The sequence below is a fragment of the Helicoverpa armigera genome, chromosome 29, assembly GCF_030705265.1.
Source record: "Helicoverpa armigera isolate CAAS_96S chromosome 29, ASM3070526v1, whole genome shotgun sequence".
Classification (NCBI taxonomy): Eukaryota; Metazoa; Arthropoda; class Insecta; order Lepidoptera; family Noctuidae; genus Helicoverpa; species Helicoverpa armigera.
In genome coordinates this window covers 4,665,057-4,809,235 of record NC_087148.1, presented here as the reverse complement: position 1 = coordinate 4,809,235, position 144,179 = coordinate 4,665,057, and the positions used below count along the sequence as shown (strand labels likewise).

At 36.8% G+C, this 144,179-nt stretch overlaps 6 protein-coding genes across 10 annotated transcripts in view; 1 reads left to right on the top strand and 5 right to left on the bottom strand.

Moving 5' to 3' along the window:
- Positions 1–23,079, top strand: part of Glys (Glycogen synthase) — a 32,560-nt gene extending 9,481 nt beyond the window's left edge. The window contains exons 2-18 of one of the 3 annotated variants that reach the window (XM_064042652.1): positions 4,972–5,116; positions 6,876–6,953; positions 7,433–7,539; positions 8,085–8,276; positions 12,158–12,252; positions 12,792–12,894; positions 13,375–13,483; positions 14,066–14,219; positions 14,734–14,854; positions 16,999–17,165; positions 17,871–17,985; positions 18,330–18,407; positions 18,720–18,894; positions 19,277–19,406; positions 20,211–20,292; positions 20,680–20,812; positions 22,921–23,079. In XM_064042652.1, coding sequence (XP_063898722.1) covers positions 4,978–5,116; positions 6,876–6,953; positions 7,433–7,539; positions 8,085–8,276; positions 12,158–12,252; positions 12,792–12,894; positions 13,375–13,483; positions 14,066–14,219; positions 14,734–14,854; positions 16,999–17,165; positions 17,871–17,985; positions 18,330–18,407; positions 18,720–18,894; positions 19,277–19,406; positions 20,211–20,292; positions 20,680–20,812; positions 22,921–23,018 — 2,076 coding nt within the window. In that variant the 5' untranslated portion in view covers positions 4,972–4,977 and the 3' untranslated portion in view covers positions 23,019–23,079. Of the gene's footprint in view, positions 1–4,971; positions 5,117–6,875; positions 6,954–7,432; positions 7,540–8,084; positions 8,277–9,185; positions 9,380–11,445; positions 11,641–12,157; positions 12,253–12,791; positions 12,895–13,374; positions 13,484–14,065; positions 14,220–14,733; positions 14,855–16,998; positions 17,166–17,870; positions 17,986–18,329; positions 18,408–18,719; positions 18,895–19,276; positions 19,407–20,210; positions 20,293–20,679; positions 20,813–22,920 lie in introns of those variants that run through there. The other 2 variants (XM_064042650.1, XM_064042651.1) reach the window with 2 other exon arrangements.
- A 4,639-nt stretch (positions 23,080–27,718) lies between these two features.
- LOC126056842 (claspin-like) lies at positions 27,719–38,460 on the bottom strand. Its single transcript, XM_064042533.1, has 17 exons — positions 38,397–38,460; positions 38,178–38,243; positions 38,064–38,122; positions 37,492–37,653; positions 36,894–36,950; positions 36,470–36,520; positions 36,240–36,311; positions 35,756–35,842; positions 35,126–35,215; positions 34,610–34,681; positions 33,920–34,033; positions 33,385–33,510; positions 33,031–33,093; positions 31,318–32,742; positions 30,866–30,925; positions 30,697–30,756; positions 27,719–30,604 (listed from the first exon to the last, which is right to left on the bottom strand). The coding sequence occupies exons 1-17, from the start codon at positions 38,458–38,460 to the stop codon at positions 27,719–27,721; spliced, it is 5,514 nt and encodes a 1,837-aa protein (XP_063898603.1).
- A 1,173-nt stretch (positions 38,461–39,633) lies between these two features.
- On the bottom strand, positions 39,634–46,832 carry LOC126056819 (uncharacterized). The gene is made up of 7 exons (XM_064042532.1): positions 46,807–46,832; positions 46,225–46,382; positions 45,704–45,829; positions 44,609–44,950; positions 44,088–44,267; positions 43,082–43,160; positions 39,634–42,867 (listed from the first exon to the last, which is right to left on the bottom strand). Exons 1-7 carry the CDS (start codon positions 46,830–46,832, stop codon positions 39,681–39,683), a joined length of 4,098 nt encoding a protein of 1,365 aa, XP_063898602.1. The 3' UTR covers positions 39,634–39,680.
- Positions 46,833–51,005: 4,173 nt separating this feature from the next.
- LOC110383128 (uncharacterized) lies at positions 51,006–60,885 on the bottom strand. Its single transcript, XM_064042531.1, has 8 exons — positions 60,446–60,885; positions 56,239–57,999; positions 55,701–55,898; positions 55,150–55,254; positions 53,701–53,736; positions 53,199–53,261; positions 52,346–52,463; positions 51,006–51,336 (listed from the first exon to the last, which is right to left on the bottom strand). The coding sequence occupies exons 1-8, from the start codon at positions 60,753–60,755 to the stop codon at positions 51,303–51,305; spliced, it is 2,625 nt and encodes an 874-aa protein (XP_063898601.1). The 5' UTR covers positions 60,756–60,885; the 3' UTR covers positions 51,006–51,302.
- A 1,782-nt stretch (positions 60,886–62,667) lies between these two features.
- On the bottom strand, positions 62,668–83,256 carry LOC110381181 (carcinine transporter). 3 transcript variants are annotated; one of them, XM_064042563.1, is made up of 13 exons: positions 74,319–74,414; positions 73,001–73,166; positions 72,083–72,308; positions 71,204–71,387; positions 70,612–70,741; positions 69,921–70,049; positions 67,824–68,016; positions 67,366–67,471; positions 66,707–66,954; positions 66,128–66,207; positions 64,197–64,372; positions 63,178–63,350; positions 62,668–62,761 (listed from the first exon to the last, which is right to left on the bottom strand). In XM_064042563.1, exons 2-13 carry the CDS (start codon positions 73,083–73,085, stop codon positions 62,719–62,721), a joined length of 1,773 nt encoding a protein of 590 aa, XP_063898633.1. In that variant the 5' UTR covers positions 73,086–73,166; positions 74,319–74,414; the 3' UTR covers positions 62,668–62,718. The 3 variants fall into 3 exon arrangements, with proteins under 3 accessions (XP_063898633.1, XP_063898632.1, XP_063898631.1); XM_064042562.1 differs by lacking the exons at positions 62,668–62,761; positions 63,178–63,350; positions 64,197–64,372; positions 74,319–74,414 and adding exons at positions 65,237–65,416; positions 83,103–83,256; XM_064042561.1 differs by lacking the exons at positions 62,668–62,761; positions 63,178–63,350; positions 64,197–64,372 and adding an exon at positions 65,237–65,416.
- Positions 83,257–89,823: 6,567 nt separating this feature from the next.
- Positions 89,824–135,048, bottom strand: LOC110381180 (organic cation transporter protein). Its single transcript, XM_049851300.2, has 12 exons — positions 134,911–135,048; positions 113,218–113,630; positions 101,902–102,094; positions 101,215–101,344; positions 100,519–100,647; positions 99,860–100,052; positions 93,726–93,831; positions 93,071–93,321; positions 92,570–92,649; positions 91,758–91,933; positions 90,771–90,943; positions 89,824–90,384 (listed from the first exon to the last, which is right to left on the bottom strand). Exons 2-12 carry the CDS (start codon positions 113,580–113,582, stop codon positions 90,186–90,188), a joined length of 1,995 nt encoding a protein of 664 aa, XP_049707257.2. The 5' UTR covers positions 113,583–113,630; positions 134,911–135,048; the 3' UTR covers positions 89,824–90,185.
- Between the last annotated feature and the right edge of the window lie 9,131 nt (positions 135,049–144,179).

The window sequence follows — 144,179 nt, the reverse complement described above, 5'->3', positions numbered from 1 at the left end:
AACCTTGGTAATGCCTAATGATGACCATTATAGCTTATTAGCGCTCTGAATTTAGTTGCGGATTGCTTTTACGTTTTACGAGAAGTGTAGCGATGCTTTCAGTAGATAGGCCTTGGCCATATTTCTTGCAAAGGGCCCATCCCTTATTGATCATATCTGCTTAAAATGCGTTTAAGGCGAGGAAGTGGTCAACAATAATTCCATAACCGGCACGCGCATCTAAGGCGCCAAAAGGGGTCGGAGCGTCTGAGCGGGGCGAGGATAACAATACGCGCGCTAGCTTATAACTAAAAGTCGTAAGCGACAAAATGGTTTTGTAATTTTATTATTTAGAAATGATAATTTGATAAAAAATCCTACTACAATTTTAAAGAGTATGTATATACTCAACTACTAAAAAAGTTAAGAGACTTTAATCGGTCCCGTTTGCCCATAATATGTGAATCTCTTTTTAAAAAGAGGTATGTTTGATATATTTTTCTCTGTTATAAAAGTTACCTAATCATGTTTCTACAACTAACAAAATAAGGTTTATATCATGAACTTTCAGGTAACCAAGTTGTATTTTGATCCGTTTTGTATTTACTGAGAAAAATTGACATCCTTGGCGCCAAAAATTCCAATTCGTCCTCTTAATTTGGAAATATATTAACTTTGCTTTTCTTCTTCGAGAAAAACACACGTACGTAGGTAATGTTGTGACAAAATGATGTCATATGCACGTGCTTGTAAGATTCGCTCCGATTGCCTCTAACAATTCACTGGTTAATTGCTTCGTTTATGCACTAAACATACTTTCTTGTCGCGAAAATACTTAAGCATGGTCGTGTTAAAGATTTTTATTTATACTAGCTTTTCTTCTCCGCGGTTTCACCCGCAACTTCTTCACGCACCGAGTAAATGTAGGCTGTCACTCGGGAAGAGTGTGGCTTTCGACAGGGAAAGAATTTTTTAAATCGGTTCAGTATTTTCGGAGCATTTGGGTACAAATAAATAACAAATGTTTCTTCTTTATTGTATTAGTATAGATAATATCACCGACATATCCATTTATTATGGGATTTTCAAATCAAATCTAACCATGATAGCACTCCGAAACCCTTACCGTTGCGGGTGCTCCTATGAACAAAAATAAAATTGGTACAAGTATATCTTAGACACCAATGGCTGATTAAATCTGAAGGAAAACATCTCGAGGACACTTAAACTATAAAGTCTGGAAACAGCAGCCTGCATCTCTCGCACGTGGTGATTAACGCTCAATCCTTCTCCGTGTGAGAGGAGGCCGCAGCCCAGCAGTGGGACGATAAAAAGGCCATTGTGTCACCTAAACTTTTAAATATTTAGTTTTGCTTTCTGTAATTTTAATTGGTGTACATAAAGAATATATCTAGGTATCTATGATGATGATGTATTGGTACTTCTGGTAAATTAATTACAAATGTTCACGGGGGCGCGTCTCCCTACGTCATTGGTCATTCGTGCCAGAATTAATGTTTGCTTTACAAACTACTTAATGTCTTCCGGACACAAATAAACAAGTTTTGAGCTATGTTCTAACTGGTTAACTAATTTATTTTGAAGGTTAAGATTTGAATTCCAGTCTAATTAGATTCGGCTGATTAGCTGAATATATTTCGCGCCAAATATCTTTGCAAGACTTGAAGCCGCTGGATGCAGGTCGCTTCCAACAGGTATCTGTGGAGATCTAAGGGGGAGGCCTATGTTCAGCAGTGGACGTCGTTAATATAAAGATTCGCTAATAAATGCGAGAGTCTGTGTACATAATCAGACGACTATGTATTTATTTTGTATTCATATAACGTGTGTTATGTTAATTTAGTTGCTGTACTTTATTACTAGGAATTTCTTATCCCATACAGGATAAGGAAGAGTGTATGTCACACACAAATATTTCTTTGCTGTTTAAAGAATTTTCAAAATCGGTTCAGCAGATACAGAGAAAACTAAAACGTCATAAACACGCATATACTAGGTACACGCAAACAAACAATTAGCTGGGCAGGCAAGTGGCTCCACCCGGCGCGGCGCGGTGATATTGAGAAAAACATACATGTTAGTGTGCGTAAAGCAAAACGTGTTTTACTTCGCCTATTCATCAGTCGCCGCGCCAGTGGCTCCACCCGGCGCGGCGGCGCGGCGTGGAGATATTGAGTATGTGACTCAATAGTTTTGCTTCACAATAACACGGTGTCCCCACTCAAACATTTGCAATATCTTATGCCTCTAATGATGCATGGAATATGACGCATAAATTTGGCATCAATAACTATCGTTTCTATAGCGCGTTGGTCGAGCGGACAGAAAATAAGATTCCACGCCGCTGGGGCCGTAGGATCGAATCTCGCTTACGGCTCAGTGATTTTTGTATGTTTAAAAAAAATATTTTACATTAGTTTGTTGAATTCATTGCTTTAAGTAATAGTAAGACTGCGTTGTATTTTGGATGGAATATATTTACTGTCTACCCTCTAAAAATAACAAACCATATCAAAGCTAATTATTAGTTTAAGTTCACCGTCATAAATTCATAATGCTGTTGACTATCGGGCCTTCGATACGTTTTTAGACGTTATACCAACTATTGTAATAATCTGTGATTATACATACTTTGCGTTTATTGAGAGAGGAGTGCTTTTGTTTGTCAAATCAACATGAATTATTTGACTACACTTTTAAGAGCAGAAATCATTGTTTTGCATGAGCAAAACGTTTCAATTAGTGAAATTGCGAGACGTTTAAAGTTATCGGTGAGTAATTTTATTTTATTATTATACTAATATGTAATTTAATAATATTAAATGTCATATTAACATAATATATTTATATATACTTTGATTATTGTTATGTGATTATAATATGAAGTTTAATACTATTAACTTACATATTATATATATGTAATATATATATATATATATATATATATATATATGTGTATAAGTAACATAATATTTTATATATGTAATATTATGTTACTTTGATTTAGATTTGTATGTAATGTAATCGATTGCTGTTATTTATATCAATATTTAATTATTGTTCACAGAGAAGTACTGTGCAATTGTGGGTTCATCGATATGCCGATACGGGAAACATTGATCCTCGCCGACCGGGACCGAAGGCTGGATTTGCATACACAGAAGCCAATGCGCGGCACCGTGATATAGTTTCTGCGCATATAGCTGAGCTTTTCCTCAGCACTCGTTCCACGGCGACTAAACATGATGTGACACTACAAACTATAACGAACCACTTGCATGCAGCTGGCGTGAAATGTCGTAGGCCAGCTAAGAAAATTTTACTATCCGACATTCACAAACAAAACTGGGTACGCTTCGCAAAAGAATGTTTGGATTTTGATTGGTGCAATAATATAGTCATATTTAGTATTTAGCGATGAAAAATGTTTTAAGTCGGACAAGGATGGTCGCAAAATACTTTGGCGAAAGGATGGTGACCGCTATAACTCAAAAAATGTTCTTCAATGCAGGTCTAGTGGCGCACCAATTGCTATTAATAAAAATATCAGGGGGTAATGAAATTTGTTTTATGTGAGTGATGTTATTGTTAGTAAGATTACAATTTAAGATACTTGCATCTTAATAATTATCTAACTTACTAACATGTTTATTCATATCACTAATAAATTAATAATTACCCACTGAGTATGAAAAATAACGCTAATTCTTGTCCGACTTAGAATAGTTTTGTCATACATAAAACTTTTTAATTTGTGATTATAATATAAATAAACCTAGTCAATAAATATTGTTGCTTTCTTATTACAAATTGTTTAATTTATACTTCCTTATTAAAATCTAGATTAATATTCTTATTTTATTTACAATAATAAAAAAAATACATAATGAAAATAAAAAATGATTTTAGTTATGAAAAAAGTCTATGCTGATGTGAGGCTCGAACTTAAAACTTCCGAATCGTTAGACGAACGCTTCTACGCCTCGGCTACGAGCCTTCATAGTCTCATTATTAAATTTTAACTTCATATTCTCATCAGCATTATAGTGAAAAGAAATTGCAAGTGTGTGCGTGCACAACGGGTTATTGAGGTGTGTATCCAATAACCCGTTGTGTACGCACATTAATAAACAGGCGAAGTAATACACGCGTGAACTTTACGCACACTAACATGTATGTTTCTCTTAATACCACCGCGCCGCGCCGGGTGGAGCCACTTGCCTGCCCAGCTAATAATTTGTTTGCGTGTACCTATTTATAATATTAACTACAAATTATGACTTTTGTCGAGGACAGAATCTGCCGTGACTGTTTTTTTTAATGTATTTTTAAGTAAATAATGATGCCAAGATTCTTTGGGATAGGTCAGAAAGAACATAGCTTTTCAATATGATGACGTCTAAAATATTTTTGAATATTATTGCCAAAATCTGAATTGAATGAACAAAAATGAAATATTTTGTCGTGACTAGTGGTTATACTATCCTACTATTTTTATCGAAAGCAGGGCGTAATTCCCACAGAACGCTACTAAAATGTAGTAAATGTACTGAAGAATTTCTTCGACAGAACACGTTTATGTTAGATATCCCAATTATAATCTGTAGGTCGCGGCTGTCATTGAACATCCTTGGCAGTCGTTACGGGTAGTCTGAAGCCAGTTAGTCTGACACCAGTCTAACCAAGGGGTATTGGGTTGCCCGGGTAACTGGGTTGAGGGGTTCAGATAGGACAGTCGCTCCTTGTAAAGCACTGGTATTCAACTACATCCGGTTAGACTGGAAGCCGACCCCAACATAATTGGGAAAAATGCTCGGAGGATGGAGGATGGCTGTAGGCTACTTTTTATCTATGTACTTGAAGCAGGTCCCTCAAGAAGCGGGTGAATTCGCTAACAAGAGCTAGTTTTACATTAAGTCCAGGATCATCATAATGTGCAATCAAAACTAAACCTTATCTCTCTCCCCACAGGCCACAATGTCGCGCGACAGATCTTCGAAGCGGTTCTACCGCGCTGAGTCTACTCATGACCTGCTATCCTACATGGACAAGGGTCAGGCTGCCAGCGATGAGAACAGGTGGACCTTCGAGACTGCTTGGGAGGTTGCTAACAAAGGTATGTCTATTTGCCTAGCCTTTTCCTTAACTAGCTCGGCTTCCAAGCGAGATTGTTCGGAAGAAGAACCTTATAGTGAAAGAGGATGACCAAAGAACTGCCGGGGCTGCGAGATTGTTCGCGCGAGTTACCGCGGCCCTGGTACATAAAGGGCTTAAGAAGGAACATGGTGGGTGGTAGTAAGTAAGAGTCTGACACTCCCTCACCGCTGCTAACCCACAGCGGGAGGAGTCATTTGATGATTTGCTATCAAAAGCGATGAGAAGAGATGGACCTTCGAAACTGCTTGGGAGGTCGCTAACAAAGGTAAATACATACCTATGCCACTATTGTGTACTTTCATTAAGGGTGCATCTACACGGTGCAAGTAGCTTGCGCATGTTGAGGCACTTGCGCAGGTTACATGCATTTTAAAATAAAGCAAAGCAATATACCCACCCGCGTGCTCTTGTCACTTGTGAGTTGCGCGTGTTAACTTGCTCCAGTTACATGAACCGTATAGATGCACCCTTAAGTTGTCTCACAAAAAAACCCTGAGTCTGGAAGTTGGTGATTGATACACCGTGCATCGGAGAACACTTTAATGTCGGTCCTGCGCCTGATCTCTCTCCGGTGATGTCGGATTACCCATCGTTGCCACCAACTTTTTACGCAACACATGACATAGCCTTTGTTAGTGAAAGAATTGTAAAAATCAAACCGTTATAAAAGTCAAGTCGGTTAGGTCTCTCTATGATCTCTTGCTCTCAGAATTTGTACCAAAATTATGACATAAAGGGTTTCTAAATCTACGTGAAAAAATATTCGTATAAAAATCTTATAAAACAATATAATTTCAGCACAATTCCGGCGCCAAGCTTGTAACATAACACTCAATTGTCTATGTATTGTCTATGCTCAGTCGCTGTTAAGTCCTTGTAAGAACAAGAATGACTCGTTGTCTTACAAACGCTGAGACATTACAAGTGGGCCAGGGACTTCTAGAAATGGGATCTTTTGTGTAGACTAGTTTGAGTCTGCGATTTTATGCGCAAATTAAATTGAAATATTAAGGCCGTATATGCTTATATGTTACTATATACTATAATAATGGCGTCCACGGCCGATTTCGGCCACGGCGGCTGCTCTCATTTAAAGAGATCAGCCAGTTGCGCAGGACATATTATAGTGCACGAGCATTTGCGCAGACACAGGTGCACTCACTATTCCTTCACTCTCATAACCCGATGGGACGGCAATCCGACACGACCGGAAAGAGATCAAAAAGAGACTATATACTAGTCAGTATACAACTGATTGAAGGTAAAGGAAAACATCTCGAGGAAATCTGGACTGTAAAGTCTGAAATCGCCAACCCGCATTAAGCAAGCGTGGTGATTAATGCTCACTCCTTCTTCGTGTGAGAGGAGGCCGCAGCCCAGCAGTGGGACGATACAAATGCACTGGGACGGATTATGATAATGCAACGCATAAAAAAAAACACTGATATTTAAATTATTTTACTAGATTATACTTAGATATGATGCAGGTCGCTTCCAACAGGTATCTGTGGAGATCAAAGGGGGAGGCCTGTGTTCAGCAGTGGACATCCTATGGCTGAGATGATGATACTTAGATACTTTTAGAAACTGATGTTATATCATGATTTCAATCTTCATCTTCGTCTTGCCCTGTTCCCAATTTTATTTGCTTCCATTCCTCTCTGTCAGTTTTCATGATTTCAAACAAAGATTTTTATCGTTTTGTTTTTGTTTTCCAGTGGGAGGCATCTACACTGTAATCAGGTCGAAGGCGTATGTCTCCACCGAGGAGATGGGAGAGAATTACTGTTTGCTGGGTAAGTTTCAATATTTTTCCCAACTTATAAATGATTATCTGACTTCCTTGACTTGATGTTACTTAAGTGTGTATTTCTAACTAAAAAGACTCCTTAATATACACATATTCGCAACACTCCAAATTAAATCCCTAATAATATTATAAATGCGAAAGTAGCTCTGTATGTCTGCCTGTCTGTTACGCTTTCACGTCTAAACCATTGAACCGATTTTAATGAAATTTGGTACAGAGATAAAGTTGACCTTGAGAAAGAACATAGGATAGTTTTTATCCCGGACTTTTGAAGCGTTCCATTCGAAACGCGATATAACCGAACTCGACGGAAGCTAGTCATTTATATGTGATTCACAAGTTTTCTTAAAGATCTTACATTAAATTGATCATGCCGTGATCTGCCACATAGGGCATATAAATAAGAAAAATATTGATACATGTTAGAATTGCAGTCTTTGTATTAACAGTCTTTGTTTTTACTAGGACCTTACAAGGAGCAATGTGCGAGAACAGAAGTGGAAGAGGCGGAGTTTCCTCCTAACTCACCGCTCACTACAGCCGTCAATGCTATGAGGAGCCAAGGTTATAAGGTATGCTGTACATAATATTTAATAGTATTAGATTATGAGGTCTTAGTCGCTTTAAAAATAGTAAATTGTCCTGACTAAATAACTATAGCATAATGGCCGAATACTGAAACGACACTTAAGTTTAAAGACAGCTCAAACATCATTGTATCTCTGTCACATTTATTTACTGCTGGATATAAAGACTTGAAAAGAATATTTACAAAAAACATTTCAATTTTAAGAACTTTCAGAGTCCCAAAGACATCATATTTTGAAGTACATTTTTTACGTGAATGACAAGATTAAGTCTCTTAACTGATGTTAGTAAAATTGCAAAAACAGCAAAACACTCCATTCAATTTAATCGCGAAAACAATAGGGTCCCGTTTTACCCTTTGGGTACGGAACTCCAAAAACGAATGGGACTTATGAATTAACTGACTGGACAAAATATTTTTGAAAATTGTTAATTTCTTATTTTCTAGTACCAAACGTGTACATGTTTGATTGCCTTATTCAGGGACTTCAAAAAATATTATCTCTTAATCTCTTTTTTACCCCCCCAGCTCCACACCGGCACCTGGTTAGTAGACGGCAACCCACAAATCATCCTGTTCGACATCGGGTCCGGCGCGTGGCAGCTGGACGGCTACAAGCAAGAGTTGTGGTCCACGTGCGGCATAGGCATACCGCACCTCGACATCGAAGCCAACGATGCCGTCATACTCGGCTTCATGGTCGCGCAGTTTATTGGGGAAGTGAGTAATATTATTATTATTAGCAACCCACGAATCATTCTTACCAATGACTGTGTTTCGGATGGCACGATAAACTGTAGGTCCCGGCTGTCATTGAAACATCCTTGGCAGTCAGAAGCCGCTAAGTTTGACGCCAGCCTAACCAAGAGATCGCCCGGGTAACTGGGTTGAGGAGGTCAGATAGGCAGTCGCTCCTTGTAAAACCGACCCCAGCATAGTTGGGAAAGGCTTGGAAGGTGATGAACCCTCGAATGGAGCCAGTAAGTCTGACGCCAGTCTAGCCAAGGGGTATTGGGTTGCCCGGGTAACTGGGTTGAGGAGGTCAGATAGGCACTTTAGCATAGTTGGTAAAGGCTCGGGAGCTGATGAACCCTCAAATCATCCTGTTCGACATCGGGTCCGGCGCGTGGCAGCTGGACGGCTACAAGCAAGAGTTGTGGTCCACGTGCGGCATAGGCATACCGCACCTCGACATCGAAGCCAACGATGCCGTCATACTCGGCTTCATGGTCGCGCAGTTTATTGGGGAAGTAAGTTAAAACTATTATTATTACCCTCTAATCATTCTTACCAATGACTGTGTTTCGGATGGCACGTTAAACTGTAGGTCCTGGCTGTCATTGAACATCCATTCCATCATCTGCGCAGAAGTAATTTCTTGGGTCCCTTTTGTGGTATGAAGTGAGGCGAGGGGGCGGGCTAAATCATTGATTGGCCCACAGTGCATCGCGTCATAGCCGTCACTCGGGATTGGTTCTTTGCTAATAAATCACTTCTGCGCAGATGTAGGTCAGAGCGCAAGATTCGTGCCTATAACTATAGTCAGAAGCCGGTAAGTTTGAAGCCAGTCTAATCAAAGGGTATTGGGCTGCTCGGGTAACTGGGTTGAGGAGATCAGATAGGCACTCTAGCATAGTTGGCTAAAGGCTTGGGAGATGATGAACCCTCAAATCATCCTGTTCGACATCGGTTCCGGCGCGTGGCAGCTGGACGGCTACAAGCAAGAGTTGTGGTCCACGTGCGGCATAGGCATACCGCACCTCGACATCGAAGCCAACGATGCCGTCATACTCGGCTTCATGGTCGCGCAGTTTATTGGGGAAGTGAGTAAAAATTATTATTATTAGCAACTCTAGAATCATTCTCACCAATGACTGTTTCGGATGGCACGGTAAACTGTAGGTCTCGGCTGTCATTGAACATCCTTGTTAGTCAGAAGCCGGTAAGTTTGACGCCAGTCTTACCAAGAGATCGCCCGGGTAACTGGGTTAAGGAAGTCAGATAGGCAGTCGCTCCTTGTAAAACAGACCCCAACATAGTTTATAATAAGGCTCGGGAGATGATGAACCCTCGATTCCAGCCAGTATGTCTGACACCAGTCTAACCAAGGGGTATTATGTCGCCTGGGTAACTGGGTCGAGGAAGTCAGATAGGCAGTCGCGCCTTGTGGCACAGTGGTACTCAGCTGCATCCGGTTAGACTGGAAGCTGGCTCGGGAGATAATGAACCCTCGTATCATCCTGTTCGACATCGGTTCCGGCGCGTGGCAGCTGGACGGCTACAAGCAAGAGTTGTGGTCCACGTGCGGCATAGGCATACCGCACCTCGACATCGAAGCCAACGATGCCGTCATACTCGGCTTCATGGTCGCGCAGTTTATTGGCGAAGTAAGTTAAAATTATTATTATTAGCAACCCTCGAATCATCCTCACCAGGACTGTGTTTCGGATGGCATGTTAAATTAGGTCCCAGCTGTCATTGAACATCCTTGGCAGTTAGAAGCCGGTAAGTTTGACGCCAGTCTAACCAAGGGGTATTGGGTCGTTCAGGTATAGTTATAGGCACGAATCTTGAGCTCTGACCATCACCTGCGCAGAAGTAATTTATTGGGTCCCTTTTGTGGTATGAAGTGAGGCGCGGGGGCGGGCTAAAGCGGTGATTGGCCCGCAGCGCATCGCGTCATAGCCGTCACTCGGGATTGGTTCTTTGCTAATAAATCACTTCGGCGCAGATGCAGGTCAGAGCTCAAGATTCGTGCCTATAACTATAGTCAGAAGCCGGTAAGTTTGACGCCAGTCTCACCAAGGCATATCGGATCGCCCGGGTAACTGAGTTGAGGAGGTCAGATAGGCACTCTAGCATAGCTGGAATAAGGCTCGGAGGATGATGAACCCTCAAATGATCCTGTTCGACATCGGGTCCGGCGCGTGGCAGCTGGACGGCTACAAGCAAGAGTTGTGGTCCACGTGCGGCATAGGCATACCGCACCTCGACATCGAAGCCAACGATGCCGTTATACTCGGCTTCATGGTCGCGCAGTTTATTGGCGAAGTCAGTAGACATTATTATTATTAGCAACCCTCGAATCATCCTCACCAATGACTGTGTTTCGGATGGCACGTTAAACTGTAGGTCTCGGCTGTCATTGAACATCCTTGGCAGTCTTTACGGGTCGTCAGAAGCCAGTAAGTCAGAAGCCTATAAGTCAGAAGCCAGTAAGTCAGAAGCCAGTAAGTCAGAAGCCAGTAAGTCAGAAGCCAGTAAGTCAGAAGCCAATAAGTCAGAAGCCAGTAAGTTTGACGCCAGTAAGTTTGACGCCAGCCTAACCAAGGGGTATCAGGTCGCCCGGGTTACTGGGTTGAGGAGGTCAGATAGGCACCCTAGCATAGTTGGGAAATGGCTAGGCAGATGATGAACCCTCAAATCATCCTGTTCGACATCGGATCCGGCGCGTGGCAGCTGGACGGCTACAAGCAAGAGTTGTGGTCCACGTGCGGCATAGGCATACCGCACCTCGACATCGAAGCCAACGATGCCGTCATACTCGGCTTCATGGTCGCGCAGTTTATTGGAGAAGTTAGTAAAAATTATTATTATTAGCAACCCACGAATCATCCTCACCAATCACTGTTTCGGATGGCATGCCAAACTGTAGGTCCTGGCTGTCGTTGAACATCCTTGGAAGTCGTCACGGGTAGTTAGAAGCTAGTAAGTCAGGAGCCAGTAAGCCAGAAGCCAGTAAGTCAGAAGCCAGTAAGTCAGAAGCCAGTAAGTCAGAAGCCAGTAAGTCAAAAGCCAGTAAGTCAGAAGCCAGTAAGTCTGACGCCAGCCTAACCAAGGGGTATTGGGTTGCTTGGGTTACTGGGTTGAGGAGGTCAGATAGGCACCCTAGCATAGTTGGGATAAGGCTCGGGAGATGATGAACCCTCAAATGATCCTGTTCGACATCGGTTCCGGCGCGTGGCAGCTGGACGGCTACAAGCAAGAGTTGTGGTCCACGTGCGGCATAGGCATACCGCACCTCGACATCGAAGCCAACGATGCCGTCATACTCGGCTTCATGGTCGCGCAGTTTATTGGAGAAGTGAGTACCTATGTTATAATAATACCATCTTTCTGCCAGCAGTTTCACCTGATTACTGAAGGTAAATAGTACGTAGACCTGTGTTAAAGGTAGCCTATATCTATTTACACATATAAGCTATATTAGTGCCAGCAAATCTGTTCAGTTGTTTGCGCGTAAAGAAGTCATGAACATGGACACACTCAAAAATATTCGTGTCGTTTTATAATGTGTATTCGTGTGGAAAAAAAATAGATTCAGACTATAAATGAAAGTGACATTATTTTAAGACGTAAGTTTAATTATTTTAAGATGCTATATTGCTTTTAGAAAATGAAATTTACTTTAGAATCCCATTACCGTTTAATAGATCGGCAATCCCCGTATGTATCAAACGCCAACAAAACCTGCGATATTTTGAAAAATATTATCAATATTTTTGTTTTATTGTAATTTTGTATGTGTATGCCTATTCATCACCTACAGGAATAAAAGTATTTTTATTATTTATTTCTAACTACATATTATTTATTTATAGTTCCGCAAAGCAGCGGAGAGCTACAGCGACACGCCGCCGCGTGTAGTGGCGCACTTCCACGAGTGGCAGGCCGGCATCGGACTTATTATGCTCAGGTAAACTAGCTGTAGTTAGTATATAAAATTTATAATATATAGACTAGCTGTTTCCTGTGGTTGTGCCTGCGTCCTAAGGGAAATTCTTTCTATACCCGCATAAAATATAGCCTCAGTTACTCGCTTTACTCTAGTGTTACCGCGAGAAACAGCTTAAGTGCACTAAGCAATTTTGCGTGAGCAGGAAGAATCATCCATTCTTATAATATAATTCATTGAAACTGGATCTGATATGTGATACTGCCAATTTTCATCAAAATCCATTCACAAGTTTTTGCGTGAAGAGTAATAAATAAAAAAAAGCCATTTATTTCAGGTTTCCTGATATAAAAAGTACAAAGCACAAAATACATAAACATAATCACAAAATAAAAGTAAAAAGTAATTGAATAATAAATACAATTTCAAATGAAATTAAATGAGAACACTCATGCAGTTCATGCCACACCACAAACTTTTTTTACATTTGTTTTGCATTATACTCGATATAAAAATTTACTTTTTATAAAATAGCATAAAAAGGATCTTATATATTCCAGGACCCGTCACGTAGATGTAGCCACAGTGTTCACGACTCACGCCACTCTGCTCGGTAGATACCTGTGTGCTGGAAACACTGATTTCTACAACAATTTGGATAAGGTATTGCTTTAACAATTCATATTTTTTTTACTTAATTGACTAAGGCCCGGTTGTTCGTAGGTTACGGTAAAGTTAAAGTTAAAATTTTACCGTTGTCATTTTGGACCACGGTTAATTTGACATTTTTACTATGAAATTTTAACGTTCAACAACGCTTTTGAATTTAATCCCTGTTAATTTTACGTTAACTAGAATTTAACCCTAAACGAGCTTCGAACAACCGGGCCTTACGTTGTATATTGAAAGACAATTCTGCATTTGCTCTCATTTGCTGTATGTTGTTGTTGTTGGAAGTCCATCACAGATGTATTAAATTAAAAACTCTTACGTTACATTAAAAGATCTCGATAAAGGTTTAATGTATAGTAAAGATCCATTTTTTTTTATTTAGTTTTTGGTATTTGTTGTTATACGGCAACAAAAAATGAAAATTTCAAACATAATATTATATACATATTTATATTTAATATTTTCTTACAGTTCTCAGTAGACGAGGAGGCCGGTAAAAGACAGATCTACCACAGATACTGTATGGAGCGAGCGGCGGCACATATGACGCACATATTTACAACCGTTTCCGATATCACTGGTGAGTTTCATCGGTATTTGTTCAGCCATCTGCCTAGCTTTTCCCAAACATGTTGGGGTCGGCTTCCAATCTAACTGGATGAAGCTGAGTACCAGTGTGCCACAAGGAGCGACTGACCTCTGATATCTGACCTCCTTAAACCAGTTACCCGGACAACCCCAATATCCATTGGTAAGACTGTCAAACTTTCTGGCTTCTGATATACAAATATAAAGATGTAATGATATCATATTAAGATGTTAAATGACAGCCAGCACATACAGTTTAACGTGGCCTCCGAAACAGAGACATTGGTGTCCAAGATAGACTTAGAAAGTACATACAAGCTTTAAAAAATTGCATTGGTAGTTGCCTGACCTGGAAGAAGGCGCCTGACCTACATAGGCATATCTGCTCATCTTTCCATCCTTATTTACATTAACTTTGACATTTGAAATGTCCTCATTTATCAGCCTTATTTGAATAAACGTTTTTGTTTTTTTGTTTCCATAGTATTTAACTAAATTGTATCTATACAAGTTACGAGACAGAACACCTGTTAATCGTGTTATGATATCTAATTCTCGAATTTTCTCCAATTAGGTTACGAGGCAGAACATCTCCTGAAACGCAAGGCGGACATCATAACGCCCAACGGTCTGAACGTGAAGAAGTTTTCAGCATTACACGAGTTTCAGAACCTCCACGCGCTAGCCAAGGACAAGATTAACGAGTTCGCTAGAGGACACTTTTATGGGTAAGAATACTAACTTACACTTCTGGTTAGAAAAAAAATCTGAAATCCATATAAAATGTAATGTAATTATTTAAATGCTCTCTTTTGCTGTGGTCTAACAGGGCCCATAATTTTATCTAGCTTAAAAAAATACAAGCAATTTAAGCCTCTTCAACATCCACTGTAACATTACAAATATTTATATGAATATGAACATGAAAATTGCATATCTGAATTGAACCCCCATATAGCAAACGTCATTTTTTTTGCACCTTTTAAAGATTTAAGTTTTTTGGCCGTTTTCATAGATAATGGCACGAAACCCCGAGTCCTACTCACTCTTAGCCGTTCCTATAACAAATTGAGACTAGTGTCAAATTAATATAGTGCTTCTTTTTTATTTTCTGATTAAAGAAAGTTCATTTATTCAAATTAAGCATAAACATATTTCTATACCTAACTTTCTTAGTATGTATAGTTTTGTTGTAAATATATATGCTTAGTTTTATTAAATTCCATATTTGTTTGTCTACAGTCACTTCAACTTCGATCTAGACAAGACGCTATACTTCTTCATCGCGGGCCGCTACGAGTTCGGTAACAAGGGCGCCGATATATTCATCGAGGCGCTAGCTAGACTTAACCATTATTTGAAGGTAAATATTATTATAGAATAGGTAGTTTTAATCTACTTTTAAGTATAGATAAGTACACTTCTAATATGGTAGTTTTCAACTAGGCAAATACAACACTTTTATTAAAATGTGTTGACAATTAATTAAAAGTATTGAATTTAATACGATTTTGATCAGTTACTTTGCAATTTGTATGAAAATGCAAACTATTACTTCACAGTTTTTTTTTTACATAAAGCTACATAGGTATTTATTTTGTTAATCCACTCAATAAAAAAATAAAGAAAAATACTATCAAAACTACACTCAGCGGCACGGAATTTGGCCCAAACAAATACAAGTAGATATCAGCCTAGATAGCTGTTGTAAATTCTAATTTCATATGACATATTGTCAGTCCTTTCGTAATTGTTAATTAAAATACAGAAAAATGTGTGTCTGTTTAATTTTTGTAACACTAGAAACAGATTCCGTTGTTAGAACACAAAGCAGAAAGTTAAGTTTAAATTCAGATAGAAATTGCCGAAGTACTAAGCGCGTTCCAAAAAAAATTTATGGTTGTGATCGTTCTTTGTTTCTCTTTTTTTCACAATTTGATCTGAAAATTACCCTTACTGCAGCTCAAGTTGCTCAAGTAGTGTTGCTAAGACGTCAAGGGCGGAAGCAGCGAAAGCTGGTTGAAACTTTAAGTGCACCGCGTACAAGTTAAAGATATGCATAGAAAATGTTTGACCAGACTGACCTTTACACAAGAAGACCAGAAAGTGGGGCTGTAAGGTGTTCGTCGGCGCACGACGACCGATTTATCGTACGTGCAATAATGAAAAATCGGTTTCTCACTGCGTTAGAGATACGCCAGCCTTTGCAAACAGCAAGATAAGTCAACGTCCGTAAGCGCACAATAAGAAGAAGGATGGAGGATCGAGATCTGCGTGCTCGAAGACCAACTCGAGGCCCGGAACTTCTCCCGCACTATCGCATAGCCAGACTTAGTTTTGCAAGAGAACATGCAAATTAGACGCATGACCAATGGAGTAAAATTTTATGGACCGATGAATGCAGAGTCGTCTTAAGAGGTCCAGACGGCCGTGATTGTGGATGGAGAAAGCGCGGAGAATGGTTTCTTCCCACCACTACCAAGCAAACAGTCGTTTTTCATGGTGGGTCCATCTTGGTTTGGCGAGGCATAAGTTCAGAAGCCCGTACTGAATTATTGGTTGTCGAAAGTCGTCTGATAACAGAGCGGTATATTGAAGAGATCCTTCAAAATCATGTTTTACCCTGTCAGGGATTCATAGGAAGTGAAGAATTTTGTATAATGCAGGACAATGCTCGACCTCACGCAGCTCTTTGCGTAACCGAGTACTTGTTCGAGGTCGTTATTCAAAAATTGGACTGGCCTGCAAGAAACCCAGCCATGAATCCTGTAGAACATGTCTGGAACATGCTTAAAAGACAGGTCCAAGCAAGTCGTAACCCACCACGGACTCTTAGTGAACTGAAAACCGCGCTGGTAGCTGCCTGAGAGGAGATCTCTCAAGTGGAGATAAAAAACGTCATCCAGAGCATGCCAGATCGTATGCAGGCAGTCATCAGATCAAGAGGAAGAAACACCCATTATTAAAATTCGATAACTTTCTGTTTTGTTAAAAATGTTGAATTTAAAAAGTTTATGGTGATTATTGCGGTAAAGGACTCTGTTTTCTAACTCAATGAAACTTAATGAAAATCCTCACAATTCTGTTGTTTGTTAGTCATATTCTTTTGGAAAATGAGTAAATTAAACAATTTTAAAATAACAATTCAAATTTTTCATTTAAATAATGGTTATAAGGCTCAAATGTGCTTGGGCCAGATTCCAGCGGCACGGAATCTGGCCCAAGCACATTTGAGCCTTGTGTGTTGAGCCGAGTGTATTAATGAAAGTCAAAAAGATTAATGTGTATAAATCCCTAAAGTTTAAAACGTTGATTAATGGAAATACCATTATTTTAACTTGCTCTACCAGATTATAAATACCACATTGAAAATAGTTGGGTAAATCCGAAAAAGAGGAGTTTTTCTTATTGCCAACTTTTTTTTCTGTGGTTGGTTCTACGAAGCATGTTAATATTATTATTTTACCATATTTTTTACAATATTTTCTTATTCTTTTTCTTCCACAGTCATCAGGCTCAGACATGACTGTGGTAGCGTTCATGATATTCCCCGCTAAGACCAACAACTTCAACGTGGAGAGTCTGCGCGGTCACGCAGTCACTAAGGCACTCAGAGACACCATCAATGACATACAGCAGAAGATTGGGAAGAGGATGTATGATATATGTCTCAGGTGAGTGTAAGTCAGCTGGTTTAGAGTGTAAGTGGTCGAGTTTAGAGTGTAAGTCACCGAGTTCAGGGTGTTAGTGGCCGAATATAAGGTGTAAGTCGCCAAATGCATGGTGTAAGTGGCCGAATGCAGGTTGTAAGTAACCGAGTTTAGAGTGTAAGTCGCCGGAATTACACTTCTTAGTGGCCAAAATTAGACGCCGCTCCTGATAAAAAATAAACCTGGGGCTAATACAATTAGGTGGGTAGACTTCCAGATATGAGAAAAAAAAGGTTTTTAGTAGGCTCTTTAGGTGGTTAGAACATTGTTTAGTTCAACGTTAAGAGTCTGCGCGGTCACGCAGTCACTAAGGCACTCAGAGACACCATCAATGATATACAGCAGAAGATTGGCAAGAGGATGTATGATATCTGTCTAAGGTAAGTGATATAGGGAGTAAGTGGCCGAGTTTCCTGTAAGTGGCTGGGTTTAGGGGATACATGAATGGGCTTAGGGTGTAAGTGGCCGATAATAGGCGCAACACCTGATAAATAAGAAAAACTAGTATAGACGCTTTATCTCACGACAGCGGGTGAGCCATACCTGTGTGTGTTAATATACATACACATTGTGTTTGAATGACCATAAAATGAATTTCGTCCGAATTCAATTCCACATGTTTTTCAAGACGTTTTATTGTATTTTAAGTTGATAATATTTTGTTAACAGTGGTCATCTCCCCGACGCCTCTGATCTTCTACATAAAGAAGACACAGTGCGTCTGAAGAGATGCATCTACAGTCTACAGAGAGATGGCCTGCCTCCCATCACTACGCATAATGTTGTAAGTATTATTATAGATTTATATGTACACACATAAATAACTGGATGAAAAAGAGAAAAAAATATAAGGAAGCATCGAAAAATGACGATCCTACGAAATATTCATAGGTCAAAAATCTGATGCAGTAGAACTCTTGTGATTCCTAAGAGGTGAAATTACATATCTACTTATTCATAGATTTTTAAATAGTCATATAGCTTTAAGCGATAAATTTGTTAAAAAAACGTAGCAGATTTAATGGATTAAGACTCATACAATTGAGGTTGAATTTAATTATTTTCGAAGGTTGTGCTTATCAAAGTTGTCAATTCATATTTATAATATAACATTTTCCTCATTTCTAGGTGGATGACTGGAGCGATCCTGTACTGAATTCAATCAGAAGATGTGAACTTTTTAACACGGTTAATGACAAAGTTAAGGTAAGACAAAGCATACAGCATAATTATATTTTAAATTAACATTACTTTTTTAACATATAAGGATTTATTCAGAACAAGTCTTAAGTAACTTTTGCACACAGTGAATAGTTTTCGCAAAAAAAATATATTAAGAACAACAAAAGTCCTGGCGATGATAATAAAAACATTTGACATATACGAACTACAGTTCAGATTTTAAAGCAAAGTACGCCATTTTTTGCCTAAATTATAAGAAAAATCTTACAAAAAAGTCCATTTAAAACACCCTTACTAAGTTCTCGAATTTACCTAAAAACCATTCTTATATTCCAGGTAATATTCCACCCAGAATTCCTGACCTCCACGAACCCTCTCTTCGGCCTGGACTACGAGGAGTTCGTGCGAGGATGTCACTTAGGCGTGTTCCCCTCGTACTACGAGCCGTGGGGGTACACCCCCGCCGAGTGTACGGTGATGGGCATACCTAGTATCACTACTAATTTGTCAGGTGAGATTTGGCGACATTTCCGAGTTTGATGTCTTTCCGAGTTTGGGGATTTTTCCGAGTTTGATGACTTTTCCGAGTTCGTGACTTTTTCGAATTTGGCGACTTTTACGAGTTTGATGATTTTCAGACTTAGGTTATTATTCCGAGTTTGATGACTTTTCTGAGTAAAGTGACTGGTGACTTATCGCAGTTTGACTTTTCCCAGTTTGATGACTTTTGCTAGTTTTGTGACTATTCCGAGTTTGCTGTCTTTTACGACTTTCGTGACTCCGACTTTGTTGTCTTCCGACTTGTGACTTTTCTGAGTTTAGTGTCTAGGACGAGTATGGGTTATTCCTTGGCAGGCTTATTCAATATTCTTATTTACTATACCTCCCACCAGGTTTCGGTTGCTTCATGCAGGAGCACATAGCGGACCCGATGTCGTACGGCATCTACGTGGTGGACCGCCGGTACATATCGCTCGAGGGCTCCGTGCAGCAGCTGGCTCAGTATATGTTTGATTTTACCAAGTGAGTAATAATATATCGAATTTGTATATAGTGGTACTGTCTAGTATAAAAAGTTTGTTTGTTATGTATAAACTCAAAAACTACTCGACCGATAAAAAGAACTCTTCCCGAGTAACATAGGCTATATTTAATGACTTTTTAATGAAACAAGTAGTTTTACTTAGTAAAAATAGCAAAAACTTTAATAATTATCATGTACAATACACCGGCTAGTAATGTCCACGGAGCAGAGAGAAACCATAGATAAAAAATACAAAACTATAACTATGCTGAATGGAACAAGGGAAATTGAGTACAAGGCGCAAAATCAAAATATTACAACAATATTTTATCCCGGTTCGGACAGTAAACCCGAGACGCGAGTGGAACCGGCTAGTGAAGAATATCTTTTGTTGTCTTGTGAATGGATGTTAGATGGCATTATCAAAATGCTAAAATGTGCTCAAAAAAGAGCCTGCGGTTTCACCGGTATCCTGAGAAAATGTAGCCTAATACCCTTCCACGATAAATATGATATCTAACACTGAAAGTTTATTTTTTGCTGGGGAGTTTGTTGCACCACGTCTTCTTCCCAACTAAAACACATAGGAAGTGGTGAAGGGTGGGCGTTTTGGGGGCTGTCTTATGTAAATTCCTGACGTTCAAAAAGTGCTGTTTTGCAGCCAAGTTTGAATAAATGATTTTTGATTTTGAAACTGTTTTTCATGCGCTCTTATGCAATTAAACTCTTCAACTTTTTATTATTTGTATGTATCAGTTTGTAATAAATAAATAATGTAACTTGTTATAACTATATTTTTCTAGACTCACACGACGACAGCGTATTATTCAAAGGAACAGGACAGAGAGATTGTCAGATCTATTGGACTGGAGAAATCTAGGCATTGTAAGTATTATTACCATTTTTACCCATCATCTTCCGAGCCTTTTCCCAACTATGTTGGGGTCGGCTTCCAGTCTAACCGGATGCAGCTGAGTACCAGTGTTTTGCAAGGAGCGACTGCCGATCTGACCTCCTCAGGTTACCCGGGCAACCCATTACCCCTTGGTAAGACTGGTGTCAGACTTACTGGCTTCTTACTATCCATAACGACTGCCAAGGATGTTCAATGACAGCCGAGACCTACAGTTTAACGAGTTCTCCGAAACAAGATTAGAGATTGTTATTTCACATAATTTATATGGAGCATCTGTCCAAATTCAATATCTAATCGCAAATCACCGGATACCTTATAGAAATCTAAAATTTTATATATAAATTCTATATTCACAGTATTACCGCCAAGCCCGAGCCGAAGCGTTGAAGATAGTATACCCCGACTACGTAGACCACATGGACCAGGAACTAGGCAAGCGGTTCAACTACCCGCGGCCCATATCTGAACCTCCCAGTCCTACGCATTCTAGTAAGTTTATTAATTGCTTTTATACATTTTTATCGGTTGTATACTTTTGGTTAATCGTTTCTATACTTTTTTATCGTTTGTATACGTTCGTTTAATCGTTGGTATACGTTCGTTAATAATTTATATACATTTGTTTGAAAGTTTATATGCAGAAAATATATTTATTTCTGTTAAATAATCTCTTTTTAACGGGGTTATTAAGTAAAAACATAGGAGAATTTACAGCGTACAATTTAAATGTTTAAAACATTAGAAACATTTAATTTATTGACTAATAGTCATACTGTCACGGCCGTAAGTATTTCAGGGATAGTTAAGTTAAAGATTTTTGAATACCTAATAAAAAAGGCAATACTACCACTGAAAAATAGCTTAAAAATATATTTTTAAAACCACCAGTCCGCCGCGAACGCGACCAATCGCCATCACCCGACAGAAAAGACGAAGAATGTCAGACTTCTGACTGTCAGAACGAAGTACAAAAGAAAAACTTAATAAATCTTCAAAAATCTTTGGAAATACTCGATATTAACGATGATGGGGACGACCCGAGTATCGAAGTGAGCTTTGAGAAGCCGAATTTTAACGAATCGGAACACGAGAATTATCGAACGCCCAACGAGAATTTTTTAGAGCCTTTGAATGAGGCTGTCGCTGAACAAATTGATCAGTTGATCTCGAAGCTACAGGATTGTGCTGACGGGAACTAGGTTAGGTCTTTTTTGGGCTGTCTGGGTTTTGTGTTTTCCCCCGGGTGTTTGGGAAAAAATGCTATTCTATAGCTCAACTTTTTGAAATAAAAAGGCTGTGTACGAAACTTTTATTGCATTTGGTTAGATATTTAAGTGAAGGTCAATCTTGATATAAGTTTTTATTTAAATAAGCTTAAAATAAAATGAACTCAAAATCGATTTGAATGCAGTCATAATAATAACCAACTTGTAACTTGTTTAATATATTTGTGTAAAAAGTCATATCAAATTGTTTAGCTTTAGTTAAATGCCTAACCAAATGGAGCATAAGTTTGGTACTTGAATAAAATATGAAATAAAAATCCTTAAGGAATAAAAAGGTATTATTGGTTACTATTATTTTTGACTAAAATGTAGTACCCAGTTGAATAGAAGGGTCTATTTAATGTCTAAAAAATACATGTTTTGAAGAACTTACATTCTGAATGGGCAAATAATGTTTTCCATAAAATTTTGTATTTGCAATCCTAAGCGTCATCTGTCAATAACTATTCCGCGCCATACTTTTGACATAAGAATTCCAACATTCTTATTTCAAAAGTATGGCGCCTAAAATAGTACAAATGATGTTGACAGATGGCGCTATGGTTGTCAGCCTAAATATTACGATGAACCCGGGGAAAATGGAAACTATGGCGGCCCAGAATCTCGGTTTATCACGATCTGATTTCTGGTCACAATTTGGCGGGACATTAGAAAGGTTTTCATTAAAAAAAAAATAGCTTTTGTGGTAGTTTTTTTTCTTAGTCTGGCAACACTTGAAGATCGGCACGTGTTTTTTTTGTTTACACTAGGATTTTGGATTTATGCACAGGGTGATAAGCACGTTAAGTGAGCACTATGGAGCTGGCATTTTTTTGAGTAGGTAGATTTTTGTTAGCCTATTTTGTCCAGTAAAGTGATATAGATTTAGGTCACTATAATCAATAAATGAGACTAAGTAATCTATGAAATTATAGAGTACCTACTAAAGATTTACGCCCACGAAATTAAAAATATGGTTTCTGATTTTTTGTTTGATAAATGTAATGTTAAAAATCTATTTGAAACAAGTTAACTCATGTATTCTATGTACCTTATTTACCGATTTTTCATCGCCAGATAATTTTCATCTGTAATTATGTTTGACGTGTTGATAGCTTTTGTATAGAAAATATGTCAAACCGCCATATTTATTTCTCAATTAGACGTTAACTGATGATTGAAAAGTCGGCCCTAATATATTCTTTGCCCTTTATTTTCTATGCAAAATTAAATATACATATTATGTATTTTTAAATGTCTATATACCATTGAAAAAAACCCTTCAAAAACATTGTCCACCGCCTTGAACTAATTCCCAACTCTGTCCACCAGGAGGTACAACCCCGGCCGCGTCAGTCCACGGTTCTGATGATGAAGACGAGGTAGATGAGGAGCAGGAACTAGCCGAGCTCAGGATCAGCGATAAATAAGTATAGTTATGTACTATAAGTAAGTTATGTAAGGTTTTGTTTGGTAGAAACAGATTTGTGGGAGAAAATTTCTACTGAAGGAAGTTCTAGTTTGATAGATTTTGAAATGTCTTTGATTCAATGTAATTAAATGGAGGTTGGGTTTCTTCTAAGGATCAGAATAACTACTAATTTGGTAGATTTTTAATACGTTATAATCTAACGCAGCTAAGATGGGAAATATTTTTCGAAAAGATATTGTCTGCATTTTTTAGACAGAAATATAATGTTTTTAACTTTTTACTAGAACTTTCTTTTACCTTTTATACCAGTAATGGTGACATGTCTGAAAGAGTAAACTTATGCTCATATGAGTAAAGAAAAGATGGAGATTTTCCCATGAATCTGTTACTATTAGATACAGAACTATATTTTACTAATGTGTTGGCAGAAATCGCAAAAAAAACAGTAATGTTTTACTGTATAAATCAATAGAAAATGAAATACAAAATTGTAAATCGAATTATTTACAGAAAAAAAAGTTGTTAGCAATTGATATACTGTATAGGCTATTTACACTCAGTTAAAACTTGTTTACAATTGGTTAAAAGTTATATACAATTGGTTAAAAAGTTGTATACAATTGGTTAAAAAGTTATATACAATTGGTTAAAAAGTTATTTACAAATGCAATAATATGTCTTATTTTCTCCCCTTCGCCAATACTGTATTTAAGTCAATTAAATCTATATTTTTTATACTTTTAACGATCAGTCCTTACGGGTCACGCAAGACATTATAAGAATTGAAATTATTATATATTTAAAAATATATATTTTTCCTTCACTACTTTAATTTTAAAACGACTTCAACAATATAAATTCTCCTAGTATATTGAAAAAACATTATCTGCCTAGCCTTTTCCCAACTATAAATAAATAATAAATAAAGTTGGGGTCGGCTTCCAGTCTAATTGTATGCAGCTGAGTACCAGTGTTTTACAAGGAGCGACTGCCTATCTGACTTCCTCAACCCAGTTACCCGGGCAACCCAATACCCCTTGGTATGACTGGTTATCAGTCCTAAAACAGATGATTTTTAGAGTCTTGAAATTAAAAAGTTTAAAGTGCAATTTTCAAGTATATTTTATTTTTTCAAATATATTTTTTATATTGGGATGGGTAAAAATTATCGTGAAAATTTTAATTGGTGAATGATAAAAAGCAACTTATATTTAAATAAAATTCTTATTTAGACTATAAAAGCAATATTTTGTACGAGTAAATTAGACGTAGAGTTTTTCTATTAAATATATTTTATGAAATTATTGAAAATAATGTCATTTCTTCCATTTCATAAGTTCCTGTTACGCGTAAGATTATATATTTATATTTTTACCTCGCAACTCATATACCTATGTAAAAAATACTTCAAATTTCAAAAGGAATATAAGATTTTTTTGTATTCTTGCCCGCAAATACATTTTATATATATGCCAGTTTTACCAGTTACTGATAAAGTCATATCTGACAGATAAACTATAACTTTCGGTTTGACAGGTCTCGGATAGCAATATCTGGCAGATAAAGTAATCTGGTGGATAGCATTAACTATCAGATAACTAACTGACACTTTATCGGTAACCAGTGAAACAGGGCTATAGTCTCGACAAACGCTCGATTTAAAATCGCATAAGTAATATATTTTATGTTTTTTCTTGCCCTTTTTAGGGTTCCGTAGCCAAAATGGCAAAAACGGAACCCTTATAGTTTCGTCATGTCCGTCTGTCCGTCTGTCCGTCTGTCCGTCTGTCCGTCTGTCCGTCTGTCACAGCCGATTTACTCGGAAACTATAAGTACTACAGTGATGAAATTTGATGGGAATATGTGTTGTATGAACCGCTACAAAAATATGACACTAAATAGTAAAAAAAAGAATTGGGGGTGGGGCCCCCCATACATGTAACTGAGGGATGAAATTTTTTTTTTCGATGTACATACCCGTGTGGGGTATCAATGGAAAGGTCTTTTAAAATGATATAAAGTTTTCTAAAAAACATTTTTCTTAAAGTGAACGGTTTTTGAGATATCAGCTCTCAAAGTCGTAAAAAGTATGTCCCCCCCCCTCTATTTTTATAACTACGGGGTATAAAATTCTAAAAAAAATAGAGGTGATGCATGCTAATTAACTCTTTCAACGATTTTTGGTTTGATCAAAGTATCTATTATAGTTTTTGAGATAGGTTGATTTAACTGTAATTTACGGAACCCTTCGTGCACGAGTCCGACTCGCACTTGGCCGGTTTTTATATAATATTTTATAATATTGCAATAGTATTCTATAAAATATTTGTAGAATAGTAATATTTTTATAATTTATAGTAAACAAACTTAGTGTTTAAGAATTTTTAATTTAATATATCTTTATTTTTAAAAGAAAATATGTTTTTTTTTTTAATATATGTAAGAGAAATATACTCATATTTTTTTAATTGAACAAAACAGAGTTGGAAATGCATTAAAAATTCATGAAGTAAAAAATAAGCTTTTTAATATAAACGATTATATTATGTATTTTTTATAAATAGGTTTAAGGATAATATTTTCTTCTATGTAATTTTATTTCTTACATATCATTTATGAAATATTTTTAGTATCTAACACCGAAATATTTTTTTAAATATAACTAACAAGGTATATTACGGTAACAGATAAAAAGTAGCCTTATGTTATTCTGATGTACAAGTGCAGTATTTCATTAACTGCCAAGTTTCATTAAAATCCGTTTTGCCGTTCGCGCATCAAGAAGTTACATACATACACACACACTGATGGCTTAAACAAGTCTGTATTTTCAATTTTTGTTTCTAGGTTTTATTATAATTTGGAAAAAATTACGCTGGTTCGTATATTTTTAACCTTTCGTAAAATATATTGCGTATTCCATAAATGATATGTAGGAAATGTAATAAATTATATTTTTATATTATGTAAGCTGTATTTTGAATACTTAATATACTGCCATCTATCGAGTTTCTATGTAAACGCTTTGTCAGACATTTTTAGGCTAAAATCACGTAGATTTTTTCAAATTTTCTTTAAAGTATCAAATATGCAATAAATAAAATTAATAAAGGACAATGGGCACAAATATATGGGACCTGGTATACCCCACCAATAGGAATGTCATATATATCATTGGATAGGCCTTTTTATGTAGAACAACATTTACTATGACAGCTTTGCTGAAATGTTTGTCCGTTCTGAGATATAGATCAAAAACTGTGCAAAAGTTAGAACTAAGTAATCTATTGATACCTCAAGTTTTTAAAGGAAAAACTTAGTACTAATAACTTTAAGTCTTGTTTCAAAGAAAATCAGATTACAGATTGGTCAGCATTAGTTTTCAGATTGTTTTTTATCTATATCTCAGAACGGACAAACAATAGAACAAAGCTGTCATGGTAAATGTTGTTCCAGTTAAAAAGACCTATCCATCGATATATGTGACTTTGCTATTGGTGCGGTTTCTCATTACGCGCAATATCCAGTTGGTACAATAAAAGATTCAAATGCTACATATGGACCTTAACGGGTACAGCAGGTAGAACATACAAGACTTACACTTAGTAGTTCTTAGATTTTCCTTTAAAAACTTGAGTTATCAATAGATTACTTAGTTCTAACTTTTGCACAGTTTTTGATCTATATCTCAGAACGGACAAACATTTCAGCAAAGCTGTCATAGTAAATATTGTTCTACATAAAAAGGCCTATCCAATGATATATATGACATTGCTATTGGTGGGGTATACCAATCTGCCCATTGTCCTTTGTATTTTGACACTAAAATTATATACTGTGAAACCAATTTTTGTCTATTTTTTGGTTCAAAATCGTTATAAAAAATGTCTGACACGGCGTTCTGATGATTTTAGTCTTACAATAAGTCTGAATCGATATATTTCCATCTCCTCGTGCCATAAGGTTAGAACTTTGTTATCTAGTAATGATAAATAATAAAAATGTGTTTTTTGAATATTTTTTTGTTTTATTTTTGCATACCACAAGTTTTAATACCTATACTTTTCATGTAAAAAAAGTCGTGGTGGCCTAGTGGGCAAAGAACCAACCTCTCGAGTATGAGGGCGCGGTTTCGATTCCAGGTCAGGCAAGTACCAATGCAATTTGTCTAAGTATGGGTGTACTTTCTAAGTATGTCTTAGACACCAATGACTGTGTTTCGGATAGCACGATTAACTGTAGGTCCCGGCTGTCATTGAACATCTTTGGCAGTCGTTACGGGTAGTCAGAAGCCGGTAAGTTTGACACCAGTTTAACCAAGGGGTATCGGGTTGCCCGGGTAACTGGGTTGAGGAGGTCAGATAGGCAGTCGCTCCTTGTAAAGCACTGGTACTCAGCTGAATCCGGTTAGACTGGTAGCCGACCTCAGCACAGTTGGGAAAAGGCTCGGAAGTCGATGATGATAGAATTTCAACTTTATTGTCATATTTATTAAAACCTCTAGTTGCTTGACCAACTAGTTTTTAGGTATACTCCTTGGTAAATTAAAATACATTTTGAAATAAGTAGAATATTTATTTATTAATTAATAAGCTTATTCTACAATCAAACTTAAAATAGACTACTTATTATAAATATACTATTTACAACATTATCAAAAAAACTTGCCGATTTTACACAAAGTTCTTTTTTCAATGCCTAAGCATCATTTTTCTCAACAGCCGCATCAGTAGTTACATCAGAATCGGGTTTTTCAGTAGTACCTTCTGCGTTTTCAGCTGAAACATTTTTACTGTCAACAGTAGCTTCCTTACTGTCTATATTTGCATCTTTCTCAGTAGATTTGTCTATATTGTCATTCTTTATGGAATCATCTTTACCTTTATTTTCTGTAGAAGCATCCTTGCTTTCAGTTTTGCTGTTTTTACTGTCAGTTGGGTTATCTAAGTCAACTGTATCTTTTTTCTCATTAGAGCCATTCTTTTCAGCAGAAGCATCTTTCTTCTCCGCAGAGCCCGCTTTTATCTCTTCAGACGCATTCTTCTTCTCTGTTGAATCATCTTTTTTCTCAGTAGAAGCGTCTTTGCTTACAGCATCATCTTTCTTTTCAGTAGATATATCTTTCTTCTCGCTAGAGTCTACTTTCTTCTCACCAGAATCCACTTTCTTCTCATCAGAGTCTACTTTCTTCTCCACTGATGCGTTATCTACAGGGTTATCTTTTTTTTCAGATGAAGCTTCTTTGTTTTCCGAAGAATTTTCTTTTTTCTCTGCTGAATCAATTTTGTTTTCGGCAGAGTCAACTTTCTTCTCGGCGGAGGCATTTTTCTCCTGAGAACCATTCTTTATCTCAGCAGATGTATCTTTTTTCTCCTCAGGGGTGTCTGGCTTTTCAGTAGAGATATCTTTTTTCTCAACCGATTCATCTTTCTTTACAGGTTCTTCAACAGTTGTGGTATTTTTCTCAGTTGTATCTTTGTTTTCTGCGGAAACATCTTTCTTCTTATCAGCATCGTTTGCATCCTCTGTTGATGTAGGTTTTACTTCATTGGAAACCTCTTTATTTACAGCTGGTATTTCTACAGATGTGGCTTTTTCTTCATTAGGTTTATCTTTGTTTTCATCCAGTGGTTCTTTTTTCTCTGTAGATGAATCTTTTTTCTCACCTGAATCGCCTTTGTTCTCAGCAGGTAATTCGCTTGATGTAACTTTTTCTTCAGTAGGTTTATCTACGTTTTCAGTCAGTGGTTTCTTATCTTCAACTAAGGCATCCTTGCCAGTGGAAACTTCGTTATCAGCGGGTTTCTCTACCGATGAGTCTTTTTTCTCAGCCGAAACGTTATTTTCAGGCAATATAGGTTGGTTTTCAGCGTTAGTATCCTTGTTTTCCCCAGATTTTTCTGTGGAAGAATCTTTTTCTTTTGAAATCTCTTTTTTCTCGGAAGAGTCTTTCTTTGGTTCATCTTTTGTTATGTCCTTTTCTCCGGAATTTCCAGTTTTCTCAACTGACGCGTCTGGTACTTTAGGCTCTTTATTTTCCGAAGAATTTTCTTGCAGTGGAGCTTTGCCTTCAGAAGAATCTAAAGCTATTTCTGGTGTTACCTCAGTGGCTGGATTAGGTTCTGTTACTGGTACTTCCTCATTGACTGTGGTAGGTTGTTCAGTAACTTCTTTATCTTTTTCTATATCTAAGTTAGAATCCGCTGTAATTTTATCTCCAGCCTCAGTTACTACATCAGTAGACTCTGTTATATCTTCAAATGTGGGAGTAATATCTGTAGCGTTTTCCGTAATATCGTTGGGTAGTTCATTTGGTGTAACTCGATCTGATTCTGTAGTAATTACTAGACCATTATCATTTTCATTTGAAGTGTGTTCTGTAGTGATATCTAATATCGAGTTATCTTTATTATTATTCGCATCTGTTACAGGCTCTTCAACGGATGGAATAGTTTCTTCATGTACTTGTGTAGTGGTTTCAGTGGAACTTTCAGTCACTGAAATACTCGGCTCAGTTTCATTTTCAATCGGTTCTTCAGTATTTATACTCGGTTCTTTATTTTCTTCTGGTAAATCTACATTAACACTCGGTTCAGTTTTATTTTCTTCAGGAACTTCATTATTTATAGCAGGTTCAGTGACTGTTTCAGTGACTTTAGGTAATTCTGTTGGCTTATGTTTATCATGGTTATGTGGCCTTTTGTTAGGCCTAGGCCTATGTTTTTCAGGAACAACATTTGGTTCAGTTACAATTTCTATTGGTGATTTCGTAGTTTTATGTTTCTCATGATTATGAGGTCTTTTCCCAGGTCTGGGTCTATGTTTCTTTGCTAAATCATCAAAAATATCAGGCTCTGTTTTAGTCTCCACTGGTTCTTCACTATCGTTAGTTGGTTCAGTTACTTCGGAGCTAACATTTGGTGATTCTGTAGGCTTATGTTTTTCATTGTGTGGTTTTTCTTCAGCGGTATCTTTATCTTTATCGATGTTTATACCAGGGTGTGGTCTCTTACCATGTTCAATTTTATGATTGTCCGGTTCTTCAATATCTATACTTGGTTCTTTGTGAGTAACTTTCGGTGGTTCTGTTGGTTTGTGTATTTCATTTTCATGTGGCTTTTTATCGACAATATTTTTGTGAATATCATGAGCAGGCTTGTTAACGCCAAAAGTAAATATGTTAGTACTATTATTTCCATTTACAAGATTTTTAATGTTATTCATTATATCATCCATGTTTTTGTTAGCATAGAAAATATAGACATTAGTTACTTTATCATTGCCAACAGTATTGCCATATACTGTTTTAGCTTTAACGTGAACGGACGTAGTATTCTTAGGTGCATCTTTTCTAGACTTTTCTAATTGTGTATCTACTTCGTTATGTTTTGGTTCTACAATTTTGTCTTCAATTGGTTTCTTATCTTCATTGCCTTCATGTACATTTTTAAGGTGTTCAGGTTTGTTGATTTCTGTGTCCTTTTTAGTATTTAATGTTGGAGTTTTCTCAGTGACTGGCTTATGTTCATCGAAATATTTCTTAACTTGAGCTGCTATTTCTTCTTTGATGAACTTAGTTGTGCGCTGTCAAAAAGAAAATAGGTTAAGATAATCAGCTATAAATTAAAATATTAAATGATGAACTGAAAGTTAGTTTATTATAGTTAAGTACTTGCCTCCGATAGAGATGCAATATATTTGGATCCCAAGTCGCCCATGAAAGCCCAGAATTTTTCCTGAAAAGAAAAAAATCAATTTTAGGAATAAGTTGGAGTTTTTCAAGGCATTTAAGTTTAAGTTTATTTTCTTGAGATAAGAATAAGTTTAGGATGAACAAATACTTACATTGTTTATCAGATCCATCATGTAATCCAGTTTAGTATTGTTTTCAGCTTCTTTATTGTCCTAAACAAAAATAAGTGCATTAGAAAATTTGAATTATGGTAGTTTTTTTTTTTGGTTTTATTGTATAAATATAGTTGCTTAATTTATAAAAAAATGTAGATTTCTTTACCTATCTGTTCTTTTGCTTACAACAGTTAGGAATTAGACAATAATTGTATGGGGCTAATTTCAAAATTAAATCTTTAGTAGATAAGTGATAGGAAGATAGGTTATAGAAATACGCTGTGAGAGTAAGAGATAGACATGCATTTAGATTTTAAAGCAATAGAATGAGTATGAAGTATTTTGCCAATAAGTCCAAGATGGAATTTGCCCTCATTGACTATATTATGTTCCATAACCATGATGAAAGATTTTTACATATTGACCTTACCAATGTGAAACTTATTTACCTTGTTATTTTGGACAGGACACTTTTCCTCTTTAGGCTTCTCAACGGGAACTTTAGTATCATCTTCCGGTTTATCAGTTTTATCTTCCAATGGTTTTTCAATATCTTTCTCCTTAAGAATAGGCTTCTTCGTCGTAGTTTTAGGTTTATCAACCTCTTCTATACTGTAGTGTTTTTCATTAGGTTTTTTGTATTCAGGACGTTCACTTTCTTTTTGATTTTTCTCATTTTTATTTACTTTTTCATCCTTGTTATTTTTAGGGCGTTCATTTTCTTCATGTATTTTCTCATTTTTATGTTCTTTGTCATCCTTTTCATTTTTAGGTTTTGATTCTATAGGATTTTCATCATCGAATTCATCTTTTTTAGGAGCAATATCATCGGGTATCATTTCAATAGGTTTTTCTATTGAACTTACGTCTTCTGGTTTCTTTGTAATTGGCCTTTCTGCTTTAATTTCTTTCGGTTTTTCTGTTGTATGTTTTATTTCTTCGTGTTTCGGTTTTTCAGTCTCTTTTTCTTTGTGAGATTCTGTTATAGCTGGCTTATGTTGTTCGATCTTAGGTTTTTCTGTAGTACCTTTAGGTTTATCTGTTTTATCCTTTTCAGCGTTAATATCTTCTAGTTTGTTTGCTAAATCAGCAGGCGGATTGTTAATAACAATATTATTCTTGATTATGTTCGTGAATAATCCTTCCAATACATTTACCATATTAGGATTCTTTGGATCCTTGTCTTTAACTTCAATGCCTGGTCGAAGAATTTCAGTTTTGTTCTTGGGTTCACCAAATATGCTATTTATTACACTATTTACATCAATAGTTTTAATATCTTCCTTTTGAGGAATATCTATAGAAGCATTCCCTTTCACAAAAATGTTGTGTAAATCTGTGAGTATCTGATCGAATTTCTTAACTATATCTGTAGGTGGTTCTTTAGTAACTTCACCAATAATTAGATTGTCCCCATCATTCTCTGCTGAACCACTTTCATAAGACCCACTACCACTCTCATCAGAAACACGACCACTTTCGTCCGAACCGATCTTACTCTCGTCTGATCCTCTAATAGGTTTAACAAACAGATCTCCTGTACTAATATCTTCATTCGAACCGCCATTATCTTCAATAGATTCGCTGTACAAAACACCAGAATCAATATCACTAACAGAGCTGCTGATATCACCACTATCCCCAGAATTTATACCACTTTCACCATCACCAGATTCATTGCTCTCATCAGAGTTGCTGGCATCAGGAACTTCTTCGGAATTGACGAGGTAGCTTCCAGAGTTCTCATCGCTGCCTGATTCACCACCTGACTGAGCGGCTGATTCACTGGAATCTGAATTGAAATCCACTTGGATTGAGCCTGAGCTGATGTCCGTGCTGATGGAGGCTGAGTCTTCATTGCTGGTGCTGCCGGACTGAAAAATGAGAATTGTCAAGGTAACAGTAGAAGTAAGTAATAGAAGTTATATTTTGCGGTTCTAATTGCCAAATATGTATGTAAGACTTGAAGAGTGGCGTGACGTATTTATAAACTAGCTTCTAGGAACTTGTTGGCAGTAAAAGTAGCCTGAAATAGGCTATCTAATACTGAAATATTTTCTCAAATAGGAGGTCCTATTTGAGAAAATATTTCAGTGTTTCCTGAGTTTAGCACGTTGAAGCAAAAAACTTAGCTTTATAATATTAGTATATAGAATACTTACCGCACTATCCTCATTGCTGTCTCCATAACCGACATGGAAATACACGGGAGGGTCGTTTAGGTTCTGAAAATAACATACAGTAATGAATTAAGTAAAAAATATATATTTCCCATCAAAGAACCCATGTTCAGCCATGGCGGCTATTCTCTCTAAAGAAACCAGCTGAGCAGGACATGTTATAGGCAATGTTTTAAGAAAAATATAAAAATTCGAATACAAAAAAAGTAAAGAGAATTAAGACAAAAAATTATAGGGAGGGTGATCTTTAAATTACTTAGAAACTATTTAAATAGATTTTCGAAAATTGGAAACAACCTTATTGATAGTTCTCTTTAATACAGTTTCTATACTTACATTCCAAACGGATCCTCCTTTGCCATTTAGGTCAACTCCATATGTTTTGATATCTTTCTTTGCATCCGATGACACATTGCCATCAGCTTTGTCCTTATATGAATTGATTGCAGTTCTGTTCTCGACCTGAAAATAATTATTTAAATTAATCTTAAATGTCCTAAATATATTTATGTAGGTATTTTTCTTAAGCTGCTTCTTTGCTTTTTGCTTAGCCTTCATTTCTCGTATCAATCCATCCTAAGGTTGTCTGAAAGAGATCGCACTTAGCGATAAGACCGCCCATTATGTCACTTTAATTTATTTTATGATCAGGTGAACGTAATAAAGTATTTCTATCTATCAATTTCAATAATAAAGATGTATTATTAATAGGCTGAAAACAGATATCCATTACATGTGTGTGTAAATGTACATGCACAATAATGCACATTGTGTTTGTATGCGGGCGCTCGGGAGCGCTCAGTAGTGGTCGAGTCGTCGAGTCCTGCTTTCGTGAGACAAAACCTCATATTACATAGTAAATAATACTTACAATAACAGGTTTTTCAGTGACAGTTTTCTCTGCTGATGACAACAGCTTCTCAATATATCTCGGTAGCTTGTCAAGTTTGGGACGAGATACTCTAGGACCTCTTGAGGGATGTCGCTAGAAAACAAAATACACACAGAATATATTTAAAGAGGAACATCATTCCAGTTTTTTAAAGAGAAAATAGAGACAATTTTTGTAGGTCTCGTAGAGGACGATCCTCTGCTTATAACCCTAGCTTTACACATAATTGACTGCCTTGAAATGAAACCCCTCAGGCTCAATAAAAACTCTTATTAGTAGTACATATGTTTAGCAAAATTTTCTTATTTACTAAAAGTATTTACCCCGTAACGCGACCGCCTCTTCACTCGCTTGTTTTCTTCAGGTAACTGTAGATAGCAAATAAATAGATTATTTTTCATATGCAGTATAAAAAAAGCCCAAGAAAGAAAAGACAACATAACAAAAATACAGACCACACAACAAGAAAGTTAGTAGAAATAAATAAAATAAAGATAGAGACAAAAGCCTGTAATTTTTTTTTAAGTACGATCAATGAAATTTATCTCCTTTTTTTAAAGTCGGTTAAAAACTGGTCGGTTTCAAATCGGACCTGAATTCCCTGCAATTAGCGCGTTAAAACAAACGAATTCTTCAGCTTTATCATTTAAGAAAAATAAGAAAACTCACCTTGGCTTTTTCCGAGACATCTCGTTTCCGTCTGGTTTTCACTCCGTCATAGTTGTCAGGGTATTTTGAGTCCTGAAGAAATAAATAACAATTTTATTCAAGAGAATGTAATATTTACAACAGACAAGGAAATTAGGAACGATTTATGCAACAAGTTTCATAAAAATAGTGGTCAGATTTCAAGAAATTAATTTGTGTTTCTTTTTTATTTAGTTTACTACGCGTAAATATCAGCTTACATAAATAATACTGTAGGTAAAGTACATAATTATTAAGAGTCGAATTTTTAGTAAAGTTGAAGCTTTTTTACTTCACGCCATTAAAAAATAAATGTTATTTGTTATTTCGCTTATTGACCTTAAGGTAGGTAATTTTGTTATTTTCCTTATCGATTTTGCTTGTCAATAACAAGATAGCGGAATTTTTTACATATTATGTCAAAACAAGATTGATTAGAAATGAACCAAAATGGATGAAGAATTATGATGCTATGTATATTTGAAGTATATAGCTTACATTATCTTCATCTTCATCGGGCGGCAGAAATTGATATCCTTGTCCATTGGTGAAGTTACGTCGCGGTTCGTTCGATTCCTCTGGAGAATCCTACAAAACATTTTAAGATTTTTATCATCATCATCCTCCTGCCCTCATCCCATCCATCGTTTCTTTGGTCGTCCTCTACCACCATATCCATCCACGTTCATACTGATCACCTTCTTTACAACATCAACCTTTTTAAACTACGTGATTATTGTAATGCACGCACCTATCATTCATCTCCATACTGATTTATGAGCCCAAACTGTTAAACTATTAGTTGCTGGTAGTTTGTTCCACCACTTCTTCTTCTCAGCAAAAACACTAAGGAAGTGGTGAAGGGCGGGCGTTTTGGGGGCTGTCTTTTGTATATTTGGCTTTTGATTGCGATTTTTGAAACGCTTATGTTATTTTTAAGAACAATTTATGTGTTTTATGAATTTGCACAATGTAGGTTAATTAAAGAATTTTTAGAAATTAATTTTGTTATTTCAGTGATATATGTATGTAGAGTGAAAACCCAGTTTTTACATTATTTACCGTCGTTTGATTACAAATGAACGAAAATGGATGAAAGATGATGATGCTACATATAATATAGCTTACATAATCTTCATCGGACGGCAGAAATTGATATCCTTGTCCATTTGTGAAGCTACGCCGAGGCTTATACGAGCCCTCTCGAGATTCTTTCTAAAATTTTAACATTTTTACTATTTAACGCGGTGAATAACACATATTTTTACAATACCTAAAATATATCGGGTGTGTCGTACCTAATCACATTAAATGAAATATGTTCATATACTGGTTAATATATGTCGATTAGCACAAAGAAAAAAATAAAGTACGTAAAATTTCAAACAAAGTAAATGCAATAAAATGTGGGAGAATTAGAACACCCTATAAGATGTCAGTCATTACAAACAACTGAAATTCTCCTATTTTTATTAATTTGTACACAGAAGCTGTTGGTGATCCTTTGCTAATAAATACAATAAAATAAAAGTAAGAAGGCAACCAACCTTCATGCTGCCCCGATTTGGCATTGGGGGGTAAAACAAAAAATAGTAAAATTGGTAATTCTTACCTGAACTTTTCTTGAGACATCTCGTTTCCGTCTGCTTTGCTCTCCGGGAAAATTGACAGAATTCTGTGTGTCCTGAAGGTAATAAGAGTGATTATTTAATGTGAAACACCAAAGTGGTTGTGATAGTAGAATTTCGACCTTAAAGATGTTCAGTTAAAGTTGAATTTATAGTGCTAAGCTAGCGTAGGTAAAATCATAGATAAAAAGGAAAATAATATATGTTTTCTTACGTTTTCCGCAGCTTCCTCAGGTGTCATTTCAGTCACGATTTCTGAAGGATCCTGAAACAATAGACGATCAATGACTCTTTTGTAGCAGCCCTTCTAAGCAGTAATTTAATAATTTAGCTACTATCAACTAGCTTACGCCAGCGGTTTCACACGTATCCCGTATTACTTCACGGACCCAGATAAATAGAAAACCATACACTCAATAAATGGGTTATATAACACAAACATACTACGTGTGTATCATGCATATAAAACTCTATCAGTCCGTTCGGTAGTGTACCTAGTTAAACAAGAAGTAGACCCCTAATATATTTGCAAAAAGGCTAGGCTGATAATTCACTACTTCAAGCATCTGGTTAAAAAGTCTATCATTAAAAATGTCAAATAATCTATATATTTTAAAATAATACTTTTCCACACTTACATTTTCAGAATGCTTGCCCCTTACATCCAGCTTAGGATCATCCTCTGGCTGGCCAGCCTGCAAAAGTATAATTTATATTACACTAGCGACCCGCCCCGGCTTCGCACGGGATAACATTATTTCCCCAATATTTAATGGATGTTATTATACGTATAAACCTTCCTCTTCAATAACATATCTATTAAAAAACCGGCCAAGTGCGAGTCGGTCTCGCACACGAAAGGTTCCGTACCATTATTTAGAAAAATGAGCAAAAAAATCACGTTTGTTGTATGGGAGCCCCCCAAAATATTTGTTTTATTCTAGTTTTCAGTATTTGTTGTTATAGCGGCATTAAAAATACATCATCTGTGAAAATTTCAACTCTCTATCTATCACGGTTCATGAGATACAGCCTGGTGACAGACGGTCGGACGGACAGAGGAGCGAAAACAATAGGGTCCCGTTTTACCCTTTGGGTACGGAACTCTAAAAAGCGACTTTGTTTTATACTATGTAGTGATTTGTCTATTCTTTCATTACGCGACAGATAATTTCTTTCGTGTATCTCTAAGCTTACAGCTCTCAAGAAGAAAAATAACTATTTTATTAATCTTACCTCATTGTTCGAATCCTCAGCGTTACCAAAAGGTCTTTCTATAATATGATAGTAGATGATTTCTCTTAGAGTCGATTTCTTTACTTTAGGACCAGAAACCGTTAAAGAGCTACCATCTTGGTTCTCTTGTACCGTGTACACCTGGTCGGATGGGGTTTTCAGCTGTAGAAAGAATGCACTATATGAATTTTGATTTACCTACCTTAAAAACTGTACATTATATTTTAAAATAAACAAAATCTATATTTACTTAAAAAAAGAAAACTTAAAACTAATAAAGGGCGTCAAAAAAATTGATCCTCATCGCTGTCACCCGGCAGTCTATCCAGAAGGCTGGCTGCATTGCCACGTTGAATGGCAATGCTTAAACGTTGCGCGTTGGGCGAAATAAAAGCCAGCCCTTGGGTCACGAGAAGTGTCAACAAGAAGAAATAACTTTACATATACATTTAGAATAAAATGTTTGAGGTAGTGTACTATGTAGGTATATTGAGGTCCAGGACCTTTGTCGACAATGGTGGATGTTCTCTTTAAAAAGGTTTGCCAGCTGCACAGGACATATTATAGTGCACGCTCATTTGCTTGGACACAGGTGCACTCGCTATTCTTTCACTCTCATAGCGCGACACCGCTATAACACCATAACATGATTATTATAATATTTGGAAAGAAATCGCAATACTTACTTCTAATTTCGATAGAGAATGTCCTGAAGTCCATTGTAATCCTATCCAAAGGATAGATATACTTAACTGCAAGGAAAAAGAGTGAATTAGTAAGTGAATTCATTTCAGCACTCTTATAGAAATAAGGAAGAGAATAGAAGAAACATTGAGATGAAAGGTAAAAATAATTCCTTTAGGATATGTTAAACCACGGGAAATTATAATACAAAATAATCTTACCAATAGGTACTTCATAGTGGCACTTCAAATTCGTCAATGGCGGACTTTCTAATTGATCAATCATTTATATATTATAGTAGTTAATTGTTATTTTATCTCTGCGCTGTCTTATCACTTTCTCATACATATTTGAGGTTCTGCTAACTGTTGTTTTAACTGTCTCAGTTATTTTGATTACTCACTGTGTTTTTAAGGGTTCAATTTCGAGTTCGATTCCTAGGTAAATCTAACTAATAGATATTATAAGTGGCAAAGATTGCAAGGCTGTATAAGTTTGCTACTCTTTCACGATTTAAATGAAACTTGGCAATTACATATTTATTATATCAGAATAATATGAGACAAATTTTTATCCATGTGTGGGAAGTAGTTCCCTCGAGAGGAGAGTAGAATCACTGGGAACAGTCAGTATTGTAGCTTAACATTTTTTTGGTATGGTGTACATCTCAGGAACATTCGATGTCAATTTAGTAATTCAGCAATAATTGACAATAAATTAATCAACTTCATTTCAGCAAAAGGCTATGGGCCTTACTACAAAAACTTTAAACCCTGTTTTACACTTGTCTAATAAAATTTTGGCTGCAAAATGAACCATATGTCAACGTCATAATTTGACATTTTTTTAGACAAGGCATAAACTGACGTTTAAAAGTTTTTGTGGTAAGACGGTTAATATTTAAGACAGTTTTAATATATGTTCCCACGGGAGGCTAGTTTTAACAGTTTTTTTTGACCAATCAACGCAAACCGGTTTATCTAATGAAGTTAAATTAACTGACAGTCACTAAGTCATTATCAAATATATGTAATTGAATGATCATTAACAGGTAAAAGTATCTACAATACTATTTCTATTCATTATCCATTTCTGCACGTGACTATTTTTATATTTAAACCACTGACGCAAAAAGAGGGATTGTTAAAAGCTTGACCGTTTTGTATATCTGTCTGTGACATCGTAGCTCTTGAACGGATAAACCGATTTCGGTGCTGTTTTTTGTTTGACAGCTGGTAAACAAATTAAGTGATTTTTTTCTATACAATCGTTGTAGGCATGGATGTGTAGATCATTATTACTTTTCACGCAAAAACTACTGAAAGAATTTTGATTAAACTTGGATTAAACTTCAAAATAAGATACAATCTACTTTTACCTAGGTGCCGGAAATGGTTGAGAAGCTATGAAATAACACAATAACAAAAAATACAACTCCATTTTATTACACGAAAAACTCCATACAAATAAATACATACTTAGCATCTAAAAACAAAATCAAAAACTTAAGCCAAAGTACCATTTAAATTGACCATATTATACTCCCGATTCTTTTTAACATCACCTACTTGGATGACCTTATAATCGTTTTCTAGCTCATCGATAAAAAATCGAGACTGATTATTCGATTCTATCTTGTTAACGATTTTAGGTTTATCTTTATCTGTGTGTACGAGATTATGACTTTGTTCTATATGACCGGCATTTGTATGTATATGTCCGTGGTAGACTACGTTAGCCATAGCCATAGGAATATTCGTTTTATGTTGTGGTAAAATAGGTTGTTGTAATGCGTAGACGAACGGTATCGTTATGTGGGACTCATTCTTTCTAATCATCATATTCTGGTGGAATGGTATGCCTTGGTGATTCCATTCATGTGGTATGTTCTCATTTTTCTTATGTACCGGCTTATATGTCACAGTTGTTGGCTTTATAATATGTTCTGTTACAGGTGCTGGAGTGATCACATGTATTTTTTCCGTCAATTTCTTTAAAAACGCTTGTAAAATCTCTGTATTTCTATCTATCTTCTTTAAAATCTGGTCTGTTAAGTTGCCGTTTCGTTCTATTGATGTTATTAAGTTTCTTTTTACTTTATCTGATAGATCCTTGGCTGGTGTTGTCGTGTGCTGTGTTGTCGTAGGTACCGTCGTATGTACTGTAGTAACTGTCGTATGTTCTTTAGGTTTAGAAGTCACAGCTGTCGTTTGTACCACTGGTGTTGTAACTGTAGTATCTTCTTTAGTAGGTGGTATATATTTTTTAGGATAAGCATTTGACTCATCGTAATCAATATATTTAATTTCAGTAATATTATCACTTTCTATCAACGATTCTAGGTTAGACTTTTCCTTTTTTAACCTATTGAGTTGTTCGTTTATATGTTTCGCGTGCTGTTTTAGCAAAAACTGCATCCTTTCCTGTTGATCTCTGATTTTCTTAGACATTGATGTTTCGTGATGGTCTTTGTGATCCAAATCCACTGATCCATCAGATTTAGATCTGTTGAGTTTCGTAATTTTAGATATTTCTGATACGTTTACTAACGAAGAGTACAACAGTCCATTTTTATTAAATCTTTTATTTATACTTGTGTGTACTTCTTTGAATCCTGAATGGAGACCTGTTGAATTTTTTGGTATTATTTTGACAGTTACCTTATAGTTAGCTTTTGGAGATGGTTCTAGTAACGCGTTGACTATATCTTGTTCTTTTATCATGTTTGGGTCTGTATCGTTAGTTGTGGTAGTAACTACTTCAATTTTTTCATCAGTTTTTTCAGTATCAAGGTTTTCACTAATCTTGCTGAGTCCGGGGATTTTGCCAAATAACAACGCGTTATTTGGTAAGTATTCCTCTCTTGATCTGGAAATCTCTTCCATGAATATGTGAGGGTATTTGGACATCAGTGGATTGTGTCTCGATCGGCCGTCGAATATTTTAGTGACGAATGTCTGCGGCAAGGTATCTTCAGATTGATAGACTGGTACAAAGTCATCATCTTGTTTATCATGTTCAGCTTCAGAAGTCTCTACTTCTTTGACAATAGCTCTGTCAGCGAAAACGTTTTCATCAGACACTACAAAAACATTTTCGTCTGAATGTTTCGATATGTGTGGGAGATCTGTTGCAATAATCCGGATCTTATTAATCTGTCTTTTATTCCGTTTCTTGTTTAAGAATATTCTCTTAGTCGCCATCGCTTTTGTGTTCAAATATCTGCTCAATTTTATTTTGCTGTTCAAGTTTGATATCTTTTTGACATTAATCGATCGCTTTTTGCGCTCAAATAGATTTGCTAAGCCAAATATTTCTGCTGGTTTCAGGTTTTTATCAAATATATTTTCATCAACCACTAAAGGCAGTTCTTTGTAATGGTTTTTGGGACTGTAAGGGCTTTTTTCTGTTTTTATAATATTATTATCAAATATATCTCGATAGTCATCATAAGGCATGAAATTATGATCATATATTACTTTGTATTCATTGGAATGGTAGTCACCTTTATTTTTGAGAGATCGGCGTTCTATTATATGCTCATCGTTAGGAGTTAATGCACCATATTGTCCTTCATTAAAATCTTGATTTAAAATTGTTTCAGTAGTAGTTACTGGATCATTGTTTGGATCGTAAGTTTGATGGTAAGTCTTAAGGACATTTTCCAGACCAGTAAACAGTCTCATAGTTTCACTGTCGGGGGCTTGATCAACGTATTGATTGAAACCAACTGAAAATCCGGAGCCATCGATGTCTTTAATAAAGAATTTCATTTTTCCTACATCATAATACGACTTCGTATCATAAGTTTCGTCGCTAAGTTCAACGTTTAATGGCAATTGTAGTCTCTGTGGTACTCCATTTATGTCTAGAACTCTGTTATAGTCTACTTCGACTTCGCTCATTTCTGCTGAATTAATGCTTTTAGTATTTGTTAGAAAAGTAGGACCAAAGAATGGTTTTCTCCACTCTTCGCCAGTATTTGTCCCGATAGCTGGTGAACTTTCTTGCATGGGCACTGTTTTACTTATAGGGTGAAGCTGTCTATGAATAATACTATCCAAAGGTATAGAATATTTGTTGACCAAAACGTGATCATGATTAGCGTGTTTTAAAGGATCCTGTATCCGTTTCTTAAAATGAAGTTTTCTGCGCTTTTTAACAGGATTCTCCTTATTTGTATCTGGCTTAGAGTCCGCATTCGAGTGTATTGCATTTTGTATCTTATCTATTAAGTTCCGAATGAGTTTCTTTTTCTTTTCCCCTTGCATGCCTTTGCTGTCGAAATGCGTTTCTATTTCTACATACAATTCGTCATCTTGATCTTCCTTTTTATGTTTGTTCTTGTGTTCATGCTTTTTCTTAAGTTTGACGTGTCGTTTTAATCTTTTGGTTTCGTGTTCGTTAATATCATTGGTTTCTTTGTTATCGCGGGGAAACCGTTTGAAATATTCTTCAATGAATTTGTCGATGTGAGCTTTAGGTATGCTGTTGATATCATATTTTGCAGTGGTTGTTTCTGGTATACGTATTTTTAGTTTGACAGGTTTCTTTGGTTTTGATGTTAATGGTATCCTTTTTATTGGTAATGACGGTGGCGCTGTTGAAATATCGGCTTCGGGTCGACTGAATTTCATTTTCTTTCCATTGTAAATTACTTCTATAATGCCTTTTATGTTTTCTTTTGAGGATCTGAAATTAATTGTGTGAATGTTACGATGGTAATGAGAATTAGGGTCTTGAAAAAGGTTGTCTTGAATGTAGGGTTTTTCTGAAGTTTTTTTTTTCTATAAAAGACATTTGACATTTGACATGACAGATTTAAAAATAAATATTATGACATTAGTTTTTGATGAAAATATTCAACATGGATGATTTATTTATTAAGGTATCTTCATTAACTTACTTGGTATCATTTTCTTTGACGGGATCATTCCCGTCAGATGTTATGTCTATTATAGTTTTGATTACCATATTCGGTGGTCCTGAAAGATTAATATCACTTTGTTATTAGAAATATTTTCATTATTTGATAAAATATTCAATATTACATTCGATGCTTCACGTGACCAGAGGGCTGGATTGTTCTTTGGACAAAGAATTAGCATTGCCATTCAACGTGGCAATGCGGCCAGTTTTCTGGGCACGTTTCCAGAGGACAGTGATGCGGAGGAGTACTCTCAGTACTCAGCTGGTTTTTGGTTTTGGTTTTTTATTTTCATTATAATTTAGAATCCCAGTAAACTGCAGGGCACAATAAACTGTAGATCCCGGATGTGATTTGAACATCTCAGGCAGACGTTACGGGCAGTCAGAAGCCAATAAGCCTGACAACCAGTCTACTTAGGGGTACTGGGTTGCCCTTGTGACTAGGTTGAGGAGGTCAGACAGAGGACAGACAGAAAAGTGCCTGTGATGTAAAACACAATGACAAGGTAAGATTTCGTTGAGTGCCTGAATTTTCAATAGATTTTCAAGTTTACGATTTATGTAATTGGCTGTTAAAGCCGTGTAAGTCGAATAAATAAATAAAATAAAATAAATAAATAACCTTATCACAATTAAATAGTAGAAGTTTAATATGCGATTAGTAAAATATGATTAGATACTACTAGTTTGACCTACCGGCTGTGTACCTACTTGAAGTTGGTTTGTGTCTAGGTTAATTTTCAAAAGTTAAATTAAGACTTCCAACCCTACCTCAAAGAGAGTCAACAAACCCCAGCGAGACCCACCAGGGCCAAAGCCTGCTGGGGCTGCGGGATTGTTCGAAAGAGTTGCCACGGCTCTGGTACATAAAAGGCTTAAGAAGGAACATGATGGGTTTTAGTCAGTAAGAGTCTGACACTCCCTCACGCTGCACCCAAGGGTCATTTGATGATATCCCATAGAAAAAAAGTTTACCAGTCTACCTTTAACTTTGATTGATTTCTTAATAACGCCTTCATCTGTTTTACCAGCTCTCTCGATCTGCTCTTTTAGTTCATTGCAGTTAAGTATTTCAGCAATAAACCTATCTTCTATTGGTTTCGGCAGTAGTTTAGTTTCATCTCCAACTCTTTCTGTTTCCTCTGGTCTAGTTGTTAAACTGCCTGTAAAATAGATTAATGTTTTTTTAAAGTTCTGTATGGATGATCTTGTTTTTCATTAGCATTACATATTTTATATCATAATCTCAGCCATAGGATGTCCACTACTGAACATAGGCCTCCCCCTTGGATCTCCACAGATACCTGTTGGAGGCGACCTGCATCCAGCGTCTTCCGGCGACCTTTATGAGGTCGTCTGTCCACCTTGTTGGTGGACGTCCTACGCTGCGCTTGGCTGGCTTGCGCTTACAATTTAAGGGTGATAGAGAGTTATGTAGTAGCTTATTTCTAACATTGTTATATGTAGTCGTATCACACAGCATATACTCGTATATCTAAAATACCTTTTTTATCAGGAACCTCATGTAAATTCGTCATCAAAGCATAAACTTTTTTGTAAACTTCATTCAAATCCATATGTCCAATGATGCCTTGTAGTAGTATATTATGTACTGTAAGATGCAACAGATCTTCTGCTTTCTTCTTCTTCTCATCTACTTGCACCTTAGGTGCAACAATGACTTGTGCATCTCTATGTGCATCTATAACGATCTTTTTATCTTTATTAGGTTTGTTGTTATTCATAGATTCTTCGGCATCTAGTTCTTCAAGTAACGTTGATAGACGGTTGGCTAATACATTTTTGATTTTCGGATTTTTTATGTGGAATAAGAAGCTTTGGGTTTCTGAAACAAAGTTTTAGTTAAGGTAAATTGAATAAGGGACCCAAAGGCTGGTTTTTATATTGGTCAAAAATTCAGCATTGCCATCTAACCAGAGTCAAGAATAAGCGAGTAATTTTGTGTATAGGTAAATAGAAAAGGCACAACAAAGTTAATTTCGATGTTCTAGGTGTTCCCCGTGGTCCCACACGATCCTCGAAGGAACTACTTCCTGTACCTGGATAAAATTTTCATATACCCTTTCTAAGGCTTGACGTGGCTAAGTCAAAGCCGCGTGGATCGATCATAAAGATCGGTCCTTGGATGGGTGACCATCTCACCATGACAAATTCCTCCGTGCGTCGGAAGATATGTTAAATTAGTCTAGGCTGCCACTTGAACGGGAACGGGTAACTGGGTTGAGGAGATCAGATAGGCAGTCGCTCCTTATAAAACACTGGTACTCAGCTGTATCTGGTTAGACTGGTAGCCGAAAACAACATAGTTGGGAAAAGGCTCAGCAGACGATAATGCTTTACGTAACACTAGCGACCCGTCCCGGCTCCGCACGGGTGCAATAAGCATACAAAATAACGTAAGTATTTCTCCACTATTTAATGGATGTAATTATACAATATAAACCTTCCTCTTCAATCACTCTATCTATTAAAATCCGTTTCGTAGTTTTAAAGATTTGAGCATACATACATAGGGTTATAGGGACAGAGAAAGCGACTTTGTTTGATACTATGTAGTGATGGTAGAAGTTAGTTTTACCTGTAGATCGTTTAGTTCTATACGTGTCATCATTTTCACCGTAATTTATTTCATAGTTATTATCCGTGGCTTCCGATGTGAACTCATCGCGAATTATTTTATCATTCATATGGATATTGTGTTTATCTGAAATTTAATAATACGTGTTATTATTTAATGTTTTGGATAGTAGTTTAGGCACAAGTTTCGTAAACAGTTGATATTTATGAATCTTAACGTTTAATTTTCGAAGTAAACAATTGTTTTAAGACAAACGGACGTATTGAGTTAGTGTATTTGGGTCTTAAGTAGTACTATGTAACCTAAAATTTAATTTATATTTAAATCACAACAGCACCTCATTGAGCTATTTAGCCACTTGACCGAAACGAAATAGCCACTTGACTGATATTGTTTTCTTACCCTTTGTTTTTTTTATTTTTCTTATTTTTTTAAGCCATTTGTCAGTATCACAGTAAAAGTATTTAATTAAGCCACTTGACCAAAATGAAATAGCCAGGTGACCAAATAGTTTTTATTACCTTTTTTGCTAGCAAGTAGTCCATCAATGTCTATGAATACATTGGTAAGTATAAGAGTGAAAGTGAAGGCTATAGCCAGAAGTGTGACACAGAACACCCTGTAGAATACCACGTCGTAGTCGCATCGTGTCATATGTAGGGTGTTGTTTTTGGGATTGCTGAAATTTTATAAAAGTATAGTGTCAATGTTAATGTAAAATAAGTGGTTAAGACGCCATCTTGTCATGACGAGTTCCTCTGTGTTTTGAATAGAATGAAGATACGATGAATTGATGGGTCCTGTCTGTTATTTGAACATCTTTTGCAGTCGTTACGGGTAGAAGCCAGAAAGTTTGACAAGCAGTCTTACGGAAGGGTAACTGGTTTGAGGAGTTCAGATAGGCAGTCGCTCCTTGTAAAACTCTGATATACTCAGCTGCATTCGGTCAAATTGGCAGCCAACCTCGACATAATTGGTAATGCTGGACAGATGATGAAAGGAGTGTTTAACGAAAACTAACGCTTGATAAATAATATGGTGGGATTCCTTATTTATCCAATTAAATAAATAAATAAATAAATAAATAAATGTTTATTTCTCACCACAATATGTTTGGTACATTTAACATGGTATCTTATATATGTATACATAATTTGAATTGTATGAACAGTATGGGCACTTGACAAGAAAGTGAATGCATTATAAGCAATTGTTTTTTTAAAAAATCGCAAAGTCGCAAAAAGGTTACAATCGATTCGATTCTTAAATTTTCCATCTATCCATTGTTTTATTTTTGCATAGTTTTGTTTAGCACAATAGCACAATTTCAATAAAAGATACCGACGAACTGAGAACCTCCTCCTTTTTGGAAAGTCAAAAAAAAAACATTTTTTTTAACCTCTAAGGTTTTTTCTAACTTGTCCCTTAAGGCTTCGTAACGACTGAACCGAATTGGAAATTCTTTCACAGTTCAGAAGATGGAAATCTTCAACTAACTACAGTGGCAATGGCCTTTGTTTTATAATATGTGAGTAGTATTTATGAAGATCTTTACAGGCTACAGATGCAGAAGTGCGAGAAGACGTCCACCAACAAGGTGGACAGACGATCTTATATAGGTCGCCGGAAGACGCTGGGTGCAGGTCGCGTCCAACAGGTATCTATGGAGATCTAAGGGGGAGGCCTATGTTCAGCAGTGGACGTCCGCCGGCTGAGATGATGATGATGAAGTGCGAGAAGTAGGTCACCAAAAACTAGCGTACCCATATTTTTAAGATATGCTTTGTGAATCGTCGTGTTCATTTCAAATGAACACAACACTGCGGATTTTTGCGAGTCACATTCCAAACTCTCACGCTTGAAACTTTGAAGAACAATTAACATTTTTGGCAGTTGTAACAGGTAGTCTGCAAGTCAGACAACTAGTCTTACCAAGGGGTATTGGGTTGCCCGGGTAACTGGGTTGAGGGAGTCAGATAGGGCAGTCGCTCCTTGTTGTTGCTGGTAAGTTTGTTCCACTACTTCTTCTTCCCAGCAAAAACACATAGGAAGTGGTGAAGTTCGGGCGTTTTGAGGGACTGTCTTTTGTGACCTTCAAAAAGTGCTGATTTTCAGCCTACTTTGGATAAATGACATTTAACTTATCTTTATCTTTTAAAACACTGGTACTTAAGCCGATCTTAAAAGGCCCGGAAAAGACTAGGGAAGATGATTGTGATTTTAAGTATAAACAGTTGGTTTTATACAAATGTTCATGACCTTTTAAGATTCAGTTACACCACAGGGTAGACCACGTAGACTAAAGTAAAAGCAATAATAAAAAATAATGTTTTTTCATACTTACAATTGGAACGTCCTTAAAGGCAGGAGCTAAAGCCACGAGTGGAAAAGATTTCATAAACAAAAGACGTTATCGCAAAAAACTCTTTTATCTTCTAATCTTTTCCAAAGGAAAAAGGGTCAAATTCTACAACGATAAGAATTGCTATTGATTCCGAAGTGAAAAAATAGATTTTTTTGGTATTGTTGTCATGTAAATTGACCTTGATTAAAAGTGTTGGCTATTTCCCTAGTTTCATGTGAATTCTGATAGAATTTTCACGGTGACACAGTTTAAAAAGGTACGTTTTACATAGGTGGCACATAGGTACGTTTTTTTATTAATGGACAATGAATTTTCATCGGTTCAAGCTATGTTAATAACCAAGTATCTACATATGATTTCAGATTTTTTTACAAGATATTCATCATCATCATCCTCCTGTCCTTATCCTAATTTTATTTGTGGTCGGCGCAGCATGTTTTCTTCCGCCATACTGCCACAAGTAACATTCTTCCTAACTAAATCGACTTTCCCACAAGTTATTATTGAAAGAATTTATATTAATAATTGTGCATACTTTTTTCTTTGATGGGAAATCATCATATGTCCCTACTGTGGGTGCAGTGTGAGGGAGTGTCAGACTTAATAAAATAAAATAAATAAAATAAAACCCATCAAAATTCTGAAGGCCTATATGTACCAGAACCGCAGTAACTACCAGTAAAACGTGGTAACTACATATATAGTTGTGCTTACTTAGGTAAAAATATCGAATCTGCACGGTACCAGACATTCTTTTTTAGTTAAAAAAAATAGTTTTAATAAAGTCTTTTAAACTGTAAGTACTTATTTTCAGTTGTAGCAAAGACATTCTGTATTCTAAAAAAAAAATAGTTACTAAGTAGCCGTTTTCCGTGGTTTCACCCGTGTCTCGGAAGGTAACTCAGAGATAACGTAACTTTACAACAGTGGAAGAATTTTTCAAATCGGTACTTTCAGAACCTTGAGGGTGTAAACTAACAAACAAAAAAATATAGGTGTAAATTAGTATTTAAGCAAATATGTAATATCTTCCTGTTGTAGAAGGTCACAAGTGGTACCTACTTCATTTACCTACTATATTTTATATATTTTTTCCAATACAAGTATACCTACTTAATATATTTAGCAGTAGCTACATGTGGGTACAGGTGTATGTTAAAAGCCGACCCGAACATGCTTGGGGAAAAAGGCTCGGAGGATGAGCTTTATGTAGGTGCAGGTACCTTACCTAAAAATTTACAGTTGGTCTCCAATATAATGTTGATTTCAATAACAGTAGATACATAGCTAGAATGCTCGAAAGATTTGATTTTGAATAGGTTATTTACTTGTTGACACGTTATGTGCAAAACAATGAACGTTTTCTAATTATGAGATTTGAAAGAACAACAATGTGTAGGTATGTATGCGCGTTTGTCCATTCTCAACATGTTTGTATGTTAACGGAGAACAAAATGAGTAGAGGAGATAACATAACGCTAAATCTCCTAAGAAAGTAGCGTTGACAATGCGGGCGTTCGGGGGACGACGAACGTTACTAGCTCCGCCCATACACGCCTTTTATGGAATTATTTTTAAAATAAAATCAACAATCAATCAAGATAAGTCTTTGACAGATTGGTTTTGATTTAACAAGGAACCTGAGCGCTTCGTTAGTTCTGGTAACTCTTTTTACCTATACGAAGGTGACCTACCTTACCTTACCTTACCTTACCTTACCTTATGCATCTCCGATACCTTTTATTCTTCCGTGGTTACTGTTTGCAAGAGCGAGTAGACCAGGAGATTCATTTGTATGCGTCACAGTGCTTTATCGCTTAGTGCTATTAAGTCTTCTGTCGGGGCTGCGGGATTGTTCGCGAGAGTTACCGCGGCTCTGGTACATAAAGGGCTTCAGAAGGAACATAATGGGTTTTAGTCAGTAAGAGTCTGACACTCCCTCACGCTGCACCCACAGCGGGAGCGGTCATTTGAGGGTTTCCCATAAAAAGTTGTTAAGCCTTATATTTCAGTATTCTCTATAGTCATATACTTTCAGGGTATATTTTCAGTATAACGTAGGGTAAACAAAAAAAAAACAACATATAATATAATATTATGCATTACATTTATTAATCCAAATATTTTCATAAGAATGTTATTAACAATATAATTGCATTTTTGTTCACTATTGCTTCATTTATAACAAAAAATAATCATAGTTTTCATATATTTTAAAACATTCAAAACCTTTCAGGCCAATTTCACCGACGACAAAACGTCAGTTTTCTTAAAACAACTGTTAACTATGATTTTACGTTAAATTTTCATACAAAACAGTCGTTTTTAAGAAACATTGACGTATATTTGAAGTGATTGCGAATAAAATTGAGCCCTTTAGAGACACCAGCACACTGCAAAATGCAAAAAATTATTCAAAGAAAATCTTGATTCCAATCAAAGTTTTCAGTCGGTCTTATACCGGCTAAATACTTGATCTTTGCAATGTGTGCACTACCATTCATCTTCATACTGATTTATGTGCCCAAACAAACTATCGGTCGACTAAAAGTTTGTAGTATGCTCTTAATATGATTTCGTGGTTGCCCGGGTAACTGGGTTGAGGAGTTCAGATAGGCAGTCGCTCCTTGTAAAACACTGGTACTCAGCTGCATCCGCTTAAACTGGAAGCCGATCCCAACATAGTTGGGAAAAGGCTCGTGAGATGATGCATTCGGTCTCGTGTCTCTCCTTCTTGGTTCCTCTGAAGAAACCAGTAGGGTCTGATTATCATTAGGATTTTTTCTTGTCATGTAGTTCCCATGTTTTTCGGAAGGCACATAAAATGGGGCCCGCCTGTCATGTGAACATCTTTGGCAGTCGTTACGGGTAGTGCGAAGCTAGAAAGTCTGTCAGCAAGTCTTACTAAGGGGTATTGGGTTGCCCGGGTAACTGGGTTGAGTAGATCAGATAGGCAGTCGCTCCATGTGGCACACTGGTACTCAGCTGCATCCTTTAGACTGGAAGCCGACCCCAACATAGTTGGGAAAAGGCTCGGCAGATGATGTTGGCTTCCCTACCAAGAGAGGGCATTTACTGCCATTAAAATTTCTTTTTTTTACAATTATTTGTCTATCTCATATAAATAAGTACAAAAATTATAATAATTTAGCGACTGCATTATTTTTAAGTTAATATTTAAATTAATTTAAAATTAGCAATTCGATTAGTTTTCGCCTACAAACGGCTTGTTAATCAACCCAGTGATTTTTTGATTTTCTCGTTCAATCTGTAACAAGAGAAAAATATATTTTTAATCTTAGCTAATTTTATAAAATATAGCTTCTGCCAGCGGTTTCACCCGCATCCCGTGGGAACTACTTCCCGTACCGGGATAAAAAGATAAAAAGATAAAATATAATATTAGTATAGATATTATCCTATGTCCGGTTAGACTGGAAGCCGACCCCAACATAGTTTGGGAAAAAGGCTCGGAGGATGATGATGATATTATCCTATGTTACTCGGAAATAGTGTAGCTTCCCAACAGTGAAAGAATTTTTCAAATCCGTTCAGTGGCTTCGGTGCCGATAAGGTGCAAGCAAAAAACCCCTGTATAAACAAAATCACAGTGTAAATATTTGAGCACCAAAAAATACATACTTAATACAGACTAACAGACAAAAACCCACCCTGATTTCTAAAGCCTATTTTCACTGCCAACATAAATATCTATTCTTCTTAAGCCACTGTTTACTTTGAAACATGAAAAACATTTTCATCCAACAAAAGATTTCTAAAAACAACTGCCTTCTATCAAAATACTTAACAGTTGTTTTAAGAAAACTGACGTAAGATTGTCAGTGAATTTTAAAACAAAGATGTGATATATCTATGTAAGTATTTGAGTCGACGACCTTATAAAGGTCGCCGGAAGACGCTGGATGCAGGTCGCCTGCAACAGGTATCTGTGGAGATCTGAGGGGGAGGCCTATGTTCAGCAGTGGACGTCCTATGGTTGAGACTATGATGATGAAGTATTTGGTTAATTATAATTTTGTGATATGCAATATTTCTATAAGTATTAGGACTACTCAATTTCTTATGGAGTTGAATCCCTTTGACCCAAAGAGCGTAGAAAATGAGTTGCTGGGGAGTTTGTTGCGCCACTTCTTCTTCCCAGCAAAAACACATAGGAAGTGGTGAAGGGTGGGCGTTTTAGGGGCTGTCTTTTGTTGATTTCTGACGTTCGAATAGCCTAATTTGAATAATTGACTTTTGATTTTGAAAATACTCACTTTCTGACAAACGCCCGTCTCTGAGCTTGGATATCAAAAGCTAGGGGATCCATTTCGACCTTCGAGTTGCTCTCAAGACCTGGCATTATATCATCCATGCCTTGACTCTCACTGTCAACTGTGGAAACAAAAAAATCGGCTATCAAACCATATTAAATCCTATCAAACATAGGTACTTAATGGTATATGATCCGTTCAGTAGGTAGCCAGAAGCCAGTAAGTCTGACACCAGTCTTTCCAAGGGGTATTGGGTTGCCCGGGTAACTGGGTTGAGGAGGTCAGATAGGTAGTCGCTCCTTGTAAAACACTGGTACTCAGCTGCATGGGTTAGACTGGGAGACCCTAACATAGTTGGGAAAATTCTAGGCTTATGATGTGTGGGCTGCAGCCTCTTCTGCCTATCTGACCTCCTCAATCCAGTTACCCGGGCAACCCAATACCCCTTGCTTAGACTGGTGTTGGACTTACTGGCTGCTTACTACCCGTAACGATTGCCAAGGATGTTGGCCGCAGCCCGCACGGGGGACGATAAAAGGGCTCTTTTAGTTTTCAGGGTGGGTTAGTTAAAGTTTTTTTTTCGCGGTATGAAATAGAAATGGTCATGTTTCACATTCACACTTATATCACATCATATCATATTAGGAGCTCGCGCACACTACAAACTTTTGGTCAGCCGATTCATAAATCAGTAGGAAGATGATCAGGTATTTGCCCGGTATCAGACCGACTAAAAACTTTGATTGAAGTCACGATTTTTTTTTGTGCGCGAACTCTTGGGGAACAATCAAAAAAACAAACAAAATAATGTTACCTATTTATTATATTAATATTATAGATATATTATATGTGTTACCTATTTCACTGGCGTGGACACTGCCTTCGTAGTAGACATTTCCTTCATTATCCGGTTTAATATCTGAAAATATAAATATAATTTGAAATTACTTCATCATGAGTAATTCTTCATCTTATCACAAAACATCCTAGTGTCAGAGTTTCCACAAATCCGCCTGACGGCCTCATCCTCCGAGCCTTTTTCCCAAGTATGTTGGGGTCGGCTTCCAGTCTAACCGGAACCTCCTGACGGCCTCTGACGTGGAATTATTGGAGATTTATCATCAGCCTATCGCAGTCCACTGCTGGACATAGGCCTCTCCAAGTGCACGCCACTGAGATCGATTTTCGGCTTCTCGCATCCAGCTCCTGCCAGCCGTCTTGCGCAAGTCATCACTCCACCGTGCCTGAGGACGTCCTACACTACGTTTGCCGAGGCGTACCGAGGCGTGGCGAGCCGGGTATTGGAGATTGTAATTGAATAATTAGAGATTAGTATGATATTAGTAATAGATGCTCACCAAATTGTTTCAAGTTCGATTCTAATTCCTCGTTATCTGGAAAAAATGAAAAATATATTAAAAGAAGATTTAAATCGACAATGGACAAAATCACTGCATCCGTGATTGGATCAAAAAACCACCTATCTAAAAATTGTTTGCTACGACGGCGAAAGAGATCAGCCAGCTGCACGGGACATATCAGAGGTATAGTGCACAAGCATTTGCACAGACATAGGCAATCCGACACGACCGGAAAGAGATCAGTCGCAGGACCGACATTAACGTGCTCTCCGATGGACAGGTGTATCAATCATCAACTTCCAGACTACGGGCTGCTTTGTGAAAGTTTAAGACACCCCACAAAGCGATTGCGGCCCGACCCGGGAATCGAACCCGAGACCTCGAGCACAGCAGCTGCGCTTGCGACTTGCAACGAGGCAGTCAAATATATAGGCTGCTATACATAATACTTTTACTATCAAGTTTTTAAATGTATACGAAGTGGGCATTGTTCTTTGTATAAAGTGATATTGTAGCCAAAATAAATACAAATAAAATATTGTAATCATTCCATTCTTATTTCGTTGTTGTTTCTTCCGATTGTAAATTCCAATGGGCTGATTTTTTATTGTTTCGTCGAATTGACGCTCTGTTTTGTTTTGATATGACGAGCCCGTATTGTGAAACACATTAATACTTGGAATGTAAAGCATTGTTATATTTTTTGTAGTTCTTTGTATTTTGTATTGGTATAGTAAAGGCAAGACTAAACAAAAATATGTAAGTTGCATCAACGCGAATAACCAGCCGGCATTTGTTCGCAGACAAAGGATGCAGTTTCGCGGACATTTTAGAAATGTTCGCACGCAATTTGTGTACAAACTTCTTTGCTAATCTCGCTTTAATGAGGATAGAAGAAGTTTGAAAGTAACTGTGGAAACTGAGAACCAATGTAGTCATATATGCGGAGAAATGATGAACAGCTATTTGTCATGATATGGGTATCTGCTGCAGAGGAATGAAGGATAGGAAAGTCTTGCAGTCTTGTAGGGCCACTAGAATCAAACTTGTTTATATTTTTAACGTTCATAAGTGCTTGTAAAGGCCTAAATGAAATAAATTATTTGACTTTGGTTTGGGCATAAATGTGGATGGATATGTGGTAGAGGACGACGACCAACAAAAATAAAGGATGGATTATGTGAAAGACGCAAAGCATGGTACTTGTGAGATAACGGCAGACAAAAAAGTATAGAGGTAAAAGAGGAATGCTGCATCGATCACAAATAAAATTGAGATGAGGGCAGGAGAACGATACTGTTTAATTAAATAATTATTAAAGACACTCTTTTATACATTTTTTTGACCTTAAAAAAGTGCTGTGTTACAGCCAAATTTGTATAAATGATTTTGAGTTTGAGTTTGATGGAGATTTTTTTACAGGTTTTATATGTATTTTTAACCTACCTGGAAAGAATGCAGCTATATCTGCTTCAGTTATGGAAGTATCGTCGGTGGTGGAAGAAATCATTGTTGTCCCATCTGTCGTTGAAGGTTGTGTGATTGGTGGAGCTGAAAATAAAGGAAGACATATTAATACATTCTAAACTAAAGAAGAAGGTTAATAGTAAGAGGGGAGTCAGGCAAATTGATACTAAATAGCTTTTCTAAAATGTAATACATGAGAAAGTAACTCTAACATGAATGAAATATTGAATGAATGTACACAGATAGTCTAGGGCCTGAGAAAGAACATAGGTTTTTAATCAGGTGTTTGAAGTGGTTTCAGCCGGGTGGAACCACTGATGGAAGCTATGTACTTTTGAAAGTCAAAAGAAGTAAAATTGGATCCAAGATATTTGAATTGTTAACCACCTTAATGGCCGTCTCCATTGTCTATAAACAATTTTGACATTAGCTCCATAAAAGTCTACATAGGATGACTTTATGATATAAGTGATATCAATTTTCTATCTCAAGTAAATGAACTAAAAGATGGATAGGATATAGAAACTTACCAGTAGTTTTAGTAACAGCAACAGTACTGACAGCAGAGGTACTATTAACCTTAGTAAGTGGAGTTAACTTTGGCGTCGAAGTTACTTTTTTAGGATAAATAGTGAACAATCGGTTAAGTTTGGTATTCGAGGGGACGTTAACCGGTTTCGGGGCTGGTGTTGTGGGCGATGCCATTGAAGCTGGTAGCGTTTTCATATCTGAAAATGAAGGTTTTATTGTTTTTGTAATGTTTGCAATGGCGTCCAGATTTTCTGATACGGCAGTTGTTCTCTTTCAGGAGAGCAACCAGTAAAGGACATATTATAATGCACAAGCATTTGCTTGGACACAGGTGCACTCTCTATTCATTCACTCTGATAGCCTGATGGGACGACAATTCGACACGTCCGGGGAGAGATCAGGACTGACATTTACGGAAGGCACATTTTTAAGTCGTCTGTTTCACATACATATTCTGAAAATCTAGCACTTATGTACAAAGATCATTACATACACAAGTGTAATGTTTTAATTAAAGTAAATATAGAAAAAACTCACCAAGAAACTGCAGTCTTCTCAAAGCTTTCTCAACGCACCACCTCAACATCTGAGGATTCAAATTCTGATGTATCTCATTACAGAAATTCGTCGCCATTGTCGAGAAAGGATCGTTAAACATTTTAGTATCTTTCGCTTCTTTCGATTCCATCGGCGCTTTCGTTGTTTCTAGAACCAGTACATGTTTCAAAACCTTTTTTCGAATAAGTTTAGTGTCTGTAGCGTTGACTATAGTTGCTATGGTTGTCTTGCCACGATCCCTCCTCCTATTCTTATGTCTAGAATGATGGTTGATCCACCTCCTTTCTCTTTCTTTAGTAACAAATGCTTGAGAATCATTAGATTCAAAAACAGGCAGTAATATCGTAGTTTCCAGTTCATTACGTTTATTTTTAACGTTCCGAGGATGTCCTGTACTTTCCGAGTTACCCATAACACTTGTTAGAACATTATTCTTCATTAAGTTATCAATGAATGTGTTATTAAAATAGTATTTGTAGACTAAATCATCGATTGTTTGTTCATCTTTTTCTTTAAGTATCAAGTCGTCTTGGTTTTCAATTTTGTTTGAAACAGGGATTGAGAATAGATTGATTTTGACTGATTCTGGTGGGGGAGTAGATGTACTAGTCACGGGAGACATAGGTTCAGTTTTCATGGGCAAGTGATTGGCCTTCACTATACTTGAACTTAGTTTCGTTATTATAGGGTTCCTGCTTTCTACGTAAAGTTGTTTTGCCTTCTTCAGTATTCTAGCAAAATTGTTCTGTCTATGCGATATTTCGCTTTGTGTTTTTGCTATTAGATTTTGCTTCAAGTTTATCTTCTCATTCTGTGCTAACATCAATTTCTGTATGTTATAGAACTGTCTCTGCTGCTGTAAAAATTTCTTCTGCTGATTTTCAAATTCTTTGAAATTCCTCGCCATTTCTCGTTCTTTATTTTTGAAGTAATCTTGCTTGGTAGCTAACTTTGCATCAAAAAGTTTAAGCTTCTCATGGAATTTTATCAAATACAAGTATTTAAGATCGAAATCTTGAAATTTGTTCGTGATCACTGCTGCGTTTTTGACGAATTCGTCATTCACATCGCTTATTCGTCCGTGTATGTCTTTTATTTCGTTGTGTTGCTTCATAATCTTCTTAAATGTTTTCGTTAACATTGATATTACCTTTATAAGACCTCTTTCAGTCACTGGTTTACTTTTCTGAGGTTCCTTAGGCACAACTTTATAAACATTTACGTCAGGTATGGGAGCGTTCTGATGCCACACAGTATTATCTTTATCAAATATATTTCTGTCCATAACTTTGCTATCATTACGTACATTATTATCATGAGTCTTATTAATGTCTTCTGTGAATTCAAATTTCTTGATAATCTCAGTTTCAAAATCATATTTCATGCTTCGTTTTGGAGATGTAGTATTTTTAGTTATAGTGTCATTATCTTTTATATCAGAGCCAATTGCAAAACGTTCTGGTTCATGGAATCTTTCTCTGGTTAAAGTATAGTTGCTTCTATCGATTTTGTTTTCAATGTGTGTGTCGTTTTTATGTGTGTGTGACTCATTTTTGTTATTGTTTAGTAGGATGGCGACTTCGTAAGGATAGTCGTTGAATACTGAGGTGGGTCGCTGCTCGCTGGTTGGTTTGATTGGTTCGGGAGCTGGTTCGTGATGCTCCTCAAGGGTTACGCTTTGACAACCTTTGCCGATGCAGTTTTTTATCAAACTCTTTCTAGTACGTTGTTCTCGTATGCCTAGAATTAAATCGTTGTTTTATATTTTTTTGGGTTAAGGGTTTCTTTTCATATTTGTTTAGAATGTGTTCAAAATGTGAATGTGATGTGAATGTGTGAAAAATGAAAATGAAGAATTCTGTTTTCAGTTACATAGTCTTGTTTGGTACATAAAATTGAGAGCCTCCTTTTTTGAAGTCGGTTAAATATTGTTTTATCTATTTTATTTATCTACAATATGCTATTCTAAAGGTTTGGTAAGTCAATCTGTTTCTAGTTTAGAAAAACGCCGGAAGATTTTTTGATAATAATAGCCTACAAACAGATTGTTTTCAAAACTTTAGCTACACACTTTCGAACACGCATACTCTTGCGTTTAAGACATTGATAAGAAAATACTCTACCACGTTAGTTTCTAACGAGTGCAATTATTGTTCATAGTTACACACTGATAAAATAGACTCATAAGTAGGTATTTTAAAAAATACAGCAAATAAATCATTTATGATGTATCCAGAATACTACGGACATTTGAAGGGTTCAAACAAAATACGGTCTAAACCTTTATTAAATGTACACTTCGTTATTTTAGAAATAGGAAAAAATATCCTCGTCATGAGTAGAAAACACAGTTTAAGAAAATCTCCCGCAAAATCATCAACTAATAAAAATTACAAATTATCTGCAAAATTGTATGTAAGCCTGTCTTAAAATGAAAAAAAAGCTTATAGAAGGAGCCGAAAGTAATGAAAATTAACTCATAATTAACCTCTGGTATGCCGACGGTTTTAAGACAATAGAACAAAATATTTATTTTATGAAACATAGAAACCGACGTCATAATACATTGAAATGGACAAAGTCAATACTTTTGAAATGGCTCTAGAAGTCGGTGTCTGAAAGTCTGATCATCCATCCTTCGAGCCTTTATCCTAACTATGTTGGGGTCGGTTTCCAGTCTAACCAGATGCAGCTGAGTACCAGTGTGCCTCATGGAGCGACTGCCCTATCTGACCCCCTCAACCCAGTTACCCGGGCAACCCAATTCTGTGTGAAAGTCTGTTGATTATGTTTATTTTGTCACCGACTTCTAGAGCTATGTCATATCTTTGCATACCTACATACAAGAGGTATATAATGAGACACTATAAAGTGTGCCAAACCTTATCACATTAAATTAAATACGTTAATATTATGGCTGATATACTTCGATTAATACAAAGAAGAAAAATGGGAACAAATAGAATGACCACCATAAAATGCTTTGATACCCTAAGTTTTGCAACCAGAAATATCTACTGAACACCAGAAAAATAAAGTCTAAAAATGTAATAGTACCAGCTATTTTAGTCACGACTTCACTTTAAATTGTATTCGACCACCAAATTTAGTAAATGATCACCAACTCTTGACGACCAAATTAATGTATTATTGTTGCCTAAATAAGTCACTGTGATTGCCATAAAATGTAGGCTTATTACCAAATAAAGTATTATGATGCCATATTAAGTTATGTGTCCGGCTTGCAATGCATGCGTGAGTGTCAGTATGACGAGTGACAGGGGAAAATGGAAGAAAATGACATATTGCGCCGACGCCAAGTAAAATTGGGAACAGGGCAGGAGAAAGAAGAAGAAGAATGTGTTTCTCAATACACTCTTATCGCACTGTTTAGAGGCATGCAATAGACAATTTTCCACGCTAGTGCAGGAAAAGGGTCCCCATAATGTTATTACATTTATTTTATCAGGCCGAACTTATTTTTTTGGAGTCAGTTTACTTAAACAGGATAGCAAGATGTAAAAACTTTTTTGATGATCATTTACTACTTTTGGTGATCATTTACTACTTTTGGGATAACAATGATTTTTTTGGACTCATTTTGCTTAAATAGGATAGCAGAATTTAAAAACTTTGGTTATAATCTTACTTTAAAATGGTGGTTTAATTTTGGTGATCATTTACTATTTTTGGCTTACGCATGATTTATTTTGGAGTAATTTCACTTAAATAGGATAGCAAAGTGTTAAAACTTTGGTGATAGTTTTACATTAAAATGCGAGTTTCATTTTGGTGATCATTTACTATTTTTGTCTGCTGTTTGTTACTATATCTGGTGATCAGTTAAACATAAGCCAAAAAATATATATACCTTTTGCAAAAAATAGGAATTCGAACAATCTTAATAGAATAAAAATGTGCGAGAATTAGAACACCATTAATGAGTCACGCAGAACAAAAGTATTTTTCTTTGAAAACTGACAGCTGCCACACAAAATATTCAATACCCTATATTTTATCTTTGCTTTACACATGATGTTGTAAATATAATAAAAACTAAAAACGATTCCTGTGGCTAAACCACTGAATAGATTAGTCCTCATAGGATATCGTAAAGTATATGTGATGATTTAATGTGATTAGGATTGACAAATATAAAAGTATTTAAAATAAAAACAATACTTACGGCGAATCGCCCTTTTGGCCCTTTTAACGTATTCAGAAACAAGTGGAGAATCCTGCATATAATTCGCGCCGAACGCATCGAAATTGTTTTGCAATATATTGTCCACATCTAGCGAATTTTCGCGAAATATAAAATCTCCAATCCTGCCTTTATCGAACAAATTTTCTTTTAATCTATTTCGAACCCAAACACCTTTGTTTACAATATTATTTCTCTCTAATCTCGGTTTTTGGTAATTCACTTCTGCTTCCAAGAAATTGCAGTTTGCTGATTTAAAGAGAACGATTAGAGTAATAATTTTGGTGTACATATTAAGAACATAGCTCGCAGTCTACTGAGTAATAATGAATGAAAGAATTCTACGTATGACTTTGCTGTGAAATTTGAGCTCGTTTGTTTGTAAATTTTGTTAAATAGGCTAGTGTTGTGATTTGGATGTTGTGTCGATAATTTTCTCATGACTATTGTGTATGCTATATCTTATTTGTATTCAGTGTTTCATTTCAGAAGATAGCTATGTACATAGATTTTTAAAGTTAGACTCGTGCGTGATATTTGGATGAGAAAAATCTTGTGTCAAAACCAACACTTCTTTCAAAGGATTACCTATTGAAAAGGATTTGGTCTAAGGACAAGTGAATAATGGCCTCCAAGGAAGATTTCGGCTTCGGCTGTTCCCATATAAGGACATTAGCCAGCTGCGCAGGACATATTATAGTGCACGAGCATTTGCATTTGGACACAGGTGTAATCATTATTCCTACACTCTCATAGCGCGATGGGACGACAATCCGACACCACCGGAGAGAGAACAGTCTCAGGACCGACATTACCGTGCTCTCCTATGCACGGGTGTATCAATCACCAACTTCCAGACTACGAGTTGCTTTGTGAAAGTTTCGAAGGTGACATGTTAAAACTATCGATATTTTCATCGATATCGATAAAATGATTTTCCCATCCCTAATTCTCAAAACCACAATATTTACGTTCGCCAGCGTATCGAGTTCGGATATTCATTATGATTCACATTTTTTTATTTATTTTTTCTACAAACATCTAGTGTTTACAACTGCAAACTGTTGAATTGGGTTTTATCTTATTTCTTGAGATAAAGGTTTGATAAAATTGTACAGGTCTGTTTCTCATTGTAGGTTTCTAGGTATTGTATTTTCATCTCATCATTTCATCCTCATGCCCTTATGCCAATTTATTTGTGGTCGGCGCAGCATGTTTTCTTCTTCCATACTCTTCTGTCTAAGTTTGTATGTACTTTCTAAGAATATCTTAGACACTGTTGACTGTGTTTCGGATGGCACGTTAAACTGTAGGTCCCGGCTGTCATTGAACATCCTTGGCAGTCGTTACGGGTAGTCAGAAGCCAGTAAGTCTGACACCAGTCTAACCAAGGGGTATCGGGTTGCCCGGGTAACTGGGTTGAGGAGGTCAGATAGACAATCGCTCCTCGTAAAGCACTGGTACTCAGCTGAATCCGGTTAGACTGGTAGCCGACCCCAATATAGTTGGGAAAAGGCTCGCGAGATGATGAGATAGGAATTTGCACTCCTTGTATGGAATTTCAGATTCCGAATTTCATTCTTCAGAAGTTAGCAACTGAGATAGAGCATGTATTTTCCGAAGCTGTTTGATTTTTTCACGATTTCAGTATACATCCAATTTATATTATTTCTTATTTGTTGGGAATTATCAAATGCCCTCTACCGCTGTGGGTGCAGTCGAAGCCGAAGGCTTGCTTCTAGCTAATAGAGTATTTTTAGCGTAGGTCTTGTTCCCATTTTTTCATAAAACGTGTTAAACTCTATTTAAAAATAGCGGGTTTTCATTGCTTGACTAGCCTATTTTCCAACTATGTTGGGGTCAGCTTCTAACCTAACTGGGCGCAGTGGAGTACCAGTGTTTGACAAGGAGCGACTGCCTATCTGACCTCCTCAACCTAGTTACCCGGGCAACCCGTTGTCAGACTTACTGGCTTCTGACTACCCGTAACGACTGCCGAAGATGTTCAAATGACAGCCGGTTTTTTCTACAGTTTTACTGAGTTTTCATTTGATATAAAAAATAAAAATTTATATAATTTTACATATTTAATTTCATCATTGTGGTTTTACAAATAAGTACATAAGTAAAGCCATCATAATTTGTGCATACAGTAAAAAATATATAATTTTGAAAAAAAAAGTCATGATATTTGTGCGTGTAGAAAGAAATAATATCTATTTGATGAAAAAATACAATTGAAAACAATATTTTCTTCAATAGCGAGATTCTTCTTCAGTCACCTTCTTGTTCTTCTTTCTGTAAACAAAGAAGAAACTGTTATTACAATATATTTCTTTTTTAATTTCTATAATACCCGAAATTGTGAAATAATCTGGAACAAAGATGAGTTGCACTGGGTTTGGCTAGGACCATGAGTCTGGTTAAAGAGTTTGAATTAAAAAATGACTTTGTCAAAATTAGGACTTTAAAAATAAAGTTGGAGCTGCATGTTTGTGACCCATTCATCATCATCATCATCTCAGGCATAGGACGTCCACTGCTGAACATAGGCCTCCCCCTTAGATCTCCACAGATACCTGTTGGAGGCGACCTGTGCCCCATTGTCTCATATTTAACTGAACCGATTTTGCCAGATGACTTTGTCAGACTTAGGGAATTGTTATAAGTTAGCTATATTATCGTTTTTTATTTTATTTTGTAACAAAACTTACCTATTGCAACACGGGAAGTCCCAGAACTTTTGATCCAGCCCGTACTCTTCGCCATCTTGTATAGTCTGTGGCATCTCCTTGCCCATAGACTCGGGCAGGAATAGACAGAGACTGCCGCCGAATATACCGAGTGCGCCGAGGATTAGTAGCGGGATCTCTCTAGCTATTGTTGCCTAGAAATATAGATATAAACAATATAAACATAAGTAAAATATATTAGGGCGAAAAAATAAGTATAAAAAATATAGGAGTAATTTTGAACCTCTTTCTGTGGAGGAATACAATAAAATAAGATATAGCCTGTATGCTATAGGTATATAAGGAGAACCGCCAGCTGCGCAGGACATATTATAGTGCACGCACATTTGCTTAGACACAGACGCACTCACTATTCCTTCACTCTCATAGCGCGATGGGACGGCAATCCGACATCACCGGAGAGAAATCAGATGCAGGACCGACATTTACGTGCTCTCTGCACGGGTGAATCAATCACCAACTTCCTGACTAATACAGAACCGGGAATCGAACCATAGCAGTCGCGCTTACGACCACTAGACCAACGAGGCAGTCATACTTCATAGTCATCATCATCATCATCTCAGCCGGCGGACGTCCACTGCTGAACACAGGCCTCCCCCTTAGATCTCCACAGATACCTGTTGGAGGCGATTTGCATCCAGCGTCATAGTCATCGTATGTTACAAATTATATTAGTATAGCTTCCCAATAGTGAAAGAGAATTCTAAATCAGATTAGCAGTTGCAACTGCAAACTTTTAGGCCGCCAATAGTTTGTTGGTAATAAAATTAGTATGAAGGGGAATGGTAGTACGTATTCTATGTACATACATTACAAACGTCAGGTCAGTCGACTGAATCGAACCGACTCATAGAAATTGAGATTTTCTTATTAAAAAAAATTCAAATATTGGCCGACTGTTTAGACTGTATGTTTTCAGTGAATTTGGGCCACGACTTAAAGTTACGATAGCATCAGTTAATAAATATTTCACTTACCATATAAACAATATAAGGCGTCAGAATCGTAGCCACATAACCAGTGATATGTATCAACGCAACGCCCTGAGCCCTCACCACAGTCGGCAACAGCTCGGCCGCATACTGCATGCCAATGTTGTACGATATGTTCACTGCGAAACGACCTACTATCGCGAGCGACGCCGAAGCTATGCCTACGAGAGAAAATAAAGAGTCATCATCATCATCATCATCACTATCACCATCATCATCATCACTATCACCATCATCATCATCATCATCACTATCACCATCATCATTATCACCATCATCACTATCATCACTATCATCATCATCACTATCATCATTATCATCACCATTATCATCATCATGTATAACCAGTGATATGTATGAGCGCAACGCCCTGAGCCCTCACCACCGTCGGCAACAGCTCGGCCGCATACTGCATGCCAATGTTGTACGATATGTTCACTGCGAAACGACCTACTATCGCGAGCGACGCCGAAGCTATGCCTACGAGAGAAAATTAAGAGTCATCATCACCATCATCATTATCATCACTAACATCATCATCATCATCACTATCATCATCACCATCATCACCATCATCATCATCATCATCATCACCATCATCAACATCATCATTCAACATCATCACTATCATCATCATCACTATCATCATCATCATCATCATCATCATCACTATCATCATCACTATCATCATCATCATCATCACTATCATCATCATCATCATCACTATCATCATCATCATGTATAACCAGTGATATGTATCAACGCAACGCCCTGAGCCCTCACCACCGTCGGCAACAACTCGGCCGCATACTGCATGCCAATGTTGTACGATATGTTCACTGCGAAACGACCTACTATCGCGAGCGACGCCGAAGCTATGCCTACGAGAGAAAATAAAGAGTCATCATCATTATCATCATCATCACTATCATCATCATCATCACCATCACTATCATCATCACTATCACTATCATCATAATACTATTACTATCATCATCATCACTATCATCATTATCACCATCACTATCATGATCATCACTATCACCATCATCATCATCATCATGTATAACCAGTGATATGTATCAACGCGACGCCCTGAGCCCTCACCACCGTCGGCAACAACTCGGCCGCATACTGCATGCCAATGTTGTACGATATGTTCACTGCGAAACGACCTACTATCGCGAGCGACGCCGAAGCTATGCCTACGAGAGAAAATAAAGAGTCATCATCATCATCATCATCATTATCATCATCATCATCACTATCATCATCCTCATCACCATCATCATCATTGTCATCACTATCATCATCATCACCATTATCATCATCATCATCACTACTATCATCATCATCACCATCATCATCATCATCACCATCATCATCATTATCACCACCATCATCATCATCATGTATAACCAGTGATATGTATGAGCGCGACGCCCTGAGCCCTCACCACCGTCGGCAACAACTCGGCCGCATACTGCATGCCAATGTTGTACGATATGTTCACTGCGAAACGACCGACTATCGCGAGCGACGACGAAGCTATGCCTACGACAGAAAATGTATATAAAAAGTCATCATCATCATCATCATTATCATCATCACCATTATCATCATCATCATGTATAACCAGCGATGTTTCTGCAAAGTAGTATGTAACAGTAGTATAGTGACGCTGAAACAATGCCTACAGGAGAAAATATACATTTTGAGCTATTATCATTATTCATCGTCATTATTATTCACCCAATTATCATAAATAAACTCATCATCATAATTAACCCCCTCACTTTCATCATCACTATCACCACCATCACTGTCATCATTATCACTATTATCATCATCATCATTAAGCAAAGTTTTTTTCAAGGAATTATTTATTCTGAGATATAACTAATTAAATAACTTACCAATAGGTGCGGTGGTGGCCAGAAGACTGAAGATGCCACTAATCACCATAGTTCCAAAAGCAAGCCAACGGCGACCGATACTGTAACAATATCAAAAGTAGCTTTATAGAGGTAAATATATAATTGTCAAAATCGTTTGGTTTGATCAAAAATACGAAGCCTAACAAATTGATTGAGGAAAGGTTAAAAAAGACAATTTTGATTCTTTTAAAGCACCATGTACTAGCTTCCGTCGGCGATTTCAAATGTGTTTTTTGGGCACTACTCTTCATACCCAGATAAAAACTAATAGCCTTCCTCCATAAATGGACTATGTAACAGTTCTTGACATCAAATACTGTCCAAATAAATAAACTCTTCAGCTTTAAAATATTCACTTTTCAGGTACATTTCACAATTTTCTCTCTAACTCTATTAAGAAGACTTTATTACACACAGAAGGTTGGACAAGAAGAAAAATAGTAGAAAAATAGAGAACAATCAACTACAAAGGCGCTGCTTAAGAAATCTCTTCCATTACACTAGCTATGGGAGAAATTCAAATAATCGACACCAAGCAAAAATAAAAATGATACTCACACATCCAAGGTCAAAATCAGCAGTATATCAGCAGGGAACTCCGTAAAGGTCGCCACAGTGAAGGTCTTAAACATGTCCAGGCCTAAAGACCCGACATTCCTAACGTGGCCATCGAACACCATGGCGATGGACATCCATATGAGGACCAGGAGAATGCTGTGGCGACGGAGACGAGGAGTCTTCACGAGGTCCAGGACACTGTAGTTCTTGCATTCCTGTTCGGCTTTCGCTATTTCTGTGGCTGTTACCTGATGATGGGTAAATGGTAGGTTAATCTTCTAGCCTATTTCCAAGTAATTATGTCGGGGTCAGCTTTTAGACTAACCGAATGCAGCTGAGTACCAGTGTTTTACAAGGAGTGACTGTCTATCTGATTTCCTCAACCCAGTTATCCGGGCAACCCGATAACACCTTGATAGGACTGGTTGCCAGACTTTCCAGCTTCTGATTACCTGTAACGACTGTCAAAGATGTTCAAATGACAGCCGCGACCCGAAAACGTGCCTTCCGAAACACGGAGGAACTCGTCATGACAAGATGGTCACATATCCTCAGATCAACTTCACCAAGCGTTTCTTATATGATTTTACTAATCATATTCCTAGTTGGCTTTTGAGCCTTTCTTTTTAAGCCTATGTATCTAAAAATTGGCATCTTACCCTAAATTCTTCAATAACTTCATCAGGTATCTTCTTCTTGTTGATTCTCTCACATTTCTGCATGATCTTGATCGCTTCATCTATACGTCCTTGTGCTATTAACCATCTGAAACGAAAAGTATTTTCTATATTACATTTCTATAAATTAAGTGATTCGAGCTACATAAATTTTGATACATAGTTTTTACTATTCATTTTATATTTGAAATATTAGCAATGTAATTTAGTTTAAGTTTTAAAGTGTTTAAGTTATAAATATAGGTATTTGGACTTCATAGGAAAAGGATAGATAATGTTAAAGAGAAAATTAGCAAAAAAGTATCCCGTTATTAAACTTTCAAATTAAATAAGTTCTTTATAATTTGTTGTTGCAACCACTAGAACTTGCAAAAAAAAACGATTCCCAAAATATCATCACTCCTAAACCCATACTTTTCAAATAACAGACCTCAACGTACCTTGCGCTTTCAGGCACCACACAGGGAGTTAAAACTGCCAGAGCTAAGGGCACGCTTATTATTAGTGTATATATCTTCCAATCGTTGACTGCCAAAGCTATCCAGGGTAGCAGACAGGCTGCGAAGGTGAAGTAGACAGCTATCGACATGTTCGCTACGAAGGTACGCCATTTTAGACCCACGTATTCGAGCACTGGAAAGAGAAAAATACATATGTCTATTCATCATCATCATCCTATCGCAGTCCACTGCTGGACATAGGCCTCTCCAAGTGCACGCCACTGAGATCGATTTTCGGCTTCTCGCATCCAGCTCCTGCCAGCAGTCTTGCGCAAGTCATCACTCCACCGTGCCTGAGGACGTCCTACACTACGTTCGCCGAGGCTAAATACCTCTATGTCTATTAAGTTACAGGTAAATGCATTAATGAAGGAAACAAAAATATGATTTGGTGTCGTTAAATTGTAGCTCTATAGAAAGGAATTTGATACATTGCCTAGTAGTGTCTTTTTCAAATATTTTGTCACTAATAGTCCAATTCAGTTGTAAACGTGTATATGTGAGGGTATTTGTAAATAGGTTGTTGGTGTGCCTAAATCCTTACTAATATTATAAATCGGAAAGTGAGTTTGTTTGTTTGTTTGTTTGTTTGTTTGTTTGTTTGTTCCGCTTTCACGCCGTAACTACTGAACCGATTGCTTTGAAATTTTGCAGACGTAAAGTTAGAAGTCCGGATTAAATAATAGGGTACTTTTTATCCCGAAAAAAATAGATATTCCCGAGGGAAAACAAAAATATTGTTTGCTTGATGGATGGATTGTAGATGGCGCTGTGTGTCGTTGTAGCTAAATGATACGATAATGAATCCCCGAAAATGAGGAATTCCCGAGGGATGATGTACAATTTGTTTAATCGTCTAAACTGTTTTTTTTTTACATCTACTTATATATTGCAAACGAATATGAACATATAAATTTAGAAGCTAAATGATACGATAATGAATCCTCGAAAATGAGGAATTCCCGAGAGATGACGTACAATTTGTTTTATCGTCTTAACTGTTTTTTTTACATCTACTTATCCTGAAATAACTATAATTCAACGAATTATTAATTGGTATAAGTATTACATAGTTAAGTTATTTCGTTCTTGAGGTATGCGATAGATGGCGCTGGGTGTTTTTAAAACGTGGTAACGATGTGTTTTTAAAATACGTAAGAAGTGGAATGATAGCTTTTTAAAACGTGGTGACGTTGTTTTTTTTAAGATACGTAAGAATTGCAATGATATCTCGCGCTTTAACCTGTAGCTCATTGTTCAATCGCGAGCTTCCCGATAGCTCGATAGATGGCGTTGTGCTTTTCTGTATCGCGATGTTAAGGTTCGCCGCGGGCCCAGTAGCGCCAGGGCCAGCCGCGGCTGCGGGTTGTTCGAAAGAGGTACCGCGGCCCTGGTATATAAAAGGCCTAGGACGGAACACGACGATTTTAGTCAGTAAGAGTCTGACACTCCCTCACCGCTGCTAACCCACAGCGGGAGAGGTGAACCGAATTCCACGCGGGCGAAGCCGCGGGCGGAAAGCTAGTAAATAAATAAATAAATAAATTCAGAATAGCAAAATTATTTGAAGAGATATTTCAAAAGGGAAAACTGAATGTTTTCTTTTGTTAGCAATCTCAGAACGTGATAAGTTATCTCTAGGCTTATTTGGTTAGATTTAATTTCAAAAGATTTCTTATAAGTTGTACTTATAGTTTTGTAAAAACCAAGTTACTCTTCTTTCTTCTTTCTTTAACTTTTCGATGGAATTTTATTTAGACAGTGCAACTATGTACGATGATACATAGGTAAATTATTTTGCGTTATTTATGGCCAGTTCTTCATCAAAAGTAAAAGTCAAAGTAATGTCTAAAGTAAAAGTAACGGTCAAATTCGTTTTTTCAAGGCTAAAGTGACAGCAAAACTAATAGAAAAAATGAATTTGACCGTTACTTTAACTTTAGACATTACTTTGACTTTTACTTTGGCTTTTACTTTTAATGAAGAAATTGGCTGTTAATGTAGTTTAATGTATATAATAGAAAAAGCGAAACTCACCAACAATATACATAATAATAAAACAGTTGTCATACGCCAACCCGACTATGAACCTGCATAGACAGAATGACCAGAAGTCGTTTGTGAACACTGATCCTACGCCGCCTACGAAGCCTGATAGATTCGCTCCTGAAATTCAAAATAATAGTTGAAGTATATCTTATTTTTACATGTGTAAAGTAAAAATAGAAATAGAGGTTAGATAAAGGGGTTGTTTCGAATATGACAAGTGAGAGAAAAACTAGTGTATTTCTTAGGGTCCGTTCAGACAGACCGAAATTGAGTACTAAGTATTTGAAGTAAGGCTTATTTTTGGATGTGCTTTTCTTTTGTCATTAAGAATGCTTGAAGGCGCTCGGTGTGAAATAATAAGAGGAGCCGACAGACAACTAGAGCATTTTTGGAAAATTTAAGTATTATTTTGGAAATAATTGTAGTAATTTTGGGAAAGTAGACAATTTTTTGGTAAATCAGAGATTTTTTGGAAATCTCGAATAATTTTTGTATGGATACTTTTAGAGAAGAATATCGTATTTTTAAAATTAGAAGTGCAAAAAAATATTTTTTGCTAAACTAAAAATCTAAAGTATGGCCCATATATTGCCATTTTACTGGCAAAATTCATCAATAATAATTATTTTTTCAAGTCATAACCATATAACCAAGAAAAATAACTTTATTAAAAACTTACCAATCAAAGCAGGAATCCTCCCATATTTATCAGCTATCCAGCCAAAGATGAATCCTCCAGCGATTCCACCACAGAAGAATATAGCCTGAGCTGTCGCCGGATAGTTGTCTCTCTCGCACACCCAGCCTTGCTGTAGTGATAGAATGAGATGGTTAGGTTTTATGGAGTGAAACAATGGAGAAGAAGAAACATATGTGGCAATTTAAAACGTCTTAGCCGAATTTGATGGAAACTGTTGTTTAAGCAGTAGTTTACTAATAGTAGCTTTTATCTAAATAAAACGCATGCAAAAAGGATTTGTTTAAGAGCTACGGTATCTCAGACAGGACCACATAGCGGGAAAAATTATTAACATCCCTCTTTATGCGCAAGGGATCAAAATATTTTTGAAATTGACCTATTGTAAAGATCTTTTCGGGGTCTGTACACGAAGTGTAAAAGTATCTCATGAACCATGATAGACAATTGATTCTGACTGTGTTGAGGGGGTCAGACATTCAATCGCTCGATGTGGCACACCGGTAAGTCAGCATCCAGTTAGACTGGCAGCCGACTCCAAATTAAGGAAAAGGCTAGGCAAATAAGGACTTACCTGTGAAGCAATACTCTCATACGGCACATCAGTATAGTTGAACTCCCATCTATTCTCACACTTCCTCACTCCCCACTCCGGGTTGGGTTGTAACGTTCCATTTTGCAGAACCTCTGTCCAGTTCACGTCGTAGACGGAGCATTTGTCGTATTTGTTGTCTATTAGAGGGATTGAGAGATGACGCCTGGGGAAAATGGAATGGGAGATTAGTTAATGGGAGATGATTTTTTATGATGTAGTTAGCTGTTGCGTGCAATTTCAACCATGTTTCGAGGGAACTTCTACCCGCACCTATATAAAAGGCAGTTTATGGGCCGACAGTTTCTAAATTGGTGTATTCTGACCTAACTAATCCGCGGTTTCAAATGCACTCAAGGGAGCAACTCGTATTCTAGCATTCGGATAAAAGTATTCTACGTCTTTTCTGAGGCTTTTAGACTATCTGTGTAAATTACCGCTTCAGTTCTTAGACAGATAGATTAAAGAGTTAAGTACTTCGATTCTCACAAAGTTGAAGAGCAGTTTTTTTGTATTATGTTCACTTGCTTGAACGCTATATCATCTACGAAACGTCTGGTCCGATTTGAAAAACTCCTTCAGTGCTAGATTGCCCATTTATCGAGAAAGGATACAACCTACTTTCTTATCCGAGTGCATGCAGTAGTTCCCACAGAACGCGGGTGAAAACTCTGACAGAAGCTACTTTATAATATTCGTAAGAATTTTGAAGACCAATATAGATTTTCCGCGGATTTCCATAAACTATCTTACAATTCGAATTTCAGATAGAGACACCTAATTTATATTTCATCAAAATTCAATCTCTAATCACACACCAACATGGAGATACATTACAGGAATCCACCTTCGAACTCTCACCTTTCCTCAACACCCAAGCCCTGCAACTCAGGCACATAACACCAATGCTCCTCCGGCACCACAGTCATGAAGATCTGCCCGAAGTAGACGAACGCGAAGAAGAAGGAGTAGGGTATCATGAGGAGGAAGAGGATGCGCTGGTACCAGCCGAAGTCGCCGAGGTAGGGGAGAAGATCGTCTAGATCTTTGAGTTTGGGTTTTGGCTGTTGAGCTTCGAGGCCGTTTGCTGTGGAAGAAGTGTTTGGTAGGTTAAGTCTACATGTGAAAAATTGCACTTAATATTTTTCAGGGGAATATAAATTGGAATATAATAATAAAAAGGTCTAAATAAAAAAATAAGGCAAAACCAATTGGACTGTCTGCACTTAAGTACTTTTCTAATGGGGTAGTAAGAAAAAAAGAAAATCCATTTATTTCAGCACGCAAATGACGCAAGAAACAACAAATAAATAAATAAGGGACAAAAGGGACAAGAAACAATCAGGAACAAATCTTCTATTTGTATGACAGACTATTATAAAAAAAATGATCAGGGAAACTAAAGCTTACTTACCTTACTACATTAAAAAAGGGAGAAAATAAACTAATAAAGGGCTTTAGAAATTAAATAAGAAAACAATAACTATGATTTAAGTGTTCTTATTACGGTAAAATTCTACCAAAATTGATCGCAAACAATTTTAGATTGATAAGACTAGAAGTAACATTAAATTATGTGTCACAGTTCTGCACACCAGTGGAATTTCCCAGAAATGGCAAGGGAATTCTGGGCCATTGGGTCGTCTTAGGGGTTGACAGTCCAAAAATGTACCTAGGTACATATGGGCTATAAGATAAGTTAAATCTAAAACCAATGTAGTAGAAAGTTGCATATAGAGAAAAATAGTGGCAGTCCACTAAGGTACTCTTACTCCTTACCTCCAACGTTCATTTCCACATGGTCAGTTCTGGTAGGGTCCAGGGTCGCCCCTACTGCGCGTGCGTTCTTCTCATGTGATTCCATTCTCGAACAACGTTTTAGCCTTAAAAGACACTTTTCTCGACGTGATTTCGGAGTCCTAAGACTTCAACTTGAAGCGCTGGGCTGTGGACAAAGAGGAATATTAAGTTGAGGTACTCGTGGCTGGAGTGGAGACCACGGACTAGCAAGCGCAGCGTAGGACGTCCACAAACGAGGTGGACAGACGACCTTATAAAGGTCGCCGGAAGACGCTGGATGCAGGTCGTTTCCAACAGGTATCTGTGGAGATCTAAGGGGGAGGCCTATGTTCAGCAGTGGACGTCCTATGGCTGAGATGATGATGGTGATGATGATGATGACTCGTGGCTAAGTTATAGCTGCAAGGGTTGATCGTAAGGTTAAGCAACGCTTGATGTTGTCGGGCCATGGATCGGTGATCATTTTTAACAAACTTGAAGGAAAATAAAGAGGTTAGTTTGGCTTGTATGCACGTGTGTATGTTTGTGCGCGAGTTTTTCACCTTTGGCTATAAATATACTGTAGCTATCAACTTCTCCTTTTGATATTTGATATTTTGATATTTTCAATCTTTTTATATGGGTCGGAAACATGGACAATTAAAGCTGTGGACATGGACAGAATAAACGCATTCGAGATGTGGTGCTGGCGTCGAATGCTTCAAATTCCCTGGACCGCTTTCCGTACAAACGAATCCATCCTAAAACTACTGCACGTTAAAGAACGCTTATCTACGATAGTCCTAAAGCGATACCTGCGTTATTTCGGACACATAGCGCGGAAACCCCCTGACAATATTGAAAAATCAATATTATTAGGCAAAAGACAGGGGAAGAGACCACGGGGCCGCAGACCAACCCGATGGACGGATTTGCTCAGTAAGACCCTGCAGAAACCATTCCAGGAGGCATACAGGCTGGCACAGGACAGAGAACGCTGGCGACAGCTAATAGTCGGCGTAGGAGATGGGGTCACGATCCTCAACGAGTGAGGGACCGACTAAAGAAGAAGAAGAATCAACTTCTCCTAAAGCTGACACATCCTATGCTGAAAATCGCAACAAAATCGGTTCAGTCAAACGTGAGATAATCGCCCACAAACATGCGTATAGTCAAACTGGGAACACCGTTTTTGAAGTCGGCTAAAAACAAGAGCAAGGTAAACATAACTCTCCTTCTGAGGTAGTCGAGTAAAAATAGTTAAAGAATTACATAATAATATCCCAAATTATAGAGAATATTCATATTATTTACTTACATGACAAACGCCTTTATTTAACCACTAAAATTAGAAATATTTAACTACAAAAAACTAACTGAAAAATATAACTTTGATATTATACAAACGGAGTCTGAAACACAACTGATTTGTAAAATCATCCTACATAGGCTTTTTATTTGAAAAATTTACTAACTACTGTCTTAAGTAGGATTAAATTGTCATAAATAATTAGGTGTTTGTAGTAGTTTTATTTCTTTTACAAATTAATTACATTTAAGATTTTGTATTGAGAAGAAAAATACGTGAGTGCAATTTTAGGGTACCGTCAGGATAGCACAGAAAACATCTTTTACATTTTGTATAACTGTTTTATTTTTTATGTAAGTAAACCAATTTATATTAGAAAAAGATTCAGCCAGCGGTTTTACCCGTATCGCAACCGGATAAAAAGTAGCTTATTCATTTGGTTCAAAAGCACTAATATCAGAAACTAAGGAGACGATTTGAAAAAAGTTCTTTCAACGTTAGATAGCTCAATTATCAAGGAATACAATAGATAGAATATTAGAAGCCAGTAAGTCTGATAACCAGTCTTACCTAGGGGTATCGGGTTGCCCGGGTAACTGCGTTGAGGAGATCAGATAGACAGTCGCTCCTTGTAAAACACTGGCACTCAGCTGCGTGCGGTTAGATTGGAAGCCGACCCCAACATAGTTGGAAAAAGGCTTGGTAGATGATGATGCTAAAGATAGAGTTAGATTTTTTTACTGGAGTTGTTTTACGGAACACGGATGAAACCGCGTAGAGATGTCAACAACCCCAGCGGGGCCCAGTAGGGCTTAGGCCTGCCAGGGCTGCGGGATTGTTCGAAAGAGTTACCGCGGCCCTGGTACATAAAAGGCCTACGACGGAACAAGACGGTTTTTAGTCAGTAAGAGTCTGACACTCCCTCACCGCTGCTAACCCACAGCGGGAGGGGTCATTTGATGATTTCTGACGTCGTTAAAAAAAGGTATATATACTGAACCCCGCCAACTTTACAATATATTATCTATAACAAGCGCAGTATTTAACATACTAAGAGTCTGTCCAAACATCTCTACTAATACTTTAATACCCAGTTTGTCTGTTTATTTATCTCTCACAATACCGGTTATCACCGGTTGACGTACATTGTAGAACAAATATTGTTTATTACCCTAAAGTCTGGCTGCTTGACAACAACAAGGAAAATGTAGAAAAAAAATTGACTTCTAAAAACACTGAAAATTTAAGAAATAAGACGTTGGAAGTCGGTGTCTTTGAGTTATTGCTGTGTTAATTTTGTCACCGACTTCAATAGCTTTGTTATAGATATATAAGGTTTGATATTTATTTTATACAATGTACACACTATACATAAACTCTTTTGCAAAAAAAGCGGGCACCTATGAGAAATCTTAATTTCAAGGACTTTACGTGTATTTCAAAGGGTTTTAATGATTGTAGTATGTTTCTAGCGTCAAAAGGGTTAGCCAAGCGTGCGTGAGAGTGTATTCTAAATTTGAATTTTGTACAATTGCTAAGAAATTGGTTAAACCTTGTTTTGGACAACTTGCTGGCAGAAAGTTTGTCGGTGTTTTGAAAAGTTTTTGAAGTGATTTTCAGGAAAATGATAATGCAGTTTTAATTAATGGTTAATGCACTTTTTTGTTAGATCGAAACATTTTTGAAAAACTATGCGTATTTGATAAAATTTTCACCTGCTCTAAAAGGACTATACTGATGATTGATGGCTATCTTAGGAGTTTCGGTATTTTAGTGTAAAGCGTTCTATTGTTTAGATAATGTACCCACGCGGTATAAAATATCGCTTTCTTATAAATAAACACAATTTAAAGGAGTATCAGTACTTTGGGCTGCGACAAAACAAATTCAAAATTAGCAGAGCCAGATCACAAGTCGTCTCTATCACACTTTAACATTTAAAAAATATCGAATTTTGTGATAAATGTTAAATTAACCATATGAAAAATCATGAAGAGGGTTAAAGCTATCCAAAAAGTCAAATTATTGCTGCGTTGAAGCTCTCGATAACCCCATAGGTGTCGGCTTAGTAAACGATGATTAAGCTGAAAGGGAGTCATGAATTCAAAATTATTGGCCAAACGTATGTTTCTTAAGAAATGAGCAGATAGCCAATTATTGTTATGATTTAAGCAGGAAAGTGCTGTAGATGCCAGAAAATCTCGGTGCAGGCAAGTTTATTTCATAAAATGTTCGTGGGATGAAAATACGCTATTTGATCGCTCAGACTCATAGATCTTCAGAGGTCTACGGAGTTTCCCAAGAGACGAGGTTGTTTAAAAATCAGTGATTACGAGACCTTAAGACCTCGTGCTCACAGTCTATGCGCTATTTTCTGTATTTTGTAGAATTTCAAAACTTTAAAAAATGTCAAAGTCTGATAGGAGACGATTTGTGATCGGCACTGCTTACTTTAAATTGGTTTTGTCGCAGCTCAAAGTACTGATACTCCTCTAAATAGTGTTTATTTATGAAAAAGCGATATTTTAAAACACGTGGGTACATTATCTAAACAATAGAATTCTTTACGCTAAAATACCGAAACTCTTAACATTGCCGTCAATCATCAGTATAGCCCTTTTAGAGCAGGTGAAAATTTTATCAAATACACATAGTTTTTCAAAAATGTTTCGATCTAACAAAAAAGTGCATTAATCATTAATTAAAACTGCATTATCATTTTCCTGAAAATCACTTCAAAAACTTTTCAAAACACCGACGAACTTTCTGCCAGCAATTAGTCCAAAACAAGGTTTAAAAAATTTCATAGCAATTGTACAAAATTCAAATTTAGAATACACTCTCACGCACACTTGACTAACCCTTTTGACGCTTGAAACATACTACAATCATTAAAACCCTTTGAAATACACGTAAAGTCCTTAAAACTAAGACTTCGCATAGGTGCCCGCTTTTTTTGCAAAAGAGTGTATATACAAACTTAAACTACTTATCTTTATACAAAACTAAAAATAAAATACTATATACAAAATATATATAAACATAAAACATAATATAAAAGGTTTGATTTCAGTGTTTTCAGAATTCCGTTGGCTCTTTCTTGTAAAAACTTTTTTATTTCGTTCTAAAAATCAGCCAAATTTTTTTCCGAATTAAAACAGACTACCCTATAGACCAAATGGCAGACCAATCGCAAACCAATTAAATGTCATTGGAATTCGATAGGTCTTATTTTATTAACCGAATGCCCGAATTAAAACTGCTAAATATTGCGATTAGATTGCTATCTACTAGCCTCCTTGCCTCGGGTTCGATTCCCGGGTCGGGCCGAAATCGCTTTGTGGGTTTTCTTAAACTTTCACAAAGCAGCCCGTAGTCTGAAAGTGCTCTCCGAGCACGTAAATGTCGGTCCTGCGCCTGATCTCTTTCCAGTCGTGTCTGATTGCCGTCCCATCCCATAACCCATGAGAGTGAAGGAATAGGGAGTGCACCTGTGTCCAAGCAAATTCTCGTGCACTATAATATGTCCTGCGCAGCTGACTGATCTCCATATGAGAACAGCCGCAGTGGCCGAAATCGGCTGTGGACGCCATTATTACATTAGCAGAATCGGGCCCCAGTTGTCAGTCTCTAAAATGATCTGATAGCAACACATTTAAGTGTTGTGCATTCCTCAGCTAAATAATAATGCATGCATGCATGTATGGGTTGCATTGATGACCTATTGTCAATAAGTAATGGATACTCAATTGAACACCATTGGTTGGTCACGTGTTTGAAATATGCGTTAGTATCTATACTAAGTATGTATGTTGTTAAAGAGAAGAGTTTGTTTGCTTTTTGAAGGTATTAATGTCAGGAAATAGGTACTTTATTGTTTATTGTGAACATTTTTTTAGCACTTTTTAAACAAAATCTGCTGAATGCATTTTGATGAAACTACATATATGTATAGATTCTTTTAAGCGCGATATCTCAGGAATGGTAACATGTAGGAGAAAATTGTTGATGCCATTTTTGTAGGAAATTTTAAGATGTACAACTTTGGTCTGATGTTCTTTTTTGATAAAACTTACCGTTTTCGAAAAAAAGTCAAAAAAACCTAAAATTTTGACATTTAACCTCGAATAACTTTTGACGCACACATGGGATCGATGGGGACGTTTAGTATTTTATTTATAATGATCAAATCTAGCTCTCCACCAAAAATCAGCTTTCTGGGAATTTTTGTTATTTGACCACTACTTTTATGTCTATTTTGACCGGGCTATTAGTGAAGGATTCCTTGACAATCCGTCACTAAGGAGTGACACTTGAGTCTATTTTCTTGAACGTGCTTATCTCAAGAATTATTGTTTTGAAACTTTATTTCAGTGTTCGATAGAATATTGGTCAATATTTGTTATAAAAGCTACTACTTTTTTTTGCATATACCTAGTGGAAGTTGAAGACCAAAGAAACAATGGATTGATGTGAAAGTCGACGTGGCTAGAAATAATGTTACTTGTGAGATGACGGCAGACAGAAGAGTATGGAAGGAGAAAACACGCTGTACTGCACACAAATAAAATTGGGATAAGGGCAGGAGGATGATGATAACTATTTATCCAGATGCGTGGTAGTATTTAAAAAGAAATCAGTTAGTTAAATTCCTCAGACATACAGACACCACGTGTCATGACGTAAGTGCGTGGAATTTTAAATACTCAACTGTAGCGTGGTGGCTATTTGTAGTTGATCGTGGACAGTCTGACCTTCACCTTGTTTTTTACTGAATCTATATTGGCAAGGTCACGATATTGTGATTACTGATAAGGTTTTTTTTTGGGAATTAATTAGGTATGTGATGCGAAATTAAATGCGGGATTTGATCTATACTTATGTTTGATTTTTAGAGAGTTTTAATCCCTTCTAATATTAAAAATGCAAAAGTAACTCTGTTTGTCTGTTACGCTGATTCATATGATTATACCAACTGATTTTAATAAATTGGTGTAAAGACAGAGTTGACCTTGAGAAAGAACATATAATAGGATAGTTTGTATCTAGGACTTTTGAAGAGTTCTCTTGGAAACGCGGTATAACCGAACTTTCAGTCATGTAAACATTGTTTCGCATAATTTAAACTTTTAAATATTTGATATACTGTATTAGTTTCCGCTAGGAGTTTAAATCGCTATCGAACACTGTGGGAAATATTTCAGGCGGACGTGTAGGAAAAGTGAGCTTTTCTTGGTAATGGGCTATCTAACACTGAAATATTTTTTCAAATTGGTCTTGAAACTGTTTGCTAGTACCTATCTATACGATAAGTTACTCTGTCTATTCTGCATTTCCTGAACTAATGAATCGATTTGGAATCGATTGAATGAAATAAATAAAATAACAGGTATTTCCTACTCAACAGAACTTTGAAACGCAGATAGGTTGCCACGTGGAAAAAACTTATTTTCAAATAGGTATACGTATAAATAGTATATTGTAAATACATTATCACATTATGACAGTTATTTAATAAGAAGAACAAACAAATTACTCTTAATAATAGTCTATATTTGTAGTGTGAAGTAAAACGCGAATTGTAACTGTAAATATATTGTTTTATTAGCAACTAGCGATCCGTTGTGTCGCACATGGGTAAATAATATGGGTACCTAAACCTTATGAAAACTATGGTGGTATAAATTCGATTAACTTAAAAATATGATCTCATCAACTGCCTAGCCTTTTCCCAACTATGTTGAAGACGGCTTCCAGTCTAAGCAGTTGCAGCTGAGTACCAGTGTTTTTCGAGGAGCGACTGCTTAGCTGACCTCTTACTTAATACAGTTGCCCGGGCAACCCAATAGCCCTAGGTAACTGGTTGTTAGATTTACTGGCTTCTGACCACTCGTAATGACTGCCAAAGACTCAAAAATATATCGAACTTATATTATTTTAAATGTGCAAGTTTGTATGTATGGATGTTGGTTTCTATTTCACTCAAAACTGCCGAATGCATTTTGATGAAACTTGGACTAAATAGCTTGTACAAAAATTAAAATAAGATATCGGTTACTTTCAACTGGGTGCGTGATGTAATACCTTCAGTAAGCGGGTGAAACCCTTCGCGGAAGCCAATACCACGATAATTCTCGAATATTAGTGAAAATACTCCAAAAATCCTCACTTTCCCTCGGCAGTCAGGTAAAAACACCTCAAAACAAAAATATCTAAACACGACTTAATAATGATTTGATGTCTTAAACCTTGACATACCTTGGACGCTCCCTGGATCAATACTTAATACAAGGACATACTATTTTTAGATTTTGACGACGGAGTTAAGACACATGAGCGGAGATACCATAATGCAGATAGGCAAGTCGTGGTGGCCTAGTGAGTAAAGAACCAACCTCTCAAGTATGAGGGTGTGGGTTCGATTCCAGTTCAGGCAAGTACCAATGCAACTTTTCTAAGTTTGTATGTACTCTGTAAGTATATCTTAGACACCAATGGCTGATAAAAAGGTGAAGGAAAACATCTTGAGGATACCTGGACTATACAGTCTGAAATCACCAACCCGCATTGAGCAAGCGTGGTGATTATTGCTCAATCCTTCTCCGTGTGAGAGGAGGCCGCAGCCAAGCAGTGGGACGATAAAAAGGCTGTAACAGTAACAGGTAGGTCAGGCGACTTCTTCTAGCTCAAATTCGCAGTGGGCATTACTAAAACGATCAGTTACGAGTGAACTAACAAGGCGTTCGGGGTCCTTGAGATATTTGACGATTTTTTGGTATTACGAGTCTAAAAAAGGCGTATAAGGGCGAAGACAGTAACGTTCCTCGTCCCCCTCGCACCCGCATGTTGTCGCGCTACTTTCTTAGGAGATTTTCCGTTATGGCACCTCCGATAGTCATTTTGTTTTCCAGGCTTTTGATCAAGATTGTATAGAAAGAGATAACGCCATACAATATAGATAGCGTTATCCCTTTTTAGCATTGGAATTTTGATGACTCAATACTCCATGTCTGGTTTTACCCATGTTTTGGAAAAGCACGTGTTTTACGATCCCAATATTGTATCTAACTGTTGTCTTGAGATAGAAATTCGACAATTACTTGTATGGGGTTAAAACCAAAATGACCTATGCATAACTTTAGTAAGAAAATCATCAGATAAATGGAATATTGAGAACGACCAATGAGTAACTAGTAGTTCCTATAATTATATTATTTATAGGAAATGCATGTACAAATTCTAAGTCTCTCCTTGTAAAGCACTGGTACTCAACTGCATCCGCTTCGACTGGAAGCCGACTCCGACGTAGTTGGGAAAAGGCTAGGCAGATGATAAAGCTCATTCCAGAGTACCTAGGCAGCTAAATAGATATCTATACTAATAGTATAGAGAGGAAAACTTTGTTTGTTTGGTTGTAATGGATAAACTCAAAAACTACTGGACCGATTTTAAATATTCTTTAACCATTAGAAATCTATATTATCTGCGAGTAACATAGGCTATATTTTATCCCGGTGCGGGCAGTAGCTCCCACGGGACGCGGGTGAAACCGCGGGAAAACGGCTAGTGTAGTTGTAAAACAAAGTCCAATACATTACTGAATTAGCAATTTTTTCAAATTCAAACACAATTAATACATTTTTATGTACAAAACGAATACAATTTATTATTAATGAAGTATCTCATTATAAGAATGTATGTCAGTAAAATTCCATACAGTAACATGTGTATATTTTATGATCTAGATAACTTAGTGGGTAATAAATTACTTATACTGAGAGAGAATTAATCATAAAACGTTTAGTTTATTAATAGGTAAACTGTCATCATCATCACTAATATACTAAAATGGTTGATTTATTCACAGATACTTATATTATAACTTATAAGGCTGAAGAGTTTGTGTGTTGGTTTGTAGGTACATGCTAATTTAAGGAACAGATTTAAAAAAGGCTGTGGAGTACTTTTTATCCAGGTGTGTGAAAAAGAGCGCTGGCGGAAGTTAATCGTAGTAGTTAAATGGTGTATTTGAAAATATTAGACAGAGTTACTAGGCGAGAGTGTCACCATAACTATAACGACATCCAAACCATCACCATAACAAGAAATGTACCTAACCAGCCGTTAACTATAACAAGAAATTACCGCTCATTGATTAAATCGGAGATTTGACAATTGTGAAAACATTACAAACCCAGCTACATTGTGCAACCCATCGTATATCATAATTTTATCAAAATTACTGTAAAACCTACCTATTGGTCTTGAGGTATGCTATATGCAATGCACCTATGTAAACACATACATATTTATTCAAACCTCAAATAACTACTTATCAGCATTATTTGCTAAATTCTACAAAACAGCTGTATTGAATTCACGAAAATATTTAGTATCGAAAGAATTCTTATGAAATGAGCAAATAATTTCTAACTTTTAACTTTCATATTATTTAACTACTTAATTGGCATAATCAACTGAACTAAAATCTTTGGATATTTCGCGTCAAAATTATAGGTATTGGCCGACAGTTGACCCAATGGTTGTCAATTTTTTTCAAAAGAAAATCTTGATTCCTATCTAGATTTTCAGGCGATCCGTCTAAATACCCGATCTTTGTAATGTGCGTACTACCATTCATCTTCATACTGATTTATGAGCCCAAACAAACTATAGGCCGACTAAAAGTTTAACAATTCAATTAAAAAACTGAAAAATACGCGGCAAAAAGTTTGCTAAAAAAAACTACATTTGTAAAAACTGAAAAATAAAATAAAAATATAGATGACTCACCAACGATTTTCGGTGGTTCCCGCCAAAGACGCTATGAGCACAGATAATATACGAAAATAGAATTAGAAAGAGCGTTCGGATACGTGTACCAACGAGCGGTTTAACTGACCGAATGAACGACTGCCTTATACATTTGTGTTACTTATTAATTACTAGCCGTTTGCCCGCGGTTTCACCCGCGTTCTGTAGAAATTACTGCCCGTAGCGAAAAAAAATATAGCCTATGTTACTCGGGAAGAGTGAAGCTTTCCGATAGTGGAAGAATTAAAAAAATCGGTTCAGTAGTTTTTGAGCTTTTTCGTAACAAACAGAAATACTTGTACTTAATAATATTACTAGCCGTATGCCCGCGGTTTCACCCGCGTCCCGTAGCGGGATAAAATATAGCCTATGTTACTCAGAAAGAGTGTAGCTTTCTAACAGTGAAGGAATTTTTTTAAATCGGTGCAGTGGTTTTTGAGTTTTTTCCGTCACAAACAATCATATATTTTTTTTCCTTGTTATTAGTAATAGATTATTACAGTACTATAGTCAGTCAGTTTGCTTGAGTAAATATAGGATCGTACTAGTTTTAATATGGTTGTTGCTAATTGATGTTTTTCTGGTTTTAGATTTAAGTAACCAGTATGAATAATTTTGCTTGTTAGTTTTTTTTATTGAAAGATCCGACGGTCGTTGCGTGGAGTGGAACGTTTTTAATTCAAAACTTAAATAAAATTGTCATCAGTCGTAAATAACTCAAATTACTGACTAATCTCTTTTAGGTTTTATTTTAATTCAATATAATTTTAAGAATTGTCGCAATGTGCTACAAAAATCCAGCCTCCGGATCTTTCGCGAAACAAAAAGAAACATAGGTTATGAGTTTTCGTTATATTTTTAGTTAGATCACCTGGACTTGTACCTACAAAAAAGCATAACTCCCTTTTTATCACAAACAGCTCAAACCAATGTTAGTATTAATTACTCCAATCTGTCTTTTCCCAATCAACATTGAATCTCATTCTTCCTGACATAAAGTTGTCAATGTATTATCGTCGACATCAACATCGACGGCAGAGATTGCCAGAAACAAAAATAGAATAGAATAGAATCTATTTACAGGTAGTAAGTAGTTGCTTGGCGTCTATACCTACCTACTTGTAAAGTGTAATAGACATATAGAATTAGTTTCATATGTAAGGTAGGTAGGTATATAGGTATCATCATCATCATTCGAAACGCAGTCATCGGTGTCTAAGATATACTTAGAAAGTACATACAAACTTAGAAAAGTTGCATTGGTACTTGCCTGACCTGGAATCGAACCCACACCCTCATACTCGAGAGGTTGGTTCTTTACCCACTAGGCCACCACGACTTAGTGAACATAATAATATTGCAATTGACTGTACTTATAAACTGTAATAAGTTCTACAATAAACTGCATATACTGCACAAAGTCACCGTTACTAAGGGAACAATGTGTTCAAGTGTCTTAATTAATGTGCTTGCGCCATTGATTCGCGTGTCTCATAGAGTAAGTAACTTGTAGACGGTACAAATTATTATCATGTTTCTGCCTATTCGACTTTTGTCTCAAGCAACGCCTCGCTAGTTTAATAGTAACTGATCGTTTTGGTCAAGTCTACGTTACTTGACCTAAGAAACGCCTGACCTACGTGCATTACAGCATCTTCTCTCTCTCCGTTTATCTTTCTTTCCTCCGTGCATAAGCAAAATTAGTAACGTGTTTTTTTACAAACAGACTTAATCTAAAGAAAGAAAGAAAAAATATTTATTGACACAAGACATAGGTACATACACATAGAAATAAAAAAATACAAAAGGTAGCGCCAAATAGACCCAGTTCAGCATTATGCCAGAGAGCTAGTTCCTGACGCTGGTTTTCAACTGGGCCTATTAGGAGGATTTACTATACGTGCCTATATAAAAATAAAATCCTGTCCCCTTAAAATCCATAAAAAAAACACGCTTATCACGCTTAGTGACGCTTATATTGGAAGTCAGTGACGCTGGTTTTCAACTGGGCCTATTAGGAGGATTTACTATACGTGCCTATATAAAAATCAAAGAAATGTCACATCTACAAAATAATCTTTGCCCCTGCTTGCGTAAGTATTATTTTCAATCATACATCATTAGCACGAACTGAACGCGGGACATCAAAGCGTCTCGTGTTCAGTTATACTAGTAAATTCAATAAAACTGTGCATGTTGACTTGTTGACGTGGACTGTTAATTGTTAAGAAGACGGGTTATGAACTAGTTTAGGGCTTACTAGCTTTAATTGTTTAGATTCTAAACTTTAGAAGATGGGGTATATAGGTAAGTAGTTTAGGGACTCACTAGTTTTACTCTGAGACTTGCTATGAATTTTTTGGCATCAACTGCCTCGTTGGTGTAGCTATCGCAAAGCGCAGCTGCCGTGCACGAGGTCTCGGTTTCGATTCCTAGGTGGAGCCGAAATCGCATTGTGAGTTATAGAAACTTTCAAAAAACAGCCCGGAGCCTTTTAGTTGGTGATTGACACACTAGTGAGTCGGAGAGCATGTAAATGTCGGTTCTGCGCCTGATCTCTCTCTGGTCGTATCGGATCCTGCGCAGCTGACTGATCTCTTTATTTACATGAGGACAGCCACCATGGTTGATAATTAATCGGCTAAGCACTTATAATATCTTATGTCCCAATATTTGTGCTCTCCGATGCATGAGTGTATCAAGTAAGTACCAATTTCCAGACACCGGACTGTTTTCCGAAAATTCCTGAAAACCTACAAAGTGATTTTGGCCCGACCAGGGAAACAAACTCGGGAGCGTGACTATCAGTCGGGCTATACGACTACTAGACCAACGAGTCAGGTAGCCAAGTAAGTATTGTATAGTTACCGGCACGGATATTGAGCTCTCGGCGGAAGAGTGAGGATCGCTTTGCGCACTGTACACATAAGGCAATAAACCAATAAATCGCTTCTGCGCAGGTGAAAGTCAGGGCTCAATATCCGAGCCGATAACTATAGGTTCATTTAGCTAAAATGGCCTTGCTAACACATCTGTCAATCAATTTGTTTGTTCTTTGACCAAAAATACGGCTGAGTCAACGTTTATTTTTAGACTAAGATCAATTTTATTATTTTTATGTTTGATGTCTGTTGCTATGGGTAATTGTGGTTTCAGACTATAGATATATTAGTGGTCGACTTCTTAAATAAAAATGTAACTCAAAAAATGTTGCATAATATTTTTTTTTCTTAAGATATAAAACTTAGTATAGTAGAGTTCGAATTTTTTTTTTTTATAGAATGTATTCTCTAACAAAGATAATTTTAAACGACGAAAAATCATCGCGGTCCTCGTTATGGTAAAGATTTGTCATACCTCTGATATGTCATATGACCGCTATCAAATACATCCCGCAAAGAAACCTACTATTATAAACAGGAAAATAAATACTTTTGTTTGTTTGTAATAAACTCAAAAACTATCGAACCCATATATGACAATTCTTTAACTGTTGAAAATCTACACTCTTCCCGAGTAACATAGGCTATATTTTATCCCGGTACGGGCAGTAGTTCCTACAGGACGCGAGTGAAACTGCAGGGAAAACATCTAGTATAACAATATCTAGTCTTCAAACAATATCTAGTCTGTTTAAACAGGTTATAAAGATCTAAAACATTTGCGCATAACACGATGATATCATCAATTAGTGTCATAATGACTGACTGATAAAAACTGTTGCTAAGGCGGTTAAATGTCAGTCATAACTATCCAATGCGTGCACCAAAAATATTGTGTCATCATCATCATCATCATCTCATTCATAGGACGTCCACTGCTGAACATAGGCCTCCCCCTTAGATCTCCACAGATACCTGTGGCAATGGGCAGGCCATATTGCTCGCAGAGCAGATGGCCGATGGGGCCGAGAAGTGCTGGAGTGGAGACCACGGACTAGCAAGCGCAGCGTAGGACGTCCACCAACAAGGTGGACGGACGACCTTATAAAGGTCGCCGGAAGACGCTGGATGCAGGTCGCCTCCAGCAGGTATTTGTGGAGATCTAAATAATGTGTAATCCCACTAATATTATATGTATGAAAGTCGTGGTGGCCTAGTGGGTAAAGAACCAACTTCTTGAGTACGAGGGTGTGGGTTCGATTCCAGGTCAGGCAAGTACCAATGCAACCTTTCTAAGTTTGTATGTACTTTCTCCGTAAATCTTGGGCACCAATGGCTGATAAAAAGGTGAAGGAAAACATCTTGAGGAAACCTGGACTGTTTAGTCTGAAATCAGCAACGCGCATTGAGCAAGCGTGGTGATTAACGCTCAATCCTTCTCCGTGTGAGAGGAGTCCTCAGCAAAGCAGTGGCAGCATTATAATAAAAAGGCTGTAACAATACTATAATTATAATGGCGTCCAAGGCTGATTTCTACCAGCTGTTCTCATATAAGGAGATCAGCCAGCTGCGCAGGACATATTATAGTGCATAAGCATTTGCTTGGACATAAGTGCACTCACTATTCCTTCACTCTCATAGCCCGATGGGACGACAATCCAACACGACCGGAGAGAGAATAGGCGCAGGACTGATATTAACGTGCTCTACGATGCACGGGTATATCGATCACTAACTTCCAGGCTCCGCTCCGGGCTGCTTTGTGAAGGTTTCTTTATACAAGGAGATTTTCGGTCTCTCCCCGGCGAATCGAACCTGAGACTCCGTGCACAGCAATCGCGCCTGCTACAGCTAAATCAAAGAGAACTATTGTAAAAGCTGAGTTTAGCTCGTGGCTAAGTCAAAGCCAAACGAATCAATTGATCATAAGGTTAAGCAAACGTCGGTGGATGGGTGACTATCTTATCTTATCGAGTTATTCCGTGTTTCGGAAGGAACGATAAACTGTAGGTCCCGGCTGTCATTTGAACATCTTTGGCAGTCGTTACGGATAGTCAGAAGCCAGTAATTCTGACAACCAGTCTTACCTAGGGGTATTGGGATGGTTGGGTAACTGGGTTGAGGGAGTCAGAAAGGGCGTCGCTCCTTGTAAAATACTCAGCTGCATCCTGTTAGACTGGAAGCTGACCCCGACATAGTTGGGAAATGGCTAGGCGGATGATGATGGGTGTAAAAAAACATAAAAATAAGCTTGCATAATATTTATTTTGTAATTATCATATTGTCCGTATTTATCACAGATTTTAAATATATTTTGCACCGTACAGAATGGCATTATAATATACAAAAAATACTGCTTAAATATTATTTTCACAAAGTATATGTATTTTCTTTAAACATTGCAATAACAGTTTTGGTCGTTATTTTTAAGTCACTTATTAATCTATAAATATTTTTTAATTGTTTATGAGTACATTATTTAATTTTTTTTTTAATTTAATTCCTCATTTCATTTTTTTTTACTCATTTGAACAATTTTTTCAAAAATTGAGTGAGCTCTACATTTATTATTTTTCGAAAAAATAATAAAATAGATTAAGATTCAGTTTTACTTGTTTTAAAGTAACGAGAACAGTATTTTTTCAAAGTGACTTGAAAATCAGACAACACAAAAATATAACTTAAACTAAAAAGGAATAATTTACATTATTTTTACTTAAATTTAATATTATTTACACTTAAAATTAAAGTAAAACTTAAGCTCAATAACTTACTTTTACTTTACACATTACCTATTAATATTTAGGTAGTTTGCACTTGATTTATCTTAGCTAAAAAATTAAGTCTGAATATATTATAACAAAACAAAACAGTCGTTCCAAATTCGAGTATTTTTACTGGCCGTAGAGAAAAAAATTATAAATCTTTCTAAATAATTTTAATTTACCTATTTGAAAAAAAGCCAAGGGGGCCGATTTTTTTGTGCAGTTGACAGCTGTCAATTTTCAAGAGAAAATTGTTTTTTTTTTTGTACTGATTGACAGAACTTTCAACTGCACCAAAAAGCGCTCAGACCATTAAGTTTTTATTTGTTTCAAATAATTATTTCGTCAATAATGATTTTTCAGACTAATTTTAAATTCTAAGACGTAAACCAATTCACGACAAATATTTTCCTAAAATAGATTTAATGTTGGTTTTAACTATCACAATTAAATAAGGCAAGAATTATTTAACTTGAATATCACTTAAACTCTTTTTCAGAGAAAATAATGCACAAATCGTTATTACTTAGGTAAAAAAAACATTATCAAATTTTAAAATAAATTTAGTATTATTTGTCTGACATGACATTAAAAATAATATACAAAAAAAAACAGGAACTGATTCATTTGTTTTGCAAAAAATCGGAGGAAAATAATTTTGAAATTGCAGAAATGGTCAAAGATATTTTGTTGTGTACTTCGCATTTTTAAATAATTATTTCTTATTCTGAAAATCGATGATTTTTCACTGAAAAATAAACAGATCTTTATAAGACATTTTCTAGTAAATGCCATATTTTAGAGCCTTTTTAAAGACAATTTCTTTTTCATAATTCTTACAGCAAAATGTACTGGTATCAGTTTTTATCACACTCCTATCATAATTTTAATATCTTTAAACGCTTAAATCTAAAAGCGAATAAACATAATTTGTGTCACTAAGAAACATATTTTGTTTGTATTTATCTGAAACCAGAATTCACTTATTTAAGATGTTTTCGAATAAGAAAATCTCTTTAAAATTCTGGTTTCACATAATGCATATTTCTTGACATATCACTATTAAGCCACCAGCCATCTTGAATTTCACAACGAAACGTCAAACAACTGTCAAACGCTCACTTTCCCGCCATTTTCTGACATCTGTCACTATTACTCTTTGTCAATAACTCTATGAATTTGTTGAGTCTTTAATCAACCAATCACAGCCTTTAGACAATTTTTAATACTGATTCAATATATTCAGAAAACTGTTTCAGATAATTATATACCTTTCCAAATTACACAATTCCTTTTGAGATCATAAGAAATCACACCAACGCCATCTTGCGAACTTACAGACCCAGTCTTCGTTTTCAAAAACGCCCAAAATTTTGTACAGATTTTTGGTAAAGCTACTTTATTGGTCTAAGTGCTCAAACGATGTTCCTATCCTTGTTGACCTCGCGTCTTCGGTTTGAGGCCCTAGTTGAGGCCCTGATTGAGGCCCTGATGGAGGCCCTAGACCCTATGGCACTGGGAACAGCTCTGACAAACTCTTGGGGTTCGTTGGTGGAAACTGATGGTCTCTTCGTGTATTTGCCTGGATGCTCCTCATCTGATTCGGGCTTTTTCCTGTGGGGAAAGAGTATGTGGTTAGTTATAATGTCTTCGCAAACTAGAAACTTACTTAGAAGTAACTGCCAGATGATGCTTCTTCATATTTTATAAGTTTTCTGTTTAATTTTGCAAGTATAATTTGTATGGATAGATAAAAAATAACAAAATAGGAGATGTTTCATGATGCTCATAGATTTAATTCCAAACAATTACATGGTATCAGAATATCTAATTTCACTCTCCCCTTGCAAGAATAGGGCAAAGTATATAATTATATATCCTTTTATTTATTAGGCTATCGTTAATAAGGGAGACATCATGTGCCTTGCTTTTTATGAACACAGCTTGGGACTTTTAACCCCCTTATAACAAAAATCACAAAAATACTTTTCTTCTCTTACCTAGGGAAACAAGGATTATCCCAGAACCTCTGGTCCTTGCCGAAGTTCTCTCCATCCTGCAGGGTCTGCGGCATCTCAGTGTCCATGGTCTCCGGGAGGAAGAGGCACAGCAGGCCTCCTGCCACGCCGAGGACGCCCAGGATCAGAAGGGGGAGGTCTTGGGAGATATTGGCCTGGGGAGAAAGATGAGGTTGATTTTCGATGGTAGAAATATTTTTAGGTATAATCTTCTGCTTACGTGTTTGTCCGTGTAATGTGGGAAATCCTGACAATTATTTAAATAAGCCAGTTCGCTCAAGGAAACAAACTACTACTGGATCGATTTAAATGAAACTTGGTACACAGCTAGTCTTAATAAGGCCTGAAAAACACTTCTTTCTATTCGGTTGCGGGATATAGATCTCTAGGGACGTGTTACACCTAGGAGAATAGCTTGTAAAACAATATGTGTTAAGCGCCTTCAAAAAATTACTGGCAATACACACATCTTATGCTTAAAGAACAGCTACATTCCAAACAGTTGCAATAAAAACGACGTCGAATTGATTTCTACTTTCTAACGTTTTGAAATCTTTTCACCAAAGTATTATAATTCATTGCCATAAAGCGTGACTATGCAGCCAGCCTTGTGGGCACGATCCCCGTTGACAGCAATGCGGATTTTTTTCGTATAGTTTTTAAATATTATACTGTACTAGCCTTTGCCCGCAACTTCGTTCGCGTGTAATAGTGACTACCAGCAGATTTTTGATTTGACCAATAGATGGCGCTATATGTCCGGAATAATTTTTTTTTGTAATAAAAACTATCCTATGTCCTTTCTCAAGTTTCAAACTATGTCTGTACCAAATTTCACACAAATCGGTTCAGTAGTTTAGGCGTAAAGAAAAGACAGACAGACAGACAGACAGAGTTACTTTCGCATTTATAATATTAGTTTGGATGTATTTCAATATTTAGTAAATACATTTTAAAACCTCAACTCACCAAATAAACAACAAACGGTGCCACAATGGAAGCCACATATCCCATGATATGTATCAACGCGACGCCCTGAGCCCTCACCACCGTAGGCAGTAACTCAGCCGCGTATTGTAGACCTATGTTGTATGATATGTTGACGGCAAAACGACCCATTATGGCTAGAGAGGCTGATGGTCCACCTGGAAGAAATAACATACTGTTACTGTTACAGCCTTTTTTATCGTTCCACTGCTGGGCTGCGGCCTCCTCTCACAGGGAGAAGGATTGAGCATTAATCACCACGCTTGCTCAATGCGGGTTGGTGATTTCAGTTTTCCTCGAGATGTTATACTTAAAAAGTACATACAAACTTAGAAAAGTTGCAAAAGAAATAACATAAAGTTAAGTATATTCCAAAGACTATTAGATATAACACTACCTACTCCACTGCATCAACACAAAATAAATGTGATGCATTGTGGCGCCAAAGGCAGGGTAAAGGTGAAGGAAAGCATCTTAAGGAGACCTGAACTTATTTTGTAATCATCAACCCGCATTGAGCAAGCGTGGTGATTAACGCTCATTTCTCTGGATGAGAGGAGCCCAGTGCTCTGCTTTGGGACGGTTAAAAAGGCTGATGATGATGATATGTAAATTAACAGAGCGTAGCCTTTTCGCCACCTATGTTATGATTGGCTTCCATTGGCGTTTAACTGGATTAAGGCCAGAGTTTTACATAGAGCGACTGCCTATGTAAACTCCTCAGTTGATCTTTTTCAATCATAGATAGATCCAAGGAAGAGGAAGTAGGGAGAGTATTATGAAAAAAGACTCACCAGCAGGTACAGCGGTTGCTAGAAGACTGAAGATACCGCTAATGACCATGGAACCACACGCCAACCATCTACGACCCCATCTGAAAGTTACACATTATTATTAACACTAGTTTAAGTACATGTTTTCTCTTCCAATCGCTCAAATACATCTATTATACTCATACTAGCTTCCGCCAGCGGCTTTACCCGTGTCCCCTAGAAACTACTCAGCTCACACAGCTAAAAAGTAGCATATAGACTTCCCCGATAAATGGCATATTTACATTTCGGAGCAAGCAAACTTTTCAGGTAACATTATAAAGTCGAAGTGTTTTTGCTTAAACTCTCAGGAACTACTGGGCTTTATAGCTTTTCTACATAAAAAAAGGCTAACTAACACTGAAAGGCATTTTGTAATTGTTCCAGCAGTTCCTGAGATAACCGCTCCAACAAAGAAAGAAACAAACTCTTCACATTCAATCCCAACAAAACCAAAAAAGACCTTTTGTCCTTTTAACCTACCTATCCAAAACAGCCGTCAAGAAAGTATCAGCCGGCAGCTCAGTAGCCGAAGCAATAGTAAACGTCAAGAAGATATCCAGCCCCAAAGATCCAACGTTCCTGACGTGGCCATCGAACACTAGCGATATGGCCATCCAGATGATGATGAGAAGGATCGCGTTCCGTCTGAGCCGAGGGGTCTTGAAGAGGTCCAGTACGGAGTAAGTCCTGCATTCTGCTTCAGATTCTTTGATCGTTTTTAGGGATGATTCCTGGAATAAATGATTAGCATTAAGTACATGTATTTCCTTGCAAAGAGTCTCGACACCTCATGAGGCTCTCGTTATGTGGCTGGATCAAGGGACTGATTTAGAAGGCAGTACTCCTTGATACGGCTCGTATTGTGATCTTTCTTTCTCTGTTCTGAGCTAGTAGATTTTCTTATGTTTTTATATATTTTAAAAATAATATAAATATACATATACTATAAATAGAATATAAATATACTGTTTTTGGGAGCCACATTATATTGATAAAATCTTTACCAAACGTTTTCATATGGTCGTATACTCTCATAAAGGTATGATATTATCGACTATTTATGGACTGAACTCGTTGTCCAAACATACATATACACCGAATGGGAGAAAATATATACTTATACGTAAGAACTTACCGTGAAGTCACTGAGTACTTTCTCCGGGATTTTGGTTTTGTTGATTCTCTCAAACTTCTTCATGATCGTCAGAGCTTTGTCTATCTTGCCTTGAGAGACCAACCATCTGAAAATAAACAGTATGTATTGTAGTAAGCTTCAGGTTAGGATTGGAACTTTCTGTAATTGAAATAAGGCCCTTTCTCAATTAGCTACTGAAAACATGGACTCAAGAAGAAAATGATACTGAGTCTGAGTTTGGACGTCGAACATAGTTTTGCTATGATTTTTCTACTAGGAGCTGCTCAAAAGCAGCTCGGATTTCTGTCACAGATCCCATTTGCATTGTCGTTCAACGTGGCAATGCAGTCAGCCTATTTAACAAAGTAAGCCTATTTAAACACCATATTCCTTTATATTAATTTGTAAATAACATGTTATTTACTAAGTTTCAAATGTATGCTACATACTGCCGGTTTTCAACCTCAGCTGCGCAATATTTCAAGAAAATCAGAATCAGTCTTAAAAGATCCCCATAAATAAGCAAATATTTATTTATTTATTTATTTATTTATTTATTTATCAAACACAGCTAATTTAATCTTTACAGGCACTTAACCTAATACGACAAAATTAGTTACATTATATAAAATTTAAAAATTCAAAATTACATTATACATACGAAACTAAACATAATATCACAAAAATAATACCACTACTAAAGTTTTAAATACTAACAATACTATAGGTGGCTCTTGTGAACTCATTCAGCGAACAAGTAAACAAATCGACTCTACTCGACACTGCGTTGAGCGTGTGCAAGGCGCGCGTCAGTGGCGCTCGCTGCAGCAGGTTGGTGCGCGCGCTCGGCACCGCCAGCAGCTGCGGCCGCCGCCGCCTACTCACATACCCATCCGGCACGCACATGCGTAGCTCCCTAAGAATTGTGGAGTTAAATAACTTACCTCGCAATACTTTAAATAAATAAACAGCCAGTGCCACTTCCCGCCTAGTCTCCAGTTTGAAGTATCCCACCATACCCAACACAAATAATGTTGGGTATAGTAGAGGATAGCCGGGGTATACCTTGTATATTTTTAAATACAAAAACCGGGTGAATTTATTTTGTATCCTCTCAACCATGAATTTGTATTTGGCTTCACTTGGTCCCCATATCACTGCACAGTACTCGAGGTGAGATCTAACCAAGGCGTCATACAAAGCCTTGAGAGCCCCCATATTATTAAAGTCATTAGCTTGTCTCAAGATAAATCCCAAATTTCTAAATGCTTTCTTACTGACTTTAATAATATGACTTCTGAATTTTAAATCGGCCGCAAAATAGACACCAAGGTCTCTAACCTCCATCACTCTCTCCAAAGTTTCACCCTCTAACTTATAACAGTGGTGGTGTGGATTGCGCGCACGAGTGAAAGACATTACTGAACATTTGGAGACATTGAAATAAAGTCTGTTATCATGGCTCCATTTAACAACTCTGTCTAAATCTTCCTGGAGAACATTATGGTCAGTAGTGTCTTTCATCACACGGAATAATTTTAGATCATCGGCAAAAAGCAAACAAGATGATTCTTGGACTACTGCTGGTAAATCGTCAATCATTAATATGAAAAGAAAGGGTCCCAAGTTGCTGCCCTGACTAACGCCTGATCTCGTATAATATGGCTTAGAAAGGCATCCTCCACAGTCGACAAACTGACGCCTGTCCCGCAAGTAACTGGCAAAGAACCTCAACGTATGTGGCGTGCAACCCTTGCCAGCTAACTTCGAGAGCAAGACATCATTATCGACTGTGTCGAACGCCTTCCTGAAGTCAAGATACGCGACGTCTACTTGCAAACCAGCATCCACCGCTGGTACTAATGTTGACATAAGATGAAGCAAGTTTCCTGTGGTTCCACGTCCCGGACAAAAGCCATGCTGAGCGCTAGACAAGTGAGCCTTGACCTGGTCATAGAGGGAACTATGCACAGCTGCTTCAAATACTTTGGCAGGAGAAGACAGAACAGCAACAGGTCTATAATCGCTCGCCTCTGTTCCGCCACTTCCTTTTGGGACTGGCACGACGCGCGTAAGTTTCCACCTCTCTGGAAAGGTCGAAGACGAGATACAAATATTAAAGATGTGTAACAGTGGTTCACAGAATACGTCGCGACAGTCCCTCAGAATGAACGGTGGTATGCCGTCCGGTCCCACGGAGCGCTTAGATGGTAAACGGGCGAGCGAGCGGTACACCGCTGCTTCGTCTAAACGGTCGAGTTGCGCTCGTGCTGCACACTGTGAGGCCGTGGCACTGGCTGCATTTACGTCTAACGTGGCAGGCTTGGGGCTATATACTGAGTGGAAAAATTGTGCAAACTCTTCGGCGCATTCTTTGTCAGTGAGAACTAACCCGTCTTTAACTAACTTATATTTATTAGAAGTCCCTTTTTTGGATCTCACATAATTCCAAAAAGCCTTTGGGTCTTTGGCTAAATGGTTCTGCACTCGGTCACGATAACGATCATGAGCCAACTTTGTTTCAGTCTTTACTCTCGCTCGGCACAAAGAAAACGCTTCGTAATCGGTAACTGATTTACTTGCCTTATACCTCTTATGCAGATTGTATTTTAATTGAATACTACTGATAATATCGGATGTATACCATACTGGATACGTGTACCTATTGTTATTTTTTAACTGTTTCTTTTTGAGAGGTACGCACGAATCAAATACTTCTTCTACATTCTTATAGAAAAAATTTAATGCTAAATCAATATCATTTAATGCGTATAAGTCACTCCAGTCTATATCATTTAATAAACTATACATTTGAAAAAAATCTGCTTTATTAAAGTTCCACTGCTTAAAATATATATTATTATTATGATTTTGTATTTGATGCGTGTCGCCTGAGCGCTCGGGAGTCGCGGCAGGCGCGAGCGGCGCGGGATGCGCGGGGAGCGTGGCCGCGGCCGCGCCGATAGATACGTCGAGCGGCGGGTGATACGCGTCCACGGGCTGCAAGCCCTCGTCCGCCGCGCGCACCGACACCCCCCCGCGCCCGCTCAACACTAGGTCCAACTGCCTACCGTTACAATTAGGTACTGAGTTACACTGAATGACCTCACAAAAAGCCACGAAGTATTCAAAATAATTAAGAACATTATTATTACATGAGAATAAGTTGAAATCGCCTAATATTATTACATTACCTCTATACTTTATACAAACTTTTTCCAATAGACTAAACATTAACAAATATTCATTTTCTTCAGTCTTTGGCGGTATATATACAACACAACAAGTAAATAAAAATCTATTTTGTAAATGAACAGTAGCACAAATCAATTCAAATTGGTGTTTGTTTACATCTACATCGCGCGGCATAGGTACTTGCCTCAACTCGAACCGCGGTGTGGCCACTAAAAGGACGCCGCCTTGCTTGCGCCCGTCCGCTCGATCACATCTAAGTATAGGGTACCCGGGTAGAGATATTTCCGCATTGTGCATGGATTCACTGCATCCAGTTTCCGTGATGGCAAATATATCCGAACCCGATGACTCAAGTAGGGACAAAAAATTTAATGTTTTTGTTCTCAGTCCTCTTACATTTTGGTATAATATATTGAAATATTTACAGGTTTTGTGACTTGTGTGATGTTGTTTGGGCTGTGCCACGAAACCAAATCCATTCACTATACTCAATATCTAAAGGCCATACTTCCGGATTACATATCTTATCATAGTTTCTTTCAGTTACTCCTACTTTAAAAGAAGCATAATTCCTTTCTACTTTAGACTTTACTTTTTGGACTACAATGTCCGCATCATTTCCCAATATATTCTTGACAAACTCTTTTAAACTCTCTTCAGTAGTGCTTTTTTCTAGTCTCCACACGTGGAGAAACCTCTTGCGTTCCACAGCTTTCAAAGTTCCAATAAGTGTATTACCACCTCGGTTTATTGGGGTGATTCTTTTCTTGGCTCTCACTTCAGTCCACTCAGATAGGTCCGTACTGTCGCCTGTGCCCGCTGTATTAGTGGCCACACTGGCCACGGCCGCATAGCTAGCGCTCGGTTGCGACGGCGGCGGCTCGCGAGCAGGCGGGGCGGGGGAGGGCGCGCGCGCGTCCGCGGCCGGTGCGGGCGCCGGGTTTGACTGCTTGAAAACCGATGTGCTGACGCTCGGAGACATCTTAGATGATACCTTGCCCGAGGGTTGTTGATGAATGGGCTTGGCGATTGCTTTTTCCTTTACTTGACCCTGATTTACTGTTTTTAACATTTTAATTTCTTCTTCTAGACTAATGCACTTCTTATTTGCAGCGATTAATTCCTGGTTTAATCTACTATTTTCTAATGCTAAGTTGGTTACACTCGTCTGAATTTCTTGTAACAAATTTGCTTCCAATATTTTGAATTTATTAGAAATAACTCCTTTAACCATTTCCATTATACTTTCCATTCTACTATCAATATTATCAGATAATTTTGATGATGAACTGTCCTTTATTAACTGTATGCCAATTTCCTCACGGTTAGCTTTCTTTACATTCGTAATTCCGGTACCAGTAAACATTCCTCTCACTGGAGTATCATCAGTTACCCGCAAGCGATGGGTAAAATTCGCGCAGGAACCGCACTTATAACCCTTCTCCAATTGCTTCTCCATCGTGTTTAAACAAGCACGGTGGTATCCAGTCTTACAAGCAATGCATTCAATTAGATCACCATCCGAAATTGCGTTATTGCAGGAATCGCAAAACATTTTGTTTCCCTGGCGTACTGTGCGACAAGGACGGAGCGAGACACTTATGGGAGAGAGAAAGGGTGCGTCGCGACCGCAGGCTCGTGCCGCGCGCGAATTGTTATTGTTTGTTAACACACTTAACTTATTACTTCCAAATTATGTCAAAATACACTTATTAGCACTGACACAAAATACATAGGTACAGAAGTCAATCTCATGTATGTACTTCACTTTTCATGCCTAAACTCGGCGGTCGCGCTAGGGTTGTCAACTGTTTTATGCGCATAAAACTAACGTGGTAGTGGTACTCGTATCTAATTATTTGATGTATTGTTGAGAATAAAACAGGAAAAATGAAATATAAACCAATAATAATAAAATATTTAATGTGGCATACAAGAGGTTAATAAACACTTTCAACGGAAATTCGTTTGAACGAGATACCGTTTTTCAGAAACCGCAATTTATAATTTTGTTATTCATACATATATACTTACCCTACTCTTTACTTGTGAAAAAAATATTTTTGTATGTAATGGGTTGGTACAGTCCCTGATCTAAGCTTGCTTCTACCTACAGAAAACTTGATGTGCGAGTTTTATTTCGTCTACCTTACAACAAAGTCTCGCCATGATCACAAAAATTATCAACTCCTACTAGCAATAATCTTTGAGGGTAGGTAGGCAGGTTCGCCTGGGTCGACACTAGCAAAACTTATTACGGCATTGGGCCAGAGGCCGCCGCCGGGGCGCTTACCTACCCACCTAACTGTACCTACCTACTGCGTTTATTAAACGAACCATCGAAATATGAGAAAATAAGTAGGTACATACTATAGGTAATACGGCAGGCTAAAAAAACGACAATTCACTGTTTATTGTTGTATAAAACAACCGTCAACTTGTTCAATTATAATACGAATTTTGTTGCTCCATTATTACTTTTTCTTTTGTTATTAAAATTAAAAATATTACAGTCAAATTACAGTTAGGTAGGTATCACAACGCGTGCACATTTATCTACCTTGTGAGTGACGCGCGTATCTCAAGAAAGCGGCAGCCGCGCTCGCACTGTTTTGAGTTGTTTTGAGACAGCGCGTCTGTGAACACGCACACATAGACACCTTTGTCTGCGTGACTCGAACGCGCTTTGCATGTAGATTGACTTCTGTACCTATGTATTTTGTGGCACTGAACTACACGTTCCACATATGATACAAAGTTAACTTTACACTTTAGAAGCATTATTAGTACATAATAATCCATATTTCCCATTTTTAACAAATTTTTAACGCGGAGCTCGATAGATAAGGTCACGCCTCGGCGCGCGCACGCGTTATTATATAAATAAAATAAATAAAATATTATAAAAATATAAATACAACAACAGTGTTACTCCATACCTAGCACTCTCAGGAACCATCCAAGGCGTCAAAATAGCCAACGCGAAAGGCAGACTGGTCCCCAACGCGAACATTCTCCAATCATCAGCCCACAGCGCGATCCACGGCAGCAAGGAAGCGGCCAGCGTGAAGAATAGTGCTATCGACATGTTCGCTACGAAGGTACGCCATTTTGGGCCCACGTATTCTAGAACTGGAATTTAAAATATAAAGGTTAGGTTTTATACTTATGTATTTATTTACGAATTTGTATACGTACACAATAAGAAAAGACGACAGGAAAGAAACTTTTTGTGAAAATGGGATGTTGGTAGGTGGTGAAGTAAGGGATCAGCAAATTTTACTTATGATGTTTTTAAAGGCCTTTTTGAATAAAATTCTGATTGAAAATGGCTATCGATTGTTAATCTGTGTAAGCGGCATAAAATAAAATAAATAATAAGATAAAAGTACCAAAAGTATACCAAATGGAACTTAATTCCTGTTAATTTCATGTTTTAACAGGTTTTTTCCACTGCTCTTTCTTTTTACATGATATAATTTTATAGAAAACATTGAACTAAATTATGCCAAAGTTACTTTGACCCTACTAACCCAGATAATCCCAGATTCCATCATAACTAAAGGCTTTGATAAATTAAAATATACGAGTAACATACCAAGAATATACATCATAGTAAAACAGTTGTCAAACGCCAAGCCCACGAAGAACCGACAGAGAGCGAAGGTGAGGAAACTGTCGCAGAACGAAGTGCCCACTCCTGCTATGAAGCCCAGGAGATTCGTACCTGGAAGTCAAAGAACATCCATGTAAGTAAAAGTATGCAAAAAGTTTTAAAGATCACACTAAGATATTAAACGTGATAGTTTGTTCCTCTTTTCACAGTACATATAGTAATATAGCTTATACATATATCAGAATAATACATAGGTTAATTTTTATCCGTGTGCGGAAAGCAGTTTTCTCAGGAACGCGAGTGAAAATCAGTCGTATACGTGCGTCCATATTTTCTCCGGTCATCTCCATCCATCCTGATCGATTTCTGTCACGGCGACTTGTTTGGTGGTCGTTACGGATATCAACATCCAGAAAGTCTGATAACCAGACTTATCAACGGATATCTCCAGTACAGGCAACTGCGTTAAGGTCAGATAAGCAGTCGCTCCATATGGTACACTGGTACTCAGCTGCATCCACCTAGACTTTAAGCCGACCCCAACATAGCATAACTCTCCACCTTCTTTAAGATGTGCCCTGCCGAATCCATATTGTGTCTATCTTACAAAATTTTACATCTACATAACGTTGATTTTGCTAGGAAAAGCCTAGTCAGATAAAGAAATAGAAGACTTACCAACTAGAGCTGGTATTCTCCCATACTTGTCAGCTATCCAGCCGAAGACCAGCCCTCCTACTATAGCTCCACAGAAGAATATGGCCTGAGCTGTAGCTGCTAAGTTGTCCTTTTCACATACCCAGTCCAACTGTAAGAAGAAAGAAGATTTGTTTTAATACTACTTCGTCTCCTCTAGAGGTATAAAAACTAACTTTTGCTATTCCCAACAGGTCCTATATATATGGTTTATAATGTTTTTATTTCTTTAAAGATATCTACATCATGAAATGCAATAAGTGTTTTGGAAACAAGTTTTCGCCAAAATTGATGTTGGTTTGCAACTGATTTCCCAGCACAAGTATGTCGCCGTCATAAAGGCTAGCTGTTCCGAGTCGCCATTAAGTTTGGTTATTCGGTAATTAGCCGATTACCAACCTCATCAAATTTCATCACAAGACTTTTCTAACAAGTCCTACCACAGCTATGATACGATGTTCCATCATGCAGTTCCATTTCATATGTTCCGGCTCCATCATCAGATCGGCAGTACCATATTATTGTATTATCATCACAACTAGATACAGCTGCCAATTATCATAACGCTACGATCCTTAGAAGATGGTTGTATTACATAGTTACCTTAGATTCCGTTACATAGTTACACACAGGTCAAATTAATAAAAGCGTGATAGAATAGGCTCTCACCTCCGAAGCAATAGTATCATAAGGCACATCACTCCTATTATACTCCCATCCGAACTGACACGGCACTACCGCCCACTCATCATCAGGCGTAGTTCTACCCTCAGCGAGTGCTTGAGCGAAGTCCGTGGAGTACATCTTGCATCTGTCGTGGGAGTAGGGTCCATTGTTTGAAGGGGGGATTGCTAGAGCTCGTCTGGAAAGAAAGAAAGGTATAGGTGATTAAAAGGAAAAATGTATTTAATGCTATATGGGTTATGTATTTTCTATGGACCTTAGATGGGTTAAATAAATAAATAATATAGTGACACCTTTTTCACTCACGGTTGGTGCCATGCTAATTTATTAATTAACTTGTGTTATGGGTGCTAACACAAATAGATAAGTAAATAAAAAAAAAATATGCAGTATAATAAAAAGTATTTAAAAAATAAGTGTGCGTAAAGGTTCTGTTGTATTGTGTATTAAAAATACGTTTATTGTGTAAAAAGCCCCCTAAAATATTTACTTATTTGATTCTAGTTTTCAGTATTTGTCGTTATGGGGGCGATAAAAATACTTTTTCTATGGACAACTGGCTAGCTAAAAGGTTCATGACAAAGGTACAGCCTGGTGATAGTCAAAAAAAACAGACAGCCAGCCGAACAGTGGAATATTGATAAAAGGGTCCTGTTTATTTATTTTTAATTTCCCATGTTATTTTATTTTTGGACCTTGAGTATGGAACCCAAAAAGCAAAAATAAAATTTTGCTGTCACTCAATCTATGTGTAACTTATGTATATTAAAATAACTGAAGAGTTGGTTTGAAACGAATCTAAGGACTGAATTAAAATATCTCTTTTAATGTTACATAATCCATTTATCGGAAAAGGCTATAGGCTACTTTTTATCCGACTGCGCGGAGTAATTCCCACAGCACGTGGGTGAAAACGCTAGCGGAAGCTAGTTAGTAACAAATTCACGATTTTTCACGTTTAACTAAAGAAAACTAAACAATTGTTTGTTTCTTGTTTACATTTTTTTGTTTTAATATCGTGTCTATTACAAATTACTGTCAGAGCTTCCGCGGTAAAAAGCATAATACTCCTTTTTTGAAGTTGAGTAAAAAATGTTTTGTATTCGTTCATGATGTAATTATTATTATTTGTTGGTATAGAGACGTTGAGATTATGAAGTTCTTTTTTAGAGAATTGATCAAGCGTGGGTTGTGCCTGGGGTGCTATACCTATATTAATACAAGTTCAGAAATACAAAGTTATGTTACTTATATACAAAAAAAAGTAAAACAGATTAGTTTAAATGGCAGAAAAAAGCTAATTTATAAATGCGAATGCATGTAAGTACTAGCAGCCGCACGCGGCTTCGCCCGTGTAAAGTTCGGTTTTATCGCGTTTCCAGGAGAATTCTTCAAAAGTCCGGGATAAAAACTATCCTATGTTCTTTCTATCAAGTTGGTAGGTCAACTCTATCTCTGTACCAAATTTTATTAAAATCCGTTCAGTGTTTTAGACGTGAAAGCGTAACAGACAGACAAAGTTAGTTTCGCAGTTACTTTTACTTTTAGTAGGGAAGTAGGGATGGTTGGATGTATGGATGTTCCTCTTTTACGCAAAAAAATTGAATCAATAGATTTTGATGAAACTTTACAGTAATATAGCCTACACATCAGAATAACATATAAGCCGGGACTGAGAAATAGTTCCCTCAGGAAGCGAGCGACATCACTGTCGGAAACTAGTATGTACTTACAAAAGTTTTTTTTTGTTAAAACACAAAGGGTACGCTATTAAAATAATCGGACAATTATTATTATTATAACAAGGGCGAATAGATCACGAATTAAATACGTGTTTCGCGCAGAAGGTTAAAATATTTGCAAATAATTACTCTTGTATTTTTTTATGGAATCAATTGTCAGATAAGAGGCCTACCTGATGATAAATGGTTACCGTCACTTATAAAAATATCAAGTATCTCTACATACGTTTATATACTAATAATGCCAATGTTTCAGCCTTTTTATCGTCCCACTGCTGGGCTGCTGCCTCCTCTCACACGGAGAAGGATTGAGCGGCAATCACCACGCTTGCTCAATGCGGGTTGCTGATTTCAGACTTAATAATGCCAATGAATCTGAAGATTTTTTGATTCAAGGCCCTAATCTCAGGAACTTGAAAAGACTTGAAAAGTTATTTCATAATATAAAATATTTGATCGTTTGTTTGTTTGCATCGAATAGGCTCCAGATCTACTAAACCAATTTGAATAATTCTATCACTACTACGAAGCTACACTCTTCCCGAGTAACATAGGTTATATTTTATCCCGGTGCGGGCAGTAGTTCCCACGGGACGCAGGTGAATCCACGGGAAAGCAGCTACAATGTTATAAAACCATATAAAAAGATTCTCATGTATTCGTCAACAAATCTTGAGGAAATCTGGACTATAAAGTCTGAAATCACCAACCCGCAATGAGCAAGCGCGGTGATTAATGCTCAATCCTTCTCTGTGTGAGAGGAGGCCGCAGCCCAGCAGTGGGACGATAAAAAGGCTGTAACAGTATTTGTCAACAAAACAGACAGTTAACTTAACCAATTCGTCACCCGGCTGATAACTTAAAATCACAGTAAACTCTGTAACCTTATGTTAAGGCTGCTCAAACAAAAGAAAAGGTCATTGTATCGTGTTTCAATGTCAAAACAAATGACTGTTACTAAACGGTGAACTATACGTAAACTGTATTTCCTTAATTAAGTATTAGAGTTATTTGATAGAGTTGGGGTATTGATATCCGGTACTTTTAACTTTCATAAATGTTTAGTAATAGTTTTAACGTTTTAAAAAAACGTTTAAACGGTTCATTTTTGTCTATCATCATCTCCCGAGCCTATTTTTCAACTATGTCGGGTTCGGCTTATAGTCTAACCGGATGCAGCGACTGCCTATCTGACCTCCTCAACCCACTTTCCCGGGCCACCCAATACCACTTGGTAACTGGTGTCAGACTTACTGGCTTCTGACTACCCGTAACGACTGCCAAGCATGTTCAATGATAGCCGGGTCCTACAATTTAACATCTAACTATCCGAAAACCTTATTACCTTATTAATTTACATATTGATTTATGAGCCCAAACAAACTATCGGCCGACTAAAAATTTGCAGTGTGCGGGTTCTCTAATTATTGTATATTAATAGTTTAATGGTTTGTTAGTCTTGAACATTTAAAAAAACGGCCGAAAATTTTGTTTGTCGTATTTGGGAGCCCCTTAAAATATTTTTCATAAATACTTATTCTAGTTTTCAGTTAGCCAGCGCCTTTTTTTGGAGTAAAAATACACCAAATGGCAAACTGCTCGTGCAAGTGAGGGTAATACTGAAATCATGATCTAATAAGAAAGCATAAGCGCTTTTAAGAAACCTGTTAGACCGTATCTTACTTAAAATAGATACCTAGTCTAGTAATAACCTCTTTAGCTCTAAAAATAGCACAAAAAGCCACCTGTTTTTGTAACAAAAAATACATTATTCCCGTAACAAGTCATCCGTGTGAAGAGCCGGACGTCCGTCCTGCAGAAGGCTGTAAATGTATTTAAAATGCACAGCCATTGGAACATTTACACGGTTCTTAGTTACGTGTTTATTCGTGGAGGGCGACAAAAAATGCGGAATTTTAAGTTTCTTCGTGACTCGTAGAGATAAGTTGAAGGAAATATTAAGATGGGTGATGGATGGGGCATTTGAACATCTTTGGCTGTGGTTACGGGTAGTCATAAGCCAGTAAGTCTGACACCAGTCTTACCAAGGGGTATTGGGTTGCCCGGGCAACTGGGTTGAAGAGGTCAGGAAATAATTTCGAAATAGTGTAACTTCGGTAACAACAGCTAGAGGGTCATAAAATAGGCATAAATAGTAGCACAATTTAAAATAGCGTGATTTTTTATATTTGAAAAATCATTTTTAGCTGCATGAAGCTATGTACTTATAAAGCAAACTTAAATTCTTTTACAATTTAATTGAATGATTCATTCATGACACACTGCCACTCCACTACATCCGGTTAGATTAAAAAACCGACCCCAACATAGTTGGGAAAAGGCTAGGCAGATGATGATTTCAAGTATAGAGCATCGATATTGTTTTTAAATAATGTTACTCTATACTTTAACTATATTTTTCTGGTACTCAACAGCATCCTGTTAGATTAACATCTGCTTATCCTCATGGCGTGAAGTTGCGATGAGATAAAAATAACAATCGAAATTGGACCTATAGACGCTTGGACTCATAGTATTATATTTATTTCTTTATAATAGCATCATTCGGAGAATATAAATTTGCGGTTTAACGAAACACGTATAAAAACTTAAATGATGTACAGTCGAATATAAAAATGCAACGTATTAAAAATCAATGTTAATAAAATGTATCCGTATTAAAAAACTAAACTATTTATACAATTTCTGTTCGTGAAAAGCTCAATACGAATTTTCGCGGTGTTTAAACAATACATACTTAATTAGATCGATTCATCAGAAAGTTAGGTATACGTAAATAATTATGGTCATGCAAAGCATACTCTTATCACATAACACTATAAGCCTTAAAGTGTGTATGTATGGACGTTCATTACTCTTTCACGCAAAAACTACTGAACAGATTTTAAATGAACCTTGCATAGGGTATATTTTATCAGGGTACTTTAAGAAGTTCTCTTCAGACGTGGTTGAAACAGCGAAAAACGGCTAATATTTTATAAGTACTGGCAACTCAAATGTCCATTATTTACAATATTCGTATTTATAGTATTTTATGATTGACTGTACCAATGTATGGGTTATTACATTTTGCGGTTTAAATTGCCCATCTGATTGACGTCAATCAAACATTATAAGTATTTATAAGAAAATAATAAAAAACTGTTCGAGTTACATCCTAAAATAACTCTGTCTCGAAGATTTATAGCATCTTGGAAAACTACACTTTCCATAGCCGGATAAAATATAGCCTCTGACACTCAAAAATACTCGTACCTGGCTTTCTACAACTTACCACATTTGGTAAAATCGGTTTGATAGATACAGCGATTAACCCGGGCTACAAACTAACTTTTACCTTTGAATAAAAATATATTCCTAATATTACAAAGAGGTATTTAGGTATTTGTTCACAAAAGGCTCCGAAACTATTTAACCGTGTCGTAAAAATATTTTTCTCTTGCGATACTACCTATCTTTCCTACCTCCGGGGACGCTACACAATTCCCGAGTGACTTAGGCTATATATTATCCCGGTACGGGCAGCTGTAGTTCCTAAAGGAAGGAGGTAAAATCGCGCGACACACATAGTTAGAAGTATCATTCAGTGCCAATAAAAAACTATGCAAGCATACATACTACATTCTGCCATTGGTGTCACCTGCTCTATGAGATAACTACTTCCCGCCCCTTCTTTTTCCGGATTCCTCACATTTATAATATTACCAACTTCTTTTAACTATTATAGAATTACTTCCTGCACCCGTATAAAAACTATGCACCTAGTAGCTAATAAGTATGACTGTGTCAAGTTTCATCTAAATCCATCTAAAGTTCATTTCACGAAAGCAGTCCCGCAGACGCAGCGCTATAGTGTCTATGCGATAGCTCAGTAAATACGTACAAAAATATATAGTTCCACAATTTTCCGCGGGACTACTTTCGTGAAATGGACTCTTATGTATGGTCTGACTCTTTTTTGGTACAATTAAGTTTTTAAAGTCAGTCTATTCTATTCTATTTTTGTTTCTGGCAATCAATGCCGTCGATGTCGATGTCGACGATTCTGCCACTGACAAGTGATATGAGAAGCAAGTAGGTACGATAACAATTTTAAAAACTGAAAGGAGCAAACTTTGCACTTATTGTAGAACTTGTTGCGTTAGTAGGAATATGTTCCCTTGAAATTGACAGCTGTCAACTCGAGAAAAGATTTGGTATCCCTATATTAGTTTTTGCAAGAAAGAGAAACACAAATCCATACATACAAACTTAAGTATTTAAAAGTAGGATGTTTCATGTAATTTAAAACAAGACGATTGAACATAAAATAAATAATTGATTTGATGATTTTATTACGAACTTCTTATGCATTTTTCATAAGTTATAACACTTAATATTATACCAATTTATTTTATTGACGTCTGTATCTATTTAATTTTTACGTCGTAGTTAAAATTTTATTTAATGCGCAATACATATTTTAATAAAAACTTGTACTTATGAACGTGATTTTATAAAATAAAATGTGTTTGTTAGGCTGTCATTTGAACATAATTTGAACGTCTTTGGCAGTCGTTGCAGGTAGTCAGAAGCCTGTAAGTCTGACAACCAGTCTTACCTACGGGTATTAGAAAACACTGGTAGTCAGCTGCATCTGGTTTGACTGGAAGCCGATTCCAATATAGTTGGGAAAAGGCTCGGGAGATGATGACCTATTTTCGTGTAAGTACCTAGCTTTTTCATGAAGGGACTAAAAAGGCTTTACTTGAAAGTTTTTCCTTTAGAGTCCTTATAATATTCATCATCTCCCGAACCTTTTTCGCAACTATGTCTCAAGTAGTATTGCTTAGTACTTGTATATTAATGTAGGAAAATCTACTATATTTATATAATAAATAACAATTAAAAAGAGGCTCCACCATGGCGCATATCACAAATAACCCATAAACAATTAACGCTATATAAACACTATAAATTGCAAAAAAACTATGTTATTCCAATCTACACATTTTTTTATAAAATTTACACTTAATCGTTGATAAACCCGTGTAAGATTGCTTTGAGGATGAATAATTTATGATAAAATTAATGATCAATTGATGACGATAATTGTATAAATTATTGTTAGAAAAATAACAAGAATTATTTAAAAAATCATCATCTACGTAACCTTTTCCCAACTATGTTGGGGTCGGCTTCCAGTCTAATCAGATGCAGCTGAGTACCAGTGTGCCACAAGGAGCGACTGCCTATCTAACCTTCATTCTACTTATTATTATTCCCAGTTACCCGGGAAATAATAATTAACAACATACCTTAATTATTAAAAATTCGATGAACACAGATTATAATGATTATTTATTGGCAAAGTTAACCAAGCGGTCAGTTGAACAAGGCTAAGTTTTAAAATAAAACTATACCCCATTTAAGTAGTTAATTATTTAACTAAATATAAACAATCTATTTATTTTTTGTTTCGAAATCACCAAATGACCCCACCCGCTGTGTGTGCAGCGTGAGGGAGTGTCAGACTCTTACTGACTAAACCCCACCATGTTCCTTCTTAAGCCCTTTATACGTACCAGCGCCGCGGTAACTCGCGCGAACAATCCCGCAGCCCCGGCAGAATTGGATGAACACCACAGATTATAACAATTATTGGAAAAGTTACCCGAGCGGTCAGTTGATCAAGGCTATATTTTAAAACTATTGAAACTATAGCCCATTTGAGTAGGTACCTACTTACTTAAAACATAAAAATAATAATGACAATTACGCACCCAATTGAACCATTATTTTAAGTAGTTTTTTGTCTTTAAAAGTCTTTTTCAAAAATTCGTGTAGAGCCTACTCAAATGGAGTACCTATAGCTGTATATAGCTGTTTTCCGTAGTTCTTCTTCACGAGTGAAATATTTCTCGCCCCTGGTTAAAAAGTAGCATACCTACGTTCTTTCTCTGGCTCTTTTTAATCAATTCAGTAGTTTTGGCATGAAAGCCAGACAAATAGACAGAGTTCCTGCGCATTTATAATATTGGTAAGATTGTTTTACTACAGTACTAGGCGTTTCCCCACAGTTTCACTCGCGTCCCGTGGGAACTACTGCCCGTACCGAGATAAAATATAGCCTATGTTACTCGGGAAGAGTGTAGCTTTCCAACAGTGAAATAATTTTTCATTCGGTTTAGTAAGTAGTGTACATACAAACAAACAAACAAAAAAATGTTTCTTCTTTATTATATTAGTATTAGTATAGGTTGGGCCAAACCAATTTTTTTCCATTAAGATCCGCAACGAGCAAATAAATTGTTATTTAACCATTAACATCCAATTACTATTAACATAAAAGGAATCGATTGTTTCAAGGTAACTCCTAAAATAATATGTAATTGTACAACAATCATTTTTTGTATGAATACATCCGCATTCTACAAGATTGCGTGCCTATATTAAACACTGGTTAAATCCCGCAGTTTTGCTTGGAACTACTGCCCGTACTGGGATAAAATATAATCTATCTTACTCGGGAAGAGTGTAGCTTTCCAACAGTGAAAGAATTATTCAAATCGGTTCAGTAGTTTCGGAATATTTAGGGTACAAAGAGTACCCGGGCAACCCAATAGCCCTTGTTTAGACTGGTGTCAGACTTACTGGCTTCTGACTACCCGTAACGACTGCCAAGGATGTTCAATGACAGCCGGGACCTACAGTTTAAAACACAGTCACCGTACCGTGTCTAAGATACTTCGAAAGTACATACAAACTTACAAAAGTTGCATTGGAACTTGCCTGACTTGGGATCGAACCAACGCCTTCATATTTGAGAGATTGGTTCTTTTTTACCCACTTTGGCCACCACGACTTCTGAAGCCGACCATAACATACTTAGTTGGGAAAAGGGTACCCCGGAAATCCTGAATTAAGTATTAAGTTATGCATATCAGACTTTTTTAACTTGAATATTTTAACTGATCTCATTCGCCCTTCGCGAACCAAAACTGTGTTACTAAAACGTTTTTTGCAATTATATAATTTAGATAAGAATATTTTAATAATATGTTTATTGTAATGTATGTAAGTTCTCGTTATGGCATCTGGGTTTGCTCGCGTTTTTAGTCATCCGGTTTTTATACACGGTTAATCCTTTTCAAGGCTTTTTTTTCCTTTTTGACGTAGGTAATTGAGCAAAATATAATATGGTCGTAAGATGTAAAAATAACCACTTTACAATTGAGTGCCTTCTTTTTTTGAAGTCGGTTAAAATGGTGTTGAGTTCAGAATTGAGTGTCTCCTTTTTTGAAGTCGGTTAAAAGGGTGTTTTTGAGCATAAAGTGTGTTCAAACCATACCGACTGCCAGTCTCGTCAGTGGTTTTACAGCAAAAATACATCTATACATATGTATAGGTAAAAAGGTTTTATTTACTGTTTAGCTTGTATTTAATGGCGTAATACAAATTAAATTTATTTATTTGGTTATTTGAATTGGATATTTTTGGGGTGATTGAGGTTTTGCGCATTTAAGGTTACACTTTGTATATCTTATGCAATGTAAAACTTGTCAAACTATACGTATATGTAGTTAATTATAAATATATTTTTAATATATGTTTGAAATAATTATGACAATTAAAAATGGCGACAAACGAAACGTAGGCATCCGTCACGGCTTGTAGATATTTTCAATTAATATTAAATAATATATATCATGTATGCTGTCATGTATGAATTTATGTGCATAATTAGTTTTTGTACATATTGATTTTTTGTTAATTAATTTTAATATACATTTTAATAATTATTGTGCATAGAGCGTAGTCAATTTAATAGGTACAAGTATAATTAATAGTAGACTACTGGTGACATAAAAACAGTCATTTAAAAACTGACATTAGACATTAATGAATTAATAAAAAACTTATTTGTTTTAATTCATGTTATATTTAAGTACTGAGTGCTCAAAATAATGGTTGCTTAGACCTTCTAATTAACAATAATAATTTTTTTTTTTCATCCTTCAGAATGACCTAAAATGTACTGAAATTATTGTTGGGCTAACTAAAAAACTATTTACTTTATGTAAAAGTGAAAGTTTGTGCCCATTTCCCTCCTAAGCCACGTATATAAGCTGTTCTCAAGAGTGATCACGAACCGACTTGCGCGAAGACTCGACGAATTCCAACCACCGGAGCAGGCTGGGTTTCGGAGCGGATACGGCACCATAGACCACATCCACACAGTGCGGCAGATTATACAGAAGACCGAAGAGTATAATCAGCCCCTGTGTCTAGCATTTGTGGACTATGAGAAGGCCTTTGACTCGGTTGAAATCTGGTCTGTTCTGGAGTCCCTGCAGCGTTGTCAAGTAGATTGGCGATACATCCAAGTGATGAGATGTCTCTACGAAGCCGCTACAATGTCCGTCCAAGTACAGAATCAGCAAACAAGGCCCATACCGTTGCATCGAAGAGTGAGACAAGGGGATGTTATTTCCCCGAAACTGTTCATTAATGCAATGGAGGATATGTTCAAGACGCTGAACTGGAAAGGACGCGGCATCAACATCAATGGCGAACACATCTCTCACTTGAGATTTGCTGACGATATCGTCATCATGGCGGAAACGCTGCAGGACCTACAACAGATGCTGAACGACTTGGCTGAATCTTCTCTACGCATCGGCCTACGGATGAACTTGGACAAAACCAAGGTCATGTTCAATGAACATGTTCTACCGGAACCGATTGCGATACACGGCGCCGTTCTCGAAGTTGTTCGGAAATATGTATACCTCGGGCAGACATTGCAGTTAGGTAGAAACAACTTTGAGGACGAGGTGAATAGGAGAATTCAGTTGGGTTGGGCTGCATTTGGGAAGCTACGTCGAGTCCTAACATCGTCGATCCCACAGTGCCTAAAGACAAAAGTCTTCAATCAGTGCGTCCTACCTGTCATGACCTACGGAGCCGAAACGTGGACACTGACGGTACGGCTGGTCCACAAGTTTAAAGTCGCTCAGCGGGCTATGGAAAGAGCTATGCTCGGCGTTTCTCTGAGGGATCGCATCAGAAATGAGGTAATCCGTCAGAGAACCAAGGTCATCGACATAGCCTACCGAATCAGCAAGCTGAAGTGGCAGTGGGCTGGCCATATTAGCCGAAGAACCGATAACCGTTGGGGTAAACGAGTTCTAGAGTGGAGACCACGCCTCGGCAAACGTAGTGTAGGACGTCCTCAGGCACGGTGGAGTGATGACTTGCGCAAGACGGCTGGCAGGAGCTGGATGCGAGAAGCCGAAAATAGATCTCAGTGGCGTGCACTTGGAGAGGCCTATGTCCAGCAGTGGACTGCGATAGGCTGATGATGATGAAAGTTTGTGACTACTTCATGCGCAAACGTCGCAATGAATTTTGATGAAACTTAGAAGTTATATAGCTTATCTATGTAGTTTTATCCGGGTGCGTGAAGTAAGTATTTCCCTTGATTCGCTATTCTAACCGTTGGCAAAAGCCAGTTTAATAATTTATCATAGAGTTGCCAATAAAAAAAATCACTCACCTTTCTTCCACAGTCATATTCGCCAACTCAGGTATCCAACACCAATGTTCTTCAGGTACAATAGTCATAAAAATTTGCGAAAAATACACAAATGCAACGAAAAACGCAAACGGTATCATTAGTAAAAACAAAATCTTTTGATACAATCCAAATTCTCCTACATATGGCAACAAATCATCAAAGTCTGTGGTCTTTTTCTTTTCTACGTTATCTGTGGTCGTATTTTTTGGTGTGGCAACATCGGAACTGTCATTTTCGTAGGCTTTGTTGACGAAACCGCCGCTTAAATCTATGTTGGATAAGTTATTCGTCGTGTTTTGGCTGTTTTCCTCTGAAGGGTAGGAAGTTCTTTCTTGCGGTGCCATTTTTAAGATTTTTGCATAATCTTTTTTCTTTGAAGTGGTTATTGTGATCTGTAACAAAGAGAAAGGGGACATTAAAATTACATGAAACTAAAAAAAGAAATATTCACGTTGGTGAAAGAAGTAGGGGAAGGTAGTTTCTTTTTTAGGCTCTTGCGCTAAAATGGCTCAAGTGATTGAGATAAAATTAGGCATGGAGATAGGTGGTATGCTAGAGAATAAGATCAGGTATTTTTATCCGAATACGAATGAACTCTTAATGGTTATAGCGGCATAAGAACTCTGTTAAAAATGCTGAGCCAGGTAACGGATAGACGGACACCGAAATCTTAGTCCCATTTTACCTGATAGGTACGGAACCCTAAGAAGTGAGTGTCACATAATTCTTTTTTCTATATTGTCAAAGGGTTTTAAGTTTTTACCGAGTCTCGTTGGATCGGTACGGAGTCGGTACCGTTGGAGGCGAAACGAATCAAGTGCGAGGGTACAGAACCCTAAAAAACAATCAATAGGTATTCATAACTTTCCATTTCTACATAGTAAAAATACACAGTTAAAACCCCAATCTTTAATTACCAAATCAAATATAAAATACTACAAGCAGTTTATCATATTCACACTTTAGTTTAGCCTTAAAACGTAGCATCGAAGTACTTAGTTCCGTCACGCTCTGAAACACAGAACTTAATGACGTCATAGAAACGTCATATTATAGTATAGCTACTACATTATATTGTTTATGTATGTCTGTTATGTAAGAATAACTGTTTTTTAACACATGTTTATTAGGTCGACCTGTATCTATACTTCTATACTATAATATTATAAAGAGGAAAACTTTGTTTGTTTGTTTGGTTGTAATGGATAAACTCAAAAACTACTGGACCGATTTTAAATATTCTTTCAACATTAGAAAGCTATATTATCTGCGAGTAACATAGGCTATATTTTATCCCGGTGCGGGCAGTAGCTCAAACGGGACGCGGGTGAAACCGCGGGAAAACGGCTAGTGTAACTATGTAATGGAATCTAAGGTAAGTAAAACCATCTTCCAAGTATCGTAGCGTCATAAAAATTGGCTTAATTACTGTCGAACTGATCTGATGATGGAGCCGGAAGATATGAACTGGAACTTCATGATGGAACATCGTATCAAAGTTGTATTTGGACTTGTTAGAAAAGTCTTGTAATGATTTTTACGTGCACTTAATAATATATTTATTAGACTATTTTAGTATCCTAATGAAGTCTTATTAATTTTTAACAGATTAGCCGAACAAAATTTACGAATGTTTTATATTTTTTATCCAAAAATAGTCCTTGTACCTAATAATATCTCATTGCAAGCGGATCCACGTGTAAAAACTGATTCATCCTAATATATTTTGACATTGGCATGTAAAAAGTACTTCTAAAATAATTTTGTGTGTTGGCAAACCAAAATACATAAAAAATTATATATTACTTAATAGCCGTTTTCCCGCGGTTTCATCCGCGTCTGTAGTGGGTCGGAGAGTTTAGAGTACGGACAAAATTACCTACTTATTTTCCTTTTTATTAAATTTAATACATAGAAAAAATGCTTAGGTATATTTGTTTGTTTATACCCTAAATACTCCGAACCACTACAGAACCGATTTGAAATTCTTTCACTGTCGGAAAGCTACACTCTTCCTGAGTAACATAGGCTACATTTTATCCCGGTACGGGCAGTATTTCCCACGGGATGCGGGTGAAACCGCTTAAAACAGCTAGTACCATATAATATAGTGTGTGAATTTTAACAAGGTCAAATAAGTCTATCTAGTCAACGACCACATTTGACAGGTCACTCTAAGAATAGATTTAATCAAATAAATACCGCAACAAAAAATACCTACGTATTTCTATTTTTATCTCAGTAGCTAGACAATAAAGTTTTTAAAATAATTTTTGTCGCACATCGGTGTAATCTCGACTTTAGATGCAATACGTGACACGTAAAAAAAATCGTTGAAAGAGTTAATTAGCATGCATCACCTCTATTTTTTTTAGAATTTTATACCCCGTAGTTATAAAAATAGAGGGGGGGACATACTTTTTACGACTTTGAGAGCTGATATCTCAAAAACCGTTCACTTTAAGAAAAATGTTTTTTAGAAAACTTTATATCATTTTAAAAGACCTTTCCATTGATACCCCACACGGGTATGTACATCGAAAAAAAAAAATTCATCCCTCAGTTACATGTATGGGGGGCCCCACCCCCAATTCTTTTTTTTACTATTTAGTGTCATATTTTTGTAGCGGTTCATACAACACATATTCCCATCAAATTTCATCACTGTAGTACTTATAGTTTCCGAGTAAATCGGCTGTGACAGACGGACAGACGGACAGACGGACAGACGGACATGACGAAACTATAAGGGTTCCGTTTTTGCCATTTTGGCTACGGAACCCTAAAAACCGGCCAAGTACGAGTCGGACACATGCACGAAGGGTTCAGTACCATCTGCTGTTATTTTAATTTTATTATTAACTGGTTATTTGTTTGTATTTTTTCCTCTTTGTCTTTGTCTACGCATTATTTCTACATAAATGAATGTGTTTTTCTTTCTATCTTATCTTTAAAAATCATGAACGTTATATAGGTGCCCCCTAAATTATTTAATTTATTCTAGTTCACAGTATTTTTTTGTTACAGCGGTAACAAAAATACGTCATCAGGGAAAATCTCAACACGGTTCTATAGATACAGTCTGGTGACAGACGGACAACGAAGTCTTAGTCTTACCTTTAAAGGACCCTAAAAACCTTTTATGCACGTTTTTCCTAGCCACGACACTAAACTACTCATCGATTTTGTAATCTATTGTAACCCAGGGTCATGGTGAATGACCAGCTCTGGAAACCAAAACCTTGGTACGTGTCTCTCAAGCTCTTAAACCTTATTCACGATTTACGAGCACGATTACCGTAGATCCGTGGTATGTAATCGGCATTGAAGATAGAAGATTTAGGACCGTCCTAATATTCAAACTATCTGTTGTTTTTGCTTACTGGAGATATCGATAGATTAGAGGTCTCAGGAAAAATGTATGAAGAACCAAATGTGATAAACCGTCTTAGTTGTGTTCCAGGCTAATTACATAAGATAGGTATGTATATAAATTCTTCATATTTTTTACGAACTGAATAGAACTATATTTTTTTAACCGACTACGAAAAAAGGAGCAAGCTCGCAATTAGACTATTTTTGTTCCTCTCTGAATGACTCTATTTTTTTACTAGCATATAATCTTAATCTCGTACGAGATCTCGGCATTTTATGCCTCGGGACTGATTTCGAAAAATGGCACGAGATCCCGCGGGATCAGGATTCAGGATTACATTCCCTAGATGGGATTGTTTGAATGAGTTAACTCTGTCCTGGTACACAAACTCTGTCCTGTTCTTATAAAAAAGGCATACTACACCATCAATGATTATTTGAATGATAAAAATAGTTGGTCGCCATGATGAACGCAAGACAGCTATATTATTTGGATAATTTTAATTTCTCCCATTTAATCTCTTTGACTCAATGACATTTATTTTGTTTTTATTTATTATTTTATTATTATTTTTTTAATGTTTTTACATTATTGACAAGATACATTCTTTGTATTAATTCTTTGTTTTGGATTTTAGTAAATAAGGACCACTACTTCGCGAGAACTGATAATTTGATCTTGATATTGAGTTGTGTAGCAGTGAGTACGTCCCTCCCTTGCTCCCTTAGACGGCACTGCTTGCGGTAGCGTCGGCGGTCGGGTTGCCTCCCTCCCTCAAAAATGCGCGAGGGGGGCGATGGCTGATCCTCGCGTTATGCTCGTGAACGGGTGCTGCTTGTGGTGCCAGGTCGTCTTACTGACTATATATTAGTTTTTTTTTTTTTTAAATTTTGTAAACTCATTTTATTTTGCTTATGTTCTGGCTGAGCGGTCTAATTTACTAATTTACTAGTTTACAAAAGAATAGCACATGTAGGTGGGCACTCCCTTAAATCCTATTAAGTGTAAATAATTGGAGGCTATAATTTTATTTTCATCAAACTTATTCAATGCTTGAGTTAGTTAAGGTATGTAGGGTGAGTGCTAGCTAGCATGTGGTGTATAAATAATTTTTACTGTAATTTTGTGTCAATATTGCATATTGTCCTCTATTGTGGAATACAAATTACATTGTATACAAATGTACATATCAAACATTGTTTAAGGTTCTTCTAACCTACAGACAGACATGTGTTGCTGGGGAGTTTGTTGCGCCACTTCTTCTTCCCAGCAAAAACACATAGGAAGTGGTGAAGGGTGGGCGTTTTGGGGGCTGTCTATTGTTAATTCCTGACGTTCAAAAAGTGCTGTCTTGCAGCCAAGTTTGAATAAACGATTTTTGATTTTGATTTTGATTTTGCAAAGTTACATAGTGTGTTTAAGTCAGTAAAATTCTTAACTCCCTTGAAAAAAATGCCGACCCATCCAAAACCCGACCTCGAAATTTGCTTAACCTCCCATTGACTATCAAATCAATTTAACTACAACATTATATAACAGCGTTACGACTCAAGGTTAAAGCACCAGTGAATGACCAGCGGTTACAACACTTGAACCTTGGTTAGTTACGTGTTTTAACTATCACGGTTAGTCATTGTATCTGACCTAGGTGAATTAACTATTGTTTACAAATTGTTGGTTTATGGTGTTTTTTGAATTTTAACTAGTTAATCTGTTGGGTAGAGATAAGAGTTAATTTGTCTAAAATTTACAGGTTAATTGAGAAAATAAGGTTGAACTCAAAGATGATTTAAAACACTTTTAGGTACTAATGTTACTAAATGTTATTCTAATGACTCTACCGTTAATAGGTTCTGTTCAGTAAAATTAAAAATAATGTGTCAATAGGATATTTTATGCCCTTTCGAAAAAAATACAAGAATAGTTCAAATCAGATATTAAAATGAAAAACAGCACATTTTGAACGTCAGAGCGACGTATATGGACGACCAAACAATATGTAGAGGTATTATGAACATCCGAATTGTTAACTAACCTCTAGTTATCAATTTGGGCAGTCCGTTAAAAGCAAGAACTAAGCACATAATTAGAATCTCAATTTTTTTACTCTATGACGCCGATAATTGTTACAATGACTTCTGTCAAATTAAATTAGCAGCTGGGTGCAAAACTCAAATGCTTAATACCTTGCCATTTAAATTAATAACACAGTCAAATTGCAACCTTCAACAATATAAATTAGAGTTTATTATAATTTGTAGCTGTTGATTGATAAATATCGATACGATATGTATACTACAATTAATTATTCAATTTGTAATCGGTGCAACTGTGTATTGCAAAAATTACGGTGACCAAACATTACTGATTTGTTAGGACAATCTCTACTAATATTATCAATGCGAAAGCACAGTAACTATTATATAATCTGTGGCGAAAGTAACTCTGTCTGTCTGTCTGTTACGCTTTCAACTGCTGAACTGATTTTAATAAAGTTTTGTACAGAGATAAAGTTGACCTTCAGAAAGAACATAGGATAGTTTTTATCGCGGACTTTTGAAGAATTCTCTTTGAAACGCGATATAACCGAACTCTACGCGGGCAAAGCCGCGGCCGGAAGCTAATAATACATATTAGCGGTTTTCACGGTTGCACCCGCGTGCCATGTGAACTTCACTCGGCCTTCCTCAATAAATTACCATCTAAGAATTTTTCAAATCGGTTCAAAACCTACATAGTTACTGAGATTAGCGCGTTTAAACGACTATTTTTCACCTTGATAATATAAATCACTTGCCTTACCCGGGTAAAATACAGAAAATATAAGTAAAATTTGAAAAAATAAATACAGTGAATTATTTTTTCCAAGTCTTTTCAGAAAAAGCATATAAAAAAATAGCAAATAAAAATATATTTAATATTAGAATAGATGAGAGTCAATGCGGACAAACAGATCCGATTCAGTCATTCATTTAATGATATATTACCTTAACAAACTATGGTATCAACCTTGACTTGACATATAGCCATGCACTAATAAATACATGTTTTTATACCATCTGTAGATAATTATATATTGCACTAGTACATCGTAAATAGTTATTTGGTCCTTAATGCTTTTTATGATCCACTCATCAACTCATCTGTCTAGTCTTTTCCCAACTATATTGGGGTCGGCTTCCAGTCTAACCGGATGCAGCTGAGTACCAATGTGCCACAAGGAGCGACTGCCTATCTGACCTCCTCAACGCAGTTACCCGCCAACCCAATACCTCTAGGTAAGACTGGTTGTCAGACTAACTGGCTTCTGAGTACCCGTAACAACTGCCAAAGATGTTCAACAACAGAATATAATATTGAACTGCTATACATAGTAAATAGTGATTTTGTCCTTAATTTTAACGACGAGTCACTTAGATAACAGTAACTAAAGTAACAGCCGCTAAGGTAGGTAACCATAAAAACGATATATGTATTAAAACTATGTAAGTACAAACCATCAATCTGTATCAATTAATGTTCATGTCACAATTTTATTTGTGGTTGCGCAGCATGTTTTCTTTTTCCATACTTTTCTGTCTGCCTAATAAATATGCCTGTAATTTCTAGCCATATATCGTCTTTAACACAATTCATCCATTTTATATTTGATCATTGAATTGTTTAGAAAACCTCATTCATTATACTCATTCTATTTTATTGGCTGTTCATTATATTTTATTAGCTGTTGACGCTAAATTGAAAGGGATTTACATAAGTTTGCTTTTATTATGGCTGTTTTATAGAAAACAATGCATATTTGAACATACATCACACTTTTTATTGGCTTGACCACAAGGCACGTGGATTGAAAATCTTACCTATAAGTATAAGTCAGTTACTGTTGTTACTGTTACAGCCTTTTTATCGTCCCACTGCTGGGCTGCAGCCTCCTCTCACACGGAGAAGGAATGAGCATTAATCACCATGCTTGCTCAATGCGGGTTGGTGATTTCAGACTATAGTCCAGGTTTCCTCGAGATGTTTTCCTTCATATTCAAATTTGATTGAAAATCAGCATTTCTCGAATGTTAGAATTACATAAGACAGCCTTAAAAACGCCCACCCTTCACCACTTCCCATGTGTTATTACTGGGAAGAAAAAGTAGCGCAACAAACTCCCACGCAACACATGTCTTTCAAGAAATATTTAAGGTTTTGGGAATATTATGAAAAATTTTAATGGAAAAGCCGTACACACGATGCAAAAAAAGAAGAATTAAATACCATGGGAATCATAGTAATGATAAGTTTATATATTTTTATCAACTCTACCAATGTAAAATTTCACGTAAAAATAAATGCAGAAATAATGATAAGTTTGTACCTACATACGTATTAACTATGTAAATATTTCAGGTAAAAATAAATACAGAAAAAAACATATGCATGTGCAATTGTTAACCAATAAAATTAATAAAATCAAACTTATCTATAAAACAAGTTTCCTTAAAGTTAAAATCACAAATATCTGACCTACTCCATTACTTACGCCTGATTACAAAGTTTAATCACGTCGTGTACTGACCATGTGGACATTGAAATTACATTATAGGTACAGTAGATCGCACATCAGTGGTAACTGTCATGCACCTTAACTCAATAGTAATAAGTACGATTTTCCTATAAAACTGTTACCACTGACCTGAAGTTGACTGTACCTATCTACCTACAATGTTGGAATCTAGTTTTAACTGTATAGTTTAACCTTTTAAGGTCTGTAGGTTATGCTGTGACTGTGCTGGACGTTAGAAAAAGGCTGTGTAGATTGGTTTTTTCGAATTAAAAAAATATATGTATATACTTAGATCTTTATCTATACTAGAAGATATATAAAGATAAAAAAATGTTTTCCTGTTTGTACCCCAAAGGCTCCGAAACTACTGACCCGAATTGAAAAATTCTTTCACTGTTGGAAAGCTACACTCTTCCCGAGTAACATAGGCTATATTTTATCCCGGTACGGGCAGTAGTTCCTACGGGATGCGGGTGAAACCGCTGGTAAAAGCTAGTTACTTATACTACGATAGTATGTATGTTAGTCTGATATGCTTTTATAATTAAATGGCTGAACCAATGAAGATGACATTAGGTACCTACATTATTAGTTCTTAATATTTAATAAAAAAAACTCAATAAATTAAGTATCTTTACATATTATTGTCATACAAGTATCGTCTGCCTTCGCTAGTATTTATTTTAAACGGTCACTCATCATTTAAATCCTTAAGCACCTTTCCTCGATCTCAAACAAGGAAAGTCCACACATTAACCAATAACTTAGTCACCCTACTAGAGTGGATAGGCATTTATCTCAAGGATAAATTTCGCAACTTTTGGTCCTAGCGTTCAAACTATATTATTTCATGCGACCGCGCCCGGTTTAAGCTAACTTAGGGCACCATTCTACTAATTTTACTTAAGCGACATACGATTTACATCCGACTGAGATCCAATCAAGACTCAATTACGATTGAAGCGTATGTGGCATTCCGCATTTTTTTTTTTTTGAAATAACCGTTTTTATCCGTTTCTGTGATTCAATAATGAATCATATTGTCTGCAATTTATTTACGATTACAATATGATTGTAGAGCAAACTACCGTATAGACCAAATGGCAGACCAATCGAATGTCATTGGAATACGATTGGTCTTATATTAGTAGCAGAATGCCCGCTAAAGTTAAAATTGCTATTGCGATTCAATTTTGACATTATTAACTTAGCAGAATCGGGCCCCTGTTACCTATTATTATAAACGATTCATTTTGTATTTAGAGCAATTTTCGAAGCTATTTATCATGTTTGCTCAAGGCAGATTGGTGTTTTCATACTTTAAAGTCCAAGTACATTCTAGACTTGGAATCGAACCCGCACTTACCTAGGTATTTGAGGAAAAAAAAGTCGTGGTAGCCTAGTGGGTAAAGAACCAACCTCTCAGTATGAGTCTGTTCGATTCCAGATCAGGCAAGTTCCAATGCAACTTTTCTAAGTTTGTATGCACTTTCTAAGTATATCTTAGACACCAATGACTGTGTTTCGGAGGGCACGTTAAACTGTAAATCCCGGCTGTCATTGAACATCATTGGCAGTCGTTACGGGTAGTCGGAAGCCAGTAAGTCTGACACCAGTCTTACCAAGGGTATAGAGTTGCCCGGGTAACTGAGTTGAGGAGATCAGATAGGCAGTCGCTCCTTGTAAAGCGCTAGTACTCAGCTGCATCCGGTTAGACTGGAAGCCGACCCCAACATAGTTGGGAAAAAGACTAGGAGGATGAAGTTATAACGAAGTGGCTAGGCAGATTGACCTCGATGATTCTTCTGGAATTTTCTTTCTAATGATTTGACACTGACTTATAATTTCTTACTTGCTTTGACCATCACCCAGTTATTTAAGCATAACTTGAAAATACCATTAAGTTGGCAAGAAATCGCTTTATGTGAAAGCATTAATCTACACTACACTAAATATTATAAAGTCGGAAATTTGTATTTTTATTTGTTTGGAATGGATAAACTCAAAAACTACTGGACCGATTAAGAAAATTATTTCACTGTTGGAAAGCTACTTTTTAAAAAATATTTTTTTTTTATCTAGAATAAAGGATAGTTTTTTATCTTTATTTTTTGTAAATGTGTTAAATATCATAGAAATAAAGTTTTTTTATTTACCCAAAAATCAATACCTAGGTACGCTAAAATATACCTAAGTGTTTTTATACTAATTAGTGTTCATTCATTCTAAAATCAACGTAGAATAAAATATTACCAACTCTGTACTAACCAATTAGGCATTTAATAACCAATCAAAATTGATCTTTATTTCCATACAATTAAAGTCTTAAATCAATTTCCTAGCACCACAAACTCATATTGTCCGGACAATTTTAATTTTGCGGTACAAAAAGTTGCTCTAAAGACCTTATTGTATTGACTTAAGGTTGAATATTGATTGATTGATTGTGTTAATAATGTCTTTAATAAGTTTGTAAACGCCGGCAATGACCTGTTTTGGTACTCATGACCACGAACGGTAATTGTACTTTAATAATTATTTGTTTGAAAGAGAATTATGAAAAAAATATGGATAAGATTTGTTGAAGAAATGATTTTTTTATTATTATTTATCTAGGTAATTAAAGAACCACGCCCATTCACAAAATAATTATTACAATAAAAAAAAACTATTTCAATAATATACCTAAATCTTTCGCCTAAGTCTGAAATAATGAGCTGAAAACTCCATCTAAATTGGTTCAGTTGAACGAAAGATCGCGCATAAGCATACAGACATACAGGTCAAACTGAGAACCTCTTTTTTTAGGTCGGTTAAAAATAGTTTTGATTCTTTTATTTTAATGGCATCGGGTTGCCCGGGTAACTGTGTTGAGGAGGTCAGATAGGGCAGTCGCTTCTTGTAAAGCACTGGTACTCAGCTACATCCGGTTAGACTGGAAGCTGACTCCAACATAGATGGGAAAAAGGCTCGGGAGATGATGATTAAATTACTAAGGAGAATAATTGGTTATCCTAAATGGACACTATTAAAAATACTTTCATTGTCAAGTCATTACGAGTATTTAAATAACTTTCCGTGATGAAAATAATTTAATTAGTAAAGCTAATTAATTATGACCGTGATAATTAATTTTCTGTCAGTCAAAGTAAAGTTAGTTAAGAAGTTTAGTAAAATGATTTTTTAAGTAAAACACACGACAAAGAAATAAATAATAATGCCTAGCTTTTTCATTATTACTATGTTGGGGTCAGCTTCCAGTCTAACCTAATGCAGTGGAGTACCATGCATTACACAAATAAATGAATCACTCAATTTTAATTTAGTTCAGAAGTTCGAAATCTGTTCAGACGTTCTGAAGATAACACATTACAAACACACAATGTTTTTAAGGTTCCGTACCCAAAAGGTAAAACGGGACCCTATTGTTTTCGCTCCTTTGTCCGTCCGTCCGTCTGTCACCAGGATGTATCTCATGAACCGTGATAAGTAGAGAGTTGAAATTTTCTCAGACGATGTATTTCTGTTGCTGCTATAACAAAAAATACTGAAAACTAGATAAACATTTTGGGGGGCTTCCATACAACAAACGTGATTTTAAAAAATGGTACGGACCCTTCGTGCGCGAGTCCAACTCGCACTTGGTCGGTTTTTTTATTTAAATTAAGATGGCATATCCATTCTAAAAAACGATTAAGATCTATGTAAAGCCGACACTGAGCGTTAAGGTTGATTATAATTACTCTATTCACTAAAAAATACACGTTTTTTTACTGTTTTTATAATGCTGTAGTATGACTTATTCCTAGTGGGATTTATTGACAGTTTTCTGAGTACCTTTATTTCTATTTATTTTAAGGGGTAATCTTTATTTATATTATAAGTATAATAAGAGTTTGTTTGATAATAAGCCGAAAATCGATCTCAGTGGCGTGCACTTGGAGAGGCCTATGTCCAGCAGTGGACTGCGATAGGCTGGTGATGATGATGATGAAGAGTTTGTTTGACATCGCTAATCTCAGGAAATATTGACTTTTGTAAATTCTTCCACTGTTAAGAAGCTACACTGTGTTATATCCAGATGCGAGAAGTTTCCCCGGGACGCTCGAAGGACTGTGTGGAACAGCTATTTTATTATAAAGCTGAAGAGTTAGTTTGACAGCGCTAATCTTAGAACTTTTGCCTAATTTAGAAAAGTCTTTCATTGGTAGATGACCCATTTAGGTACCTATTGAAGAAGATTATTTTTTATCTGCATGCGAAAGTTGTGGTCAAGGGAAGCGGGTGAAACCGCCCGCGGAAGCTAGTCCATTAGTAGGTAGTTAGTATTGTAATTGTGACTGTCGTCACCTAGCCCTAATTATTATCAAATAATATTAATTTATTTTACAAGGCGCCACGATGACGGGCCTCTTAAGAACACATTAACTTTCTATTTTATGGATAGGGATATTTGACGGCTGACATGGAGTGCAATAAATACTTAACAAAATATTTTAAGGGTCTAAAAGTTTCTCACAGCAAAGCAATCAAACATCTGCTAAGCAGGACTTACAAGCCGTTGCCAACCGTTAAGGCAATTAGGACCTTGAGACAAAGGACTCAATATTGAATAGAAGTGCACATGTGCCAAATCCCAAACGGACCCCGACAGCGATACTTAGAACAATTGAGAATATGTACAAAAAGACTAATAAATCTATCTTATAACAAATAGACGAATACGCGAAACAGGACCTTAAGAATAGGGTGGAGTCAGCGCTGAAGGTGGGACTTGCAAGGATGTAGGAAGGGATAGCAGGCCACAAGGGTTTTCAGGGAACTGAAGCAGGGCCAGTTGGTCCTAGGTCGCGCAGTGGGCTAGTACTCTGACCGAATTAGGAGACGCCTCATGGAGGCTAGAGCTAAGTTGTGAAGTAATAGTGAGACATGAAAGCCGAGTGAATCTAAGAGTAAGTGGTGGTGCATGACTGGGTGAGTGTTGCTGATAGTGCGGGTGAGTGTTTATGAACGTTACCTCAGGCTGATATTATAACCCATTGTATCCATGATAACCTTCTCAATGCAGGTATAATACTTACCGACGCTTAGGCGTACTTCTATTATGATGTGATCGAGCTGATCGAATCAATTATATACCTTGCATTCTATGTTCCAATCTGCCCTCACACACTCAACAGCTTTAACATAAAATAATGGTACAATGTACTGGGCTTCGGCCAACACTCACAATTGTCATCTCGGATTTACCGAAGTATATGCCTCTATCACTCATGTCTCGAATAAGTACAACAACGCCAACGAAACTATATCAAATTACGCCTAGGCGTATCATTATCTTTGACTTCTCGGACTGATCGTCACGAGCATATGCCTTACAGTTGTACTTGTTGAACGCGATGTGCACATCCAGTGATGGGGGGCTCACTATATCATACCAATACTATTAGGGACCATGACTCGACGGGAGTATGATGAAGACGACTCGTGCCGGCAAGCCGCGCCGCAGCGTCACGATATCCAGTCCTATAGACTGCTAGGGACCGTGACTCAAATATCACGGAGCAGACGTTATGCGAGCCGTAGGCCACGCCGCATCGTCACGACTTGGGATGGCTAGGGAATCCTGGAATGTTGACCTCGCGTCCTTCAGGAGCACATGCAAGACATTTTGTGAGTTACGGCTGTTTGATTAATAGATTCACAAGAGGCGATATTACAGTACCATACTTATTTTATATACTGTCTTATTGGAAATGTCCTTCCATTAAGAATGACTTATATTTCAACTGGATTATCAGAAACGGCGTTGTACTCATCTGTATAATACATAATGTAGGTCCTTTCCATTCCTTAATCCTCCATTATCACTATTTGCTTTACAAACATACCCTGTCACTACCCAGTGTTTGTACGCTGCTCTCTTTCATTGTCTTCCTTTCCAGTCCTATCCCCTAGCTTGTATAAGTCGGGATAGCACTGATACATTTCCACATACAATATCGGTGGAAGAGTGACCAGTAAGGAGACGAGCTCTACAGGGTTGCGCGGAACAGGAGGGGCGCAACCCCTTCCCCCTCAGGGAAGCCGATTGTAGTTATAATTTAGGAAAAACGAAAATTTTTACAGCCTGGGGTTGTCGTGGAACGGTTACATTTGGCGCTGCGTGACCAGGATTCTCGTCATTAAATGTACTGATTCACATCAGTGCAACGAGAATAAAAGATCTAAATCGGTTACTACACAAAAACACAACGTAGATTTGATTTCATACTTATGGTCCTAGACGAGGCATTACGGCAATAAAACAACATTGGGTTCGATTCCCTGTGATTTTTTGTACAACATGATGAACTGTGATGATTTCAGGTTACGGGTTCGACTCCCTAACAGAAGTGTTGTATAAAACGAGTCATAATTACGACGGATTCTAGTTATGGGTTCGATTCCCTAACGAAGACCTAGACTCTGGCTAGAGGTGAAAGATGATGCAAGAATTAAGAGTTAACTACGGTTATGATTTACGGTAATGGGTTCGATTCCCATATATTACCAAGGGCGTGAACTGCATATCCTTATGGATGGATTAATACAGTTGGAAATACAGTTGTGGGTTCGAGTCCCTAACAAAAGTGTGCAGCCTAGAGGTATTTATGTATGTGATTTTAAGTATGAAAGAAATGAATATGTGAAATACTAAGATAGAAGAAATGGGCAGATGGCTAGAGGTAGGATGTTGGTTCTGACATTTTGCTATAAGCGTAAAACTGTATAATGGCAATAAGCGTATTTGCATAAGCGTAAGAATAGAATTAGTGTAAGAATACTGAGCGTACTTTAAAGAAAATAAACGTCATGGCTGTAAACCCCGCTTCTATATAAGTATATAACGACGTATATTTTCCCGATTACATTGCGGAGAAGGCCTTCTAGAAATTACACTGGAGTAGGTAATAATACAGTTACACACCCACAACTTTTCCGTGGACTAGGGGCATGCGCTTATAAAATACACATCTGGAAGGCAGAACCGCATTGATAAATCATTGCGATATCATTTTGTCACAACCTTAGCACTTTGCTTCGGTCTGTGTGGTTAATACACTAATCTATATTTTTACACGAGTTCATAAAAATATAATTATAATTACTTTTAGTTTAACTGACGAACCGACAACTTCCTCTAGGTTGTATTTACGTGTGATTTAAATATTCATCTTTGAAACTTCTTCACACATAGGAAACAATATATTGTGTGGCTATTTGTAAAGCCTCTGTCTTCTGTAAATAGATACTTGGCTGGTTTTGTTTTAAATTCCAGGACACTAACAGACTTCATGTACGAGCCTACACAGTTTCGACATCATTTTTCTGCGTCGCTTGGGTTCAAAGTTTCATCAAAATCGTCGTGCGCGTACGTCGGCTGATGTACCTACGTACTAGTAGCCCTAGTGTGGATGCAGTTGCGAAGCTAAGTTTTGAAATTATTTAAGTTAATCGATCCTACTAAATCATATTCCAGCAAGTGGAAATTGGATCTGTGTGCACGTGAGCTATCACAACTGTGTGTATAGCACAGTGTATCTTTTACTCACAGAAATATGTATATTGGCATTTGCATTTAAATCGGTTGAAAAAAATGTGCACTAAATTAATGCTAGTTCAATGTTCTGTCTTATTGGCTGATTTACAACCTGCTCTATCCTCTTAGAATCGGAGGGGGGTACACCCAGTTGGAACGAACTTTTCCATTCTTATAAATGAATTGTATGGCAATATTTGGATTAACTTCCAGTTAGAATCAAATTCTAATTAGTGTGCGAACTATTCCAGGGTAAATATGCTGCGATAGTTACCGACATAACACGATTTGATTCGCGGCGATGGAGAGGCCTAAGTTCAGCAGCTGTAGTAGGCTGAGTTGATAAGGGGAGGTAACGCGACTCCATAATGAAATACTCTAGTACAAGAAACTCTGGTATGTACATTCAACTTATAAGCATGCACGGGTTCTTCTACTAGACTGGAACCAGAGTGATTTCATCAAAACGTTGTTTCGTCTAGTAAGGATCTTATTGTTGGAGATGTTCCGTTAGAAAGATACCTGTCTTATAAGCCTTATGTTTTAACTTACTGATGCTAGGAGCTCTGCGACCTATTGTGAAATCTCATACGCTTTACTGCGTCACGCGTCTGAATTTCAGAGGGGGGAATGTGACTGTCGTCACCTAGCCCTAATTATTATCAAATAATATTAATTTATTTTACAAGGCGCCACGATGACGGGCCTCTTAAGAACACATTAACTTTCTATTTTATGGATAGGGATATTTGACGGCTGACATGGAGTGCAATAAATACTTAACAAAATATTTTAAGGGTCTAAAAGTTTCTCACAGCAAAGCAATCAAACATCTGCTAAGCAGGACTTACAAGCCGTTGCCAACCGTTAAGGCAATTAGGACCTTGAGACAAAGGACTCAATATTGAATAGAAGTGCACATGTGCCAAATCCCAAACGGACCCCGACAGCGATACTTAGAACAATTGAGAATATGTACAAAAAGACTAATAAATCTATCTTATAACAAATAGACGAATACGCGAAACAGGACCTTAAGAATAGGGTGGAGTCAGCGCTGAAGGTGGGACTTGCAAGGATGTAGGAAGGGATAGCAGGCCACAAGGGTTTTCAGGGAACTGAAGCAGGGCCAGTTGGTCCTAGGTCGCGCAGTGGGCTAGTACTCTGACCGAAATTAGGAGACGCCTCATGGAGGCTAGAGCTAAGTTGTGAAGTAATAGTGAGACATGAAAGCCGAGTGAATCTAAGAGTAAGTGGTGGTGCATGACTGGGTGAGTGTTGCTGATAGTGCGGGTGAGTGTTTATGAACGTTACCTCAGGCTGATATTATAACCCATTGTATCCATGATAACCTTCTCAATGCAGGTATAATACTTACCGACGCTTAGGCGTACTTCTATTATGATGTGATCGAGCTGATCGAATCAATTATATACCTTGCATTCTATGTTCCAATCTGCCCTCACACACTCAACAGCTTTAACATAAAATAATGGTACAATGTACTGGGCTTCGGCCAACACTCACAATTGTCATCTCGGATTTACCGAAGTATATGCCTCTATCACTCATGTCTCGAATAAGTACAACAACGCCAACGAAACTATATCAAATTACGCCTAGGCGTATCATTATCTTTGACTTCTCGGACTGATCGTCACGAGCATATGCCTTACAGTTGTACTTGTTGAACGCGATGTGCACATCCAGTGATGGGGGGCTCACTATATCATACCAATACTATTAGGGACCATGACTCGACGGGAGTATGATGAAGACGACTCGTGCCGGCAAGCCGCGCCGCAGCGTCACGATATCCAGTCCTATAGACTGCTAGGGACCGTGACTCAAATATCACGGAGCAGACGTTATGCGAGCCGTAGGCCACGCCGCATCGTCACGACTTGGGATGGCTAGGGAATCCTGGAATGTTGACCTCGCGTCCTTCAGGAGCACATGCAAGACATTTTGTGAGTTACGGCTGTTTGATTAATAGATTCACAAGAGGCGATATTACAGTACCATACTTATTTTATATACTGTCTTATTGGAAATGTCCTTCCATTAAGAATGACTTATATTTCAACTGGATTATCAGAAACGGCGTTGTACTCATCTGTATAATACATAATGTAGGTCCTTTCCATTCCTTAATCCTCCATTATCACTATTTGCTTTACAAACATACCCTGTCACTACCCAGTGTTTGTACGCTGCTCTCTTTCATTGTCTTCCTTTCCAGTCCTATCCCCTAGCTTGTATAAGTCGGGATAGCACTGATACATTTCCACATACAATATCGGTGGAAGAGTGACCAGTAAGGAGACGAGCTCTACAGGGTTGCGCGGAACAGGAGGGGCGCAACCCCTTCCCCCTCAGGGAAGCCGATTGTAGTTATAATTTAGGAAAAACGAAAATTTTTACAGCCTGGGGTTGTCGTGGAACGGTTACATAATGAAGCATAAAGGTTACAAACTTATGTACGTCACAACACGGCCAAGAACCTCAGCTGACTAAATGTCAAAAGTTTGTTGACCTTTCTAATATGTTATTTGGAAGTTGCAGTGTAAAAAATACTTCAGTCTATACTTAGATAGGTCTCAATATAATAAAAAAAGCTGAAGTGTTTGTTTGGGGCTCGTCTCGGAAAGTCAGACTTACAGGCTTTTGACTACCCGTAACGTACCCGTAGCCTTTGAAGCGATTTGAAAAAATCGTACTGTCATTTGAACATTTTTGTCAGTCGCTACGGGTATTCAGAAGGCAGTAAGTTTGACAATTCTTACTACTAAGACTTACTATTAAGTCTTATTTACTAAGAGATATTTTGTTGGCCGGGTAACTGGGTTGAGGAGGTCAGATAGGCAGTCGCTCCTTGTGGCACACTGGTACTCAGCTGCATCCTGTTAGACTGAAAGCTGACCCCCAAAATAGTTGGGAAAAGGCTGGCCCGTAACATAGGCTATATTTTGTCCGGGTACGCAAAGACGCTAGGTATATATAATATACCTAAAATAATAAGAATAATAGCACACATCCTAATCTTTTTTTAATAAATTCTGTGAACAAGGAAATGATACATACTATATGATTACACTTAGATTTCCGTGTATATACAAGCATGCCATTTGCATAACAAATACATACTAGGCTTGCCCCTGGCGTTGTTCGAGGTTTACTGTCAAATTGTAGAGCAATTTGCCAATTTATATTAATGGTTTTATGCTCGTTTTTGCAGTATTTTTATGTAATTGGTTGGTTAAAGGATGTAGGTTATTCTAATAAATATGGGTATGTGTTATTTAAAAGTAGGTTTGCGTATTTTTCTAACTAATGCAAAAAGGTAATGGAAAAAAGAGTCATTAACTTCTTAACGTCACACGTCACTTAAATATTATATAATGACGTCAATAAACTGAACACATATTTTGATCAGAAAAATGTGCAAATTCAGTTAAACTACTTACTAATATAGGTTATATTTTTATAAAGTCTTCATTACAAATATGGCCCTGACTTTTAATTGATAGGTCAGGTCAAGCCATAACGTTATTTTATTTATTTTATTTTATTTAACAGTTTATGTACACATAAAAACACATACAAGAATATATAATAGAAAAAATTGTACAAGGGCACAGTTCGCAAAATCGCTTCATCGCCACAAACCAAGAAATGATTAGAATTTTCAGCAGTAAAACTTAAAACAACCTGCCTATTATGAAAAACTGGTTAACAATTAAAACAACCGAAAGTACTAAATAACTGTTATATTTTATGCTTCAAACACTAATTAACAAATTGCAAACAAATAATATTGGGAAACAATATTCGAAGAGTCCTTGGATTATAATATTGTCGGAGGAACATGTTACGAAAAATTATTATGCACCAATAAATAACGTTAATACCTAAATTACTTATAAACCTAATAATATGCATATATTTATAAATAACTAGCCGTTTTCGTTTCACCCGCCTCCCGTGGGAACTACTGCCCGTACCGGGATAAAATAAAGCCTATGTTACTCGGGAAGAGTGTAGCTTTCCAACAGTGTAAGAATTTTTCAATTCGGTTCAGTAGTTTCGGAACCTTTACAATCATTCTTTTCCCCAAGATCAGTCAGCTGCACAGGACATATTATACATAGTGCAAGCACATTAGCTTGGACACAGGTGCACTCTCTATTCCTTCACTCTCAAAGCGCGATGGGACGACAATCATCTGCTTAGCTTAGATGTTTCTATTTATAACCACGGATGAGATAACAAAACAGCACTTTAGATTGAACTTGATCTTTACTATTTAAATTCTATTTTCAATTTAGCTCACTGATACTGCATCTATCATCAACATCTGAGCAACATTAATCTTATAGATAGCAAATGCATGTTTTAATATTGCTTGCGGAAATATAGAAGCGTTTTTAATGGTATGAATTAAGATTAAGCATGAATCCTAGAATCCTAAGAGCTCATATCCATCACAAGGTTTAGAGTACCCGCACTCTGCAAAACTTTTAGTCTGTCGATAGTTGGTTTGGAGTTCTATTCAGCTTCATAAATCAGTATGAAGCTGAATAGAAGTGCGCACATTACAAATATCAAGTACTAGCTTCTGCCATGCAGCTGTTTCACCCGCATCCCGTGGGAACTACTTCCCGTACCGGGATAAAAAGTAGCCTATAGCCTTCCTCGATAAATGGGCTATCTAACACTGAAAGAAATTTTCAAATCGGACCAGTAGTTCCTGAGATTAGCGCGTTCAAACAAACAAACAAACAAACTCTTCAGCTTTATAATATTAGTATAGAGTTATACCTGATATTATAACAAACTATCGGCCTACTAAAATTTTGCAGTATGCTCTATAAGATGTTAAGAATATTGGACAACAATTTAATTAAAATTCTAGCTGGTATAAAAGAGATAATTTCGCATGCATTTATGCAATCACGTAAAGAATGCATATAGCTATAAAATGTCAGTTTTCATTGCAGTTTTAATTCGAAAGCTGTTAACCTAGGTTTGTAAATATCAATCACAAAACTGCTTTGGTGCAGTTAGTTGAATGACTGTGTGATTTTCGATGTGTTTACTCCTTAGGTACTCAGGGAAGCTGGCAAGACAAGGCTGGATGCGAGAAGCCGAAAATCGATCTCAGTGGCGTGCACTTGGAGAGGCCTAGGTATGTCCAGCAGTGGACTGCGATAGGATGATGATGATGATGATGATGACTCAAACAAGTAGAAAATAAAATACAGAAAAAATAGAGAATTATATCTATTTTTACTTATAATTTGAATGCAAGTTTGTTTGTTGCTTATAATGAAATAAATCCGATAGAATTTGTTTTTGTTGGAAATTGTTTTTGTCATTTATTTATTTATCCATTTAATTCAGGCTTTAAAGCTCATATTTATGTAATACATTAAATATATTGTATATGTACATTATATGTGTGTTATACTTTCATAGTTTACTTTAACTTATGTTTAACCCTAGAAATAATTATATAGACTGTTAATCTGTGTTTTCGAGAAATAGTTTCTTCTAAATTATTGGGTAATTTAGAGATACCAAGAAGTTCGGATTTTCATACATTCTTCCGACTTCCTATTTCCAAAAATATTACACCATAATTTTAATAAATAAAATTAAAACATTGTGTTTATAGTCCTAAACTTGCAAAAGGATAACCATGTTTCTAATCATTTCCATTTGATAATTCCATAGACTCAATTTTTACTGTCGACTCCATGAACTTTTTTTAATTATGTATTACAGTAAGCTTTATAACACGTATAAACTCAATAAATTTTTATACTATAAATATGTACCTAATAAATATGTAATACTATTAAAAAAGTCTTCTAGGCACGTTTTCGGAGGACAGTGATACGGAGGAATACTTTGACTCCTAATTAATATTCTTTTATAGGTTTTTATTATTATTTATGTATACATATAGGTAAATATTGTTTTAATTTTTAAACTAAGTAATGTAAGTACAAAAATAAATAATAAACTCAATCTATTTTTTATCTATGAAAAGTTCTACACCATCATATATGTATCATAAATACATCCCTTCACAACACTAAACTACCCTTTAATTACAAACCCCAAAATAAAACAAAAACTCGAAAAAAAACTCACCAATGCTCCCTAATCTCTGAACCCGAAAAACTCGGAACTCGAAAGTCGAAAGTCGGAAAACTGGAGCACAACACAACACAAACACTTTGGTACTATTGTGTTACAACATTACCGGTCGGCAAACGCAACGCGCCTACTCTGACTGGTGAGAAAAACCTAGCCTTGCTATATAAATAGTGGATTTTAGGTGTTTTTGTAGTGGGAGATATGCTATAAATTATAGCGGGGTGAGTGTGATTTTTTGTTGACAATTAAAAGAAATAAACGGTCCTTTATAATTTTGTTGCCCGGGTATCAGGGTTGCTTCTTGTAAACCTCTGGTACTCCTACTACTCCACCCGGTTAGATTGGAAGCCTCTTAAAAAATAATATGGGGCCCGATTCATTTCACTATATGCCTAGCCTTTTCCCAACTATGTTGGTGATTCAGTTGAGGGCCGGCCGCACAAAGCTTAGCTTAATCTGCGTTTGGCCCGGTTCTTAGTTAGAAATAGATAATAATTGATTACCAGATGTTTAAACGACTTGTGCTATAGGTTAATACAGCTATCTATTATGTTGGATGTCATATTATTCTGTTACCATTTCTCCAGTAAAAATCTCAAGGTCACAAAGGGTTCTGCACCAATATGTAAACATACATAAAATTATGTCTGTTGTATGAGAGTCCGCTGAAAAAAACTGGATCGTTTTCAACTAAGTATCTATGTATCAGAGAGCCAGACAGAAATGCACTTTTGAAAAAAATATTTCAGGGTTAGGTTATACATTATACCTACTCATAGTCCATTTATCGAGAAAGGCTACTTTTTTCCAGGCGCAACGAGCAGCTCCCACGGTGAGCGGCTGAAAGGGTTAAGCCAGCAAACTAGGTATGTACCTTTAACTAGGTATGTCATTAAACATGCATAAGCACCTACAAAACCTACCCAAAAAATATAAAAAAGTAATATAACTAACTTCTAAAGCGAAACTATACTTTATATCATAGCTGCAACTACAACAAAACCTACAAATATCATTGAAGGCTTTACTCCGTCTATACGACCAATACAAGTTGACCTCCCGTCACTAACTCATTACAAACAACCAGGGCTCAAGTTATACAAGTTATTGCTTTGATACAGTTCCTACAGTCTAGTTTGGAATGACGTCATTATAACGTAAGTTTAAAACAAAGAAATTTTACTTTAAGTTCAGATTATGCCCTTTTGGGACTTAGGGTTAATAAACTTCGAAAGTTGTAGAGAAAAAACTGCAATCAAATATCTATTTCTTCTGCCTATTTCACAAGCAAGCTGGGATTATCTACCAATCCAGTTAAAATAAGTAGGAGTATCTTAATAATACAGATAATACTTCTGATGAAGAAGAGTTTGTTTGCATAAACGCACTAATGGCAGGAACCTCTGGTCTGATTAGAAACATTCTTTCAGTGTTAGATAGATCATCAAGCTAAGTGAAATCTATTGCAATAAGTACCTACTAAAAAAACATAATATTTGTAGTCATATTTTGATTGCAGTTTTATCATTTTGAAGACTTAAAAGACTCGACATTGACGTGCATATTCAGCAAGAGACAAGATTTACCCAAAGAAAATAGTATTCTTGATTAGGACACTAAGTACTCATAGAGTAGGATTGTTCCAATCAAAAAGAAAAAGCTTAACTAACGCCCACAAGTCAAGAAATGAAAAATCCTCACTAGGAAAATAATTGCGAAAGTGTGTAACTCTGTCCGTCTGTCGCACTTTCATGCCAAAACTAGGTACTGAAAAATACAAATCAAATTAAATTTGGTACGCGGATAGCTTATAGAAAGTAGTGAAGGACATATCCCTAGTAAATTTAGGCTCCCTTTTAACTCCGAATTATGAAAAGAAGTTTCCTCAGGATTCAGGAGAAACCGCGGGGAACAGTCAGTATACCATATATTTACCTACATACTCGTATTGCGAAACTGTGTGGGTTTTCACCCACGCTCGATAAAAGGCTCTCAAGGGTAGTTTTCTTGACGAGTAGGGTTCTTAAAGAATCTGAAACTCATGTTTGCTTAGACTTAGGTGTAAAAAGTTTGAATGTAGATAATATTATTTCTAATTGATCTCCCGTGCCTTTTCCCAACTATGTTGGGGTCGGCTTCCAGTCTAACCGGATGCAGCTGAGCACCAGTGTTTTACAAGGAGCGACTGCTTATCTGACCTCCTCAACCCAGTTACCCGGATAACCCGATACCCCTTGGTTAGACTGGTGTCAGACTTACTGCCTTCTGACTACCCGTAACGACTGCCAAGGATGTTCAATGACTGCCGGGACCTAGAGTTTAACGTAGCTAGTAGTAGATAAATACATCATTATTTCTGTGTATTTACATTATTAACATTAAACCAAAATCAATCTTCAATCAAGGTTAAGCAACACTAGTCGCGGTCATACCTTAGATGGGGTTGCGGATACAGTTTTTTTTTCTTATCTATGATATAAAAACTATTTGGTTAATTTATATAATGTTGTTACCAATCATGTACATTAAACTTTAAGTTAATTCAAGGCCAGTTTATTTGAAAATATTATATCGTTTAATTTAATTGCAATAATGAATATTCGTTCAATTAACATTAGTACTTAATTAATATACTATATTTAGACATTAGTATGTACAGTAAAAAAAATATATGTATAATAATTGTAATAAAGAGGAAACAGCTCTGTTTGTTTCTACCCTAAAGACTCCGAAACTATTGAACTGATCAGAAAAAATCTTTCACTTTTGGAAAGCTACACTCTTCCCGAGAAACATAGGCTATATTTTATCCCGGTACGGGCAGTAGTTCCTACGGGACGCGGGTGAAACCGCGGGAAAACGGCTAGTAAACGATGCATTCATTTTTTAAGTTATGATATTTTAACACAAACGTAATAACATTATTTAACATAAAATTGAATATCAATTACGTACATAATTTTATTAGTTATTACACTAAATACATTAATTTTGCAGGCCTATTTATAACCAAGGTCTTAGTATTATCAAACCAGCGTATTGAAGAGGCCTTCATTTTTGCTAAAATTTTAGACATAAAAATATTTATTAACATACATATACACATTTTGACAAGACATTATATCGTCATCTACCGAGCCTGTTCCCAACTATGTTGGGGTCGGCTTCCAGTCTAACCGCATGCAGTTGAGTACCAGTGTGCCACATGGAGCGACTGCCTATCTGATCTCCTCAACCCAGTTACCTATACAACCAACCCAGTTTCCCTTGGTTGTCAAACTTTCTCAATTCTGACTACTTAATATTTATTTATTTATTTAACAGTTTATGTAGATACACAGATAAGAATAAAAATAGAAAAAAAAAATGTACAAGGGCACAGCTTATTTCAAAAGAAATCTCTTCCAGCAGGCCCGTTATAGGAGAGTTAAAATAAAAAAGAGATACAGATAGACTGTTAATCTAAAGTTGATAAAACAGCTAACTTAAAACGAACTTCATAAATTACCGGAAAACTTAAAAACATTAACTCTTAGGTGCTGATTCAGTATTTTTTGTGACCAAAACTGACCCTAAGCGTTGACCCACAACTTTACGCTATGACTAGCTTATGTCTAGTTTTTGTTTCTTAATATTTCAATCAAAAGTCCTGTTAATTAATTAGATTTCAACCTTTTTTCATATTCATGGTGCATCGAGCGTAATCAAGCGAGTTTTAGGTGCCGTTTAAAAGTAGTAAGAAGTCGGAAAAATATTTGTAAGATATTACTCATTTTTTACAATGCAAAAAGTGTATTTTCATAGGAGAATCTCGTGATCGCGTGAGTCGATCGGTCATAAGGTTGAGCAGTCTTAATTATCTGTCTTCATATAATTAGATCAGTCAGCTGCGCAGGACATATTATAGTGCACGCACGCATATTTGCTTGGACACAGGTGCACTCACTATTCCCTCACTCTCATAACCCGATTGGACGACAATCCGACACCACCGGAGAGAGATCAGGCGCAGGACCGACATCGACGCTCTCCGATGCACGGGTGTATCAATCACCAACTTCCAGACTCCGGGCTGCTTTGTGAAAATTTCTCAACTACTTAGTAAAAGGCTTGACACATGTCAGGTTTTTCTCAAAAAACGTGATGGCATAACCAACCTTGTTAATTTGATAGTTACGCACAGTTTTCGTAATAAGCGTAATAGCTTCTGCTACATCTAGTTAATGACATTTGATATGGCGATAAGAATAGCCGTGAAGTGTGCTTGTTATCGACTTACGGTGAGTTACATCATTTAACTGTAACGATAACCGAACCATTTTCAGTTGTCAAATCGCCGATGTGACCAATGGGCGGCAAGTACATGGCTGGTTATGGTTTGGTTATCGTTATAGTTAAATAGTGCAATTAAGAGTGAAAACCTAGGAAAATGAATTTTTGAAAAAAAAAATGCGTTTAATAGACACTGGTAGCTGTTTTCCACGGTTTTTCCTGAGGAACTTCTACATTAAAATCATTCACACTTCTTAATTAAATATAGCTTATGTTTCTGGAGGATACTCTAGCTTTCGTAAAGTGAAACAATTTTTCAAATCCGTTCAGTAATTTTGGTGCCTTTACGTTTCTTATTTAGTACATAACTATAGATAATATTTAATGTTTTAAGTTTATCTTGGATACAAATTAAGAAATGCCCTGTATCCTGCAAGACAATTATGTTTTATAAAAGATATACTTAAGTAGATATGTACATACATGGGCAGAAGCATACATAAATAAGTATTATTTAATTCACACTAAGACACGCCCTTAAAGTTAAGGTACTTGTGATAAATCGTGATCACCTACCAAAAGCAATCGTGACTTACTTTTGTCACTTCAATATTGATAAATCAACTGATCTGTTGAACTGTCAAACAGCTGTCAAAATTAATTATAGAGTAGTTGAAGATTTGTGGTCTGTATAGGCTGTTTTAGTTTTAATCCAAGGTTAATAGTGATTGGTAATTAGCTGTTTCCCACGGAAATAAACTTCTATTCATTGGGAATTACAAGGGTTATAATTCCGCTGCGGGATCGTTCGCGCGAGTTACCGCGGCGCTGGTACATAAAGGGCTTAAGAAGGAACATGATGGGTTTAAGTCAGTAAGAGTCTGACACTCCCTCATGCTGCAGCCACAGCGGGAGAGGTCATTTGATAAGTTCCCATCAAAAATTTTAGTATTTTTCCCTTAGGTTTTGAACGGTTTCAACCACTACCTGAAGGAACTATTTCCCGCACCCGGAAAAGAAGTAGTAGGTATAGCACTCAAAGGTTTTTGTGTGAAAATGTAACAAACACACATCTTATAAACTTTCGCGTTTATAATAATAGTAGCATAACACTCACTATACTTTAGCTTCCTACTCTTACTCTTCTACTGGAAAAAAAATCAAAATCAATTTTAGTCGATCCAGATATTAACCCAAACGTCAAAACCTCTTTGACATCACAATCAGTTCACCCGTTTTCACGTAAAATACATAGTTACAGACAGGCTAACATTATTTATATGTACAAGTAAAGATGTATTTATCTTATAAAGTTATATAATTTAATATTTTTTCATATTTCACAATAAATCACTTCGTCAAAACATTAAATCATAAGTTTAAGTTAAACCAAATAAATTATAACTAAGTATAATAAAATTAACAGTTAACAGAACCGGTTAAGCACTTTTTGTAGTACAAATGTTTTTTTTTAAACGGAAACAGACCAAGGCCTTAGTTCATTCTTCCAATTGACGATTGATTAACTTTAGTTTTGTTTATTTTTTATTAAAAAAAAACATGGCGGAGTATTTTATATTCATTAATTGATGTTTTGTTAGTCTGTGGTTGTTGGTCATAACGGGTTCGATTCCCGGGTTGAGGATACTGTTACTGAAAAAAGGGTTCTTTAATATATTTTTTTTATTATTTTGCCAAGCAAGTCTTACCTATGAATGTGTGTGAATGTTCGATTCCAACTCAGGTAAATGCAACTTGTCTAACTTTGTATGTACTTTCTAAGTATATCATAGACGTCAATGGCTGTGTTTCAGATGGCACGTTAAACTTTAGGTCCCGGCTGTCATTGAACAACTTTGGCAATCGTTACGGGCAGTCAGCAGCCAGTAAGTCTGACACCAGTCTAACCAAGGGGTATTGGGTTGCTCGGGTAACTGGGTTGAGGGGGTCAGATAGGGCAGTCGCTCCTTGTAAAACACTGGTACTCAGCTACATACGGTTAGACTGGAAGCCGACCCCAACATAGTTGGGATAAGGCTCGGATTATGATATAGTTGTTTTTGTATAGAATCGCAAATAACATTGAAGGCTATTTAAGCGTAATTTTCATAATTTGATCTTCTAATTTATTTCGCTGAAGTCATCAAAAATGGTGTCAATTGTTAAATAAGTTGTTATTGTCCTAGGTCGGTATCGATAAAAAGATCGATTAAGTACATCATCATCTGTCGAGCCTTTTCCCAACTGTGTTGGGGTCGGCTTCCAGTCTAACTGGATGCAGCTGAGTACCAGTGCTTTACAAGAAGCGACTGTCTATCTGTCCTCCTCAACCCAGGTACCCGGGCAACCCAATACCACTTGGTTGTCAGACTTTCTGGCTTCTGACTACCCGTAACGACTGACTGCCCAAGATATTCAAATGACAGCCGGGACCTTACATTTTATCGTGCCATCCGAAACTCGATGGTAACTCATTCCCGGACCAACCGCGTCAAGCATTGATAAACCATATGTTACTGTTACCCTTTTTTTTAACGTCCCACTCCTGGGCTGCGGCCTCCTCTCACACGGAGAAGGATTGAGCATTAATCACCACGCTTGCTGAATGCGGGTTGCTGATTTCAGACTATATAGTCCAGGTTGCCTCAAGGTGTTTTCCTTCACCTTTTTATCAGCCACTGGTGTCCAAGATATACTTAGAAAGGTTGCATTGACAGTTGCCTGACCTGGAATCGAACTCGCGCTCTCACACTGGAGAGGTTGGTTCTTTACCCACTAGGCCACCACGACTTTTTTTAATCATATGATCGATAGCAATAAATGAATAAATCTACATAAATCATCTTTGTTTTGGTTTACATAACATATAAACCTCCTTCATTGTCAATGTCAGTTCATCCATAAAGCATAGACTTTCAAGGGCGAGTCTATGATGTAATATACTCTATGGTAATCACTTGCATGGTAGAATTATTCATAAAGTCTGAACAGACTTCTGTATTTTATAAGATTAAATAGTTCTGTTGTGTGCTTGTTATTAAGGTCAGAGTTAGGCTGTGTCCAGACTGAGGAATAATATGACAAACAAAGCAGCTTATATTATAATGTTGTATTTGAACGACAAACTTCAGAACCGTTTTGAATGAAATTTGGTATAAGAAGAGTCTAGATAGACCCTGAGAAAGGAAATAAGCTTACTTTTTAGCAAGGAGCGAGAAGTGGTTTGGAGCTCGGAAAGCGAGTGGAACTGCGGAAAAGAGCCAAATTGTTTTTCGTGAGCACGTAGTTTTTCATTATTACAATGCAAGACACAAGCAACAGTTAAATTGGCGATAGACGTTTGATATACGTAATAGAGGTGGTTTCACGATCTCCCTAATATCTATATCCCGCACCCGGATAAAGAGAATCCAGTAGGTACGTATTTCAGGACTACGAATTATCTTCAAAATCTCTAAACCACAGTCAGTTCAGTCGTTAAGCCGTGATAGAGGAACTAACATTCAAATATACAAAACTCTTTAAAGATTCCCATTATTGTACATTTATTTGAAGCATTTTAAAGTTTGACTTTTATCCACTTTTCTTCGTTCAGAATTCTCTCCAGCATGCAACCAGCTTTACTAACAGAGTATTTGGAGCACAGATAATCAGACACGTACCATAGTCACTGGCGCATGACGAGATATTTATAAACAACTTATAATACGTTTAATTACACATTTTATAGTATAACTTTACGACTAATAGTGGACTTCAATATTATGTGAAAAGGCTAGGAACATCAGGGAGACGATTTCAATATTGGACCCAAAGATTTTTAAGTTGGGTGCAATTTTGAGTTCTGAAATTAAGTGTGGAAATGGAGTTCGGTTATCAAGGACAAGGTTTTAAATAAAAGAAAAGCTGTAGGTAATTATTTTTTATTATCCTAAACCTCGATGGCGCAATGGTCTCCATGCCGGACTGCCGGACCTGAGGTCCCGGGTTCGATTCCCGGTTCGGTCGACATTTGTGTGATGAGCATGCTTGTTGGCCGTAGTCTGGGTGTTACAATATGTATTTATAAATATGTATATGTGTAACTATATGTAGTTTATCAGTTGTGTTAGCACCCATAACACAAGTTAATTAATAACTTACGATGGGGCTAACCGATCGTGTGTGAAAAGGTGTCCCGACATTATTTATTTATCCTATGTTTGTCAGATGTTAAAAATAACCGTTCTTAATATGATGGAGTACATAATTAGAAAGATGTAACTTATCATCATTAGGAATGACCGTTAATTATCACGCTTGCAAAAAAAACATTATACAAACAAATACAGCAAAAAATCTTTTTCTTCGCCTTCATTCAAAAAGTTCAAATAACTTTGAAATGTAATTTTTTTATTTACCTGACCTGCAATTGATCCCGCACTCTCTTACTTCAGTTTCATCATCATCATCAGCCTATCGCAGTCCACTGCTGGACATAGGCCTCTCCAAGTGCACGCCACTGAGATCGATTTTTGGCTGCTCGCCGAATAACTTCAGTTTGCAGATGCTTTATCTTCAATCACACATTTTTTTTTTCAAGAAGTACTGTCACCGGAGATTGAAAAGCTATGAATAAAGTTTATTTTTACAAGTAAAAAAATCTGTTCCATACTTATTTTCTGAGCACTTCAGATATTCTATAGTTATCGGCACGAATCTTGAGCTCTGACCTTCACCTGCGCAGAGGTAATTTATTGGGTCCCTTTTGTGGTATGAAGAGAGGCGCGGGGGCGTTGTAAAGCGGTGATTGGCCCGCAGTGCATCGCGTCATAGCCGTCACTCGGGATTGGTTCTTTGCTAATAAATCACTTCTGCGCAGATGTAAGTCACAGCTCAAGATTCGTGCCGATAACTATACCTATATTTTTTATCAAGAAAATGAATTGATAATCCACCGACAAAGGCGCTCAGAAACAAGACATTTACTTAGTATTATATAAAGCTATATA

Coding starts and splice junctions, on each gene's coding strand:
- LOC110381181 (XM_064042563.1), bottom strand. CDS start 73,085: ATGGAATCACATGAGAAGAACGCACGCGCAGTAGGGGCGACCCTGGAC. Junction 66,955..67,365: donor AAGTTATTGAAGAATTTAGG/GTAAGATGCCAA, acceptor ACCCATCATCAG/GTAACAGCCACAGAAATAGC. Junction 64,373..66,127: donor GGCCACCACCGCACCTATTG/GTAAGTTATTTA, acceptor TTTCTCTCGTAG/GCATAGCTTCGGCGTCGCTC.
- LOC126056842 (XM_064042533.1), bottom strand. CDS start 38,460: ATGATTGATCAATTAGAAAGTCCGCCATTGACGAATTTGAAGTGCCAC. Junction 35,216..35,755: donor TGCCGTCCGATGAAGATTAT/GTAAGCTATATT, acceptor AATGTTTTGTAG/GATTCTCCAGAGGAATCGAA. Junction 34,034..34,609: donor ATGTCTCGGAAAAAGCCAAG/GTGAGTTTTCTT, acceptor TTTGTTTTCTAG/CGACATCCCTCAAGAGGTCC.
- LOC110381180 (XM_049851300.2), bottom strand. CDS start 113,582: ATGGCACCGCAAGAAAGAACTTCCTACCCTTCAGAGGAAAACAGCCAA. Junction 101,345..101,901: donor ATGATACTATTGCTTCGGAG/GTGAGAGCCTAT, acceptor TTCTTCTTACAG/TTGGACTGGGTATGTGAAAA. Junction 91,934..92,569: donor AGCAACCGCTGTACCTGCTG/GTGAGTCTTTTT, acceptor TATTTCTTCCAG/GTGGACCATCAGCCTCTCTA.
- LOC110383128 (XM_064042531.1), bottom strand. CDS start 60,755: ATGTACACCAAAATTATTACTCTAATCGTTCTCTTTAAATCAGCAAAC. Junction 58,000..60,445: donor GGCCAAAAGGGCGATTCGCC/GTAAGTATTGTT, acceptor ATTTAATTCTAG/GCATACGAGAACAACGTACT. Junction 55,255..55,700: donor TGCTGTTACTAAAACTACTG/GTAAGTTTCTAT, acceptor CTTTATTTTCAG/CTCCACCAATCACACAACCT.
- LOC126056819 (XM_064042532.1), bottom strand. CDS start 46,832: ATGTTAAATGTACCAAACATATTGTG. Junction 46,383..46,806: donor AATGTACCAAACATATTGTG/GTGAGAAATAAA, acceptor ATAAAATTTCAG/CAATCCCAAAAACAACACCC. Junction 45,830..46,224: donor ACTACTTGCTAGCAAAAAAG/GTAATAAAAACT, acceptor ATTAAATTTCAG/ATAAACACAATATCCATATG.